At 43.8% G+C, this 144,179-nt stretch overlaps 1 protein-coding gene across 1 annotated transcript; it reads right to left on the bottom strand.

Annotated features, from left to right (window-relative positions):
- Positions 1-43,579: 43,579 nt before the first annotated feature.
- Positions 43,580-116,593, bottom strand: WNT4 (Wnt family member 4). The gene is made up of 5 exons (XM_040428600.1): positions 116,162-116,593; positions 70,104-70,339; positions 50,105-50,236; positions 47,887-48,029; positions 43,580-44,402 (listed from the first exon to the last, which is right to left on the bottom strand). Exons 1-5 carry the CDS (start codon positions 116,236-116,238, stop codon positions 43,935-43,937), a joined length of 1,056 nt encoding a protein of 351 aa, XP_040284534.1. The 5' UTR covers positions 116,239-116,593; the 3' UTR covers positions 43,580-43,934.
- Positions 116,594-144,179: the final 27,586 nt, after the last annotated feature.

The following is a 144,179-nucleotide window of genomic DNA, read 5'->3' as shown; positions in this document are numbered from 1 at the left end:
CTAGTTCTGATTACCCCCCAACTCTGTTCCTTAGCCACTCATGAATGTAACACTATCCCATGGAAAAGCAGTCTCCTGCTTAAGCAAAAAATGACAAATGTTGACTTGACAGCCTGACGATTAAGTGAAAAGATGGAGACTTTGACTTTGTTTCCTTTTCAGAGGAATATCCATTTTGTACCATCACTTCTATGATGACTATTCATGCCACAACTTCTGAAAACTCATGGCTATGTTTAGTGTCCATGCTTGAACAGTATATTTATGGTCCTCAGCCATAACAATTTCTTTGAGCTTCTTCAAAAGAGCTTAAACTGTAAACGCTGGGAAAATTTTGTCGGATACCAGCGTTCTGCTTGTTGTAGGCCATGGTGCAACTTGTTTGTACCTAGCTACATTGGCTGTGCTGTTTACTTGGTCATCAAGTTTTCATTTTTTTTTTTCTTTTCTCGTAATCTACAGGAAATCTATAATTTTCCACATTGGATAGAAGTAAATCTAACCCAAAATCTAGAAAATCTAGAGTATCTAAGAATCCCTAGACTATATATTATACTGTATATGTAGCATTCTGGGATCTTACTTTTTTCAGTCCGGGACTCTGAGAAGACACAGGCCATTTCTTTGTCGTTTGATCTCATGATGACAAAGATCAGACTGTGTTCCCATTTTCACAATATTTTGAACTCATATTTTTACTCTTTCATCTAAATCTTTGGAGCAGTTGGCCTTCATCCTAGATGGACAATGAACAGAAATCTTGGCCATGATCCTGAGGTCAGAGTCTTACATTGAGTTATTTGGGAAGAAGAGCAGAGATGCTTCGATATTCCTGAGAACAACCAGTTTAGACACTTCCATATAGATATTTGAAATACCAACCTGCTTAAAAGTACAACAGATAAACTGTAGCTTGAATCTTCAAGGGGAGAAAGGTTGATTTAAGAATGATTTCAAAAGGAAAAATATTGAAGTCTGTATTTGTGTATTAACTAATGAAAACATAATATAAACATCATATACAATGTACTGTAAACTGCCCAGCAATCTTAAATATGGTATGACTTGGCAATGCCAAGAAAATCCATTCCTAGTCTAGAATCCCTCAGTAATCATAGTTTAGAAATCATTTTTTGATATTTTATTAATATTTCTATATATTTTCTTTCCGTTTTGAGTTTTTTATTGTTTATATGGCACCAAGATACTGTATATCAATCCGCCTCTACTGTACACACATGCAAGGTTGAACTGGCCCACCAGATTACCAGAGGATCCTCCAGTAGGCCCAACCTCTGATACAATAAATAATCCCTAATAAAGCAGAGCCCCATTAGTCTAACAGTAGACAATTTCATTTAGAGCTGACCTCAAGGGCATACCATATATACAGCCTGTGCATTTACAGGAGCCCAGTAGGAAAAGGGGTTCACCACCATCCGAATGTCTACTCCATTGAATATAAGGGATTGTTTAAATATTTTAATAGTTGTTACTGGTTGATTACAATCTGCAAGAAAAGTTGGTACACCATTAAGTAACTTGCCAGAAAAGAGCTCTAAGATGAGTACCTATCTCTCAACAAACTTTCGGACCCACGTACTTTTTTTGCACTGGGGCCTTTTGCAGTTTATGAGGGTGGACAGCACAGTTCGAATCCGATCAGGGACAGCATATGAATCGAGTTTTCTCACCGTGTTTGTGTGGGTTTTCTCTGGGTACTCCGGTTTCCTCTCACACTCCAAAAATATACAAATAGGCAAATTGGCTTCCTATGAAATTGACCTTAGTGTGCATTGTGTGTTTTGTGGTCGAGTGCCTATATGGCGGCCACTGACCTTCCAGGGAGTCACCCCAGTCACACAACTATCCATACGCTGTGAGAAAAGCACATTAAAAATATTTGTTTGTCATTGGACCCTCAGGATAATTTCCTTTGTTGGGCCGAAGGAAGTCCAGCGCTGGACACATGCTATGCATAGTTATATGGGAAACATATTTTGCAGTGTCAGATTAATATGAGTGAAGAAAAAGAGGCATCCATGTTGTAAGGACAGGTTATTGATTACGTTGGAATTCATGATGAATATACTACTGTAAAGTCTCTCCTTCATCGATGCTTGTACTATTACTTGTACTGTATGCAAAATGTCAACCCTATGGTCACTAGCTTTTAGTGAATCGTAGTCCACAAAGTGTACTTCGATACAAATTTCAGGATAAATTCTATTTGCCGCAAAGCTGAATTTCTTTGTGCTTCGTGGTAGCGAATCGATGTAACCTGAAATAGTGTAAAAACAAAAAAATAAATCCAACTTACCTGATTCATTTGCTCGCGACGGCCCTGCCGCCGGCATCTTTTTTTGAAGATCCCGCACGAAATCCCATGCACAGTGACCTATGACATCATCAAAGGCTGCGCAAAATTTCTCGTCAGATCTTCAAGCAAGATAGCGTCGGCCGGCCGGCCACGAGCAAATGGATCAGGTAAGTATGATTTTTTATTTTTTTTATTTTACACTGTTATTTATATCAGATGCCGCTATCATGTATGAACGTGGCTTCTTTGGGGTACAATGACGGGGAGTGGTTACCCATATTTTTTGCCCTATAAGGCACACCTGCCCATAAGACGCATTGAAGTTTTAGAGGAAGAAAATTTAAAAAATATATTTTTCATCAGAACTAAGCTCAATGTTAATCAGACCTCACCTCAGAGCCAAAATCTGACCCTTAACCCCTTAGTGACCAGCCTGTTTTGGGCCTTACTGACCAAGCATTTTTCTTCCATATTTCATCGTCGCATTCCAAGAGCTATAACTTTTGTATTTTTCCATCTATATAGCTTTATGAGGGCTTGTTTTTTGAAGGATAAGTTGTAGTTTTTAATGGCGCCATTTTGGGGTACACATAACTTTCTGATTAACTTTTATTAACTCTTTTATTAACTCTTTCTGGGCGGGAGATGGGAAAAACAGCAATACTGCCACTGGGTTTTTACGTTATAAATTTTACGGCATTCATTTTTTGGTATAAATAGCATAATATCTTTATTCTCTGGGTCATTACGATTACAGTGATACCAAATACATATCGTTTTTTTTTTTACATTTTACTACTTTTTTGCAATAAAACCCCCTTTTTTTAAAACAAATTTTTTTTTTTGCATTGCCGCTTCCCAAGACCCATAACTTTTTTTATTTTTCTTTCTATGGAGTTATGTGGGGGCTTGATTTTTGCGGGAAAACTTCTATTTTTCATTCGTATCATTTTGGAGTAAATTAAGCTTTTTGATCGCTTGTTATTATTTTCGGTGGCAACTAAGAATAAATGAGCAATTCTGTCTTTTTTTTAAAAATATTTTTTTATGGCGTTCACTGTAGGGGGTTATTTACATGATTTTTATGTAGTCCGGGTCGTTACGGACGCGGCAATACTAAACATATGGGGGATATTTTTTTCTTGCAATATTTTTCATTGAAAAGCGTATTTTCAATGGAAAAAAAAGCATAATTTTTTTATGAGATTTTTTTTATTGAATGCATGTTTTTATTTTTTTTATTTTTTACCACTTAATAGTCCCATTTGATTGATTTTCAAATGCAATACACTATCCCTACCGTGTGCCCCCAGAGAGGCGCAGAAACATATAAAGGCAGGCTTGGGGCCTTTATAGACCCCAGCCAGCTTTCACACAGATCGGCACCCCGCAATCACATTTGAGGGCTGCCAATGGGAGACAGGGGGAGTCTGCTCCCTCTGTCAGCACTTTACATGCCGCGGTCCGGGCTGTTAGAGCAGGGCCGCGGCTCTCATGTGAGAGCTGGGTCTCCGCTCCTCGCTGCACAAGAGTCCTGTGTATTACTTAGACTGGGCCACCATAAAAAAGCAGCGGCCCAGCCTAAGTCCCCTTAGTGACTGCCGTAAAAAGGCAAATGGGGTTAATGTTATACAGACCTCAGCTCAGACCCCCAGTGTTAATCAGATCTCAGCTCAGAGCCCCATTCAGACTCTCATTGTTAAGTAGGCTTTGGCTCAGACCCCAATGTTAATTAGACCCCCAATCAGACCTCATATCAGAGCCCCAATATGATTAAGACCCCCCATTCAGATCCCCAGTGTGAATGACCCCCAAGCAGACTTCAGATCAGAGCCCCAATGTGAATGATCCCCCCAAGCAGACCTCAGATCAGAGCCCCAATGTGAATTACCCCTTAAGCAGATCTGAGATCAGAGCCCGATGTGAATGACCCCCCAAGCAGACATCAGATCAGACCCCCATGCTCAGAGCAGACATAAAAAAAATTGATAACTTACCTGAGATCCTATAGAGAAAAGCTGCCCATTTCCAGGCCCTGGGCAATGGTCTCATCTATGGAGACCTCAATGCAAGAAAAGGGATGGAGAGAGACTACCTGACCACTGATGGAAAGATCTATTTATATGACAGTTCAGTGCACACTGAGAGGAAACGCTATGATGGCACATCTAATAAAAGTGGCAGAAAACTGCTGAACTTATGTTGAAGCCTTGGACTTCGTATTCTCAATGGCTGCACCATGGGGGAATCTCTTGCTAGACACACAAACACACCTATCAGACCACAAATAAATGCTCCTATACATTAAATCCACAAGCAAATCACCTGCACAATCACCGCAGAAGACCAGATCTCCATCTTTTAAGAGGTCGAAGATGTCGGCCCCAAAATGCATAGAGACCATAAACAGAGCAGAGATCCACAAGATGCTCCATAATAAAGTGTATGAGCTGAACCCAGGAGGAGTAAATCTCATGGTAAAAGACTTTAACAATATACTTTACACCAGGCATGCTCAACCACAACTCCCGAGCAGCCTACACCTATCAGCCTATAGCAGGGCATTGTTGGAGTTGGAGTTTTACAACAGCTGGAGGGCCGCAGGTTGAGCATGCCTGCTTTACATCATGGCAGAAATGTCTGACCTCAAAAGATGCAAAAACAAGAGGCCAAGAAAACAACAACCCAACAGTTGGTTTGATGGAAGTGCAAAGATATAAGAAAGGTGCAAAGAACAGCCTCAAATAGCATACACCAAGACCTAAAAAAAAACAGTATGAGGGAACAACATACAAAGGCAATACAAAACCATCAGAAAAAGCAAGGCCACATCTCAACCAAGCTCCTCCAACTCCAAGACACTCTCCAGAACAACTCCTTGTGGGAACTATGGAACCACATGGACAAAACCAGTAAGAACACCATCTTCCACATCCAAAACGGCAACATTTGGTTGCAGTACTTCAAGGACCTTTACAAAGACATCCCAAATGAGGACCAAAGTACAGAACAAAAAGAGAAGAAAAAATAAAAGATTTCCAATGGCACTACCAGAGATAACAAAGAGGATCTCATTGATAAAGGGTAAAAAAGCCAGCGGCCCAGATTTTCTTTCAGAAATGATAAAATACAGTGTTGTGTATACAATTGTGAGATAGGGAAACAGCACTCATTTTGTGAACATTGCATTTATGCAAATGAAGTTAAATGATTTGGACTGACATTCTGCTGTTTGGCCAAAAGAGGCCGCTGTTTCATAAGCATAGCTAAAAGGACTGCATTTCTAGCTTCTGATGTTGAAAACTCTCAGGGGGTGGAGTTGCAAAGCCTGGGGATGAAAACAGCAGCAGCCATCTTAGGGTGAGCTTGGAAGAGGCCTCCAGGAGCTGTGTGAGGAGAATACCTCGACTGATCGTGTCCATTACAGTGATCTTGTCCAGAGAAAGGGGAACTGCTGCCAGGAACTCAGATGGGAGCTGAGCATTAAAGGCACAGACACTGCGGAACTGCACACTGATTGGAGAAACCCTTGTTCCATCCACAGTTACCAGCTTACACAAAGCAGAACCGGGTCAGTAAGACTATTTGTGCACGCATCTTATGTAGTTTTAGCGTCTAGGATCCTAGAGACTGAGACCAGGCAAGTAGTTAGGTTTGCTGTTTGTGTCAGGCCACAAGTGTTGTTAACTGCTCTTAACAAGTGTCAGTTCACATCTGAGAGCTGAGAAGCTTCACAGCTAATTCAAGCCAGGCTGGTGTATTCAAGAGAAACACTATAGCACTTGCTGTTTAACCAGTTGTTGGAGCAGGGAATTATTATAGCAGAGAATAAGATTGTAAGCTATTGTAATGTACCGCAGGCTAGCCCGCATCACGCACCCAAATAATTGTTCCTGACTCGAGGGAAATAACAGGTAAGGCTACTTACACACTAGCGTTTTTGCTTTCCGTTTGTGAGATCAGTTCAGGGCTCTCAAAAGCGGTCCAAAACGGATCAGTTTTGCCCTAATCTATTTTGAATGGAAAAGGATCCGCTCAGAATGCCTTAGTTTGCCTCCGTTCAGTCACCATTCCGCTCTGGAGGCGGACACCAAAACACTGCCTGCAGCGTTTTGGTGTCCACCTGACGAAGCAGAGCCATTTTCTCTGACACAATCTGGCACAATAGAAAACAGATCCGTCCATTGACTTTCAATAGTGTTCAAGACGGATCCGTCATGGCTATAGAAGACATAATACAACCGGATCCGTTCATGACAGATGCATGCGGTTGTATTATTGTAACGGAAGCGTTTTTGCAGATCCATGACGGATACGCAAAAAACGCTAGTATGAAAGTAGCCTAAGGCGTGGCTGGTCTATTTGAACTCGCCAGTAGGTAAATTTACCTCTGATACCTCCAGCATCCACCGGAGGGCGCCTCGCTGTACAGCCCCTGGTTGGGTGTATGTAAATGTATTAGTGTGTCACCAGCATCTGTGGTTGTGTTCATGGCCACGTTTAAGTAAAAATACGGTTTTGGCAAAACTGGTGTTTGAGTTGCTTTCCTCGTTCGTGACTTCGCTGTTTCCCGGGGAGCCCACCCAGGTACATGGCTTTTTACAATACAAAATGATACAATACAATGTTGTGCTGAGTGCTAGTTTCTTCCCCCAGAGCTGGAACCAAGGCCTCATAACCCTCATACACAAGAGTGGAGACAGGTATGACCCAGCGAACTATCGAGGGATATGTGTCAGCAGCAACCTGGGTAAACTCTTCAATTCTTTCTCTGAATTAGAGGATCCTCAGCTTCCTCTCCCACCACAATGGCCTCAGCAAAAGCCAAGCAGGCTTTTGAAGTCTGGGGTTCGAATACATATCCAGACAAAGTGGTCAAAGTGGGACTCTGGGCCAACAGAAATTTTTCACCTAGGATTCTGCAAACACATCTCCAGGTCCATCAGAGCACCTCTAACCGTGCCTGTTGAGGAGAGCTGGGCAGATTCCCGCTATACCTTGCTTTCCAGAAGAGGCCATAGCCCCCCAAAAAACAAAGGACCCTGAAACAAGTCACTCAAACCTAGCCTGACCATGCCACCAACCAGTACAGCCTGACAAAGGGAGAAATCTAGAAGACAATACACAAGAGCTAAGAGGAATATATCAGCATCTGGGAGAACGACATAAGAACATCACAGAAGATCCTGAGCCGGCACAGACTGAGCTTCCACAGCCAGTTCATTGAATCCAGGCGGTATTGACAGAGGTACATGTCCAAGGAGAGCATACTGTGCCAGCAGTGCACTAGGAGACTGTAGAGCAGGCATGCTCAACCTGCCGCCCTCCAGCTGTTGCAAAACTACAACTCCCAGCATGCCCGAACAGCCTACAGCTATCAGCCTACAGCAGGGCATTGTGGGAGTTGTAGTTTTACAACAGCTGGAGGGCCGCAGGTTGAGCATGCCTGCTGTAGAGGATGAGGCCCACTGCCTGCTGCACTGCCCCAAATGCTCATCACTGAGAGACACTCACTTTAGGAGACTCTCTGATCTCTTCCCAGACTTCACCCTCATGGAGGAGGAGACGAAACTATTCATACTGCTGGGGATAGAGGAGAACACAGCGGCCATACCAGCACAGTATGTCAGCGCCTACCATAGACTGAGAGGAGCCTGATATGTCACAGACTTCTATACCCGCACCCTGGATGTGTCCCCATCCCTACCCATTTATTTCCCACTTGCTTTGACACTGGTAATATGTATCTAGTCCTGCCAATAAAGTTGATTTGAATTAGAATTTGAGTTAGATACATGATAGACAGACGATAGATAGATAGATAGATAGATAGATAGATAGATAGATAGATAGATAGGATAATTTAGATAATTTCTCCCAGTAACAGTATTGTATTATAACTATATATTATTGCCTTTCATAACAGACGATGATAGGTAGACTTTCTTGTTTGTATTGCCACTACCCTAGCCTGGACATGCTCCTGACTTTCTTTTCTGAATTCCTTACGTTCTTCCTCCAAACTCAGCAGCTTCATCACAGTCACCAATTTGTCGCTCGGTTGGTTTTATTCCTCCAGTTGTTTAGAGAAACTTTCAATGATGTGCGTGAATCTGTTAGCATGTCATTAATTATCTATCCATCCAGCGCCTGTAATTAACAGCTAGGCAGTGCAGCCACACGACTGTACACACACTGTGAGAAATCAAGAAGTAGTTATAGTACCTTCAGCATGAAATGTGCAGATATGACATACCTGTGTATACAGACTGTACTGTCAGCTCCTATGAGCAGTGAAAGACAGGCCGCCAGTAATTACACGAAGAGTGTATTCTCCGAAAATCTCATTATGTACAGTGTTATCGACCCTCTCAATTTGGGGTTGACTGGCAGTGCATGTAGCCTCTAGGAATAAATGAAAATCACAAAGCATGGGGGCTTCACTTAAAGGGGTTGTCCCGCAAAAAATATTCTCGTCCAGCCAATTCTTGGCATGTTTGCAAGCGTGCGGCAGGATCTTTGCTGGTCCCCATTATAGTTAATGGGACGGATAGCAAACATGTAGTTTCCTGCGTATAGATCCAGTCTAAAGGAATATTCCAGGTTCCACAAAAAAGTGTCATGCATCTGCTGTATAATGTTAATAGGCGGAAAATTAGCTTTTTTTTGTACCTGAGTGGTACTATCTCCTTGGGGAGAGAGCCTTAATCTGTGTGAGGAGCTGATACATGCTCCTCTGGAATTCTGGGAAGAAAGAGATGCAGATGAGCTCTTAACAAGCTCTGCCTCTGATGCCACCAGATGTAAGGCAGCTTTCCTATAGGTCAATGTTCGACCCTTTAAATAGGCCTTGAGACATGACTCAGATATTAAATAAGCCAGCACCTCATCTGCAGACAGCTGTTTTGGGGTGATTGCCCCTCATCAGTGCAGAACAGAGAGTACTGGCTTAACTGGGTGAGAGGGCAATCGCCCTAAAACAGCTGTCTGCAGATGAGGTGCTGGCTTACATCCCCTTACTTTTAAGGGCTAGGTTGTTATAGGGGTATTCTGACATGTTTTTAAGGGCCTGTTCAAACTGTGTCTTTTTCTGTGGAAATTTTGGTGCCAAAATTCTGTTGGCAAAAGACATTGTATGAGTGGTTCCGTGAGGGGGCTCCATAACTAACACTATTACACCATTATTTAGGTACAATTGCATTCGAAATTGTGCCATTTCCCTCTTCCCATCTACCATTTGCAGTATGTCACTGTTAGTCTGTGAATTGTTTGTATATTTTTAGATTACAGTCTTGCTTTGGCGAGACTTCTTACTTGTCTTTCGAAGAAATTGAGCATGTTAATTCAAGTGTCAATGCCATTTTTAATCTGTGCTCTTCACCTTATAACCTTGTGAGACAAATATCATGTCTTCACAATCTTGCTATTACTACTTAGCAACCAATGTTGTACTTAGGCTTGGCTATGGAAAACATATTACTTAAATGACATTTATCTGAACGCAGGTATGTAGAACAAAAATCCAGAGGACTCTATGTAATTGGAACGTCAGGGAGAAAGGCTGGAGTTAGGACATTTTGTTCTGATCAGGAGACAGAATAAACAAATTCTAGAAGACAGGGTGAATTCAAGTGTTGAAAAACGCTCATGAAAGCCTAATACTCTGTCAGCATGATGAATCTGATGTGTGCTGTTCATACAGGTAAAGGTATGTATAGAATATGTCCTGGAGGTCTGGATGAAAGCTATGATATTGCTTCTCTACACTCACAGACCTATCTGAATTCATATTATGTTCTCGGCCTGAGCTGTGTCAGTGACACTTGGAGGCTTCATGTTATATATGTTGTTGTCTGCTGCTGCTCAGCTCGGTGTAACTTGTCTGGTTCTTCTGCTCCACGTTCTTCATTCTTCATGTCATCATCTGGCTGTGTTGGTGGGGGTCACACATGCTGTAAAGTACATAATATTTCTAAATCTGAGAAAATAGATAGATAGATAGATAGATAGATAGATAGATAAAAAAAAGAAAAATAATATATAAATAGAAAAGAGAAAAGGATACACAGAAGTTAAATACACTGCCTGTCCAAAAAAAAAAGGTCACACTCTCTAATATTTTGTTGGACCGCCTTTAGCTTTGATCACAGCACGCATTCGCTGTGGCATTGTTTCGATAAGCTTCTGAAATGATTTATTTCCATCCAGTGTTGCATACATTTTTCACCATTGATGATGGTAGAGTCTGACTGCTGCGCAAAGCCTTCTCCAGCACATCCCAAAAATTCTCAATGGGGTTAAGGTCTGGACTCTATGGTGGTCAATCCATGTGTGAAAATTATGTCTCATGCTTCCTGAACCACTCTTTCACAATTTCAGCTCGATGAATCCTGGCATTGTCATCTTGGAATATGCCTGTGCCATCAGGGAAGAAAAAATCCACTGATGGAATAACCTGGTCATTCGCTATATTCAGGTAGTTAGCTGACCACATTCTTGCAGCACATACTGTTGCTGAACCTAGACCTGACCAACTGCAGCAACCCCAGATCATAGCACTGCCCCCACAGGCTTGTACAGTAGGCACTAGGCATGATGGGGGCATCACTTCATCTGCCTCTCTTCTTACCCTGATGCGTCCATCACTCTGGAACAGGGTAAATCTGGACTCATCAGACCACATCACCTTCTTCCATTGCTCCAGAGTCCAATCTTTATGCTCCCTAGAAAATTTAAGCCTTTTTTTCTGGTTTGCCTCACTGATTAGTGGTTTTCTTACGACTACACAGCTGTTCAGTCCCAATCCCTTGAGTTCCCTTTGCATTGTGCGTGTGGAAATGCTCCTACTTTCACTATTAAACATATCCCTGAGTTCTACTGTTGTTTTTCTTCGATTTGATTTCACCAAACGTTTAAGTGATCACCGATCACGATCAATCAGGATTTTTTTCCTACCACATTTCTTCCTTGAATTCGTTGGGTCCCCACTATCCTTCCAGTTTTAAATAATGCGTTGGACAGTTCTTAACCCAATTTTAGTAGTTTCTGCAATCTCCTTAGATGTTTTCTCTGCTTGATGCATGCCAATGATTTGACCCTTCTCAAACAGACTAACATCTTTTCCCCGACCACGAGATGTGTCTTTTGACATGGTTGTTTAAGAAATGAGAAGCAACTCATTGCACCAGGTGGGGTTAAAAAACTTGTTGCCAGCTGAAAGATAATCGCCCATGCAGTAATTATCCAATAGGAGGCTCATAACTATTTGCTTAGTTAAGTCCAGGTGGCGACTTTTATTTTTGGACAGGCAGTGTATATTTTTAAGTATTAGGCAGGTAGATAGATAAGTAGCTAGATAGAAGATAAAAAAGATAAAAATAGATAGTTTAGAAATTACAGGTGAAACTCGAAAAATTTTAATATCGTGCAAAAGTCTATTTATTTCAGTAATGCAAATTAAAAGGAATTGCATTAATGCAGCTTAAAATTTAAATTTTGTGAAAAAGTTCAATATTCTAGGCTCAAAGTGTCACACTCACTCTAGTCAGGTAATTAATCCATATACCCTAAGCAAAGGGTACCTCAAAATTGTGACTTTGGGGTTTCATAAGATATAAGCCATAATCATCCAAAGTATAACAAATAAAAGTTTGAAATATCTCGCTTTGCATGTAATGAGTCTATCTCATATGTTAGTTTCACCTTTTAAGTTGCATTACTGAAATAAATGAACTTTGCATGATATTCTAATTTTTCGAGTTTCACCTCTATCTGTCTATCTACAGTGTATTCAGAAAGTCTGCAGACTATTTCACCTTTTTCACATTTTGTTATTTGCAGCCTTTTACAAATATTTAAAAAAATCTGGTTTTCCCCAACCAATCTGCTCTCCACTCCTCATAATGAGAAAGTGGAGACAAAAGTTGAGAAATATGTTTGCAAATTTATTAAGAAGGAAAAACAAAAATTTCAAATGGACATAAATATTCAGACCCTTTGCTATGGCACTTGAAATTTAGCTCTGGGGACCTCCCATTTCTCTTAATCATCTATGAGATGTTTCTACAGCTTGATTGGAGTCCACCCATGGTAAATTCAGTTGATTGCACATGATTTGGAAATACACATCCCTGTCTTTATAAGGTCTCACAGTTGACAATACATATCAGAACAAAAACCAAGGCATGTGGAGGAAAGAACTGCCTGTAGAGCTCAGAGACAGGATTATTTGGAGGCATTTATGTGGAGAGGGGTACAAAAAATTATGTTTTACTGAATACTCCTAAGAGCGCAGTGGCCTCCATACTTCTTAAATGGAAGAACCAGGACTCTTCCTAGAGCTGGCTGCCCCACCAAACTAAGTAATCAAGGGAGAAAGGCCTTGGTAAGAGAGGTGACCAAGAACTCAATGGTCACTGTGGCTGAGCTCCAAAGATCCTGTGTGCAGATGGGAGAAACTTTTAAGGTCATCCAATACTGAAGCATTCCACCAATTTGGGCTTTATAGCTTTAAAGCCCCAAAGAAGCCTCTCCTCAGTAAAAGACACATGGAAAGTTTGCAAATAAGCACCTAATGGACTCTCAGACTATGAGAAACAAGATTTTCTGTTCTGATGAAACCAAAATTGAACTTTTTGGCCTCAAATCTAAGCGTCATGTTTGGAGGAAACTAGGCACTGCCAGATGACATCCCTACAGTGAGGCAGAGGTGGAATGGGAACTTAAAGTGGCCCTGGAAAAAAACAAAAAAACAAAAGTGGCCCTATGTTGTAGACAGGTCCAAATTGACAGAAGTCGGGGCAATGCAAGTAGGCACGGTGAGCAATACCACAGAGCAAACTACCAACTCATCAGAACGATATACCACAGTGCAGCACAATATATTGACCCAAAAGCTGTCTTTCTGTGGTAGCCATCAATAGGTGCTATTTTCTGTCCTTCTCCTCCAGTTGTCTCTGATTAAGATATGAAGCAATGGATTTGAGGAGAGATGAGATGTAGGCCACAGCAGTTTAATTCAGAAGGGCAGTAGTCTAGCTGGGTACATGAATACCTGATTCTCAGAGTGTTAATTAACGCTGAGATCTCATTATGTACTCAGCCAGTGGCAGAGAGGAGGGCCTAAGTGGCCATCTGGTCATTGGCCCACCCAGAAATTTCCCTGTAAGGTCTATGGCCAGTACGCGCCTGCAGTGAAGCATGGTAACAGCATCATGCTGTGGGTGCACAGAGACTGGGTACAGACTTGATGGCAGACTGCACCAAAGGTTTACCTGCCATCCAGACAATGATCCTAGGCACACAGCCAAGACAACACAGGATGTAAATGTCCTTCAGTGGCCCAGCCAGAGCCCTGATTCGAACCCAATCGAGCATCTCTGGGGAGACCTGGAAATGGCTGTCCACTGATGGTTCCTATCCAATCTGACAGAACTTGAGAGGATCTGCAGAGAAGAATGGCAAATCCCCAAATCCATGTGTGCAAACCCTGTGGCATCATACCAAAGTAGTCTGGAGGCTGGAATTCCTGCCAAAGGTTCTTCAACTAAATACTGATTAAAGGGTCTCAATACTTATGTCAATGCAAATGTTTAGTTTTTCCTTTTTAATAAATTAACAAAGGTTTTTAACATTCTGTTTTTACTTTGTCATTACGAGGTATTGAGTGCAGAATGATGAGGACACCTTGACATATTTTTTTCCATTTTAGCACAAGGCCACAACATAAATTTTTTTAAAAAAGTGAAAAGGTCAGAAGACTTTCCGCATTCAGTGTATAGATAGAAGACAGATTGGATACAGAGAAATATGAGGTAGGTCGGTAGATCAATAATTTCTAGCCAAGGTTAGTTAGTGGATATTGCTTCTAATAAAGTGTAGGAAAACAAAATGAATCTCCAACATATAGTAGTTCACTTCAAAACATTCCAAATCTCCTAATGCTTCACACTTATATGTCATAAACCCATAGAAAGATCAGTTCTAGCAAATGTTGTGCCCTCTTTGTATTTTACTGAGTTCTGTGATTTGATGGATGAAAATAAATGTAATTTAGATATAGAAATGTTTCTGAACTTGAAAACATTTGTTTAACAACCTGATACGGGAAGCCATGAACAGCCCAGGATTCAAGGATTCATCGTATATTATTCAACCCAGTCATATAATATTCCAAACCTGGTACTAGATCTCTCCCCCAGAATGAAGTATAAATACCAAGGTGAACCATTTATCAAATATAAGCAGAGGTAATGAACTGTCAGTTGTAGCTAACTCCTTCTCGACAGAATGCATGAGAACTTCTTGATATGGGCGCACAGATGTCCGCGTCGTGTTATCTCTGAGAACCAGGTGTTAAACACAGAACAAAATATTCTATTTGATAAAAAAATAATCAACAAAACTTTGGAGGATTACACATTTGTATGTTTCATTAGCTTTTTATTGTGTTGATATGTTGTAGAATGTTCTGAAATCTCCAAAAATCTGTGATGTTCCAGTTGTAATGTAACAAAATTATAATTCAAATACAATTAGACATATTTTACTTTATTTATGTAATTTTTATATTATTAATTTTTATTACAATCTAAATGTATTTTAAGAATGCTGAATACTTTTACAGAATGACTTACGATGGTGGAACTCTCTCTTCCCCATAGAACCTGTTGCATCATTCGTAATTTTATAATGTTTTGCTTTATTTCTGCCCACAGGTCAATCTGGTGTGACACATCTATTAGGGTTTCATGCTTCTATAATGCTATATAATGTAAGTAGGAACTGTGTTTTATTGAGGCTACAGTATGTTCCTAAGTTGTGCAACTGTAAATTAGTGGTTGCATCCCCTCATGGCCTCCAGTCCTGTACAGAATGGCAGAGAGGAGTTGCGACCGTGGATGTCATATTCTGGTAGAAGACAATTCTGGTAATTTAAAGGGAACCTGTCACCTCGAAAACGCATATAAAACCACCAGCATTACCTCATAGTAGCCCCTAGTCTGTTAATAATCATATGTTTGATCCTGTAGTCCGATGCTACATAAGCTCAAAAAATGCTGTTTTATTCTCCATCAGCGCTATCTTGCCGGTCAGCTTGAAGTCAAGGGGCAGCGGTTTCCTTGCTTCAAATCAAGGTAAGCACGCCCCCTAACCGTCCTCTCTTTTGTCAGATTGAAAGCATGTAGTGCGGCCGGGATCGCATAAGTCTTGCACATGCGCCGTACGCTCCTTGGCTAAGCGCGATCCTGTCTCCGGCTACCGCTGTTAGCAGGGTTTCAGCAGCGCAATGCGCATGTGCAAGACTTATGCGATTCCGGCTGCACTGCAAGCTGTCAATCTAACAAAAGAGGGGACGGACTTCAAGCTGATCGGCAAGATAGCGCTGATGGCGCTTTAAACATTGTTTTTTGAATCTATGGAGCATCAGATTACCGGATCAAACATATGATTATTAACAGACTGGGGGTGTGGCAAAACCAACTTCGCCACTGGGTGGTGGAGAAGCCTGGTTGCCAGCCTCTTGCCCCAGGATTATGGGCCCTCTCATCAGCCCATGCTAAACTTAAACCCCATGGCGATTTGACTGTGTTTGTGGCATCTGAGCGCTGTTTGGATATATTGAGCGCTCAGATCCAAAGCCATCTGGGGATATGTTAAATTTCTATATTTACTGTAATGGTTGGGACATTGTATATTTGAATAGTGATGTCTTTCCTATTGTCCCCACGTTTGTATTGGCGATTTCCCTTTGTCCTGAGAGATAATTGAATTACTCCTCGGTTGTCTCCAGGACAGAAGACATTGTTTAAAACTATGTATTCTCCTGCCTGTGATAATTACATCAGCCCATTGTGTAAGGTAATTGAATCACAGGCAGAGGGGAGGATTTTGTACGGGAGTGTTTAAACTGTAAAGCTGTAAAGGATTGGCTGCTAGGTCATGTCCTCAGTTCCCAACCAGGTCCACGGGGGTGGTAACCTTGTTGGAAAATGTGTGTGTAATGGATCACCTGGCACCCCGACTGAGTACCTCCGTTTACGGATGCGCCTAGCATTTTCCCGAGGTTTCCAAGCACTCTGGCAGACACCACAATCACCGAACCGAAGCAGCATATAAATCCTCTTCAAGCCTATGAATGCTGTAGACAGTTGAATAGGAAACCATACGAATAGGTTTACACTCCTAGCAGTCAAACTGGGACAGCATGCAATCAATCCTCCCCCAAGAATGAGACGACACTTCACCTTGAGGGATAAAAGAGGAACTGACTTTATTTAGACACAGCACACTACTTTAAACTCAACAGCCTCATTTACATACAATAGGGTACCTAGAGGTCTGGTACACGGAAGAGTGGGGGCCAGACAATAGCAAGGGCTGATGGAAGATGGAGGAGGGACAGAACAGCTGGTTTAAACTGGTGTCCCTGCGACAACACATTGCTGGAGAAACAATGGGACAGGAAAAAGGGGGAGGAGAAGAGGCACAGAACAGCCATGCCTGTAATACAGTAAACATCACAGTAAGAGCAAGATATATACAGTTTACAATACACAGCAATACAATCCAACCAAATCCACAATAACATACATAATATTCAAGACAGCCCGAATGCAATCCGCCACACAGTCTTAAAGGGCACTCTTCCCAAAAGTGATAACATGTCCAAGGATGGCCCCCAAAGGGCCAGTAGCAGCAATACAAAATACCACATGCCCAAATTGCATTCAATGTACAAATTCACCAGGGGCCATAGTCAGTAGGTAGGAGGCGGGCAGCCAGACCTCTCCAATGCCCAGTGGCGAGGCAGGTTCCGCCACATTTCTCCCCTTTCCCATTGAGACTATCCAGACTCCAGACCTCCAGGCAGTCTGGGGCTCTGATAGTAAGCCGGCCTTTCTCCAAGGGTGTAGTTGTCCATATGGCCCCCTGCCACTTGTGCCCAGTTGTAGATCCATGACTTGGGGGGAAGGTAACCAGGGTGCCCTCTCCCCTGGTTGAACAAAGCTGTTGCTGGGGGGAAGGGGTAACAGGCTCCTCTCTCTGCGACACCCTCCCTTGTAGGGGAAAACAGACTGCCTCTCCTTCCAATACATTGTCCTGTTGTTGTGGACCAGGACAGACTGTCCATATCTCCAGTGGTGCAGGTACAGAGACTACGGTCCCATCTGCACTGTTGTGGGGCTTACTGTCTCCCCTTGGTGTGCTAGGCAAACCACTGGGGCTACTTGGGGAACAGCGGCCAGCGGTGCTCTGCACTGATGCCAGCAATTCTGCTGGGGCGAGAGGTGTACAAGCCAGCCCTGTAACAAGGGGGTCGGTGGAGCAGAGGCTAGCGGCTCTCTGCCCTGATGCCAGCTCTTCTGCTGGAGGGACTGGAGTACAGTCCTGCTGGGTAGTAAGGGGACAAGTAGGGCAGAGGCCAGCGGCGCTCTTCCCAGATGCCAGCTCTTCTGCTGGGAGGGGGCCAGAGGGGGCTAACGACTCCTCTACTGACCCCAGTACCTGGTTTGGAGTTGGCTGTGGAGGGGAGGGGTTGCTTACCTCCTACTCCTGGTACTGCTGCTGGAGTTGGAGATCTGGGCCGGCTGCCCAGTATCTCTGTAGGGCCGGTAGAGAGATCTCGGTCCCATCTCCACCTGCCATCTGTGGGTCTTCCCAGGACCAGTCGATAAGGTCCCTCATTTCTGGGGCTGGTTGGGGAGTAGGAGGTACCGAATGCAGGTCTCCTGATGACGGGCTTAGTTGTTGGGGAGGGGGAACGAAACTCAACGCTCCCAATGGTGTACAGTCCATAAGCCCCATCAGGTTAGAGACAGGCGGTGTCACTTGATCATATAAGTCCGCATAATTCTGTTTGATCTCCCACTGCTCTGGTGGCACTTGCAGGGTATAGGGTGACTGACTGGAGCTGACCAGGTGCTGGTAATCCTGCTCCAGTTCCCATTCCTGGACAGCCAGTTTAATTAGGTCTGGCCTTAGGTCTTCGGCCATAGGGAGATCCAGCACGGCCTCTCTGTAGTCAAAAATGTCCCAAAGCCGTGACTCTGCCGCACTCCCAAATTCCGGTTCTGCAAAGGCCCCCCATAATAAGCCAGGGCCATTATAATCCTTGCCCTCGGGTTTGTCAAATTTGGCCATTCCGGAAACCCGCTGAACCGCGTACCAACGTAGCGCTTGGTATGCGTCATCGAGACCCAGTTCCCTCCATGCCAGTGAATTAAGTTGCCTCACCAATTCCTCCTGGGCCTGTTCTCCCAGCATAGGTATCCGTAGGGCCACTCTGGCTTGTAACCGCTGCTCCTTGCTGGGAAGACGCTCACCTCGCCAACGCTGGACACCTTCTAGGGTTTCTTCCCACATCTCTTGTCGGGCGCTCTCTCTGCAGTCCAACCTGGTTGCCTCTCCTATTGGCTTGACCAGTGGTGCCAAGAGGTTCTGTAACCTCCGGTTACATTCCTTTTCTACCTCGAGCGTTGTCCAGGGACTCGCTGGTTCTATGCCGCTCCAAAATAATTCCTGTGTCTCCAGGGTGTTGTTCCTCTCACACCAGGACGCCATCCCACTGCTGCCACCAATGTAACGGATCACCTGGCACCCCGACTGAGTACCTCCGTTTACGGATGCGCCTAGCGTTTTCCCGAGGTTTCCAAGCACTCTGGCAGACACCACAATCACCGAACCGAAGCAGCATATAAATCCTCTTCAAGCCTATGAATGCTGTAGACAGTTGAATAGGAAACCATACAAATAGGTTTACACTCCTAGCAGTCAAACTGGGACAGCATGCAATCAATCCTCCCCCAAGAATGAGATGACACTTCACCTTGAGGGATAAAAGAGGAACTGACTTTATTTAGACACAGCACACTACTTTAAACTCAACAGCCTCATTTACATACAATAGGGTACCTAGAGGTCTGGTACACGGAAGAGTGGGGGCCAGACAATAGCAAGGGCTGATGGAAGATGGAGGAGGGACAGAACAGCTGGTTTAAACTGGTGTCCCTGCGACAACACATTGCTGGAGAAACAATGGGACAGGAAAAAGGGGGAGGAGAAGAGGCACAGAACAGCCATGCCTGTAATACAGTAAACATCACAGTAAGAGCAAGATATATATACAGTTTACAATACACAGCAATACAATCCAACCAAATCCACAATAACATACATAATATTCAAGACAGCCCGAATGCAATCCGCCACACAGTCTTAAAGGGCACTCTTCCCAAAAGTCATAACATGTCCACGGATGGCCCCCAAAGGGCCAGTAGCAGCAATACAAAATACCACATGCCCAAATTGCATTCAATGTACAAATTCACCAGGGGCCATAGTCAGTAGGTAGGAGGCGGGCAGCCAGACCTCTCCAATGCCCAGTGGCGAGGCAGGTTCCGCCACAGTGTGTAAGTCAATGCTTGTGTGTTCAATAAAGAGTTCCTGTTTTACATTCAACATAGAGCCTCGTCTCATGTGTATGGGGATTGCTATACGCTGTATACTCCCCGGGCTATAACTCCTAGCTCTTGTAAGAGCTGTTCCTGCTCTCTGGATTTAGGAGAGGTTCACCCACTGGAGCCTTGTCGTAGGTCCAGGGTGGGTAGGAGACGGTGAGACTTCAACCAAGCTTCGGCGGTTCGTGGGGTCTGCAGTGCTTACGGTGTCAAGTGGAGTGCTTGGAGTCCTCGGGAAGCGCTAGGAGCATCCATCGACGGAGGTACCCGGTCGGGGTGCCACGAGATCCGTTACAGGGGGCAACTATGAGGTAATGCGTTTTTGAGGTGACAGGTAGTGATGGACGAACATCGGACGGGACGATTCATGAACGCGCGTTCGCGGCGGGCCCCATTCACTTTAATGGCAGGCGAACGTGAAAAACCTTCAGGTCATATTTGCAGCCAGCAAACATTACTAGAAGTACACAAATAGTCCCACAACATGGACAGTGATATACCAGAGGGGGATTATTGGCAAAATTTCCCCCCAAAAATATATATTTTAATCAGGGGCCATTTTTATGTGTCTTATAGGGAACTCTCAAAAATGTGCTCTACCGGAGCCTAGAATTTTTTATTTCCTATCGGTTTGATATATACAAATGTGCAGCACTCCACTTTTTGTATCCTGCAGAGCCCATAAAAAAAATGCATACGTTAACGTAAATATTTTTCTACCATGGAACTGTATGGTGAACGGACGCCACTGTACCGCATCAGTCTGAGGCATCTGTTAACACATAAATTTTTGGTATGCATTAATGGAATGGCAAAAATAGGATGTAAACCCAGTCCTAGGGTCAGAATAAGCACCAGTACACAGCAGAGCAGCGTGGCAGAGAGTGGAGGCCCCCATGTACTGACAGAGCGCTACCTGGTCCTGGTGGTCAGGGGTGAGGACTGTGTTTCTCAAGGATCATTTTCTACTGGGAAATACAGGGAACAGTATAATACACTAGAATCTATATAGTATAAAGATATTAGCCCTACCCCCGAATAATAATACAATTAGGTGGTCATTTATTATATAGAAATACGTCTATGTTAGGCGTATTTCTGACACAGATTGTGGCGCAAAGGTCCTTAGCACCGCAATCTGCATATTTTTCCCGCTCATGCCAGGTCTAAAATAGGATGGCGTGGGCAGGGAAAGGGATACGGTTATGGCCATCCAGTTAATGGATACCACCGCCATACATTGACCGGCTAACACCTCTGTACAGTGACCGGATAACACCGCCATACTGTGACCGGATAAAAGTGTATAAGATGGCACAGTACAGGGAATGACTAGGAACACTGCACAGGGTGTGGTAAGAGGGAACAATGCAGGGTATAAGGGGGCACAGTATGGGGTGAGGGGCACAGTAAAGGGGTGGGGGGGGCACAGTCACATGACCCTGTGACATTAGAAGGTCCTTATGGTGCATGTGGTTCATACGGCACCATAATAAGAGGCAGAGGAGTGAGACAGGGGTGTGATTATGTGGCTAGATATAAAAAATTTAACTGTCGGCCAGTACAGGCCCCAAAAATTTGGCAATAGGCATTCACCTGACAGCAAAGAACTTTGGATTCTTTGGCTGGAGGTACATTAGGCGGTCACAGGATAAAAATTTAACTGTCGGCCAGTACAGGCCCCAAAAATTAGGCAATAGGAATTTATCTGACAGCACAGTACTTTGGATTCTGTGGCTGGAGGTACATTAGGCGGTCACAGGATAAATATGTAACTGTCGTCCAGTACAGGCCCCAAAAATTAGGCAATAGGCATTCACCTGGCAGCACAGAACATTGGATTCTATGGCTGGAGCTACATTAGGCGGTCAAAGGATAAATATGTAACTGTCGGCCAGTATAGGCCCAAAAATTTGGCATTCACCTGACATAAAAGGCCTTTTATGCCTCTGTATATACATAAGGCAAGGACCATTCTTTGTTCTAGGTGGTGGCGGATATGTGTGGGCTGGCATGAGGAAATTCAATTACACGTGATCATCACAGGTGTTGAATTCCTCCCAGATCCATGCCTCATTCATTTTAAAAAGTGTGAGGTAATCCACACTGTCGTGAGCTAGGAGAGTGCGCTTATCGGTCATGATCCCCTCTGCAGCGCTGAACGTCCTTTCGGACAGGACACTCGACGAGGGGCAAGCCAAGAGTTCAATGGCAAATTGTGCCAGCTCTGGCCACAGGTCAAGCCTACACACCCAGTAGTCAAGGGGTTCCTCGCTTCTCAGAGCGTCCACATTGGCCATTAACCCGATGTAGTCGGACACCTGTTGGTCTACGTTCCCTGAGGCTGGATCCAGAGGGCGGCTGTCAATGGGTTGGATGCACAAATTATCTCATATCTGAAGTGACCAATACATCTTCAAACCGCCCTCTTTTTACAGGCGAGGTAGGATTGGTACCCACACCTGCTTTGCTGTGGGTGGAAATTCCTATGCCAGTGCCCGCAACAGCAGAATGCAGCATCTCTCGCAGCATGGCCTGGAAATGCTGCATTCTGACAGCCCTCTGTGATGCTGGTAACATGTCCGCCATTTTGTATTTGTACCAGGGGTCTAAGTACGTTGCCACCCAGTACAGGTCCTTGACCTTTATGCTTTTTATACGAGGGTCCCTCTTCAAACACTGGAGCATGAAGGCCCCCATTTGCACTAAATTAGAGAATGCTCAGGAGAATGTTGTCCTCAGTCTCCTTCCCCCAGGCACGGACAACACCAGGGATCCTCGAAAAGTTTAAACCCTGCTCTTCTTGCTCCTCCTCCTCCTCCCCCCCAGCCACCATCCTCCTCTGACTCCTCTTCAGACTCCTGCTGACTTGTCTCAGATGGAGTAGCCTCCCTGGGATTTCATTCAGCATTGCGACTTCCTCATCTTCCAGCTCCTGCTCCTCGACAGCTTGATCAATTACACGACACAATGCATGCTCCAGAAAGAAGGCGTAAGGTACGATGTCACTGATAGCACCCTGGCTGCGACTGACCAGTTTGGTGATCTCATCAAATAGCCGCAAAAGTCTGCATGCATCGCGCATGAGCAGCCATGGGCGCAATGAAAAAAACAGAAGTTCCCAAGAACCTGTCGTGCCACAGAGTTCGTACAGGTAGTCATTAACAGCACGTTTCTGCTGGAGCAGCCTATAAAGCATATACAAGGTGGAGTTCAAGCGTGTCGGGCAGTCACAAATCAGACGTCTGACAGGCAAGTGGTGTCGCTGCTGAACGTCAGCAAGGCCAGCCATGGCCATGTAAGATCTTCTAAAATGGCCATAGATTTTCCTGGCCTGCCGCAAGACGCCCTGGACCCCAGCGTTTTTGGAAACGAATCGCTGCACGACCAAGTTCAGGACGTGTGTGATTTTGCCCTGTTTCAGTGCGCTCAGCAGATTGGCACCGTTGTCGCACACCACTTTACCAACTGTCAAATTGAGCGGGGTTAGCCACTGATCGGCCGCAGAGCTGAAAGGAGTGTAGGACCGGTGTGGCTCTTGGCTTCTAGGCACAACAGCCGCAGCACAGCATGGCAATGTCTTACCTGGCACGTCGAATAGGTTCTGGGTAGCTTGGGGGTGCAGCGGAAGAGGCGGTAGCAGTGGAAAAGGAGGAGTCAGCTGAGGAGGAGACGGAGGATGGAGTAGGAGGAGTAGAAGAAGAGGCAGGCCTGCATGCAATCCGTGGTGGTAACACAAAATCCACATGGGTGCCACGGGTTACATGCTTGACGGCCATCAGAAGGTTCACCCAGTGGGCAGTAAAAGTTATGTACCTTTCCTGCCCGTGTTTGCTAGACCACGTGTCTTTGGTCAGATGTATCTTGGCACCGACACTGTGTTGCAGAGATATATTAACTTGCCGCTGAACTTGGCCATATAGTTCAGGGATGCCCTTTTGGGAGAAATATTTCCTTCCGGGAACCTTCCATTGCGGTGTGCCAATGGCCACAAATTTTCTAAAGGCCTCCGAGTCTACCAATTTATATGGCAGTAGTTAGTGGACTAGCAGTTCCGACAAGCCAGCGGTCAGCCGTTGGGCAAGAGGATTATCCAGCGACATCATTTTTTTATGCTCAAACATTTGGGCCACGGAAGCCTGCCTTGTGCCAGATGAACGCGATGAAGGCACGGTGGAAGGTGGAGTGGAGGACAAATGGGAGGAGAGAGGAGAAGGAGAAGAGGCAGTACGTGGAGCGCAGGGAGTGTGGCTTTGTGGGTTCTGACGTCGTTGCTCCCACTGGGCTCGGTGATGGGAGACCAGGTGCCTTCTTAAGGCGGTCGTCCCTAGGTGAGTGCTGGGCTTACTGCGACTTATGCGTTGACAGCAAAGGCTGCAGATGGCAACACTATTATCAGCAGCTGACACGTTAACAAAAGCCCACACTGCGGAGCCATCCTGTGCACTGCGAGTTCTGCCTGCTTCTCCTCCTTCTCCCTATCTGCTGCTCCGTCTCTCCCTCTAAACTCCCCTCCTCTTCCTCTCTTGTGGGCACCCACGTGACATCCATCGACACGTCATCATCGTCACCTTCACCACCACTACCATTAGAGATCTCGCAGTAGGCAGCAACAGCGGGCACCACCCTCCTTGGACTGCTCTGGGTACTGTCGTCAGACCGCTGGGTGGCGGCCGTTGCTACCTCCTCTTCCTCATTCGATGCCAAGAATGTCTGCGCATCGGTAAGGTCCGGGAATGAATTGGAAAATAATTACTCTGACTCGAGTGGAGGGGCTATGGTGGTGGTGGTGGTGTCTTTGGAGGTGCACATAGCAGAGAGTGAGGAGGGTGCAGATACAGAGGATGAGGAGGGTGCAGAAGCAGAAGGCTGAGTGAGCCATTCAACCAACTCTGGTGTCCCCTTTAAAGTTATCGCACACACCTTCTCCAACTTCCCACTTAGGCTCCGGCCTGGTGCACCTGCCTGACCCCTACCATCCTTGCGAACGATCTGCCTCTTCCTCTGCCTGTCATTTTCTAAATGACCCTCTGCCTAAGTCCGTAGAGAAGAGCAGTATTTGTGGAAGAAGGTATATCGCAGCCCTCAATCAGTATTTGGTGGAAAAAGGTATATAGCAATAGCACCCCTCAATCAGTATTTTGTGGAAGAAAGTACATGGCAACCCTCGATCAGTATTTGGCAGAAACAAGTATATAGCACTTCTCAATCAGTATTTGGCGGAAACAGGTATATGGCACCCCTCAATCAGTATTTTGTAGAAGCAGGTGTATTGCAGCCCTTAATAAGTATTTGGTGGAAGAAGGTATATAGCAATAGCACCCCTTAATCAGAATTTAGTGGAAGAAGGTATATGGCACCCCTCAATCAGTATTTGGCGGAAACAGGTATATGGCACCTCTCAATTAGTATTTTGTGGAAGCAGTTGTATCGCAGCGCTCAATCAGTATTTGGTGGAAGAAGGTATATAGCAATAGCACCCCTCAATCAGTATTTAGTGGAAGACGGTAAATAGCACCCCTCAATCAGTATTTGGCAGAAACAGGTATATGGCACCCCTCAATCAGTATTTTGTGGAAGCAGGTGTATTGCAGCGCTCAATCAGTATTTGGTGGAAGAAGGTATATAGCAATAGCACCCCTCAATCAGTATTTAGTGGAAGAAGGTATATGGCACACCTCAATCAGTATTTGGCAGAAACAGGTATATAGCACCCCTCAATCAGTATTTGGTGGAAACAGGTATATGGCACCCCTCAATCAGTATTTTGTGGAAGCAGGTGTATTACAGTTCTTAACCAGTATTTGGTGGAATAAGGTATATACAAACTATAAATTGGCGTGGTATTAAAAAGCAGGAAGTGCTCAACCTCATATGCAGTGATGCATCTATACAGGGGGGCAGATCCTGCACTTGTGGTCCGCTTCTAATGGCGATCCCCAGCAAAAATGCATATAATGGAGGATGCCTGCAGCGGACCACAAATACAGCAATAGACATCCTACACAGGATAGCAAATGTGTGGATGTGATAAACAATAAAACAATATAACAATAACATTTACAAAGACAGGTGCACTCTACGGTCTGACTAGACCCTCATCCTGATGTTAAAATTGAGAGTTTAGCCAATATATCCTACTGTGGAGGACATATCGGAGCCCGAGCACCACGCCAAGGTTTCTCAAGTAGCTCGGGACCTAACGCTAAACCTACCTGTGCCGTCTGGCAATACCAGGAACCAGTGGGCAAATTACAGTAGCGCAAGGTCTGACTCACAGCAAACTCACAGTTACCTCCAGCATGCAGCCATGCTTACAATGGGAGGAGGGAGAGAGCTCTGAGCCCCACCCAAGACTGACTGATATAGCCCAGGCCTCACATGTGCACCAGAATGTTGCCTATGGATGGAAAGAAAGGCACATTCAGACTAGGAGTGTTTACACCTCCAAATGAAGAAGGTATATAGCAATAGCACCCCTCAATCAGTATTTAGTGGAAGAAGGTATATGGCACCCCTCAATCAGTATTTGGTGGAAACAGGTATATGGCACCCCTCAATCATATTTTGTGGAAGCAGGTGTATCGCAGCCCTCAATCACTATTTGGTGGAAGAAGGTATATACCAATAGCATTCCTCAATCAGCATTTGGCGGAAACAGGTATATAGCACCCCTCAATCAGCATTTGGCGGAAACAGGTACCTTATTTTTTGCCCTATAAGATGCACTTTTGGGGGAAAAATAGCACTGCGTCTTAAGGGCCAATACTGCAATTTATACTGATACACCGCCGCTGCGCTGCTGCACAGCGCGGCCAGCATATGTATCAGCGGGGAGGGAGGGAGGCGGGGCTAGTGGCCGGCATCATGTTTTGTAATGGCAGCGGGGCCCGGTGCAGTCACTGTATTCTATTACACCGGGCCCCACTCACTGTAGTAATCATATAGGCAATGTTAAACTGTAGAATTCCTCTCCAATCCAGCCTGTAGTACTTACTACAATCTTCCGTAGCAGGCAGGAGGCCGGGTGAGAGGCGGCAGCGTAACTTACTACGTCACGCGCCTGCTCCTCCCACTTTATGAATGAAGCAGGCGGCGCAGGCACGTGACGCAGTGAGTTACGCTGCCAGCGCTTGGCCTCCTGTCTGCTATGGAAGTTAATAGTAAAGACTACAGCCTGGATTGGAGAGGAATTCTACAGTTTAACATTGCCTATATGATTACTACAGTGAGCGGGGCCCGGTGTAATAGAATACAGTGACTGCACCCGCTGCCATTACAAAATAAGATGCCGCCCCCCCCCCCTTCCTGTATTGGGGGTGTGAGGCGGTGACAGGAGTCATCTATTAGGGGAGATATGTGTCACCCAGAATGTTGCAGGAAGCATTCTAAAGTGGCTCGCTTACCAGGAATGTGCCACCAAGGTGCCCGGCCTTGGTGGAGTAAAAGCCATAGTCTAGGTGTCCATTAAGTTAGCTGGTGGACACAGAAAATAGATAGTGTAGCTGAGTCAGCTAGTTCAGGCCGGGCTTTTACTGGGAACAGGCAATGTGTTGGGTGGGTGCCTGTTCCCCAGGTTCCAGGCCGGGACTTGAGGCATGCTCATGACCAGGGATCCTATTTAATCCTACTGCTGGATCTTAGGTGTGTCTCAGTCTGGAGGAAAGGCAGACAGTGTGAAGTAACACTGTCAGAGTGTGCTACAACTGTTTGACCCAGCTGCGATCTGGATGTACTGGTTGTACTTTTGATGAAAAAGCCTAAATAAAGAGGACTTTTGAACGCTTTGGTGTCCCTGCCTCTGTACACTGGTCAAGTGAGTACGGTTCCCCACAGTGGGCATTCACTACACAGGGACACTGTTATGGGGGAAATCTGTGGATGACACATAGCATAAGATGCACATCCACAGATCCCCCCCATATCAGTGTCATGCCATCCCCAGATGCCCCCATAACAGTGCCATCCCCAGATGCCCTTATAACAGTGAAATCCACAGATGCCCCATAACAGTGCCATCCACAGATGCCCCCATAACAGTGTTATCCACAGACCACCATTAGTTCAAAACCCACCAAAAGCACACCTTTTGGTTCACAATATATATATTTTTTTTCTCTCAAAAACCTAGTTGCGTCTTATGGGCCAGTGCGTCTTATAGGTCGAAAAATACGGTATATGGCACCCCTCAATCAGTATTTGGTGGAAGAAGGTATATAGCAATAGCACCCCTTAATCAGTATTTAGTGGAAGAAGGTATATGGCACCCCTCAATCAGTATTTGGCGAAAACAGGTATATAGCATCCCTCAATCAGTATTTTGTGGAAGCAGGTGTATCGCAGCCCTCAATCAGTATTTGGTGGAAGACGGTATATAGCATAAGCACCCCTCAATCAGTATTTTGTGGAAGAAGGTATATGGCACCCCTCAATCAGTATTTGGCGGAAACTGGTATATAGCCCCCCTCAATGAGTATTTGGCAGAAGAAGGTATATAGCACCCCTCAATTAGTATTTGGCGGAGGCAGATTTATAGCACCCCTCAATCAGGATTTTGTGGAAGAAGGTATATTGCAGCACTCAAGCAGTTTTTTTGGGGCAACAGGTATATCACACCCATTGCAATTAGTCACTCCAATAGCGTTTGTCTCTCTATCTAGCTGCGGTATAGCAGCAGAACCGCACAATACAAATACACTATAATATAATTTGTATGTTAGAAAGTATATTATAAGTATATCACACCTATAGATAGCACACCTATACCAGTCCTTAAAAGGACTTTTGTGCCCCTATTAGCTAGCGTTTGGTGTCCCTAACTGTCCCTGCTCCAAAATGAAACCTCTCCCTAAACTGGCCAAAATACATAATGTAAAATGGCTGCCAGATCGGGTTCTGTTATAGGGTTGGGGGTGTGTCCATGTGCTGAAACGTCTCAATTGGCTGTCCTGTCCCACCTGATGGATGTGTCATGGGTCAAAGTTTGGCGCTATGCAAAAAAATATGGCGCGTGCGAATATCGCCATATGTTCGCATGTCCGGCGAATCGCGAACGAGCAAAGTTCACCCCAAAACGACCGCCGGGCGAACCGCAAGGCCATCTCAAGTGACAGGTTACCTTTAAAGCCTGAAACATAAAAGAGCCCGTGAGCCCATGTAAGAAAGGTTAGGTATGGGGTGACATGCTCTGGCATTCTAGTGGACAGAGAAAAAGGGGAATAATAGGGTAATTTTGGGGCCAAGGCAGGGTTGGGCCTATAGTCAAGAGGCAGCCAAGAGATCCTCTGTTGAGAAATGGATGTGAGATAGAGACACAGGAAAAGACTAAAGAGCCAGATTTATCATTAGCTTAAGTCAAAATAATGGAGTGAAAAAGTCGCAAATTTTTGCGTAATTGCTAAAACTGCAAAAATTTGCGACTTTTATTGGCTCTGCGCTATGTTCGCCAGTTTTCTGAAAGTGGCCGTGTTTTCTTATGTAAATGAATCTCTAGACTGATTTACTATTGCGACAATTTTAATTTTTTTTCGCAATTTCACTCCAGTGAGGACCATGCTTATCTTATGCTACTTTTTAATAGAACATGCGACTTTTTATTAAAGACGTGCGACTTTTGTAAAGCTGCTTACTGAAGGATAAACTGCTACCGTCAAACCACATTTATCACAGTATTAAAGGACCATTAATAAATCTGACTAAGACAAAAGTGACTTCGGACATATGTAAAAGTGGAGTAAGATGTAAGTGTAATGATAAATCTGGCCCTAAGGGTCCATTCACATGTCCGCAACTTGGGTCCGGATCCGTTCCACAATGTGCATACCCATTCATTTTCAATGGGGCCGGAATGAATGCGGACAGCACACTATGTGCTGTCCGCATCCGCATTTCCAGATCCGCACTTCCGGATCCACAATTCCGTTCCTAAAAAAAAAAAGAACATGTCCTATTCTTGTCCGCAACTGCGGACAAGAAAAGGCATTTTCAATTATAGTGCCGGCGATGTGCGGTCCGTGAAATGCGAAACGCACATTGCCGGTGTCCGTGTTTTGCGGATCCTAAATTTGCGGACCGCAAAACACCTACGGACGTCTGAATGGACCCTAAGGAAGGGCCTGAATTATGAAACAAACAATTCCAATGGCAGTGTAAGGGTGGCGGGAGAAGGTCCCAGCCATCAAAACGGGCGAAGAGAAGAGGCTCCCAGCAGGGGAGTGTAAGGCGCAATAGAAACACTGACTGTGACCATGACAAGGAGACCTTCAATATGACTAGAGGAAAAAAAATTCCTCCATCCTCTTTAAGAGCAGTGAGACTATGGAGCTCTCTTCCGGAGGAGGTGGTGATGGTGACTTCACTAAAAGAGTTCAAGAGGGGCCTAGATGTATTTCTGGAGTGTAATAATATTACAGGTTATAGTCACTAGAATTCTGGAGAATGGTCATTGATCCAGGAAATCATTCTGATTGGAGTTGGGAAGGAATTTTTTTCTCTTCTACCTCCAGGAGGGTGTTTTGTCTTCCTCTGGATCAACTTTGCAGAATAACAGGCTGAACTGGATGGACAGATGTCTTTTGTTACTATGTTATTATGTTATGTTACCTACTAAGGGTGAATAACGAGCCATCCATTTGAAGCAAGGCTGTGGTTGTGCAAAGGCACTGAGGCCCTCGGTAAGAGCCAACTCAAAAAGAAACCACTTGTTTCTATATGGTTGATTCTAAGGGCTCTTTCACACTTGCGTTCTTTTCTTCCAGCATAGAGTTCCGTCGTCGGGGCTCTATGGCGGAAGAATCCTGATCAGGATTATCCTAATGCATTCTGAATGGAGAGAAATCCGTTCAGGATGCATCAGGATGTCTTCAGTTCCGGAACGGAACGTTTTTTGGCCGGAGAAAATACTGCAGCATGCTGCGCTTTTTGCTCCGGCCAAAAATACGGAACACTTGCCGCAAGGCCGGATCCGGAATTAATGCCCATTGCCGGAGCCGACATTTAGCTTTTTCTGAATAGTTACCATGGCTGCCGGGACGCTAAAGTCCCGGCAGCCATGGTAAAGTGTAGCGGGGAGTGGGGGAGCAGTATACTTACAGTCCGTGCGGCTCCCAGGGCGCTCCAGAGTGACGTCAGGGTGCCCCAAGCGCATGGATCACGTGATCGCATGGATCACGTCATCCATGATCATGGGGCGCTCTGACGTCATTCTGGAGCGCCCCGGGAGCCGCACGGACTGTAAGTATACCGCTCCCCCGCTCCCCGCTGCTACTATGGCAACCAGGACTTTAATAGCGTCCTGGGTGCCATAGTAACACTGAAAGCATTTTGAAGACGGTTCCGTCTTCAAATGCTTTCAGTACACTTGCGTTTTTCCGGAGTCGGAGTGTAATTCCGGCAAGTGGAGTACACGCCGGATCCGGACAACGCAAGTGTGAAAGAGGCCTAAGAGATTGTTGTAACATTAAAGTAATTGTACTTTCCTGTAGGAGGCTGAGAGGGGGTGGCCAGAATTTTTTTAATGTCCTACCCACCCAGCGGGACCTGTGAAGAGAACTATACTTACCTGTTCCCTGCTGATTTGTTCAGGGTCTGTTGGTCCCTGGTTGTCTACACCGGACTTCGAGTCCCCACATGTAAACTTCCTGCATGGACAGGATCATGTGTGCCACCAGAGCCAATGACGTGACATGATGTTCTGCTTGGGGATAAGCCATTGCTGAAGCCAGTCAGATCCTGGCCAGAAGTAAACAAGGCAGGGACTGGAAGATGGATGAACGGAAGCTAGGGTGCAGAACCTGCGGGGAACAGGTAAGCATGTATGCCATGGGGCATAACTAAATAGTGGCGATTCCCAGAAAACCTCTTTGAAGGATATCTTGTTTATAAACCCTGATTTTAAAAGGAAAGGAAAGTATTAGAGGGTTGCTATATTACCGATGGACCTTATATCTCCATATGTTAGATGTATATACTACACCACTGGTATCTATGGACCCTGTGATCATCTAGGGACATATGGTTAATTTGCCTTTTGCATCAAGAAAAGCCACAGGGATGAATCAACTTATTTAAAGCAGAAGAAAATGACTACTTGTCAGTAAATAACGATGCTTACAGTAATTAAATGGAAAACTATAACCCACTGCTACTGTGGAATCTACCACCACAGGCAAAAATCTACCATTTATCATGAAATTTTCATACAGCAAGTAATAATGATATTTTTGCATTTCATCCGGAAAATATTTCAGTATGTTGAGCCTGATGACTCAGATCCATTTATCTCCTTATAAATTGGCACTAAAACTTCAAGATAAGTTGGTTTAATGTAGGAAAGCAGCAACATGTAGTATCCATAACTATACACCATTTGTACTTGCCTTGAGAATTAATTATTTATGTTAAATTGCTTTGCAATGAAAGTTTATCTCACATTTACTAGATGTCATTGCCTGTGGCTTCTTTTATATTTTTGAGGGTTTTTAAAAAATATTTTTAGATTTGATCATTTGATTATAATTACATTGTGGGGTTGTCTGGGCCCTGAAAAAAATTGGGCCGGACACAGTGTCTGAGTAGAACCCTACCCCCCCCTCCCCCTACTCACCTGCTCTGGTCATCCCAGATCCTTTAGCCCATCTCTGTCCCCACCGTTTGTGGTCCCAGTCTGTGTGAATGTGTAGCATGCCAACTCCCTGCACGTAACTGCTGTCAGGCAACCAGTTGACTTGGCGGTCATGTGCCATGCCTGCACACATCTCCACTGCAGCCACTGATTGGCTAGCGGGAACGTTTGGCAGAAACCAGGACAACCAGAACAGGTAAGTGGGGTTTTCTTTACATTCTGACCATCCCAAAATGTTTTTCGTGGAGGGAGAATCCTTTTAATGACAAAGGATGGGCATTCTTTATATGCAACCTATGGAGCTGGAGCTGCTTAGGTGGTCACTAGGTAAGGGAGCCCACTGCTACATAAAAGTAGCTCTCAGCTGTCTATTAGATAGCATGTAAAGGACTAAGGAATTCTAATTGGATTGTAAGTTAGTGCAAGTGGTCCATAAATTGTTCTTACGCGGAGATCTTCTGCTTTATCTGCCTATGTACTAATGATAAATAATGACTGCTAGAGGATTCTGCTTGAGATATGTATACCTATATCTGCACAAAGTTCCAGTTATAAAATGATAGCAAACGACGAAGAACCAGCTTATGGAACTGTGTGTTGCTTTAAGGGCTCTTTCACACTTGCGTTGTTCGAATCCGTCGTGTACTCCATTTGCCGGAAGTGCCCGCCGGATCCGTAACACCGCAAGTGAACTGAAAGCATTTGAAGACTGATCCGTCTTCAAAATGCGTTCAGTGTTACTATGGCAGCCAGGACGCTATTAAAGTCCTGGCTGCCATAGTAGTAGTGGGGAGAGGGGGAGCAGTATACTTACCGTCCGTGCGGCTCCCGGGGCGCTCCAGAATGACGTCAGAGCGCCCCATGCGCATGGATGACGTGATCCATGCGATCACGTCATCCATGCGCGTGGGGCGCCCTGACGTCACTCTGAAGCGCCCGGGAGCCGCACGGACGGTAAGTATACTGCTCCCCCGCTCCCCACTACACTTTACCATGGCAAACAGGACTTTAGCGTCCTGGCAGCCATGGTAACCATTCAGAAAAAGCTAAACGTCGGATCCGGTAATGCGCGCGAAACGACGTTTAGCTTAAGGCCGGATCCGGATTAATTCCTTTCAATGGGCATTAATTCCGGATCCGGCCTTGCGGCAAGTGTTCAGGATTTTTGGCCGGAGCAAAAAGCGCAGCATGCTGCGGTATTTTCTCCGGCCAAAAAACGTTCCGGTCCTGAACTGAAGACATCCTGATGCATCCTGAACGGATTTCTCTCCCTTCAGAATGCATTGGGATAATCCTGATCAGGATTTTTCCGGCATAGAGCCCCGACGACGGAACTCTATGCCGGAAAAGAACAACGCAAGTGTGAAAGAGCCCTAAGATGAAGGGGGGAACTAACTCTCCTTAGGGAGAGAGCACCTTAATCAGTGTGAGGAGACTTATAGGCCATACATGCTCCTCTGGAATTCTGGGAGGTAAGGGATGCAAATGAGCTCTTAACAAGCTCTGCCTCTAATGCCACCAGTTGTAAGGCAGCTATCCTATAAGTCAATGTTCATCTCTTAAAATAAGCCTTCAGACATGACTTGGATATTAAATAAGCCAGCACCTCATCTGCAGACAGCTGTTTCGGGTTGATTGCCCCTCATCAGTGCAGAGCAGAGAGTACTGGCTTAACTGGGTCAGAGGCCTGTGTCCGGGTCAGTGGGGAACTAAACCTGCTTTCAGATGAAAGAATGTAGAATGAATCAATACCCAGACTAGGCCAAATTCTAATTATTACTATAGGATCTTCCTACGAATGCCCATGTTATTAAATTGGTGGCCAGAGTCTGTTGCTGTCCCACTACTTCTTCTGTAAGGAACATTATTCATGGAACTATTACTACTCCCATTATTATAAAAGCTGGGCTGCCCTCTCACTCCTTGACTGAGGTTAGGTTCTTAGTTTACTAGTTTAACCAGTGAAGGTGTGTTATTCTGATTGAATGCCAGTGTACCAAATTTTGCCTGTTAACCGACTCTCATAATCTGCAACCTTCTCTGACCTTAACCTGTCTACAGTACTGACCCTGTGCTGCTTGCCTGGACCTTGGACTAGTTTCATAGAATTGCACAAACTCTGTCTGCCCTGACCTCTACCTGTTTACCCACTACGAGTATTGCCTGACCCCCTTGGTGCTTCGCACTGGTGTCTATGACCATGTCCGATGCTATAATAAGGCAGACCAAGCGGCCGCCTTAGGGCGCTAAGAAGGGGGGGGGGGGGGCGGAAAAATTTAACTTTTTTCATTAATCACTTGCATGCTGCCGGCCTCCTGCGGCTGTTCTCATCTGTGTGGTGGTCCTTATATGTTCTCTCTGGGCTCCCGAGTCCTGACAAGTTTTTTGAGGACCTTTCCCACTCTGCCAATCAGTGGCCGCAGCTGTGTCACGTGTCAGGCCAGTGATTTCCCGCTGAGCCAATCACTGGTATGACACATGACACAGCTGCAGCCACTGATTGGCTGAGTGGGAAAGGTCCTCAAAGTCTTGTCGGGAGCATAGAGAGAAGATACCAGGACCACACAGAGGAGAAGGGGAGCTGCTGCAGACGGGAACAGGCCCAGGTGAGGAGCAGAATGTTTATTTTTACACAACATTAATACAGGGGGGAAATGTGCCATGGAGGGGGTTGAAATGTGACACAAAGTAGGTGATGTAAAAAGCAGGGGGTGATGTGACATGGAGGGGGAGAAATGTCACATTTCTCCACCTCCATGTCACATCACCCCCCCTATGTCACATTTCTCCCCCTCCATGTCACATCACCCCCCTATGTCACATTTCTCATCCCCCTCCATTTCACATCCCCCTCCATGTCACATTTTTCAACCCCCTCTATGTCACATTTTTCAACCCCCTCCATGTCACATTTCTCCCCCCTCCATGTCACATTTCTCCCCCTCCATGTCACATCACCCCCTATGTCACATTTCTTCCCCTCCATGTCACATTTCTCCCCCTCCATGTCACATCACCCCCCTATGTCACATTTCTCCCCCCTCCATGTCACATTTCTCCCCCTCCATGTCACATTTCAGCCCCCTCTATGTCACATTTCTCCCCCCTCTATGTCACATTTCAACCCCCTCCATGTCACATTTCTCAGCCCCCTCCATGTCACATTTCTCCCCCCTCCATGTCACATTTCTCATCCCCCTCTGTCACATTTCTCATCCCCCTCCATGTCACATCAAGCCATCCTTTTTTACATCACCCCCACCGAGTTGTGGGGGGGGGGGGGGGGCGCCATAATGAAGGACTATTCCAATAGGTAGGGGTCTGGTAGGTCCCCTAGAGCAAAGACCAGATCCCTGCATAGGAGTTTGAGGTTGAATACCTGGGGATCACCAGGATAGCACCTTTGAGATTAGCTGGAAGTCAAACCGGTTAGTTGGTACAGTGGTTCCACACCCACTGCCCATTGCACATCTTGATGTAACTAATTTATATTTTTTCCCCTACAACTTAAATCAAGTTTGATGTTTATAGGGAGCAGTGGCAAACCTACCGTACAGGCAGACCGTGCGACTGCAGGCCAGTTGTGGGGAAGGGGGGTGGTAAACTGCTTCCTCTTGTTACATGAAAACTTTTTCTTTGGGGCCCTATGAGCAACGTATATGACCCTCTAAGGCAGCCACCTATAGCTGGCTCTGGCTCTATAGAGACAGATTAATTCCTTGTAGATGGCATCTATTTTGCATACTTTTCCCAGGGAACATTGCCACAAATTCTGGCTCTCCACAAGGAGAATCAGTCCCTTCTACTGCACACAGCAGGCCCAAAAAATAATTATTAAGGGCAGTAGTTAAATTTACTGAGAGCCCTAGCTCAAGAAATCATTCACCCTGACATTCTGCAACACAAATAACAGGTGAGTCTTTATTTTCAGCTCATTCCCTCCCCCATCTAATATATAAAGCTGAGTGTATGTATGTATCTCCAATAAAGGAATCCGCACCGTCGGAATTTGGCACACAGGTACATGAGGTTACCGGGAAGGTTTTAGACGGGGTCTCAGCTCTCTAGCATGTACTATTCCTGAGATATTCCACAAAAATGCAAATATGGCACATTACATGACCTACACTAGCCAATAGAAGCCTGCAGGTCTTTCTCCTCATTTCCCAACTTCATATCCCAACTGCCATACACACGGCCACATGTCCCTTATCAGCCAATAGAAGCTTGCAGGCCCTTAGTCTCCACATACACACAGTTTTGCACCAGGTTTCCATAACAACCCAGCCATTTTTCTTCACTGCTGTTGGTCAGCTTTAAAGGGGCAGGGCGCTGTGAATGACCCTGTTAAGGGAGCGGAGTGCTGTGGAGGTCACAGTTCAGGGGCAGGAAGGGTAGCCATTCAGGCCACCCTCAAAAGACGGATTTAAAAAACCCTCCCACAGGTCCCGCTAAGATGCGCCGCCTCCCACTCTGGAGCCGACGGGGATTGAAAAAATAAAGGTAAAAATCTACTTCTGTCAGCTGCAGGGGTGGGAGGGAGGGTGACTTTCTCTCTTCAGCTCACGCTTAGACAGAACAGTGCTGCTATTTGAGAGTAAGCTGTCCAAAAGAACATCCCTATGTCCATCAAGCCCTGCACCGGACGGAGGACGGGGAGTCTGAAAGCCAGACTGCCCGGCCTAAAATCGGACCTCTGGCCACCCTAGGGGCAGGCTGCTGTGGAGATCACAGTTAGGGTACTTTCACACTTGCGTTGTTTGATTCTGGCAGGCAGTTCCGTTGCCTGATCAGGCAAACTGTATGCAACAGTATGTAATTTTTTCTGACTGATCAGGCATTTTTCAGACTGATCAGGATCCTGATCAGTCTGAAAAATGCCTGATCAGTCAGAAAAATGCATTGCAATACCGGACCGGAAGGACGGATCCGGCATTCCGGTATTTTGAATCCCGGATCCGGCACCAATACATTCCTATGGAAAAAAAATGCCGGATCCGGCATTCAGGCAAGTCTTGAGTTTTTTTCACTGGAGATAAAACCGTAGCATGCTACGGTTTTCTCTTTTGCCTGATCAGTCAAAATGACTGAACTGAAGACATCCTGATGCATCCTGAATGGATTGATCTCCATTCAGAATGTATGGGGATATACCTGATCAGTTCTTTTCCGGTATAGAGCCCCTGTGATGGAACTCTATGCCGGAAAAGAAAAACGCTAGTGTGAAAGTAGCCTTAAGGGGACGGTTCGCTATGTAGGTCAGTGTTAAGGGGCAGATTTCTGTAGAGGCCACTGTTAAGGGGATGGGGTGTTGTGATAATCACTGTTAAGGAGATGGGGTACTGTGGAGGTCACTAATAAAGGGATGGCTGCTGTGGAGGTCACTGTTAAAGGGGTGAGCTGCTGTGGAGGTCACTGTTAAGGGGGCGGGATGCTGTCAAGGTCACTTTTAAAGGGGCAGGCTGCTGTGGAGGTCACTGACAAGGGGGAGGGATGCTGTGGAGGTCACTTTTAAAGGGGCGGGTGCTGTGGAGGTCTATGTTAAGGGGTCAGGAAACTGTGGAGGTCACAGTTAGGCCTCATTCACACATCAGTGTTCGGTCAGTGATTTCCATCAGTGATTTCGAGCCAAAACCAGGTGCGGCTCTAAACACAGAACAGGAGAAGATACCTTAGGTCTGTGGAGGCTCCATTCCTGGTTTTGGCTCACAATCACTGACCAAACACTGACGTGTGAATGAGGCTTTAAAGGGACGATCCGCTATGGAGGTCAGTGTTAAGGGGCAGGGTGCTGTAGAGGTCACTGTTAAGGGGGCGGGGTGTTGTGGAGGTCACATTTTAAGGCAACAGAGCTCTGTAGAGGTCACTGTTAAGGGGGCAGGTTATTATGGAAATCAATCTAATAAGACAGGCTACTATGGAGGTCACTGTTAAGGGACGGCCACTGTGGAAGTCACTGTTAAAGGGGAGGGCGCTGTGGATGTTACTGTTAAGGGGGCAGGCCGCTGTGGAGGTCACTGTTAAAGGGGCGGGGTACTGTAGATGTCACTGTTATAGTGGATACTGCCGATATCTTTTAACAACACACACAAACATTAAATGAAATAGATGAAATATACCCATGCGAAGCTGGGTCCTTCTGCTAGTAAAATATATCCATTGAGCTATAAAGCACACTGAGCTCAGCCCTTGAATTACTTAGAGGCTTACAATTTACGTATTTGAACATTCAACAGAATTTTTAATCTCTGTAGTCAAATAAACCTGCACTAAAATCCCAAAATACATAGTAAAAAAAAAAACATTTTTTGTTAATGGAAAAATGGGACGTTTTTCTAATAAGACGACTATATAAATGTTGTATGTTTTGTGCAGAGAGAATGAAACCAGAACAAATTGTGATACATAAATCAAATGTAACCCAGTGATTCCTTAAACATGCTGGAGATACTAGCGTATCATGTTACATGGACTCCAGAAGCAAAGCTTACTTAATCCTCATATTGGATAGTGGTGTATGTTATTATAGAGTCCAAAGTCCATGATTTTTGGCTGCGTTATTCCGGATGTAAAAAATATCATGAATCATAAGTATATACTGGTGGAGTTGTAAATTATTACAGTAACAGAGCTATAACAGTACAATAAAGCCCTTCCAACAAGACTAATGTAATAATTTCAGCCTGTAGAACATGGCGTGGCCAAGCTAACACACCAGTGGTTGTGGCATGGTGCATTTGCCCCCAACATTACATGTAATATATATTTTTTAAATTGCCAAATGTTGGGAATCAGGCATTCAATGCCAGTTGGAGTGCCTCCAAAAAAGTTGGGTGGCAAATGCCCTACACTCAGCCACAGCTGTTAGTGTGTGAATCTGGTCTTCAATAGAACTTAACTGCCAGTTAGACTGGATTTGGGTAAATTTTGAGGACTATATAAAAAACATCCGATAATCACGAACATTTCATAGCACAATAGCAGACTTCTCATATCCAATGATACATGCCAGGACAAGAAAAGTCAAGACCCCATATGCAGCAGTAATGAGTGAGAGTAGCAACAACTATGAGACATTTACCCATGTATAGTCATCTTTACTAAAATTCCAGTTATCTCAGGTTAACCATGCAATTACGTGATTACAAGATTCATTTTCACATCATTTTTTGTATTATTTTCTGCAATTCATGCATTTTATTATTTATTAAGCCATTGTTTTTGACGTGTCCCTGGGGATATCTGCTACTTTGAACTCATTTGTACTGCCCATGACATATCCTTCTGTTTTAGGGGACGTCTGGTTTAGAAAACCCATTATGCAATAATTGATTAGGAGATTTATGAAGGGGAATTCCCTTAATCCAGAACCCTTATCTATGAGCTAACGCATACATTTTTAACTTTGGAGGACCTTCCATGTCCATGCTTTTCACTTTGTAATGTTTCATTTACCTTGCGCAGCTGGAAAAATGAGCTCAGAAATTGTGACAAAAATATTCAGGTACATCCCATGGTCCAAATGTATTTTATGTTTTAGATACTTTTTCAATCTTCCCACTGACAGATTTAAAAAGTGTCTACAAAAAAGGGCATGGCTAAGAGCCGTTGTAAAAGGGGTCATTTATACTGCATACCTTTTTTGCTGCAAAATATTGGTATCATATTTGCCACCCATGAAGTAGCATAAGAAAGAGGAAATTGTTAAACACGTCTAGCAGCTCCACCACATTTATCATTCTGCATATGCCATTTTGAAAAATCTGGTGCAATTTGCTCCATTTTTTGATGTCTCAGAAAACTTCTGTACATTTGCAATGCATAAAAATAAGCCAATATTGATGTTATTGTTTTGTTTTTAATGGACATCCATCCATTATCCAAGTACAATCTTTGTTACAAAGTGTAAGTTTACGTATTCTTTTTATAACTTCTACTGGGTTTGGATTATTTGATATTTTCTTCTCTGAATATGTCTAAAGCTAAATTCAGATTTCCGGTGATTTCCTTTTTATCAGTAGCAGTGTGTTGTATGTCTAGCAACTAATAATATGTTGAAATCAGAAAACAATATGACATTCCTAAAAATCTGTACAAAAACAATAATTTGAAATGTTATTATAAATGTATTAAAATCCTTATAAAATATTAGCATAGTTACTTACTTCTATAGTAGCCTGTTGCACCTGTTGAGAAAAATATACTCACTTGTTCCCTGCTGCTCCGTTCCGGCTCTCTTCATCAGTCTTCCATTTCCTGTTTACTTCTGGTCAGTTATGGACAGGTCATGTGCGCCACTGCAGCTAATGATTGTCCTCAGTGGTGACATGTCCCCAAACTGCACATGCCACAGCAATGACATGCCACGTGGGGACACATCGCTGCAGAGGTCAGTCATTGGCTCCATCGACACACATGACCCTGTTCATCCATACGTTTAACAGGACAGGGACAGGAGGACTGCAAGAATGGTTTTCTCAACAGGTACAACAGGCTGCTACATAAAGTTAAAACAGTCAAGAAAGCTAGACAACCCTTTTGAGTCTTTATATAGATTTAAGCTACAGTATGGTGTAAGATGTTTCCAGTGCAACCTATAATAGTTCTTAAGGTCATGCTTTATAGGTTTCAATGATGCTCAAACTATGGTACATCTGCTAATCCTTAAAGGGGCAGCCTACTTTGGAAAATCCCTTATTGTTAGATGGGCCCCCTGAAAGTGGGATGATCCCTGGAGTCCTGTTGCTGGGAGACTAAGGTATCTACTTTAATCTGTATAGGAAACTGGAATAAAGTGCTCACTTCTCCATCATTGACAAGCATTACATGATGTGCATTGAAATCAATGTACTGTGTAATATAATGTATGGACACAGCGAGTCCTCCAGAGAAAGATATACTCTTTGTAATCTTTCTCCATTCAGGCTGATAGACAGATACCCCAAATGCGGGACTCCATCTATTAAAGTGGATCTGTCATCTCAATATGCCGATGTGAGGAGCATTTTCTGGTAACAATCACTTTTCCATATGATCTAAAAGGGTACTCAGATATGCTTTTTCTAAACCAGACAATATTGACTACAATTTTGCAAGCAAATTAGGATCAACTACGCCTTGCCTGAGGTATTACTTTGCTGCCTCATTGTGCTGCATGCATTATCAGTGAAAGAGCCGGTGGTAATGGTGACATCACAAAATGCAGACCATGGTGAGTGGTGTCAGGGATATGGCTATAGGGATGCAGAGGTACCAGTTGCAAGAAGACTCTGAAGCCTGAGGTGGCTCAAAGACTCCTCTGCCACATAAGAAAACACCAGTATTATAAATGGCACATGGTAGGTAGAGAACCTGTTACTGAGTTTGGATTGGGGACCAGGAGCTTTTAGTTACACCTCTGGTTGTTGTGTAGCCTTAGTATATGAGTGTAATGTAGAGATGTAATTGTACTTGCGAAACTACAGTATGTTCAAAAATTGGTAACCTCTTCATCCAAAACAAGGAAATAAGGATGGAGAAGGGGTCACTGAGTTATATGAATGATAAGTTGTAGACTTCCTATAAACAGTACGTTCTAGGCAATGTATTCCATTGGACATCTTCGGACAAATCACTGAGATTTTAAAGCCCAATCAGGCCATGGTGCTCTAGCATACTCTATTTAACTGCATTGGATTTACAGTCTCATTGATTTTAAAGGTAATCTCATTTGGACACATGGAAATCTCCAAGCTGAAGGAGGCCAAAGGGCTATTTTGCCATTGCTTCTTTGTTCTAGATAACACTGGGAATCTTGGCTCACAAACCCCAATCAATAGAAACAGTAGGTCATAGATTTACTGCGGACATAAAGCAATTTGTCAGAAGTTGTGTAAATTATACCCTATAAGTACCTTTATTTCTACTTAACTGACACATACATGTTCACAAAGGGTTGTTTCCCTTTAACTACTTTATATACTCCCTCCTACTTACCAAAGGTTATGAAAATATGAATGCATACCATCCAACTGACCCATTGTTTGCAGGACAGACCTGCAAAATGACTTTGCTGGGCTGATGCACACGTGACCCAGAGGTGGACGGTTTTGGGGTGTTTTGTGGAAGATTCAGATCAGATCATGGATGGTGCTTAAAAGCATCAACAAATTCAAAAATGTTGTGAGGTATGTGAATGTACTACCATTTATTATCCTATTGCTTGGATTTGCTTTAGTATATATTGTGTTATAAATGTTAACCTATCAATACTACCCAACTGACAAAAAATGATCTCACAATTTCTCATTATTTTTGGACCCTGGGAATTAACTATAGAAAAGTTAAATATGAAAAATTGCACAAATAAAAAAAATAATAATTTCAAAAACATTTTCTATTTTGTTCAAGGCTTTTAAAGAGCAACTCCAGTCATAATTGATATTAACATAAATAGTGCAGAAAAATTCTATGTTAAATTGTAAAGTCATTGAAAATATACATTTTGCTAAATATATTTTTGAAATCCTAAATGTCACTTCCAAAGGGCTCCCCTGTGCTCACTGGCGCCCCCTTTTTAAGTAGTAAACTTTGTTTGAGCTACCAAGGTGAGTGGAGGCAAGGGAAGTGGTAATTGCTCTAAGGAGATTTCTGGTTCAAAAAGTGGTTGTTATGTTACTTTTCAAGTCCATTTGAGCTGAATGCCTACAGCACTAATTATTATAATAATGCCCCTATGGACAAGACTAAAGGTATGAAGAGCTAGGTCACTTATGACTAGGGTTGTTCTTTAAGCTAGTTCCAAAGCATCAGATTTGCCTCCTAATTTCAGTAGGAAAGTCAAAGAAAAGGGAAAATGAAAATTCTACGTAAAAAACTAGCGTACAGTTCTGTCTATTGTCTGCCCTCAAGGAATGAGAAAATATGGGAAAAACCTGTGTAATGACCTCATACTGGGCTTAATAATCTTTCTTTTACAGAAATATTTGTAATACAAAACATGAATATATATTTATATACATTGATATAGATATAAAATACCTATGCTAACATTTTTGTTTCCATTTCAAAAATATAAGAAAGTTTTTCATTTGTTATTTTGGTCATTTTGTGAAAGTTAGTTCAATGTCACTGGAATAACAAGGTGGATAGTGGTCATCCTATATAAGTTTCTCTCAATCTTTCCATTTATTTAATCAATTTTTTTTAAATATATTTTGTTGGAGTTCCGTTCCTTCAGCAGATTTTATAGGTCATGTCTCGGTCTCCATCCTTCTTGAAGCAGCAACACAAAGTCATTTTCACCACATGTAGACTGGAAGCACTGACTTAGAATTTCAATGTTTGTCGGCAATAAATAAGAACAAGGATACAAATATACATCAATGTTATCTGGGGACTTTAAATATTCTTAAAAAAAAATTAATTGTCCCTCCTTATCATTTTTTTTGCAGTTTCTGGAGCTTCATTTGTCATGGTGGAAGGAATGACATTGGTGGTGTGTAGAGATAAGAATTGTCCATTCTGGTAAAATAGGCTATTGATTTCAGTCTGATCACCGACACGTGTGCATCTCTACCACTTTATGGCACTGTTTACATTTGACGAAGCAACACCAGTGGAATTTACAACTGCATCTTTCCGTAATTTCAACTTCTTCTGTGTGAAACCCTCGACCACAGCACATAAGCTCGCAACCATCGATAGCCTTGGAAGTCTTGTTACATTGCCGGCCAGTAGTTCCTAAAACACCATTCTTTAAATCATGGTCACAGAAATCAGGACTGGAATCTAAATATACCAGGTCCTCATCTGTGTGTGGTTTAAATTGAGAATTTTTGGGGACCAAAACTTTGGTTGTTCCAATTTTTTTCTGCTCCACTTCTGTAGCTCCATCAAATTTTTCCTTCAGAACATTTCCAACTTTTCGAAATGGAGGCATGGCTTTCCAGCAGGTCTTCACTTCACATGATCCAGAGACACCATGACATTTGCATTCCACTCGCATGTTATTGAGGATGGCCTACAAGCAAAATGAGAAATGATGGATCATTGACAAGCAAATATGCAGAACATCATGTATGATTGAGAAGCTAAGTGAACTGTACTATATATACTAAGCTGAATTGTACTATACATTATGGAATGTTTACCAAAATTTCCCCAAAATTTTAGGTTTAAAAGGTTTTTCACATTGTTTTGAGTTAATTGATACGTCATTTCAGAAGGTAACAGTGGAAGTCTCCAAAGATAAGGTTTTGGTAATGCATGACAGAGTGCCATTTAAACCACAGGCAAAACTGCAATAGTTTTGTCTCAAAGCTGAATTATCAAAATCTCTAACCTACAATTAATAGAGTTTTCCAGCTGAGAAGTGGAACCCACCATTTGAATGGAGTGGTGGTAGAGCATGTACACTGTCACTGCAATCGCATTCCATGGTGCTGATATAAATGGTCCTGCAGGGAACGGGGGACTTGGGACCCTGTTGTAGTGATTATCAGGTGTCCAGTAATCATACATTTCTCACCCACCCTTGTGGACAGGTGTTAAATGTTCTTAGTGGGAACTCCTTTAAGAGATTCGGCTGGATTATCACATCCCTTGGAACTTTCGTTCTTAAAGGCTATGTACACCTTTGGTACATATGGTATTTTTTAAATTGGTCTTTTAAAAAAATGATGAGCTGTTTTCCCTGCACAGCTTTAAGTTTATCTAGTAGCAGGATCTGTTTTTTCTCTCTGCTCTGTCAGGCAGGTTGCTGAGGGTTCCTTATCTTTGCTCTCTGACATTATAAACACTCATTAAAGGCTAATTCTTATCTTACTGATAAGAATTTGGCTTAACTAAGTGTTTATGACATTTTAGTAATTTAGAGGTAAGGGTTATTGGATGACCAGCACAAAGTGAAAGTGAAAGTACCATTCACACAGAAAACAGTTAACCCTTTGTCACAGAATGGCTAAATATTTTTATTTTTTTCCCAATATCTTTATTAATATATAAAAGAATTACACAAAGAGAGAATTTTGAGTAAACACTCAGCATAGTTATTACCTTTTTTCCTTCTCCCTTAATTCTGGCTAAATATTTTTAATAAAAACCAACTAAAAAAAAAATGACATTTAGCCCGAAATGAGTAAAATGCAATCATAAAAAAATTGTCCCTGAAGGTGTACATAGCATTTAAGATCATGGTGGGGTTGCAGACTCACAGACCACGACTGATGGTATCTTACTTTCGAGACATGTCACATCAGTGATCTTTGAGCTGGAACACGACCTTATAATACACTGAAGTATTTTTTTTTTTTTTTTTGAGAAGACAAATAGCTCAACTATTCTTAGATCCTCCAGTAATTATGTCAGTGTCAAATCAAAAAAGTACTGCTTAGGATAAAAAAATCCAACACCTTAATGTGAATGATCTTAACATAAGGCTGACATGGAAGTATAGCCGCTCCTAGGTCGAATTTCTTGATATTCTTCTTAGGGTACTTTCACACTAGCGGCAGGACGGATCCGACAGGCTGTTCACCCTGTCGGAACCGTCCTGCCGTTATTTCGCCGGACTGCCGCTCTGTCCCCATTGACTATAATGGGGACAGGGGGCGGAGCTCCGGTGCAGCACGGCAGTGCGCGGTGAGAGGCCGCTGGACTAAAAAGTCGGACATGCAGTACTTTTAGTCCGGCGGCCCCTCGCCGTGCACTGCCGTGCTGCGCCGGAGCTCCGCCCCCCCCATCCTCATTAAAGTCAATGGGGACGGAGCGGCAGTCCAGCGGCACGGCGAAATAGCGGCAGGACGGATCCGACAGGGTGAACATCCTGTCAGATCCGTCCTGCCGCTAGTGTGAAAGTAGCCTTATCAGGGATGTTGACGGTGGGCTCTCCACGGATTTCTTTAGGAAACCCACCTCTACAAATGCCGTATTACATGCAGGGTCTTATCACTACCCGGAGAATATCAAGGGCATCCCCACAGGCCAATTTTTGAGACTCCACAGGATCTGTTACAAGATCTTATCAATCGGTTTTAAAGTAGGGGATAATAGGGATGAGCGAATCGACTTCGGATGAAACATCCGAAGTTGATTTGCATAAAACTTAGTTTCAATACTGTATGGAGCGAGCGCTCCGTACAGTATTAGAATGTATTGGCTCCGAAGTTATTACTTTGCGAAGTCTCGTGAGACTTCGCATAATAATAACAGAAATTGATTTATACTGTAAAAAAACATTTAGCAGGTACCACTTGGAACCGAACCCAAGTTCGGGAAATGTTTTTTTACAGTATAAATCAATTTCTGAAGTTATTATGTGAAGTCTCACGAGACTTTGCGAAGTAATAACCGGCTCATCGGAGCCAATACATTCTAATACTGTATGGAGCGCTTGCTCCTTACAGTATTGAAACAAAGTTTTATGCAACTTGACTTCGGATGTTTCATCCGAAGTCGATTCGCTCATCCCTAGATATAACCAATAGGGGTTACTTAAGGGCGAAACATTCGGCACGTGACTCTCTACTGGCAAGTAAAAACAAGTACAGACAAAAAACCTCAATATATTACGCATTTTAATTCACAATGGGGCAAAATACGGGGCATTCTTACAAAGTATTGGTGGATTTTGTTATCTGACCAGGATCTAAAGGGCTCTCTTTCAGGCTATCCTTTGATTACCTGGAAGAGAGCTAAGAGTCTTGGCGAGCCATTATTTTCCACCCTTGGAATGTAACATTTTTGGGAGTAAAGGCATTGTCACATGGGGGTGGCTTGGCGCGCGTTTATGATGCTGGTATCCACATCATGCTGGGGACGCGACTATTATTGATCACAGGTGAACATGTGGGCTATCACCCTATTTATACCCCACTCTCTATTATACTTTTGCCTCCTGACGAAGCCATTGGGTTGGCAAAACGCGCGTCGAGGTATCAGCATTGGCATGGTGGACCAGACCGCTTTCGGACATGGGTAATATGTGCAGTTGATCTGTATACTATGAAACTCAGCCCTCATTCATGATCCTATGCTGCAGTTATCACTAGGTGATATCCTTTTTCTATCACCGTTATTTGTGATATATATTTATAATAATATTATTTACTTTATTTGATTCTGCACATTTGCTATTGTGTTTGGCTAGTGATACTATCAATTATATTAATGGCTTTATATTTTTTTGTTGCTTGGTTAGCTATTTAAAGACTTTGCCAACTGTGACCAGGTCATATCCAATAGGGGATAGAGTCGATCACTGCCTAGGATTTATATCAATATGGGGATTGGCAGAGTCTGGTTCTCGACCTGAGCTGTGTTTGCTCTGTGTCCCCCTTGTTTCACCTTCTTTATATATTTTTTTATTTGTGCTTCAATACATTTTGATATATTTGATATTTATTCTGGTATTATTGTGTATGGGTCATTAGTTTATCTTTATAGGCTTTATATACAAAAAAATTGAACCCAGTCAGTAAAATGAGGTCAATAAAAGGACCAGTTACCTTACGTCCCGCATCATTATTGTGGAGATTCATTAGCGCTCTACTGGACGATGCACCTTTGCTTCTTTCTCTTACATCTACAAAGGACTGTGAGAAGGCCACTCCATAGGCAATATTATCTGAACAGCCTGACCACTGGAACCCTGTAGGTTGATTTAAAACAAGAAAAAAAAACATCTGAAATCCAAAATTTTCTCTCTCCACATTTAACATGTTATCTTTTTTGCAGTAGTTGTAAAGTATTTGTGTATGTATAGTATATAGAGGGAACAGGGATATGATAAAAGAATGGAATTTGTATTAGCGGCATACTAAACTCCAACTGATACAGAGCTTGCATTTTGGGTTGCTCTAACCCTTCCTCAGGTGTATAAGCAATATTTAGAGCAACCCAAGATATGTAATTCGAGCTCTGTACCAGCGCACTAGGACAAATTTTGGACAAAATTGGTCCCTTGAAGGGTTTGACTACTTTCTGGCTACTGTTTCCCAAATGGGTTTGTAAGATGAATATATGACACCTACTAACAAAGCCTTTGTTGAAATTCTGCGCCATTTTCTATATTTCATAAGGAATGTCTCCTTGTTGCATAGAGGTCCTGTCCATAAAATGGCTGCTGATGTAGGCTCATGTGACCAGGCAAATTACGCCTCCATTCCAATACACTGCATCTGTTATCTGCACTTGCACTGTTGTTTAGTGCAGTGTTAGAATGGAGGCAGTTGAGTGAAGTTTCTGGTCACATGACCCTCCATCAGCAGCCATCTTATGGACAAGACCTCTATGCAGATAGTACAGAAGATTTGCCCAACAAGGGGACATAGCATAATAAATATAGCAAACTGCACAGAATATCAACAAAGGCTATATTAGTAAGTGCCATATTGGATGCGTTCACAGCTTCGTTTAGGATATCTGGCTGCCTGATCCGGCGCAAATGCCGGCTGTCGCCAGACAAAAAAACGGCCTACCTTGGTCTCCTAACGGAGATGTGAATGAGGCCAGTCATCTTACATACACATTGGTCAACAGCAGCCACATAGTGGCCAATTTCTTTAATGTTTTTATTTAGTGTGTGGTTACATAAGGCTACATGCACACGACCGTATGTGTTTTGCCGTCTGCAAATTGCTGATCCACAAAAAAAATTAAAAAACTGAAGCCATCCGTATTCCATCGTTTTTTTTTCGGATCCATTGTAAAAATGCCTAAAATGGACAAGAATAGGACATGTTCTATTTTTTTTGCGGGGCTACGGAACGGACATACTGATGCGGAAGGCACACGGTGTGCTGTCCGCATTTTTTGCGGAATGGACACGGAAACAAACAATGTTTGTGTGCATGAGGCCTAAAGCTGTTGAATTCTGTGTTAAGCACACACTAGGGTCAATTTGATGAAAAGCCCATTTTGATAACAAAGTTATGTTTTTGTAATGTGGGAAGAAACTGGTTGGTGCCTGAGATGACCAGAGACCACTATGCCACTTAAAAAGACACCTGCATTAGGTGGTGCCCTGTTACAGGTTAGACGTTGAGGCCAAGGAGCTTAAAGTTACTCCCCTGGAATCTGGAAGGCCAAGAGACAAAATGACACAGCTTATGGGCAAACCCATGGTTCTGCAAGTCCTGGAAAAAAGGGTCACTAACCATGAAGTCCCCCCCCCCTTATATAATTTTTTTCATGACTGAATTTTGGGTTTCTACAGTATAATTTGTCCTTGCAACCACAGCCATTTCTGTAGTTCTGCAAATACCACATTAGTTCATATGATAATTATCTGGGTCATTTCTTTTTCTATAATTCATTAACTAAATTACCCCTAGGTCAGGAAGTTCTATAGTAATATTCAACGGAGCAGTTAGGTGTGAAATTAAAGAAAAAGGCGTTAGTATCCAGAACACAAGGGCATAAATTCCAAATTACAGGCTAGTCATTAGGTCAAAATGATTAGGCATGAGACATTTCTAAAATTCTATATTGTCAGTTGAACTTTTAGAAGTCTACAAGTCACTATGGATTTACTCAAAGATGTGGTCTGGAAATGCAGAAGAATTTGAGGTTACTATAAGGATATGTTTGTCCTGGACTGAATATACCGTGCTCACCCAAATAGTAATTTTGGGGCACAGTAGATGAGTGATCTGCATTTATGCTTTCCAGGTTCATTTCAGCTCCTATGTACAGTATATGACAATGCAATATAACTGTATTTACCTTGAGGGCTGACCCCATGAACAGTCCTATCGCAGCCACATTTTTCTAGGTCTCCACTACTACATGCCCGGGTCACTGCAAAGGCGACTCCTGCCGAAGATATTGCATACACGAAAGCTGCTTCCCTGGTGCCTGCAATAAAAAAAACTGTGAGTTATAATAACAAAATGTAAATGATCTCCAAGAACTCATAGGTAGGGATGAGCTAACCGAATTGCTGAATTGCGTTATTGATTCTGTTACCACGGACCATAATGCAATTCCATGACGGAATGCATAACGGAATACTGTTATGCATTCCGTCATAATAGAAGTCTATGGCCAGCATAACGGATGTGTCCGGTTTCCGTTATGCAGGAGAGTCCCGAACTTGAACTTCAAAACATGAAGTTCGCTCATCCCTACTCATAGGGCAAGATTTAGCAACCAATCAGATTCCACCTTTCATAATCCAAAGGAGCTCTGAAAAATGAAAGGTGGAATCTGATTGGTTGCTAGGGGCAACTAAGTCAGTTTTCCTTTACACCAGTTTTGATAAATCTCTCACAATGTGGTTTAGATGACCTTGCCTGAAACTCCAGTTAATCATGGATCCAATATTGGATGCTCCAAGACAGGCTATGAGCATAACTTGAAACTCCTGGGCTCCAGTGCAAATCAGTAATATGACCCCCCACCTGCTATGTGTCATTCCTAGTACTGGTGTCATCGTATGTGGAAGAGGTGTATTGCCTGTTCAGAGACCAGGCACTGCTATCTCTGCACCCCCTCTAGCTTTGCCCTTGCCTGCTTGCTTGTGCAAACATAGCTTGGGTCCTCAGAGAGAAGGTTGACTTGCCTGAATGCTGAGCCTTGGTATCTACCCATACATAAACCTAACCATAATCACAATTCTCGCAGCACTTTCTGAGCCATGAGTTCACAACCACATATCTGTTGTAGTCATTTCCTTTAACCTATATAACAGTGATGAAAAACACAGATTTCCTACCACAAATCATTACTGGATGGGACACAAACTAATCATTTCATTCAGAGCTGGTGCCAGAGAGGACAAATCTGTAATAAAATTAATGGGGATAGCTGAAGGGTCTGTTCTTCCTTTTCCATTTTGCCACCATTTGGGAACCCAGAGGTGTAACTTGAAGCTCTTGGGCCCCCAAAACAAAATCTACAACTTGCCCCATCTACCACATACCCTTTGTAAAATTTTAATCCTATTATGTAGTAGATTTGGCTTTGGGTCCTGACTGCTATCTCTGCATCCTCTGGATAGGTCATCAGTATCTGATCGGTGGGGGTGCAACATCTGGGACCCCTGCCGATCAGCTGTTTGAGAAGGCACCGGCACTCCTGTGATCACTGCTGGCTTCTTGCAGCTTACCAAGCACAGCGCCACTGAAGTGAAAGTCAAAGGGGCTGAGCGCGATACCAAGCACAGTCGCTATACAATGTAGACAAGAGATAAAAGATCTTGAATTTCTCGGTTAATATTTTTAACACTCTTTATTTACATTATTTTTTAAACTGCGATTTTGGTGAGGATGGTTTGATTTGGTGAGACATGCAGTCTTCTTGCCAAGGTTTAAATGAAACTTTTATTACATTTTTTAAATATAAAGTATGATAGAAAAGTTGTCATTAAACACAAGCGTTCAGCGCTGAGACATGTAATAGACAAAGCAATGCTTCCCTCTCCACAAAACATTGTAGCAGCTGTCCAAGTTTACGATTGCAGCAACCTTTTCCAAATATTTATTATGTCTAGCTCATCGAAACATTTTCACTGTACATTTGGATGTTTGCTGTTTCGTTGATCATCGTGTCCTCCAGATATCAACTAAAACTCCAAGCCTCCTGTACCACAGATTTACAGTCCATTTCCAGAACGCGCAGTGACTACCAGTGTTATTCTCAGTTGAGCTGTCATGTAGTGGAACTTAAAGGAAAAGTATTACCCTTAGAGATCAGATTCCATTAACCTGGTTGTCAGGGACAACTCCTCTACTTTCCTTTTGCATCAGTTTTGATGAATCTCACCCTGGATACTCATAGCGACCAACTACTGTCCACGTCTCATTTTTCCAGTGCAATTTACAAAATGAAAGCTGAACTCTCATTTGGGTTGCTTTGGGAAACAATGCCTCTTTTCCTCAGCTGGTTTTGACACTTGGAGCCCCCTATGCCGGGATAAATCTATAATGCCAAACAATTGGCCATTTCAGATTTACTCAAAGGGGCAACATTTGTCCACGTGATCTACTGAGGCACATGGATGTCACAGACGTGGGGGTTGGGGGTGGCAGGTTTCTCCACTCAGGACCCAACTGTATGAACCACAATGGAGAAATACTCTGTTGGACCTGGTATATCCATGCCTGACATGTTTGGCTAATCATTGGAATGGCCGGCATGTAATGCCTGATCCATTGAGAGGGCTTTTCTTTAATCAGGGGTTGCCTTAGGGTACGCGAACATGACAGTGTAGTTTATGTGGATTTTCTTTGCGTTTCTGCATCAAACCCACACCAAAATCCACATGTGGTATGTGAGGATTTTGTCACAATTTTTACCTGTTTGCTCCAGATCTCACCCTGGGCATCGCAAAAACAGTTGACATCCTGCAGATTTGAAAATACACACCGCAGGTCAATTTCTGCATGGAAAATGTCCACACCGTGTAGATGAGATGTTGAAAATCCCATTTCAGCTATATGGCAACAAAGCTTTCTGTTCATAACAAGAAGCATCATGCAGTTATCACAGTCCATTTCCATACCTCCCAACATTTTAATCCCCAACTTCTTTGCCTGATTAGGCCTACAAAACCTTGTAGAAATACCCACATTGTGACAATTTTGCATAAGCCTCAATTTGAACTTCTATAATTCAGGACAATCACACAAAAAACTAGATACTTGGCACTAGTGCCTAAAAATTACCAGTAAATATAAACCATTGTGTTTCCCCATTCTGAAAACCGTTTCTTAATTTTACCAATTTAAGGAAAGATGGATACCACCACCATTACAAATACTTTGGGGTTCACCACCATCCATCTTTTCTGGTCTCCTGGACGGCAAATAATTCTAGCTACCACACATCCTTTACATTTTATATACATAATTGCCAACAGTTCCTAATTTGCAGGGACAGTCCCTGATTTTCAAAGACAGTCCTGGCAAAGTCTGGCTGTCCTGGGCACACAGTCACCATTGGGTTCTCTCTTGTGATTATCTCTCTTACCAAGGCCCTTCTCCCCCAATTACTTAGTTTGTTGGCGCGGCCAGCTCTAGGAAGAGTCCTAGTTGTTCCAAACTTCTTCCATTTAAGAATTATGGAGGCCACTGTGTTCTTGGGAACTTTTTTGTAGCCTTCTCCAGATCTGTGCCATCACACAATCCTGTTTCTGAGTGCTACAGGCAATTCTCTCCTTCTCATTGATTGTTTTTTGTTCTGATATGCATTCTCAGCTGTGAGACCTTATATAGACAGGGCTGTGTATTTCCAAATCATGTCCAATCAACTGATTTTACCATAGGTGGACTCTAGTCAAGATCTCAAAGATGATCAAGATAAATTTTTACTACATTAGAATAAATTAGCAAAAATTTCTAAAATTCTGTTTTCACTTTCTCACAATGGGGTATTGAGTGCAGAAAGATGGGGAAAACTTTTTTTTATGTGAGCACAAGGCCATAACATAACAAAATGTGAAAAAAGTGAAAGGGTCTGAAGACTTTCCGAATTATATATATATATATATATATATATATATATATATATATATATATATAAACTTTTAGTATGAAATACTGTCTAATATGAGTAGTGAATATCTCTGATGACTGCTCCTAATACAATACATTCAGTCATATTCTGGACCCATGCATTAATTAACCACCGTAGCAAATATTATCCGCAGTAGTTTGCTTGGAAAGATGGAATGTTTTATCAACTTTATGGTAACTCCGAATATAGACCCGTCTCTCACCTCCATGTCTCTTCTGTGGATACCTCCTGTCAACATAAGTGGGACTACTTTGGTGGTCGTAGCTGACTGGTAGCTGGTCCACATTGCAAATAATCTGGCATCATAGAAAGAGCTTGCCAAAAACAAGCCCCAGACTGAGCTATTGTGGGGACTGACTCCCTTCCAAGTCAGTTGAGGTTAACAGCAGGCTCGTGTGGGTCGTTTTGCACTGTGGCTGCCTAAGAAGAGAAGACTTATATTCCAGTATCGCTGGCATTTCCAGTCTGGAATCTCACACACCACAAGTCTTTCCCCCCTTTTTTTCACACAGCTCCCCCAAAAAACAACCAGTGTCAAACAATGAGGCAAAGACTTATAGACTGCAGTTTTACATCTGACCGGTGTTTCTTACCACAAATTGACTTGTGTGTGATGCCAGCTTAGAAGGCAGAGTTGTGCTAGACCGGACCCACAATGACAGGCACTGTTCTGAGGCTCTATTTATACAAACATATCTGCTGTAACTATGGGGAAGCTCTGTGGTCCTATATGCAGAAGCATCAGGGTATGTGAAGCTTATGCATATAGTCAACGGGAATCACCAGATAGATAGGCCCAGTGTCATAGAGGCAAACCATGCATCAGCTATGGAGACCCTGGAGAGACACTAGGGTGGCAAGAACCTGTTCAGAAGGAAGAAGCTGCATTGCTAGTAAACAGGAGGGTAAGGAATTCGTCCAAAGGTATGGAGGGGGAACAAACACCATGCTCGTTTGTCTTGACGGCAAAACCTGGCACCATAATGGGAAGATTTTGATTTTCATTAAGGGACCCTTTCTACTCTGTGAATGCTACATCTTTTATAAAAATTGCTCACTTTACATATTTAGGTATTTAAATAATGCATATGAGCGTATTTTCTTTCCATGTCCGTTCTGGACCGTATGCAGAACCATTAATTTCAATATCCTGTGCATGTCCATTCCGCAAAAAATAGAACATGTCCTATTATTGTCTGCATTATGGACAAGGATAGGACTGTTCTATTAGGGGCTAGCTATTCCTTTCCACAAAATACGGAATGCACACAGAAGTCATCCGTATTTTTTGCGGATCCGCGTTTTGCGGACCGCAAAATACACATGGTCGTGTGCATGAGCCCTTAGTCTGCATTATGTTAAATGTCTGAGTAGTAATTATCAAATATACGGCCTCATGCACACGGCCATGTCTGTATTTCGGTATGCAAACCACGGATCCGCAAAATACAGATACCTTCTGTGTGCACCCCACGTTTCTCTCACTCCCATAATTAGAAATGACTTTTCTCCTCCACAATACAGATCAGAACAGGACATGTTCTATGACTTTGTGGAATGGCCACACAGATTCACAAAAAGTACAGATGTGTGCATGGCCCCACAAAAAATGCGGGTAGCACACAGATGAAAATTCAGTTGTGTGCATGAGGCCAAAGAGACATGTTTTTCTGAGTCTTGCTTTGATGTACAATTCAGATGATCAAATCTTTTAGCATCTTCTGCTGATTCAATGTCTACAGAGTTTGCTTAAGTGGTATACATTTTAGCAAGTGTAGGAATTATAGCTCTAATAGTCAGAAATAGAAAAACAACAAATTGTCCCACTACTTTATAGTAGCGCTGCTAAGCTGTTAGAGCTGTCGACTGGCAGAATGGTGAACGCAGCTCTGGAGTATAATACAGGATGTAGTTCAGGATCAGTGCAAGATCTGTAATGTATGGACGTTATTTGGCTCATTATGTAGATTATATATGGGCTGCATAACAGTGCTCAGGGGTGAGCACCGTGTGATTATACACTGGCACATGTGCAGTAGAGCCTGGAGTCTCTGCTGGGACAAAAACAAGTCTACTGCGCACGCACCGATATTTAATCGGACAGAGCTTGTGCAAGAAGACAAGGCCAGACAAGATGACATGGCTAATGCCTGGCTTTGATCATCAACCTTTCGAGGGAGTGGCTGGGTGGCTGAAGGTAGGAGGAACGCCCTATGTGCACCGAAGGTAGCAGGGATTCCCTTTGTGCAGCAATCAGCTAATTTGCATATTTTAAAAACTTATGGAATTTTCAATAAAAGATGTGCGACTTTGTATCAATATAGGATTACACATATAATAAGAGATGACTGGCAGATTGTACATAGGGTATTGCCAGAGATCTTGGAATTCATTCAGGTCCTATAGGAAAAATAAGAATTTGAAGGATAGACTTGTATAAGATCTGATATTGGAACAAAACAGTCAAACACATGGCCATGCCACCATGGCCTGGAAATTTTCCCTGTCCGGGATGTTGTAACAGTGGAGGCATACTGAAAGTGAAGGGTGAGATACACTTGCCGTTCTGAATTATTTGGTAGAGTGTCCCTGCAGTTTGATTTATGTAGTGGAGTAATGAACACAAGAGTACTATCAAAAGTGGACTTATTTACTGATTCTTAGGCCTCCTGCACACGACCGTTGTGTGCACCCGTGGCCGTTGTGCCGTTTTCCGTTTTTTTTCGCGGACCCATTGACTTTCAATGGGTCCGTGGAAAAATCGGAAAATGCACCGTTTTGCAGCCGCATCCGTGATCCGTGTTTCCTGGCCGTGAAAAAAATAGGACCTGTCCTATTTTTTTCACGGCCAACGGTTCACGGACCCATTCAAGTCAATGGGTCCGTGAAAAATCACGGATGCACAGAAGATTGTCATCCGCGTCCATGATCCGTGTCCGTGATCTGTGTCCATTTTTTCATTTCAATGGCAAACTTGACTTCGATTTTTTTTTTCATTTTTCATGTCCGTGGATCCTCCAAAAATCATGGAAGACCCACGGAAGAAAAAACGGGCACGGATCACGGTACAACGGAACCACGTTTTGCGGGACGTTAAAAAATACTGTCGTGTGCAGGAGGCCTTAGACACTTTATTGAAAGGGGACATTCAATTAGTCATCCTTGATAAGAGGTGTGGGGAAGGGGGGGTCCAGGAGAGATTATCATGTAAGAAACAGTTAAAATGGATTCATATACTGCAATCTTTACAACCTAGAGGTTTAAATATGGAATTAATATGAATAGCCTGTGAAGCACTGAACTGGGAGTCTGCTTATCTTTTTCTGTGTATTAATGGATACATTGATTTTTAATGTGTAATAATGATGCAAACTGACATCTTTAAAACATTTTTTTTTTTTTTGCAGATGCTGAGGAGCAGAAGGGGCTGCGAGATGTTTGCACCCGCAATTGAGAAATGGTGACATATTATGGTTTGATTGAGTTTGGGTGCCATATTCAGTTTATTAAAAGAAAAAAGAAATAACTTAGGGGCACATTTATTAAGACCGGTTCTGGCGTTGGATCTGCTGAAGTTATGAAGAGGTGCCGGCCTCTCCGTAACTTCTGCGCATCCAGAGCCAGCTTCCTTGCTGTCTTACATTTAGACCATTTTCTACGCCTAAAACAGTAGTGGAAAATGATGAATGAGATGGGTCTACGGGCCCGTCCCCTTCCCCCGCCCACAGTTTTAGATCTAACCGTTGCACCGCCATCTGCGCCTGAAATATGCCTAATTGAGGCGCATTTCAGAATAGTAAATGACCCCCTTAGTCTCTAAATTAAATATCGGTAAATTTCATGTTTGTACGTATTTCCCACCACATATCTTAATAAATGAGGAGAACGCTTGATTCCACATGCCGCGTGACTGCATTTTATGTTAGCAAAACAGAAATGTGGGTTAATCCTTCCAGAGATCTTGATGATTTTTTAATTTTATGGATTGCCCTCTGCAGTGTGTCAAACAATGACGTACAGTGCTGAGACCAAGAGGAAATAGCCATTCCACCATAAATTGCTTCTTTATCCCACTGGTAGTTCACACAACCGCTGAGAAAACAGACAACAGTGGAGTACGGTGAGTCAGCAGAACCCAACGGAAGCAGCTCAGGACACTTTTACCAGAGGATATTTAATGTCCTACAAGTATGCCGGCCTGAGGTTTCAAGTCTCATCTGCAAAATAGCAGCGTTAAAGTGCTCCATGTGTTCTGGGGCTGACACTGCGCACACGCTCTGCAGCGCACTGTCTAAAGGCAGCTCTTCTCATAAGGGGGGTTCACATTTGTGTTTAATGGATCCGGCAGACTGTTCCGTCATTGACTATAGTTCCATTGACTATAATAGGATCCGACGGGGATCCGCTTTCTAGTAAAATGCTGGACAGAAACAGTTGCATGTAATGGTTTTTGTCTTTCCAAAAATCAGCACTCATGCTGGAAAGCAGCCGGAGCCCATTATAGTTAAAGGGAATGTCTCTCTCTTCAGCAAATAGCATTTATTATGTAGAGAAAGTTAATACCAGGCACTTACTAATGTATTGTGATTGTCCATATTACTTCATTTTGTGGCTGGATTCATTTTTCTATCACATTATATACTGCTCGTTTAAATGGTTACGACCACTCTATAATCCAGCAGCGGTGGTCGTGCTTGCACACTATAGGAAGAAAGCACAGCCTATGTGAGCTCCCACGGTGCAGGCCACCATACAGGCTGTTGCTAATGTGTAAGCATGACCATCACTGATAGATTGCAGGGTGGTCATAACCATGGAAACCAGCAGTGTATAAATGGATGGAAAAATGAATCCAGCCAGCAAAGGAGTCGCTCACCATCTGTGTTGATTCCTCAAAGTTGTGTAAAACCTCACAGAGGTCAGACATGCATGCCCACTCCTCGCTTGTGAAGAGAGGAAGCTGACTGGAAAAGCGACGACCATGTTGCAGCTGGTATTCCGCTACTGCCCTCTGCTGCTCACAAAGCATGGCCAACATGTGGCTAATTTTTTGCGGAATGAGGTGACGATTTTATTGGTACCATTTTGTGGGACATACGCCTTTTTGATCACTTGGTGTTGCACTTTTTGTGATGTTAGGTGACAAAAATGGCTTTTTTTGACACATTTTGTTTTTTTTATGGTGTTTATCGGATTGGGTGGATCATGTGATATATTTATAGAGCCGACCATCACGGACGCGGCAATACCAAATATATCTATTTTATTTTATTTTTTCTATTTTTAAAGAGGACCTTTCACTAGTTTAAAAACTAAAAACTAACTATATCAGTGGGCAGAGCGGCCGGTATAGGCTCTGGTGTGTGCAGCTCCCTCTGTTGTACTGGACTCCCAGGCTATGAGCTGTGCGCTACGATTGGCGAAGCGCTGCAAGAAGGGACAACCCTAATACAAAAACTCACCCAGTACAACAGAGGGAGCTGTAGACACCGGAGCCTATACCTGGGCGAACCGAGCGGCGCCCAGACATACTAGTAAGTGCAGGGGGACCCCTGGGCGCCGCTCTGCCCACTGATATAGTTCGTTTTTCGTTTTCAAACTAGTGAAAGGTCCTCTTTAACTTTTTTTTTTTATTCCTTACTTGGGGAATTTATTTTTTTTACATGTGAAACCTTTTTTTTATTTCACCACTTTATTTAAAAAAAAATTATTTTACACTTTGCGTCCCCCATAAGGTCATACAAGACCTCTGGGGGATATTGAACGTGACTTTTTTTTTTTTTTCCCACTATTGATTTCTCCTGTAACTCCTGTATACTGATGAGCAGGGCAGGACTGAGAACTGGAGCAACAGGCAGCCCCTGAGTCCTGAGGTTTATGTTCCCCAATTTTATGCAACTAAAGTCAAATTATTGCAAAATCGCTAATAAACTATGGGGCAGATTCATCACGCCTTCACTCCAGAATTCTGATTTTAAAAAGTTGCAAAATAGGGCATTAGCGACTTTTTGCAGTTTTACAGTTTTATGCTTGCGCAAAAATGTTGCGACTTTTTGCAGTTTTACACCACTCATTCCCATTTTGAAATATGGGTGGGAAAGTGGGTGTGGCTAGTTATGTTAATGAGTTTCACTCCAGATTTATCAGTGAGACTTTTTTAAAAAGTGGCAAAAAAAAATAATTGAAATCTCTCTCGAGTAGGGGGTTGGACTAGGAAAACTGGAGGAGCTTTTCTAGACGAAAAAAAAATGTATCAAATAACATGCGATGTTTGACAAATGTGACTTTTCACACTAGCGAGTTATCCACCCGGGTGCCATGCGTGAGGTGAACGCATTGCACCCGCACTGAATCCTGACCCATTCACTTCAATGGATCTGTGTACATGAGCGTTGTTTTTCATGCATCACTTCTGTGTTACGTGAAATTCGCAGCATGTTTTATATTCTACGTTTTTCACGCAGCCCTGGCTCCATAGAAGTGAATGGGGCTGCGTGAAAAACGCATTGCATCCGAAAGCAAGTGCGTATGCAATGCGTTTTTCACTGATGGTTGCTAAGAGATGTCGTTTGTGAACCTTCAGTTTTTTATCACGTGCGTAAAAAAACGCATCAAAATGCATTGCACCCGTGCGGAAAAAAATGAACAACTGAAGGCAATCGCAGACAAAACTGACTGAACTTGCCCGCAAAATGGTGAGTTTCACTGAACGCATCCGGACCTAATCCGTATCGTTCGTGTGAAAGAGGCCTTAAAGTACACCAAAGCAGACTCGAGCAAAGCTGACTTCAAATATTCCCCTTAGGCCTCTTTCCCACGGACGTGTGCGCCCCGTGGTCGTGCTGCGGCCCGCAAAATGCGGGCCACAATGCACGAGCACAGTTCGTGTGGCATCCGCATCGGATCGCGGACCAATTCACTTGAATGAGTCCGCGGTCCGGCCGTTCCACAAAAAGATAGGACATGTTCTATCTTTTTGCGGAACGGAAGTACGGGACGAAACCCCACGGAAGCACTCTGTAGTGCTTCCGTTCCGCACCATTCCGCATCTCCGGATTTGCGGACCCATTGAAGTGAATGGGTCCGCATTCGTGAAGCGGAATGCCCACGGAACGGCGCCCGTGTATTGCGGATCCGCAAATGCGGTCCGCAATACGGCAACGGGGCGCACACGCCCGTGGGAAAGAGGCCTTATGATGAATTCCCCATGTGTTTCAATTCCTCACCCTATTTAATGTCTCTGCTTGCTGTAATTGTATAGAAACATTGTCATTTACATCCTGAGGCTGAGACCTGATACAGACCTTAAAAAAGTGTTTGATACAATTGTATACATTCTAGGCATTCCCCTGTGAACTAAAGAGCCAGGACTGATACATTGTAACAAACCAGGTCATGTCAGGACTAACGAGCACAGTCACTGAACTTTACTACATTTCTGAAAGACAGACCTCTTTAAGTGTACAGTGATACGGAAGCAGTAATACCATAGATGATTTGCCATTCTGTAGTCAGGAAAAGCTGGGTGAAAGCAGATATAGAAAACCTAGTGGCAGACACATTGGTTTTGACCCAGACTCCAAAACTTACATTTTTCTGATTTGTAAGGGGAATTGTATCCACTACATTGAACTCAATGATGATGACTATAAAGCTTTGACTATCAGTTGTGTAACATAAACCAGCTTTCCGTGTCTGAAAATAAAACTCGTGATCATTTCAATGTGGATGAGAAAAAAACATTATTGGTATTCTGCCTGGATCCTCTGGGGTCTGCATATATCACAAAAAAACCTTGACTATTTACATTATTGACCCTTGGCCAATACACTTAGAACTTGTAAATAGCTGACATTTTTACCTTTTCTTATTGAGTCTGGCGCCCACTTTCTTTCTCAGAATTCTAAGGATGTGTTTGATAGATTGGAAAAAGATTCTTTACTTAAAATCCCATTTGTTAGAGAAACAGCAGTTGGAAATTTTCTAATATTCATAATAGCGCATATGTTTCTATAACTAGAGACAAATGTTTAAGCGTGGGGGAGGGGAAGTTTTTGGATATGGAAATTGACATTAGAGGGCTTTTCTGGGGCTATCCTAAGTTTAGGCCAGGGATGCCCAACCTGCGACCCTCCAGCTGTTGCAAAACTACAACTCCCAGCATGCTCGGACAGCATACAGCTGCCTACAGCAAGGCATGGTGGGAGTTGTGGTTTTACAACAGCTAGAGGGCCACAGGTTGAGCATCCCTGGTTTAGGCCATTAAGAGTTATCCAACTTTTTCAGACCTTGCAGAATGGCCGGAGCCACGGTGGTGATCATATTTACCTGGTCCCCGCTGCTGAGCTACAGCTCCATTGCTGGCTGTGCATCTCCCGACTTTCTTGGCATCAACATCCTGTTGATGGGGGCATGAGACCACTGCAGCCAATCACCGGCCACAGAGGTGACCTGTGACCCAATGACGTGCCGCATGGGTGACAGGTCACCACAGCGGCCGGTGATTGGCTGCCGTGGTCTCATGCCCCCATCAACAGGATGTTGATGCCAAGAAAGTCGAGAGATGCAGAGCCAGTAGCAGAGCAAAGGAGCCGGAAACCCAGCAGCGGGGACCAGGTAAGTATGATCTGGTGGATTATAAGTCAGTGGGGGTAAATTAAATATCTCTTCTTTTTGTTTTTATAGGTTTTTTTCAGGACTTAAATATTGATGGCCTATCCTCAGGTCATCAATATCAGATCATGGGGGTTTGACACCCAACACCCGAAATGATCAGCTGTTCTAGGCAGAGGGTGGTGCATCAACCTATACAGTGGTGGCACCAGAAGCACAAGGCTCCATCCTCTGTGTCCTTCCAGGGTACTTCAGCTCAGTTCCCATTTAAGTGAATGGGAGCTGAGCTGCAGTAGGCTGGACACCAGTGAACACGGCCTTCCATCCACTGTATGATTTCTGGCACAGGTGGTTTGATTGGTGGGTGTGTGGCGTGTAGGACAGCCACTTATCTGATATTGATGGCCTATCCTGAGGACGAGTCATCAATATCTAAGTCCCGGAAAGCCCCATTACAGTCAATGGAAGTAAATATTTCTTATTTAAAGACTTTGTGCACTTTTGCATCCTACCGTTTTGTGTATACAGCTCATATGTAGTCCTATGTGGTTGAAGACTACAAACAAACTCTGTATAGTCTGATCCTGCAGTCAATCTCCATTACATCTACCCCCTATTACTTCTAACTAACCTTGCAAATTTAAGCATTTTTCATACTGCTTTTATTTGTCATTAAAGTAAATGGAAAAAAAAAAAGCTATAAAAATCTGCTGTGTGTGCATCCACCCTATAGTGTTGTAAATTCAGTTCAGTAGAACTACAGAAGGATGTGGATGCTACACCTGAAATATGGACATTGGACAAACATGGTAGAATATGCCCATCTGAACAGGGCCTTATTTACTTTTAGAACTTACTAACAAAACCATACTTACAGTCCATGTTCCTACAGTTTATTGTTTTAGAAAAATCCAGGTCTAGTTGGTAGTGACACGCTTATATTCAGACCTACAGTACCAGTCACAAGTTTGGAAACATTTTTTTATTCCATGGTTTTTATTTTTATTTTCTACATTGTATATTCATATTTAAGACATGAAAAGATGAAGGAACACATATGGAATGAAGTAGTACAAAAAACTTAAACCAACCAGAATATGTTTTATATTTTAGATTCTTCAAAACAGCCCTGCTGATGACAACTTTATGAATTAGCCGCCTGGAATGGTTTTCCAACAGTTTTAAAGACATTCACAGAGGTGCTAAGCACTTGTTGGCTCATCCCAAAAAATCTCAATTGGGTTAAGTTTGGACGATTGTGTAGGTCATGTAATCTGAGGCTACACTCCATCACTCTCTTTCCTGGTCAGATAGCCCTTACATAGCCTGGAGGTGTCTTTTGGGTCATTGTCCTGTAAAGTGTGAATAAATCGCCAACAATATCACTTGCAAAGCACCCACAAACTTCACATCTCGTCCTCCATGCTCCACAGTGCAAGCCACACATGTAGAAACCATCCTCTCACCTTCTCTGACAATCGTTATACACAGTCAAGTCACATATTGCTGCTTATTGACCACCAGCTAATATCCAGAGTAACCACCATGTGCAGCATGGACAGCATCTAGATGGGCTGCGAGTGACTCAATAAGTTTCTGGTAGGTTGTCACAGGTATGTGGAGCTATGCTAACTGCAGTGCATCCCACAACTGCTGGAGGGTCCGTGACGTAGGATCCATGAAGTGAACATGAATACTAAGGTGATCCCACAGATGCTCAATTGGCTTCATGTCTGGGGAATTAAGGGGTCAGGGTAGTACTTGGAAGCCTGGGTCATGCTCTTCCAACCAATGTCGGACATTTCTAGCCATGTGAAATGTCATATTCTCTTGCTGGAAGATCCCCTCTGCCCCAGGAGAGACAATCAGCATGTATGGGTGTAAGTAATCTACAAGGATGGATTCATACCTGAATCGGTTGAAAGTGCCTTCTACTCTGGATGAGTAGGCCCAGAGAATGCCACGAAAACATTCCCCAGACCATAACGCTGCCACCACCAGCTAGGGTTCTTCCAGCAATGATTGCATGGGGATTGTTCTCTGGTGATTCTCACCTGACATGCCAATGTCCACCGTTTGATGAAGGAGAAAACACGACCCATCAGAGAAGACAACCCTTTACCTATCAGCACAGGTCCAATTCTGATACTGCAGTGAAACTTGAAGCATTTTCTGCTGATGCAATTTTTTTTAGCAAAGGCGCAGTGACTATCTCTCTGCTTCGGAGTCCCATATGAAATAGGGTTCACTGAACTGTTGTTTTAGACACACATCTGGTAGCCCCTGGGTTATTTTGGCGGTAAGCTACTGTACTGTAACGTTGTGCACCTTCGTAGCCGACATTCACCTTTCAAATCAATGGTTTCCACATTGTTTAGTCCCAATGGTGTCATTTCTCCACTTATGATACACTTTCACCACAGCAGCACAAGGACAGTTCACAAACTGCACAGCTTCTGCAACGCTGAAAAATCACCCTTTTACCCATGACTGCAAGGGTTATGTGTGCAGACACCCTATCACACACCTTATATGTCCACCAAGCAGCTCACCACATGGGACTTCCTACATCAGCTACAGCCTACATGCTGCCGAAGTCGAAAGTTGGAAGTGGTTATAATAAGGTGACTTGACTGTGTACAGTAGTTGCCATTACAGCTTCAATTGTCATCTAGACAAAGTCCAACTGGCATACCAGAAGATCATCCTGGTCAGCCCAGCCTCTGATGGTCCAGTAGATAACAACCCGGCTTGGAAGTGACTTTGGTGAAGGTAGGACTATTCTTAAATAACTTATGAGATCTTATTGAGTCCAGTGTGCACAAAGATAACAGCAAAGAATATGATGCAATGAAAAATAGACAATATTTTCTTCATTGAAGGATGGTGGACTCTTAGAATTATAAGCCCAAAGAATCCCAGTCTAACAGTGCACCTAACTCGACTTTCGCAGCTTTGTCATCTACAATCCAGGAAAACTGCCCTACTACACTTATGGGGGGCCATTTCTAATATAAACTTAATTTCTTTAATGTTTTGAGATTCAGAGGTAGCAAAAACACTTGGGTCCTGGTGCTTGAGTAAGCCCACATTAAGAGCGTATGCACACGAATGTACAGTGGGATGCTAAAGTTTGGGCAACCTTGTTAATCGTCATGATTTTCCTGTATAAATCGTTGGTTGTTACGATAAAAAATGTCAGTTAAATATATCATATAGGAGACACACACCGTGATATTTGAGAAGTGAAATGAAGTTTATTGGATTTACAGAAAGTGTGCTATAATTGTTTAAACAAAATTAGGCAGGTGCATAAATTTGGGCACTGTTGTCATTTTATTGATTCCAAAACCTTTAGAACTAATTATTGGAACTCAAATTGGCTTGGTAAGCTCAGTGACCCCTGACCTACATACACAGGTGAATCCAATTATGAGAAAGAGTATTTAAGGGGGTCAATTGTAAGTTTCCCTCCTCTTTTTATTTTCTCTGAAGAGTAGAAACATGGGGGTCTCAAAACAACTCTCAAATGACCTGAAGACAAAGATTGTTCACCATCATGGTTTAGGGGAAGGATACAGAAAGCTGTCTCAGAGATTTCAGCTGTCTGTTTCCACAGTTAGGAACATATTGAGGAAATGGAAGACCACAGGCTCAGTTCAAGTTAAGGCTCGAAGTGGCAGACCAAGAAAAATCTCGGATAGACAGAAGCGACGAATGGTGAGAACAGTCCGAGTCAACCCACAGACCAGCACCAAAGACCTACAACATCATCTTGCTGCAGATGGAGTCACTGTGCATCGTTCAACCATTCGGCGCACTTTACACAAGGAGATGCTGTATGCGAGAGTGATCCAGAGGAAGCCTTTTCTCCGCCCACAGCACAAAAAGTGCCGCTTGAGGTGGGCTAAAGCACATTTGGACAAGCCAGCTTCATTTTGGAATAAGGTGCTGTGGACTGATGAAACTAAAATTGAGTTATTTGGCCATAACAAGGGGCGTTATGCATGGAGGAAGAAGAACACAGCATTCCAAGAAAAACACCTGCTACCTACAGTAAAATATGGTGGTGGTTCCATCATGCTGTGGGGCTGTGTGGCCAGTGCAGGGACTGGGAATCTTGTCAAAGTTGAGGGACGCATGGATTCCACTCAGTATCAGCAGATTCTGGAGACCAATGTCCAGGAATCAGTGACAAAGCTGAAGCTGCGTGGGGCTGGATCTTTCAACAAGACAACGACCCTAAACACTGCTCAAAATCCTCTAAGGCATTTATGCAGAGGAACAAGTACAACGTTCTGGAATGGCCATCTCAGTCCCCAGACCTGAATATAATTGAAAATCTGTGGTGTGACTTAAAGAGAGCTGTCCATGCTCGGAAGCCATCAAACCTGAATGAACTAAAGATGTTTTGTAAAGAGGAATGGTCCAAAATACCTTCAACCAGAATCCAGACTCTCATTGGAACCTACAGGAAGCGTTTAGAGGCTGTAATTTCTGCAAAAGGAGGATCTACTAAATATTGATTTCATTTCTTTTTTGTGGTGCCCAAATTTATGCACCTGCCTAATTTTGTTTAAACAATTATAGCACACTTTCTGTAAATCCAATAAACTTCATTTCACTTCTCAAATATCACTGTGTGTGTCTCCTATATGATATATTTAACTGACATTTTTTATCGTAACAACCAACGATTTATACAGGAAAATCATGACGATTACCAAGGTTGCCCAAACTTTCGCATCCCACTGTATTTTTTTCCTCATCTGATCTGCAATAAGTGGGGCTGAAAAAGATACAGACAGCACACGTATGTCTGTTCTGTGGCACCTTCAAAAAAAATAGAACATGTCCTATGATTGTTCTATAGAGGTCAGGACGTTCCATTCCGAACTGCCTGTATCCGTGTTTTGTGGATCCGCAATTTGTGGACTAAAGAAGCTGGCTATGGTTGTGTGCATGAGCCCTTAGGCACATGGTAGGTAGGGGCCCCTGTTACACATTTTGCATTGTGGCCCGGGAGCTTCATGCTATGTCTCTGCCTGACCTCTGACTGATGTTCAAATAAACATAGCTTTTGAAGTATTTTGTAAAATTGTGAATGTTTCTCAACTGAAAAACATACCGTGGTACCATATGTAGAAACCACAAGTGCCTGTGTTGTGTTTTTTCCTATTGACGTCAACTGAGAAAAACAGTAAACCACAAAAATGCCATGGGGAAAGTGATGTCTTCGTGGTCCAGAGCCATAATTGACACCAAGATAGTGTGCACCTGTGTGAATGAAGCGTTGAAATCTACCTACATAGATTGAACCTCTGCAACGTGTGCTGCTATGCTGTAGGAAATGATGTATATGCTGTATATGGTACAGCCAGCTGTGTTTTGTATGAGGTCTATTCCCTGTCGTCACCCTCGGTACTACTGCAGTAGCTTTTACATTTGGAATGCTGGGAATATTGCCAAGTTTAAAGGGACACGCATGTCAACACAGTGCTTATATGAAAGTGCATGTTGTGCCGAGATGGAGCTTAAGTTTATTTTTCCTTTCATTTCTAGTTTAGCGTTTAATACCATTATTGGTCTCCTGACGTATAACACAGAAGAAGGAAAAAAATAGCCGCACTCCACCATGTGGACAGCCGTAAACACTCTGCTATTACCACCTAGAACTCACTTGCTCACTAATATGCCTCCATGATTAACCATTTTAGGGATGGGTTTATAAGCTCTAAGGGTACGACCACATGGTGTGATTGTGTCGCGGTTGCCACGCGGCTGCACTATGTTCGAGTGGAGTGCGGCCATTCAGACACAGCAGGCTCTGATTAAACTAACGAAGATCACGCTGTTTAGTCGGTCTGCATTGTTAACAGCAGCACGGCATCGTCAATATCGCACGGCCGTTAACAATGCAGAGCGACTAAACGGTGCAGTTTAAATAGAACCCCTGCACCCATATAGCCACGGGGTACTGGACCACAGTGGGTGGTCGTACTCTAATTACTGTCCGATGCCTCCTTTCAGCTCAAAATCTACTTTATTCAAATGGTGCAGATGGCACGTTATAGGAGGAAGAGACACCCATCGTTTACTTGCCACTGAGTAAAAGGGAAGGTGTCATGAGAAAATGACCTATTGTTTAAATCACATTTTTATGTTAAATGCATTTTTAAAGGTTTTTTTTATTCAAATGTTCAAAGTCACTATCTATATTCAAAAAACTAACTAAAATTCTGCAGTTTTCACACTGGCCATGAGGCCTAAAATATGTTAGGACTTCCTGTATTTTGAGAGCAGCTACAAGGGACATAGACACAATCGGCAGGAGGGGACCTTATTGACTTCTATGGGAGAGTTTCCGGGGCATGCTCTGTGCAGAGGTCACAGGTCAGGAGGGAGTAGATAAGCTGTTATATCACCTATTGTAAATGGTGGATCCTGTGATCTATATAAAGGTGATACTTGTCATAGAAATTCTGAGGCTAGTTTCATACTAGCGTTGTGAGATTCGGCAGTCTGATCATAGGTATATGAGAGGAACTCCATTGTCCCCTGTGGATTCTGACATGCTTGGTCCTTTGTTCAGCCAACTTGTAAAATCACCACTTTTACCACATATTAAAACTTTTACAGTGTTGGCGGTTCCTTCTCTCCATTCAAACTCTTCAGTCTTAGGCCTCATGCACACGACCGTTCCATTTTTTGCGGTCCGCAAAAAACGGAAGCTGCCCATGTGCCTTCTGCAATTTGTGGAACGGAACGGGGCGGCCCATTTTAGAAATGCCTATTCTTTTCCGCAAAACGGACAAGAATAGGACATGCTATATTTTTTTTGCGGGGCCACGGAATGGAGAAATGGATGCGGACAGCACACGGAGTGCTGTAAGCATCTTTTGCGGCCCCATTGAAGTTAATGGGTCCGCACCCAAGCCGCAGAAAATGCGGCTCGGATGCGGACCACAAAAATGGTTGTGTGCATGAGGCCTAAATGTAAGAAATATCTGGAGAAGCCCACATGGTACAGGGTGGCTAAAGCCTCCAAAAGATGGAGGGCCCTGGGCAAATGCCCCTTTCCCTCACTCTATAACCTGTCCTGCACCAGACTGGTAGTAGTTGTTTAGTGTAGGTTAATTCAGCTCCCACAGCAAAAGCTCAGGCCTACATTGAAGGTATGCCACTGAAGGTAAAAAATATATAAAAATCCATGCTCTTCATCTAGTATAGAAGCTCCATTGCTAGTGTTTGGAGTAAAACTTGCTACCAGTATAGTACTGTACAGTGAATCAATGTCCCCTCAAAGCAGCAAATAGGGGTCTCCTCTCTTAGCAACTTTCTCAACAGTACTACAGGCCATCCAGGCTTCTACAGTAGATCTATTCATGGACTTTGTCCTTCAGCAATGTGAGCCTCTGCTTGAGTGATGTCTCAGATTTAATCGGAGGGGATTTTTATGGTTGTCTAATTAATATTAAGTAATGTTCTTTAAAAGTCGTCACCCCTTTCAAGTGAAGAATTACTTTACTTGAGGCTTAGTATGAATGTAAACAGTACCATTAGGCTAAATAACTTGAAACTCTACGTTTCTTACCCTGTGTCACCACTTTTCCAAAAACAGGCAATGTGTCGAGCGTTGAGCAGTTCCAGCGTCGATTCCTAAACTGATACTGGCATTCTTCAATTGCCAGCTGAGCCCCTCGCCTCACGGAATCCATGACTTCCAGATTCCTTTTGCACATTTGCACCTGGCGTTGAATTAATCCCTTGAGCTTCTCACAAGTTTCCTCCTCTGAAATGCTGCCTACTGAGGACAGTTTTGCAAGGTACCTACAAGACATACAGAAGAAGACAACTTAATTGCTTGTAGACCAACATATAAAAAGCTTCCTTTAGGGCTTGTTCACACGACCGTGCCCTGTTTTGCGGTCCACAAATTGCGGATCCGCAAAACATGGTTGCCGCCCCGTGTGTCTTCCGCAATTTGCGGAACAGAACGGATGGCCCTTTATAGAAATGCCTATTCTTGTCCTTAAAACGGACTCATAATTCTTGCGGGGCCACAGAACGGAGCAACGGATGCAGACAGCTATCCGCATCTTTTGTGGCCCCATTGAAGTGAATGGGTCTGCCCCCGAGCCGCAAAAAATGCGGCTCAGATGCGGAACAAAACCACAGTCATGTGAATGAGCCCTTAGAGAGCAGCATTAAACCTCAGCCACGTAGAAAAGTGGACACGCTGTGAATATTGTGCACACCTAGCTATGGGAACATTTCTGAAGGTTTCCAGACTTGGATATATGAAAAATAAAGTAGTGACCATCAGGGCTACATTAACGGTACTACAGTCAGGGGCCCAACCACATTAAAAGCCTCATTAGTATTCACTTCAGTGGCTGGATATGGGGTGAGCCCTCTACTAGCACATAGGCTTTTACTAATGAAATTATTTTACAGGTCTTTGTTGGGATTTGAACCCCATACCTTCTATATGACATGCAGTAGATTTACTATTACAATATAGACCTGCCTTAGTGGAAGGACTGGATTTTATATGCAGCATATGGAGTTGTGTAAATCCAATCCACTTTACTGCAGATTTTCCGCTGCCCTATGTAAACGTACCCTTAGAGTCCTAGTGCAGAATGAATTTATGGAAAAATAGAGGCCAATAAATTTAGACCCTCTTGTCGCAGAATGGGGAACCCATCTACAGAAATTGACTATGGTAAATTACTATTTTTGCTGTGGGACGCCTTTTTGGCCTCTTGCACATGACCATATGGCCTCCAAGATATACGGTCCGTGAGCGGGCCATATGTCCTGGAGCAGCGGCATTGATCGTGCGGACTTAAGATTACGATGATGCTGTGGACTTCGGGCCGCCCGAGGGGCTATTGTCCCGCACTCATAAGATCTTATGAGTGCGGGACAAAAGTCCCGCGGGCGGCCCGACGTGCACAGCATTATTGTAATCTATGATGCTGTGTGCTCCCGTGCGCACGATCAATGCCGCTGCTCCGGGACAAATGGCCCGCTCACGGACAGTATATCTCGGAGGAAATACGGTCGTGTGCAAGAGGCCTTTCTTTGTACACACCTTCTTAGAGCAGACACTTGAAGACCATACCAAAGTAAGGCCTCATGCACACGGCCGTGGGTGGCCATTCTGTGCATTGGGGACCACAATATGCGGTCCCCAATGCACAGGCAACGTCCGTGCGGGCGGCCGGGAGGGATCGAGACCCATACAACTTGAATGGGTCAGTGATCCGTCCGCACCGCAAAAAAATAGTACATGTTCTATTTTTTTGCGGTGCGCAGGCACGGAGAGAAACCCCACAGAATCACTCCGTAGCACCGCAGCTCTGGATTGCGGACCCATTCAGACCCGAATTGCGAGGCAATGGCCGTGTGCATGAGGCCTAACAAGGACACACTCTAAATCGGTTATCTGGAAGTCGTCCCTATCTTCTAAATTACCCAGTCTCATATGAAGACCACCTATGCACTTATTAAAAATAAATTGTAATTCATTGAACAGACACATGAATTAAAAGGTTTATCCAGAAGAAAAAAATCTGCTTTTCTTTTTCTAGAAACAGCGCCACTCTCAACCATGGGCTGAGTCTGGTATTGCAGCACTTCCCCATTCCAGTAAATGGGCCTGAGCTCCTGAATTGCACAGTCTAGACCAGGGATGCTCAACCTGCGGCCCTCCAGCTGTTGTAAAACTACAACATCCACAATGCCCTGCTGTAGGCTGTTCGGGCATGCTGGGAGTTGTAGTTTTGCAACAGCTGGAGGGCCGCAGGTTGAGCAGGCCTGGTCTAGAGGTAAGCATCGTACGTAACCCCTTTAAACCGCATTTCTACTCCCTGATAGAATTGCTCGGGACACAAGATGTGCTGTGTGCTTGCAGCCATATTCTGTAGGGCCGCGATGACAGACGGTTTCAACGTGTTCTCCTTCTTGTAGTAGATTTGCAGAATGCTTTGGCAATAGATGAGTAAATTATTTGCAAGTGCACATTCGGACTGTTAACAGCGATTTGCTTGTTTCATTAGGGAGTGCGGATAATGTGCGAGAAAAAAATAAAAAGCAAATCATATTTTAACTGCTGTGAGAATCAACAGGCACTTTGCCTGTAGAGCTTACAATCTGAATTTTCTGCTGGGCTGGAAAAAAATAAAATAATTCCTTGTCTTGTAAATGTAATCTTGGCTGTCTGACAACCCATCTGTCTCCCGCTCAGTGATCAATCGTCTTCTTACTGACATATCTTGCAGGAAGTTTGAGCAGCGATCGGCCCTCGTGCTCACAACTCGGCAACTTTTGTCTCTATCTCGCTGATACTATAGGGATGTGCATTCCTTGCTGTGAATCTATCTTGTCAAAAATCCTGATTACTGCTGTATCCAAGTACTACTTGGAAAAGCCAGAGGTCTTTGGAGTCAGCCAAAATAAGCAGAAAATAGTTGTGTGTGCCAACTCACAGCTGCCATAGCGTCCTCTCTCAGCTTCTGCTGTTTTGTAATCCTTCACACACAAATACTTTAAAACCAAAACTTCAGAATTGAGATTTTAGTCCTTTATGTCTGTTGTAGAGGAAAACGAGTCAGGTAGTGCGCGTCATTGGCCACCAGACAAGGGCCATGGGTAGAGCCATCTAGAGCCTCGAGTATCCATAGAAGTGCCCAAGTCACCAACACTTTCCTTGTTCAATGTCACAAAATAACTTATCCCCTCAGTTACGGCTCATGCATGCGAACGTGTGCCGGCCGTGCCCGTATTGCGGCTCTTGAAAATGGGTCCGCAATCCGTAAGATACAGAGTGGAAGCGCGGAAGCACTACAGAGCGCTTCCATGGCATTTCGGCCCATGCCTCCGCACCGCAAAAAAAGTAGAACATGCTCTATTTGTTTCAGGTCACGGACCCAATCAAGTTGTATGGGTCTACTCTGCCTCCGCCAATGTCGGCCACGCGGTCGGTGTCTGTGCATTGGGGACCGCCAAAGAGACGTGAGTGAGTGCAATGCGTTAAACTCCGTTCCACTTAAAGGATTCAGCAGCATTCTACAGATTTATGATGCTGTGTAACCCTTGCAGTCCCGAAAACTATGGTATCACACTGACAGCATCATAAGGGTCTATTCACACGTCCGCAACTGTTTTGCGGTCCGCAAATTGTGGATCCGCAAAACACGGACACCGGCCATGTGCGTTCCGCATTATAATAGAAATGCCTTTTCTTGTTCGTGTCTGCGGACAAGAATAGGACATGTTCTATTTTTTGGCGGGGCTGCGGAACGGATGTGCAGATGCGGACAGCACACTGTGTGCTGTCCGCATCTTTTGCGGCCCCATTGAAAATGAATGGGGCCGCACCTCTCCCGCAAAATTGTGGAATGGATGCGGACCCATTTTGTGGACGTGTGAATGGACCCTTAGGCCTCCTGCACACTAATGTATTTTCTTTCCGTTTCCATTCCGTTTTTTTTTTACGGACCGTATGCAGAACCATTCATTCAAATGGGTCTGCAAAAAAAAAATGGAAATTACTCAGTGTGCATTCCGTTTCCATATGTCCGTATTTCCGTTCCGCAAAAAAATAGAACATGTCCTATTATTGTCCGCATCACGGACAAGGATAGTACTGTTCTATTAGGGGCCAGCTGTTCCGTTCCGCAAAATACGGAAAGCACACGAATGTCATCCGTATTTTTTGAGGACCGCAAAATACATACGGTCGTGTGCAAGAATGCAGTAGAATGCAATGTGATCAATGAGTTTAACACATTGCACTCGCTCGTGTGTCTCTAGCCTGTCACAGCTTGTAACAGAAGATATGAAGGTGGCAGTTAAAGAATGGAACAGAGCATGTGTGTCCACCTCAACAAGGTGGACAGAGAATTAAGGAAAAGAACGAACAGCGGGTACATTTTATTGAAATCTCTGTGGCTATATTAAATTGTTAATTACATGCAATTAGAAGAGTATTCAGATCCAGGCTATGGTTTGAACAATGTAGAATATTTTTTGTAGGACAACCCCTTTAAGGGGACAGTTCTGATTACAGATTATATTAAGGAATTACTATGTACGGTATACAGAGAGCAGCAATTAAATATATATCTTAGTATAGGGGTGTAACTTGAAGCACGTGAGCCATTTCTAAGACTGGTGTCTTATGTGACATTGGGTCCCTTGTGCACCAGGAACCGAGTCCAACTTCCACCTCTTCATCCTGCTTTAATAATCCCTATCACTACACATGTTCTGTATGTGTTTTCTGATCTCTCCATTACATGATATACAACCTAATGTCAATTTAATAAGCAGGTAGACCCTACAGGCAATCCTGCAATGTCTTTCCATTTCTCTGGCCTAAGATTATAATACGATGATTGCCTCGAGCTTTCCTGCCCACTCTGTCAATGTAACATTCTATATAGGTTCATAATTCATTTTTTCTTGCTGGAAAGGCTAAGCTATAAATTATGTGTTAAGCTGCTGAAATTCCTTTGCCTGCCTTACAGACCGACCTCCAGGAGGCCTACAACCTACAGCACCGTACTTATTAAAGACTTTCCATATCAGCTCTGCAATTCAGGTCTGCCCTCCGAAGATTTAAAGGCCTCAAATATTTGTAACTTCCTTTCCGCGGTGATCCAAAAATCCTATATATCTTGTGTATATCTTTGAGATTCCCTTGCTCTAACACTTTGGCTCAACCTGTTTCCTGCCACTGACACCAGGGAATGGGTTCACCATCTGCTGGAGACACCCGAATAAGGAGACACCAACCACTTCATATTATTGATCAAGTTACCTTCTCCAAGACCCAGCAGAGACGTCTCAGGAAATTCTCTGCCAGCTGAAACAAGGTTATTGAGAATGTTACCCCTTACCAAATGCAGGAGACCAGTCATCAGCAGGTTAGTGACGGAGTGGTATTCATTAGAAAGCCTGCAAAATTCATACACTGGAACCCACTTTATCTATCATCATATTTCATGTACAGGATTAGAAAAACATGGGTGACTTCTTCCAAAAACAGCACCGCTGGTTGTGTGAGATATTGCAGCTTAGCCCTTTTCAATTTAAAGGAACTGCAATACCACACAAAACCCACAGACAGGGGTGGCGCTGTTTCTTGCCGCAAGCAGCCATGTTTTTCTAATATGCAAGCCCTATGCAAGACTATGTGGCAGTAGAATGGCGCAAACGGCGCTCGATGACATCATCGCACCACCTGTGTTGGGTTTCACTGATGTCATAAAGCGCCGCCTGGACCAGGACTGCAGGCAACTGACGTGGAGGCCAGAAAAGGCTTGTGGCTGGATGGAGAGGGGGTCAGGTGAGTATTTGACGTTTTTATCACTTTGGTGTCATTACAACTGTTAGGAGCACTATGGGGGGGGGGTTACAATGATAACCCTCTGAGTACACATAAGGGCTCACGGCCGTTGCCATCTTTTTAGTCTGCAAATTATGGATCTGCAAAACACGGATTCTGGCCACGTGCGTTCAGCATTTTGTGGAACGGAAAGTCCTGCCTTCTGTAGAACTGTTCTGTCCTTGTTCGCAAAACGGACAAGAATAGGACAGATTCAAATTATTTTGCAGGTGCCGTGGAACGGATATACGGATGCGGACAGCACACATAGGGCCAGAGTTATCATTACACTTACATATGTCCAAAGTCACTTTTGGCTAAGTCAGATTTATTAATGGTCCTTAAATACTGTGATAAATGTGGTTTGATGGTAGCAGTTTATCCTTCGGTAAGCAGCTTTGCAAAAGTCGCACGTCTTTATGAAAAAGTCGCATGTTCTATTAAAAAGTAGCATAAGATAAGCATGGTCCTCACCGGAGTAAAATTGTGCAATATTTTGCACAATTTTTTGCGACTTTATTAAATTGTCGCAATAGTAAATCTGTCTAGACATCTTCTTTCTTCTTCTTTCAGAACCTGCCAAAGGACCTTTGATGACATAATCGCGCTCACCATCATTCAGCAGGACCTGCGCTGATGTCACCTTGCTCACCACGTGGTGAGCGCGATTACGTCATCAAAGGTCCTTTTGCAGGTCCTGAAACAAGAAGAAAGAAGACGATGCCGGCTGCGCGAACAACAGGATGAGGTGAATAAATTGTTTTTTTTATTTTTTAACCCCTAAAGCCACATTTTAGTAAGCATTCTGTATTAAGAATGCTATTATTTTCCCTTATAACCATGATATAAGGGAAAATAATACAGTAAATTGACTTTGATCAATTTACTTACATCATCTCCTAGCAACCATGCGTGAAAATCACATTGTATCCGCACTTGCTTGCGAATGTTTGCGATTTTCACGCAGACCCATTCATTTCTATGGGGCCTGCGTTGCGTGAAAAACGCAGACTATAGAACATGCTGCGATTTTCACGCAACGCACAAGTGATGTGTAAAAATCACCGCTCATCTGAACAGCCCCATTGAAGTGAATGGGTCCAGATTCAGTGCAGGTGCAATGCGTTCACCTCACGCGTTGCACCCGCACGGAATTCTTGCCCGTGTGAAAGGGGCCTGCCACATGTCGCGTCTGCGCTGCATTTATGGTGCAAAACTGAATGACATTAATTACATACTAGAGTTACATTAAGGTAATTTAACTCTGCTGTATGTTTTTTCTTTGCTGCAAGAAAACGCATTATAACCACAGGTATATTCTGGCAAAAACCATATGCGTTTTGTGGTGCTTTTTTGTTCCACCTGTCATAATGTGTGGAATCACCCTTATTTACCGTGTCTTTCCTTTGCATTTTTTTTTTTTTAGCTCTGTTGATATCTTAAAGTCTATAACACAATATAAAACACACTGCATGCAAAGTATTTTTGGTATTTATTGTGTTTTTTTTATCTCAAAATGCTGCATGCTCTGGGTCAGGGACATACATAGCTCTCATAGGGCCCCTTGGCAAAATGTTGTCCACCCCTCTCTCTCTCACACACACACACCCCATGCAATTTCTGGGAAATTCACTTTTTTTTTATTAACATCATTTTTTTTTTTTAAGTCGTGCTCTGCCTCACCTACTTTGCCAAACTCTGTCAGAAAAGTAGAACAGGTGCTTCAATAATAGGGCATATTTCTCAATGTTTTTGCACCAGGCATAAATAAAAGTTTTTCGATTTTCTTCATAGTACATTTCCATAGTACATGAATAAATAGGCTCCCAGCAGTCACCACTAGGGGGAGCTTGGAGCTTAGGAATTTATACAGTTACTATTGAAATTAATGGGAGCTGTAAAAAAATCACTTTGCACTGAGCTTTCCCTAATGGCGGCTGAAGGAAATGGCCATTGTTTTATGTTAGGAACAGAAGAAGGGTTTCCCTTGGGACTCAGTTTTTGAAGGTCATTTAATATAAGCGTTACACCAGTTTTTGGCATAAAAAAGTCACAAGTCCCAGTATTCCGCCTTTTTAAATTCCCAATTTTTTCACAGGGTTAGGGCTCATGCACACAACTGTATGTATTTTGCGGTCTGCGGAACCGAACAGCTGGCTCCTAATAGAACAGTCCTATCCTTGTCCGTAATGCGGACAATAATAGGACATGTTCTATTTTTTTATGGAACGGAAATATGGACATACGGAAACGGAATGTACACGGGACTTTAATTTTTTTGCGGACCCATTGAAATGAATGGTTCCGCATATGGTCCGCAAAATTAAACGGAACGGACACGGAAAGAAAGTACGTTCGTTTGCATGAGCCCTTATAACGGAATACAGTGTAACAGAATTTTAAGACAGAATGCAAAATGGAAACCCCTTAAGAGGCGTTCCGTTTTGCTCCGTCCTTATACAAGTCTATGGGCACAAATAACAGTTCCGTTTTTTTCCGTTATGCATGACAGGAAAAAAAAGTCCTGTCAGAATTACCGAATGCTGATGCGAACCCGTCCTTACAAAGCCTCCACCAGTTTTTACTCCACAAGGGGGATGGAATACAATTCAGACTTTTATGAGAGTTGCGATGATAAATCCGGCTAAAATGTAGCTCTGTCCACAAACTATGTGGCCGCCCCTTAGTAACTGCAAGCTGCCAGGCATGGCGCAAAACACCTTAAAATGGCCCAAATACATCATAGAATTGGCAAAAATGCCTACTCCACCAACAAAACAGGCAAAATCACTCCAATTTGCCGAATTTCCTCGCGCTTCATGGTAACGACCACATTTTTCCTGAAATGGCGGCAAAGAAGAAAAAAATACCTACTCACTTCATCCATTTGCTCGCGGAGAAGCAGTCGCGGGCATCTTGATTGAAGAAAACGCACCAAATCTCTCTCGCGCTGACGTGTGATGTCTGCGCCCAGGCCAGTGTGATGACGTGGTGATGTCATAACGTTACCGCCGCCTTTAGTTGCCGCCTTTTCTTCAATCAAGATGGCAGCGATGAGGTGAGTATGTATTTATGCGATCAGCATTGAATGCAGCATCTGAGGGGTTCAATGATGGGGGGCGGTCCGTGACATACAATGGAATGCGATTCATGACAAAGTATCACATTTCTTTGTAAACTTTGGTGAAGCGGCCAAATCAAATTTTTGAGAACTTCACTCATCTCTACTAGCGGTGTCAGTAGAATATGAATGACACAAAGAGAGCAAATCATGGACACACGGGCCAAACATGGATCCCTGACAGACATCTTCAAGGATGTCATGACGGACGTGTAAAAGAGGCCTCATTCACAAAAGCAAAATAACAATTGGTGGCAATAAATAGAAGTGTTTTATATTGTCTATTGTATATACCGCAAAAGATGCAGACAGCACACCGTGTGCGGTCCGCATCCGTATGTCCGTTCCGCGGCCCCGCAAAAATGATAGGACATGTCCTATTCTTGTCTGTTTTGCTAACACAGGGCAGAATGTGTAGGATCGCAGGACGCACACGGCCAGTATTAGTATTTTGCGGACCGCAAAACTGATATGATCAGTTGAATGAAAGTCCTAAGGGCTCATGCACACGACCGTATGTATTTTGCAGTCCGCAAAAAATGGATCCGCAAAAAATACGGATGACGTCCATAGGCATTACGTATTTTGCGGAACGAAACTGCTGGCCCCATAATAGAACAGTCTTATCCTTGGAACAGACATAAGGACATACAGAAACGGAATGCACACGGAGTAACTTCCGTTTTTTTTTGTAGACCCATTGAAATGAATGGTTCCGCATACAGTCCTCGGAGAGAATATATTAGAGTGGACATGCTGTAATGTAGCCTCAGCTCTAGCTATAGAAATATACTCTACCAGGAGAGGTTTCTATTCACTCACAGCAAGCAGAAATATTAAAAATGTAGAAGAACGGAAGCACAAATATTTTAGAATGTTTTGTGGTCCTTCATTTTCTGCAATGAGGGCTCATGCACACAATTGTATTTTGTCCATTCTGTATTTTTTGCGGCTTGTATGCAGAACCATTCACTTTAATGGGGCTGCACAAAAACGGAAATGACTCCGTGTGCATTCCGTTTCCGTATGTCTGTTCCGCCAAAAAATAAATCATGTCCTATTATTGTCCGCATTGCGGACAAGGATAGGACTGTTCTATTAGGGGGCCAGCTGTTCCGTTCCGCAAAATACAGAATGCACACGGATGTCATCCGTAGACCGTATTTTTTGCGGATCCGTGTTTTGCGGACCGTAAAGTACATATGGTCGTGTGCATGAGCCCTGAGGCTTGCAGAAATCCATTTGCTTGCCCCCAAAATAACTCCATTGAGATAACTGGGACTGATTTTCAGTTGCCGAGTGCGAAGGCTCCCTAATTAAGCGTCATTTCCACACATTCGGAAACGTACGGCGTGCACATATGGAACAGTGACGCTAATTACAGGAGGCAGGAAACAACAAACCCTCAGTGGAGTAAACCTGTCAATTTTCCCCTGCCGAAATCTGAAGCTGAAAACTGTCAGTGTGCGGCTGGATATGTCCTGGCTCTCCACTGCAACCTGACCTGTGCCAAATAATTTTACAAATGCTTAGCATGATAACATGGAGAGCTCACTTTTCCAGCAATAAGGAAATGGAGACACTGGGGAAACATAGACACGCTGCTATCAATGGTGCATTGGCTTTCATTAGTCTGAAGCAAAGCTGCTCGACATTTTCTAAACTAAGAACCTGAGTGATAGCAAATCCGATCATAGATACAAAGATAAAGACCTAAAGAGACAGATATTCCCTGATTTCATTATCTGAACACTCACGCTTTACAGGGGTTTTTGAGATTAGAATAAAGGGTCTTCTTATTTTTCGGGAACAGCGCCACTCCTGTCCATGGCCAGCTTTTGGTATTGCAGCTCAAGCTCTGTTTAAGGGCTCATGCACACAAACTTATTTTCTTTCCGTGTCCGTTAGTTTTTTTGCGGATCATTTCAATGGGTCCGCAAAAAAAACAGAAGGTAGTCCGTGTGCATTCCATTTCTGTATGTCCGTATTTCCGTTCCGCAAAAAAAATATAGAACATGTCCTATTATTGTCCGCATTACGGACAAGGATAGGACTGTTCTGTTAGGGGCCAGCTGTTCTGCAAAATACGAAATGCACATGGACGTCATCCGTATTTTTTGCGGATCCGTTTTTTGTGGACCTGCAAATCACATACGTTCGTATGCATGAGGTCTAAAGGGCATGATTTGTACCTATGAAACTGGCTACCTGGTGCGCTTGGCAGCTGAAGGTATCTGTGTTGGTCCCATGTTCATATGTGGCCGCATTGCTGAGAAAAGTCATGTTTTAATACATGCAAATGAGCCTCTAGGAGCAACGGGGGCGTTGCTATTACTCCTGGAAGCTCTTCTTACTCTGCAGCTGCTGCATCCTCTCCACTTTGATTGACAGGTCCAGGCGTGATGATGGTTTCACTGCCTGCTCCGTCAATCAAAGTGCAGAAGGTGCGGCAGATGCAGAGAGGGCTGAGCCTCTAGGTGTAATGGCAACGCCCCCGTTGCTCCTAGAAGCTCATTTGTATATATTAAAACACTATTTTTCTCAGCAATGCGGCCACATAAGAACATGGGACCAACACAGATGCCTTCAGCTGCCGAGCGCACATACAGCAGGTCAGCCAGTGTCATGGGTACAAATCTGCTGACAGATGCTCTTTAAGTGAACGCTGCAATACCAGACACAGCCCCTAGACAAGCGTGGCGCTGTTGATGGAAAATAAGTAGAACTCTACATATGGCATTATGGTATTGACAGACACTGGAAACAGCTAGACTTTCCTTCACCCTTGGCACGGACTCCTGTTGGTGCCCCTCCACTGCATACATGTGAATCTCTGTGTACTGACATGCATATCTGGATTTGGAGCTCAGCGGCCTAATACACAGCCTGCCCTACCTTGGCACCATGCAAAATGAATCTTCTGCCAAAATATTATGTATTTCTACTATACTTCATTATCAGTTCTTGCTGCTAGAGCCACATGCCCTGGCTGACCCCACAATTAAAGAGGTTGTCGGGGCTTTTATCCTTAGGATAGGTCATCAACATTAGATCGGAGGGCGTCCGACACCTAAATCAGCCATTTGAGGAGACGGCGCGTGCAGTGCACATGTTCCGTCTCCCTTCTGTCGTCCTGCTCTCCGCTGTATGTCTGAGGGACAGCAGCAGCGGACAGGAAGAGGGAAGGGAGACAGCACATACTGCGCGCACCGTCTCCTCAAATGGCTGTGTTTCTGTAGCATATTCACACCAAAATCCACAATGTCTAATTGCGGATTTTTTTTGCAGATTTGATGCAGTTTTGCCGCAGATCTCACACTTCCATTGCAGCTAAAACCGCAAATATAATTTATTTTGAAATCTGCACAGCAGGTCAATTTCCGCACAGAAAACCTCTGCAACGTGTGCATGATATTTGTGTAATCTCATATGCTTTGCTTTAGAGAGTTTAGAGAAGAACAGAGTAAGTATGCATGCTGGGAGTTGTAGTTTCACGGATATGTGCCTGGCCCCACAGAAATTATTGTGTCAGTGCGCAATCTGAAAAAATATGGATAGCACACGGATGAAAAATATGGTTGTGTGCATGAGGCCTTATGTGAAAAACATTGGGGGGAAACTGGGATAAAGTAGAAATGCTTATTTGCCCATGGCAACCAATCAGATTCCACCTTTCATTCTTCAGAGCTCCTTTGGAAAATGAAAGATAGAATCGGATTGGTTGCTATGGACAACTAAGCCAGTTTTCCTTTACATCAGTTTTTATAAATCTCCCCCAATAACTATGCCCAAATCAAATCATTTTGAGTTTTAGACATGGGGACGATACATAACAAGGGTCCAGTCGCAAACGTAGAATGCAAATGTCAATCCGTCAGTAAGCATGTCAGGAGCAAGAGAAATGGGTTACTCAATACCAGCCATGACTGGAATTGCTTTTCATCATCACTTTTAAAAACATTTTGGAGAGAAGGCACTAAACTCAATCCAAGTGTCACTGACAGGGCTCCATATTTACTGACTGAAGAAGCCAGCCGTATAAACCAACACCATATATACAGCCCTATCACCAAATAATTGTCATCCCAGATGCAGTCTTCTGTCCGGACAGGATTTGTATATACTGATCTCCCTGGTTCATGATTAGCCTCTAAATCACATGGTAGTGGGTGTGCTGAGGAGGGGGTGGTTAAAAGATATTGGGCCTCATTTATCAAAACTGTCTAACAGGAAAACTGGCTTAGTTGCCAATAGCAACCAACCAGAGCTCACTTTTTGTTTCTTAAAGCGTTCTAAAAAATAAAAGGTGAGCTCTGATTGGTTGCAATGGGCAACTGAGACAGTTTTCCTGTTTTGATAAATGAGGCCCATTGATACCAACACATTCAGACAGTAAACCCCTAATAGATTATTTGGTACCAGACCAGCAGTGAAGACTGACACACAGCAGCAGGAGAGAGGAATCAGGGGAGAAGGTTACTGCATGATACCTGCCATGCAGAGTCTATGGAAGGAACACCTGCTAGGTTCCCAGCATAGTAAAAGATAGCGCGCAATGGCGTACCGCTGGTTTCCTTGTCAGGAATCTGTTTTTGTCTTGATTTAGGCTACATGCACATATTATACATGGGTTTTCTGTGTGGATTTTTGTGTGGAAAATCTGCAGTGTAAGGCCTCATGCATACGACCATATCCAGTTTGCGGTCCGCAAAACACAAATACACAAAACAAGGATGACGTCCGTGTGACGTCCTTGTTGCGTCCATTTCTTTGCGGACCCATTGCCTTCAATGGGTCCGTGGTCCGCATTTTGAAGGAAATGTTATATTTTTTTTGCGGAACGGACACATGGATTTGGACACCACATGGATGACATCCATGTGCAGTCCGTTTTTTGCAGACTCATAGAAATGAATGGGTCCTTGTGCAACCCGCAAAAATTGTGGCTCGGACATGGATACAAAATACGGGCAGGTGCATGAGACCTAATGCAGTGCCAGCTAAGGGTACTTTCACACTAGCGTTATTCTTTTCCGGTATTAAGTTCCGTCATAGGGGCTCAATACCGGAAAAAAACTGATCAGTTTAACCCTAATGCATTCTGAATGGAGAGCAGTCCGTTCAGTATGCATAAGGATGTATCAGTTCAGTCCCTCTTACGGTATTTGGCCGGAGAAAATGCCGCAGCATGCTGCAGTATTTTCTCTGTCCAAAATTCCAGAACACTTGCTGGAATGCCGAATCCAGCATTAATTTCCATTGAAATGTACTAGTGCCGCATTGACGGACCCGGTCTTCCGGTCTGCGCATGCGCAGACCTTTGAAAATGTGAAAATAATAAATACCGGATACGTTTTTCCAGATGACACCGGAGAGACGGATCCGGTATTTCAATGCATTTGTCAGACAGATCCACATCCGGATCCGTCTACAAATGATATCCATTTGCATACAGATTTCGGGATCCGTTGGAACTGCCTGCCGGATACTCACAACGCACGTGTGAAAGTACCCTAAGAATATGAGATTTTCCAAACCTCATGTACACTGTGCGGAAAATTTCTGTGCAGATTTTTACGTCAGTAGCTTATCAATTGCTTGTGCAGATTTTTAGTGCAGAGTGAGATCTGGGGCAAATCCACAAGTAACACAGCAAAAACTGCATGAAAGTCCACATAAACTGTACACTGCCGTGTTCATGTACCCCTATTGTACTAAAGTATGATAAAATCCCCTCCAGACCTCTCCAGGCCGCCGTCTTTCATCAGCCCTACATCACAATGGTGCTTTTGTGTATGATCCCAAATCATCACATTAGTGGAAATGACATGTGTGCTAACAGTTGATGCAATACAGCAAACACATTAGCCCACAGTCCGAGAAGATATAAGTGAGGGACATGAACATGTGGAGTCACTGTGAGTAGAAATACATGGAGGAAAAAAATTAAATAAAATACTAATAGGAGTTTATTATAAACCACTTAATATACCAGAGTCCACAGAAAATCTGCTACTAAATGAGATAGACAAAGCGGCAGATCATAATGAGGTTGTTATTATGGGGGACTTCAACTCAGGGCCGGTACAAGGCAGGGGCCGAAGGAGCGGGTGCCCTGGGCGCTACCATTTGCGGACAGGAGGGGGGCGCAGGTGAAGTGCCAGCAGCAGTGGCGTCGCCAGGGGGGGGCCAGAGGGGGCCACGGCCCCCCCTACATCATGCTGTGCCCCCCCATGTGCCGCCCCAACTAAAATGACCCCCCCCCCCCCAAGTGAGCAGCCGCCGCCGGGCACAGGGAGATGAGCGCTTCCATTGCGCTCATCTCCATTGTAAACTGTCTGTGCCAGCGGAGGTGCAGGGGAGGGAGAGGCGTGTCCCTTCCCTTTCCTCTGATAGGCTGCAGGCAGGCACCGAAGTGGAGGAGAGGCCCCGCCCCCTAATTACTCCTGTTTACCTTTCTAAAGCTAAAGGACCTTTGATGATGTCATCACAGGTCCTGTAAGGGAACTGCACAGTGTAAAGTGTAGTTCCCAGGTTAGAACAGTGCATCTGCCAGGACCTGTGATGACATCATCTTCAACATCACAGGTCCTGCAGAATCTAGCAAAGGAACTGCACCAAAAATGGTGTAGTTCCTAGGTTTCAAAGGTACATCTGCCAGGACCTGTGATGACATCATCACAGGTCCTTCAACCCCTAACAGCAAGTATTAAAAGTTCACAAGCAGCTCTGTATTGATCCATACAGACTGGAATGGAGAGGTAAGAGGAGGTCCTCCACTTTTCATCATTTACCCCCCCCCCCTCCATGCCCTGTTTTTACTCATTGCTCACTCATGTATACTACTTCAGACAGTTACCACTACCTCATGTACCTCACAGTGACTATAATGCATAACTGACCACTTATTTCTATAAACACTGCATCTACAGTATTATACCTTCTATGTGTCACATCAATACACTGCTCTGTGTGTATATATATATATATATATATACACACACATACATGCACACACACTGCATATATTACACAGTATTATACATGCAATATGTACAGATATATAGTATATACCGCAGTGCACTGATATGTGAGGTATGAGGTATAATAGATGCTGTGTGTACAGATATCAGTACACTTCTGTATATACTATATATGTGAGGTACGAGGTATAATAGATGCAGTGTGTACAGATATATAGTATATACAGCAGTGTACTGATATGTGAGGTACGAGGTGTCAATACACTGCTGTATTTACTATATACCTGTACACACTGCATCTATTATACCTCGTACCTCACATATTACACTACTGTATATACTGTATACACTGCATATATTATACCCCGTACCTCACATATCAGTACACTGCTGTATATACTATATACCTGTACACACTGCATCTATTATACCCTGTACCTCACATATCAGAACACTAGGGAATATACTATATACCTGTACACACTGCATCTATTATACCGCGTACCTCACATAACTGTACACTGCTGTATATAATATACATCTGCATCTATTATACCTCTTTTGTGTGCCAGGGCTGTTTTGTAATCCCATTCCGGCCCTGATGGCATAAATTATAAAACGCAGCAGCAAGAATAGTTCATGGAACAAAGGGAGGGGCTATAAAAGGGGAATGGGGGCCCAATTTAGATTCCTGCTATGGGGTCCAGTGATTTTTATGTACGCCCCTGGCTGCAGGCACTAGGCCGGCAGCCTATCAGAGGCCGGCGCAATGACGTCATCGTGCCGCCTGAGCCTTACATTACAGCGTGGGACACAGGAAGAGGCTGCATCGCATCGCTGACACTTAGGTAAGTATAAGTGTTTTTTATAGTGTCTGTGACTTTCAAAGTCCCACAGTCCTTTGTTCTATTGCTTTAAGTATATTCTTGTTTTGAAACAACATTGATTCTTTCTTAAAAACGGGGGCGGGGGGGGGGGGGGGGGGGGGGCAGTTTGCCATCTTCGCCCTGGGCACCAAATGGCCTTGTCCCAGCCCTGCTTCAACTACTCAGATATAGACTGGGAAACTAAAACCTGTACATCTCATAAAGGAAACAGGTTCCTGGCTATAACCAAAGACAATTACGGTACCTTTTCCAACTGGTTTAGGACCCAACTAGAGGGATGGCCATACTGGACTTTGTACTAACAGACCTGACAGAACAACAGATGTGCAGGTTGGAGGACACCTGGGAAATAGTGACCATAAAGTAATAACCTTTCAATTGTCATTCAAAAGAGAGTTTCTTCAGGGAGGAACAAAAATGCCACACTTCAAAAAAGCTAAATTTAGCCAACTAAGAGAGACTATAGGCCAAACTAACTGGGACAAAGTCCTCAAAAATAAAAATACATCCACAAAATGGAATATTTTTAAAAGCATCCTAAAACAAGAAAAAAAACAATGTGGATAAATAGAACTGTAAAGAAAGCAATAAATGGCAAAAGGAAAGCATTTAAATCACTAAAACAGGAGGGTAGCGAGGAAGCACTGAAAAACTATAAGGAAAAAAAATGAATATATAAAAAACAAATAAAAGCAGCCAAACTAGAGACCGAGAGATTAATTGCCAAAGAGAGCAAAACTAACCCTAAAATGTTCAATTATATAAATGGTAAAAAGTATAAATCTGAAGGTGTCGGCCCTCTACAGAGTAATGAGGGGCGAGTTGCAGACAGCGACGAGGAGAAAGCAAAGCTATTAAATATTTTTTTCTCCACTGTATTCACTGAGGAAAATAAACTGTCAGATGAAATGCAGAATGTAAAAGTAAATTCCCCATTAAAAGTGCCATGTCTGACCCAGGAAGAAGTACAGCGGCGTCTTAAAAAGATTAAAATAGACAAATTTCCAGGACCAGATGGCATACACCACGTATCCTAAGAGAATTAAGTAATGTCATAGCCAGACCCTTATTTCTGATATTTAAGGACTCTATACTGAAGGACTCTATACTTCCACAGAATTGGCGCATAGCAAATGTGGTGCCAATAATCGAAAAGGGTCCAAAAACAGAGCCCGGAAACTATAGGCTGGTAAGTTTAACATCTGTTGTGGGTAAACTGTTTGAAGGTTTTCTAAGAGATGATATCTTGGAGTACCTCAACATTACTGGTATGACAAGCAGATCCCACCTGAGATGTTTTCTATGCGCCACAGTGGAAGGGGCGCCATAATGGTCTGGGGTGCTTTTTCCTTCAGTGGAACAATGGAGCTTCAGGAAGTGCACGGGCGTCAAACGGCCGCTGCCTATGTCCAGTTGTTGTAGAGAGCATTCCTCATGACTGAAGGCCCTCGTCTGTGTGGTAACCACTGGGTTTTTCAACAGGACAACGATACAGTACACAATGCCCGCAGGACAAGGGACTTCTTCCAGGAGAATAATATCACTCTTTTGGCCCATCCTGCGTGTTCGCCTGATCTAAATCCAATTGAGAACCTTTGGGGATGGATGGCAAGGGAAGTTTACAAAAATGGACAACAGTTCCAGACAGTAGATGGCCTTCGTGCGGCCGTCTTCACCACTTGGAGAAATGTTCCCACTCACCTCATGGAAACGCTTGCATCAAGCATGCCGAAACGAATTTTTGAAGTGATAAACAATAACGGCGGAGCTACTCATTACTGAGTTCATGTTTGGAAGTTGGATTTCTGTTTTCGAGGGGTTTCGTTTTTTTTTTTAGGTGTGGTCCTAAACTTTTGATCAGCTGAAAAACAGCCTGTTTCAGTTTATTCGTTGTTTTCATTAATTGAATGCTCAAAAAATGTTTTGTCTCACTCCCATTTCTTCTTGTTGCATGTTGAAGCTCTACTTGGAACCTTGTTAAGATCCAGCCATGCTAAATATGATTTTTTGCCATTTTTCAAGTGGTCTTAAACTTTTGATCAGGACTGTATTACAGGCTATAGCTTCTAGAGATGGGTTGTTGATCCAGGGAGTTATTCTGATTGCCTGATTGGAGTCGGAAAGGAATTTTTTTCCCATTAAGTGGGGAAAATTGGCTTCTAACTCACAGTTTTTTTTCGGCCTTATAAACTATGTTACTATGTTACATTTCTTCCAAATATAACTTAAACCTCTGGCCACAGGACACGGCCCTTGTCATGCTCCATTTACCTATACAGACTGCCATGTAAAACTCCAGAGAAAGAACATCTCTGATGGTCATTATATAGGGATGACACTTAAAGGGGCTCTCTGGGAATATTAAAGGGTTATCATGAAGACAGACCATCAATGTCTGACCCAACTTTTGGGAACCCAGCTGATCGTCCCAATAAGGGATTGCAGCATTCCAGTTTTACATAGGCAGAGCAGCTTATTCATATAGGTGACTGTGCCTGGTTGGTCCTATTCCACTATCTGCAGTACCTGGCATAACTGCCCATAGAGATGGATGGCTGTAAAGCAGGCACCTGATGCACTGTACTGATCTGTTGGGGTTCTAGAGGTTGGAGGGTCCGACACCCACTAATGAAACACTAAGAATAGGCGCTGATGCTTGAAGAGGTATTCCCATCTTGGAAAGGGATGGTGTAACGGAACGCCTAGCACCCCGACCGGGTACCTCTGTTGATAGATGCTCCTAGTGCTTCCAGAGGACTCCAAGCACTCCACTTGACACCGTCAGCACTGCAGACCCCACGAGCCGCCGAAGCTTGGTGGAGGTCTCGCCGTCTCCTACCCACCCTGGACCTACGACAAGGCTCCAGGCTCCAGTGGGTGAACCTCTCCTAAATGCAGAGACAGGAACCAGGAACAAGCTCTTACAAGAGCTTATACTCAGGGGAGTATTATGATATAGCAATCCCCAAGAGTGTAGTTATCCCATCCCCCAAACATGAGCCAAGACTTCATAAAGGGGCAAAGCAGGAACCCTTTAATGGGTTATTTTTCAGCCTTTTATGCAGGTCTCCTAGCAAGGGACACTCCCCCTGGGGCCCTTGTAAATTACTGTGACTTTATATTTGAGCTAATCACATGCTTTTACAGTATTGAAACCTTCCCAGCAATTGTACACAAAATCCCCTTCCCTCTGTCTGTAACGCAATCAACAAAATACAATGAGCATTGTCTGTGACGCAATTAACTAACACACTGGCATTGTCTGAGACGCAATCCACAAAATACAATTACCAAACGTAATGGGCTAACTTAATCACTACCAGACAGAAAACACACATTTTTCCCAACACACAAAAAACACCTCAAAACCCCACACATCCCCACAATGTATACATCCATGGATAGCTCTGATCTGGGTGAACAACATATCCAAAAATCACCCAGATCTGAGCAGGGGTTCCCGAATTCCATGGAAGTCACATTTGGCCGGCCGCAAGCATGGCTTTCCTCTCCAGAACAGTTCCACAGATTTAGGCTGTGCGGCCGGTCTGTCTTCTCCTTCAAAGTTAGTATGGGCCATAATCCTGGGGCAGGAGGCTGGCAAACAGCCCCCTCCAAAACACTGTGGCGAGGTTGGTTTCGCCACAGATGGTATATCACCATGATATGACATCAGTTTATGGTTGGTCAGGTTCATCCTCTGGACCCTTTAACGATCCTGAGAATGAAGGGGCTATAGTGCTTATTTAACCCGACGTGTCCTTCTACGTTTTGCCTGCACAGTGGTTGCGCATGGATCTGCAAGTGGTTCCCATTCGCTTGAATAGTGCCATGCTGGACTTCTCTGCATAGCGGGTAGCCAAGGAAAAACAATGAAGAGGATACGGAGCCACACAACCATTGCAGCCCCTTAATTCTCAGGATAGGTGGGGGTCCCAGAGGTCAGCCCACCACCAATTATATAGTGATGTCATATCCTTGTAATATGGTTAAACATGTACTCTACTTGAGAAGCCAAGGGTGAGGTACTGTACATAAAGGGCCCATTGTGACTATTGATCAAGGGCCCAAAAACTCCCTGTGTTGGATCTTATCTCAAGACCTAGCTGTGTCCCAGAATAATGACACATTAAAACTTGGGACTTGAACAATCACATTAGAGGTCCCAGACATGGCCACAGTGGATCTTGGTGTCCCAGAAAAATGATACACAGGCAATGCAGCAAGGAGTGGACAACATGGTTCGTCATTTTGGATCCAGTGTCACTGAGGCCTAGAGGATACTCCGACATGGCCAACTATGAGCAGAGGAACAGGACAGGGGGTCACTTTTAGGTTTCTTCTCAGAAAATGTCCAATTCACAGACAACCCCACAAATTATCAGTGCTGAGAGTTGGACCTGAGGATAGATTATCAATATCTGTGGCCATAACAACACCTTCAAGCATTTCCCTGTAGCTCCTGTGACCTTATACTGAGCTGCTACATGAGATGTGTTAATATGAAGTCTCCATTCCCAGTTATTTACTGTACAGGTTGCAACATGTGGTGATGCATGGAAAGTATGAGCAAAGGACAGCACTCGATAATCTACACGTGTATGGATTAAAGGACGAAAGAGTTGAACGGCACACCTCTAGGGTGAAGGCGGTGCTCAGTGGTACTTTAAGTCTTCATAAATTAAGAATAAACCATGGCACTCCGAGTTCTGTTTTATGAACTTCTTATTTTATTTTGTTAGAATTTTTAATCCATCCAGAAAAAGTGATATTTAGTCACTGGCCAACATTTCAGTCCAACCTGGACCTTGTTCATGGCCTGGTATAGATATAGACAAGAGTACAAAACAAAAGAGAAAATATTTGTCAAAAGACAAATGGGATGTAATAACAATAGATAATATAGGATGTTACATGATGCCATAGCGGAGGGAGTAACATGATCATATATAGAGAGAAACGTTATTTGTTGCAGAGAAATAATACAGTGGTAATAGTAGATCTATTAGGATGTCCCAGGGTGGTGGACGCGAGACCATCGTAATGGAGATGCCTATGGATTTCAAATAGACCATCCGTGAGTAGATATAATAGGACAGGCATGGCCAACCTGCGGCTCTCCAGCTGTTGCAAAACTACAACTCCCACCATGCCCTGCTGTAGGCTGATAGCTATAGACTGTCCGTGCATGATGGGAGTTGTAGTTTTGCAACAGCTGGAGAGCCTCAGGTTGGCCATCCCTGTAATAGGAGAAAGTAACCTATGCATACTCAATAGGTTCATTCACAGAGAGTTCTCTATGTGTTTGGGTCTTTATAATAACCCTGCACTTAAAAGAATAAATATAATGAATGGATATAATGTCGCCATACACATTGTCATACACATATATCAAATAGCTTTGTATAAGCATTTCTATAGGCATATTATATCCTTATGAAAATGGATATAATGTGTCTGTGTAGGCTTTATGTAGATGGTGTGAGACAGTGACAGATCTCACACAGGTTAGAGGCAAGTAAGGGGTGGATAGTGCGGTCCACACCCCTATTCCACCACAGATGAGACCAGCTGGAGGTACTCAGGCTGGCATAAAGCACCTTCTAGGGTGTCAGTAAGGGGGGAATGTGTTACCCGTGGACAGAGGCCTGGAGGCTCTGGGAGTGTTGTCTCAGCCGGGAAAGGCTGAGGGGCCACAAGGCTGGGTGGTAGCCTGGAGTTGGGGGATGCAGTGACGCCTGGATTATATTACCGAGGTCCATGAAATCACCCCGGATACCAGACTAAATGAGATCGCTCTTGTAACAGTTCTCCTGGCACCCCGACTGGGTACCTCTGTTGATGGATGCTCCTAGTGCTTCCCGAGGGCTCCAAGCACTCCACTTGACACCGTAAGCACTGCAGACCCCACGAACCGCCGCAGCTTTGGTTGGGTTCTCGCCGTCTCCTACCCACCCTGGACCTACGACAAAGCTCCAGTGGGTGAACCTCTCTTGCTTCAGAGAGCGATGCAGGAACAAGCTCTTAAAGAGCTCAATGATTATAGCCAGGGGAGTATACAGCGTATAGCATTCCCCAGTGTAGATACAGCCTTTCCCCACACACATGAGACAAGCTCTATGTTGAGGGTAAAACAGGAACTCTTTAATGGGGCTACATGTCAGCCTTTTATGCAGGTCTTCCTGCAAGGGACACCACCCCTGGGGACCTTTTGGAAGACTGTGACAGTTTATACATTAGCCAATCACATGCATTTACAGTATTGAAACCTTCCCAGCAATTCTACACAAACCCCACTCCTCTGTCTGTGACACAATCAACAAAATACAATAGGCATTTCCTGTGATACAATTACCAGATACAATTAACAAAACACAATAGGCTCTGCCTGTGATACAATTACCAAACATAATTGGCTAACTTAATCACTCACAGGCAGAAAACACACATTTTTCCCAAAACACAGAAAACAACTCAAAATCACACATATCCCCTTAATTTATACATCCATATACATCCATGGATAGCTCTGATCTGGGCGAACAACATATCCAAAAATCACTCAGATCCGAGCAGGGGTTCTCGAATTCCATTTGGCCGACCGCAAGCCTGGCTTTCCTGCCCAAAACAGTTCCACAGATTTAGGCTCTGCGGCCAGTCTTCTCCTTCAAAGTTAGTATATGGGCCATAATCCTGAGGCAAGAGGCAGGCAAACAGGCCCCTCCAAAACTCAGTGGTGAGGTTAGTTTAGTCACACATCTCCCCCTTCCAGGGAAGACTAACCAGACACCTGACCTCACGCCGGTCGGTACCTGAGTTAGTCTGGCAGCCCACCCACAACCAAATACTGGACCTGTTGAATTGGGCCTGTCTCTGTCCAGTGAGTCCACCAAGGTTATGTTGGTAACTGGTACTCCCAGTCTCTGTACTGCTCCCTGGCTTGGAGTGGAGGTTGCTTTGTGGTTAGGGATCAGCGGTACTCTGCCCTGGTGCCAGCGCATCACCTAGGGTAGCCTGTGGGGAGTCAGGCTCTGGACAAGAGGATAGGGGAGGGCAAAGGCCGACTGCGCTCTGCCCGGATGCCAGCTCTTCGGCTGGGGTAGACATTGCCGCAACATGAAAAACACGTTAAGTCGGTCCTCCACCGCCTCTGGAGACGCCAGCTCTACGGGAAACTGATAAAAAGCACCTTTGAGGCAACGTCCATTGAGTTCCTTGGCTACATTCTATCCCCAGGACGGGTAGAGATGGACCCTAAGAAGATCCAGGCTGTCCTGGAGTGGCCTTCCCCCGTAACCGTCGGATGGTTCAACAATTCATTGGCCTTGCCAATTTCTTTAGACGATTTTCGGCCATCTGTGCTCCCATCACCGCACTAACCAAGAGCGACACCACGTTTACCTGGACCCCGGAGGCCCACCAGGCGTTCCAACGTCTTAAACACCTGTTTACACAAGCTCCTGTCTTGGCTCAGCCAGACACTGTTCACCCATTCTATTTGGAGACGGACGTCTCTGAGGGGACGGTCGGAGCAGTGCTCTCCCAATGCCAAGGGGAGAAACAATTATTACACCCCGTGGCTTTTTACTCCCCCAAACTCACCAGGGCTGAACTCAATTATGACGTCAGGCGAACGGGAACTACTCGCCAACAAGAATGCCCTGGAAGAATGGCGGCATCTACTTTAAGGAGCAGAGAATCCGGTGGTGGTGTATACAGATCACCGAAATCTCGAATATCTCTGTAGCGCTAAGTGGTTGAGACCTCAACAGGCCCGGTGGGCCCTATTTTTCTCTCGCTTGCCTCTACAGATCACCTACGGGCCCGGGTCTAAAAACAGCAAGGCTGACGCCCTATCCCAAATGCATTGCTCCGAGACTGGGACTGCACCCCCAGAGACTATCCCGACAGCGACCTTCTTTCTAGCTACCCGCCATTCCCTAATTGAGGGAATCAAAGGGGCCAGTTCACCAGTTCTAGAGGAGGCTGCCCACCTACCACTCAAACAAGGACTGCGCTACCACCTCCAATGTATCTATGTCCCTGCATCCCAACAGGTACCTGTACTGCAACACTTCCACGACCACCCTACAGCAGGCCACGGGGGCCAGAGTAACACTCAGGAGTATGTCCTACGCCACTTCTGGTGGCCTTCCCTGGCAGCAGATGTAGGCTCCTTCATAGAAACCGGTCCTATTTGTGCAATCCACAAGAGTCCTACTACCCGACCTGTCGGCCTATTACAACCCTTGCCAATACCATCGACACTTTGGAGGAATATTGCGATGGACTTTATCGTGGAGTTACCCTCTTCGCAATCCTGTACCATCATCATGGTGGTGGTAGACTGGTGTAGCAAGATGGCCCACTTCATCCTAACCTCTAACCTCCCCACTGCCCAGGAGACCTCTAAACTCTTCCTACAACATATGTTCCATGGGCTTCCGGATAACATCGTCTCTGATAGGGGTTCCCAATTCACGTCCCGATTCTGGACCCACTTCTGCCGGAGTCTCCACATCACCCGCAGTCTATCTTCTGCATATCACCCACAGACCAATGGACAAACTGAGAGGACCAATAAAACACTGGAGCAATACCTCAGATGTTACTCCTCATATATGCAAGATAATTGGGTGAGTCATCTCCCCTTGTCTAAATTCATGCACAACAACCACAGGCCTCTCTCCATTTTTTGCCAAATATGGCTATCATCCTATAATCCTTCCGGATGCACCTATTGACGCCCCAGTACCAGAGGTGACCCAGCGGCTCCAGCACCTCCGAGAACTACGGCGGGCGCTCCTACGGCAGCTCTAAGTTACCCAACGGCGCCAGAAGATACAAGCCGACCGCCGGAGGGTAGGATCCCTGCGGTACAAGAAAGGAGACAAAGTTTGGTTGTTCACCCAGCACCTCCGGCTCTCCTGCCCTTCCAAGAAGTTCGGCCCCCATTACCTTGGTGCTTTTCCCATCATGGACATGGTCAACGAGGTTACTGCTAAGCTCCAGCTACCCGTATCCCTGGGCATCCACCCTGTGTTCCATGTATCCTTATTGAAGCCACACCGTGCCAATCCATTCCCAGTCCGAGTACCCGCTCCTCCTTCTTCCATCAAGGTGAATAACGATGATGAATACGAAGTCCAGGAGATCGTGGACTTCCGCCACCGGCGAGGGGTCCTTGAGTATCTCATCCACTTGAAGGGGTACGATCCTGAGGAGCATTCCTGAGAGCCCTCGGAAGGGGTTCATGCGGATGCCAAGGTGCAGGCGTTCCATCAGGCCCACCCCGAGAGACCTTCCCATGGTCGCGTCCGGAGGAAACTCCTTGGTGGGGGGCTCTGTCAGGAAGACAGGGACGTCATCTTTCCCCAGGGTCGGAGGGTACGGCGTAGGGTACGAACCTCCCATCAGCCTGGCAGATGCACAGGCATTCCAGACGCTAATGCGCTCATTTAGTCCTCAGCTGTGGACCTTGCTGGAGGAGGTTTCCCAGTCCACACACACGCCTTCACCTGCTATTGGGCCGCAGGAGAGAAAGCTTCTTGGTCACCTTGGAGACCAGGGGCGGACACACACACCCTCTGGCTATAAAAACCTGATCAGAGCCCTGGCACAGTGCTGAGTTATTCCACCTCTTGGTGAGACATACTAAGCTCCCTAGAAGATACCTTCCTTGTTGTTTCCTTCTGGATTCCTGCCTCGACCTGGCATTTACCTGACTATTTTTGTTGACGTGTCCTTGGTGCCTTGTTTACTGGCTGCTACTCGCCAGTGGGTTCCCTCCTTGCTGTTCTCTTTTAAGGCTCATGTGTCAGAGCTTGACAAAAAGATAGATATATATAAGGCTCGGAACCGGTGGCTGTTCCTGTCACTCACATAGACTGTAATGTAATGGTCAACCTACTACTCACTGACACCTGATGGGTGGGGGTTCTCAATTATCAGACATATGCATGTGTCTTAAACATCTATGGTCGGAATTGCCCTTTAAAGGCATGGTTGACCACAACAGGACCTAACAGCAGACAACCTGTTCTGAAGCTTCCATGGAGCGGATCTCTTGCTGTTGGGGTTTTTCATGAAGAACCTCTTAGTCCTAATTAATGGTGTGGTTTGTGTGTGTAATGCATGAAGACAATCTCTTGGCATATGCCTTGTTAGGCACGCCAAAACGCGGGTCAGGGTAGCGCCATCCTGGTTGTGCACACAGAACCTTTGGGTAAGTTCCTTGCAGCAGGTCCCAGGCTTTCATGCAAAGGGAAGACTTATTACTTTGATCCCGGGCACTACTTTATTGCTATTCTTTAATAAATAGGTGTGAACGATTATGGGTTCCTGACAGTTACTATTGTTTATATAATTTAATATATGGGACATACCCTTACTAAATATTCTATATAAGAATTTACAACATATTATAAATATTTAGCCTGTGTAATGACCAGGATGGTGTGTTTCTTTCTGCTATCTTTCCTTTTAAAGTGACATTGTCTTTTTACATTTCTGTGAGTTAATAAAATATAATATTTTTTACTGGTACTCTGTGAGCTCCATTTTTTGTAGGTTTAGTTCTTGTTAGGATATATAAACATCATGGAGGAGGATACTCACTGGTCCCCCTCTAGGAGCCTGAGATAAGATCCACTTGGTAACAGCAACACCCACTATCCATGTCTAACAAGGTCAGCCATTTATTTAAGTGTCCGGGATGTAATATTAAAGTATATTTCCTCTGCAGGTGCTGACACCATAAGGGTAATATTCATACTTTTATGGACTCCTGCCAGCTCCACTCAGCTAAAAGCCCTGCATGTGAGCTTTTAGCTGAGAGGAGCGGGCACAGGCAGGAGCAGGCTCCGTTCTTCAAATCCTGGCATAGCACATCGGTACAGGATAAAGATGTGCTATGCCAGCATTTAGCCAAGTCAGGGGGCACGAGCGGTGCAGTGTTACGTGGATCTGTCTATACACCATTTGCTCTGTACCCCATTGCTGCAGAGAAAGGAATTCATACTCTGTACAACAGTGAGAAGTCAGTGATGTACGAACACACTGCTATGGAAGCAGTATGTCTGGCACTGTTATAAAGGCAGTATGTCTGACACTGCTATGGAGGCAGTATGTCTGGCACTGCTATGGAAGCAGTATGTCTGGCACTGTTATGGAGGCAGAAGGTCTGGCACTGCTATGGAAGCAGTATGCCTGGCACTGTTATGGAGGCAGAAGGTCTGGCACTGCTATGGAAGCAGTATGTCTGGCACTGTTATAAAGGCAGTATGTCTGACACTGCTATGGAGGCAGTATGTCTAACACTGCTATGGAAGCAGTATGTCTGGCACTGTTATGGAGGCACTGTTTGGGACTCCAATACATATATATATCCTCTACACCTATTATTCTACTCTACCCTGGTAGCTCTTAACATCTTCTGGATCATCCACATCGTCCCTTTAGGGCTATCTAGGGTGACTTAATAGGGCTAGGTTCCGGACGTGGCCACCCCTTGCGGGGACAGGACCTCATGTTAGATTGATACTATAGGGACATACAGGCCAAGCAGGGCATCAACAGGGATAGTGTTTCCCTGAGCCCTTTGGAACCCAAGTATCACCCACCGGAAGGACTCTCTTCAGAACACGAGAGGCTCCTCCACTTCCTGTGCTCTGGACCATACCCGTCCCGACTGGCATACCGGTAAGACCTACCCCTCATTTTGCCTTAGGGCATAACTTGGGTCTACGGAATTCACCAAAGACCAAATTTCTGTGTTTACTGTTGGTCAGCTCTGCTGAGTGACCTACCTTTTGGGGACTCACTCACGTGGGCCCCACTCTGTTGTCTGTTTTGTTTGTTTGGTAGGGGCTTGTCTTCCCCATTAGGGATCTTAATTAATTCTAATAAACCTTAGTTTTTTATTACGTTACTGCCCCTTATTCTTTTTCACATTCACTGTTATGGAGGCAGAAGGTCTGGCACTACTATGCAATCAGTATGTCTGACACTGCTATGGAGGCAGTATGTCTGGCACTGTTATAAAGGCAGTATGTCTGACACTGCTATGGAGGCAGTAGGTCTGGCACTGCTATGGAAGCAGTATGTCTGGCACTGCTATGGAAGCAGTATGTCTGGCACTGTTATAAAGGCAGTATGTCTGACACTGCTATAGAGGCAGAAGGTCTGGCACTACTATTCAATCAGTATGTCTGACACTGCTATGGAGGCAGTAGGTCTGGCACTGCTATGGAAGCAGTATGTCTGGCACTGCTATGGAAGCAGTATGTCTGGCACTGTTATAAAGGCAGTATGTCTGACACTGCTATGGAGGCAGTAGGTCTGGCACTACTATTCAATCAGTATGTCTGACACTGCTATGGAGGCAGTAGGTCTGGCACTGCTATGGAGGCAGTATGTCTGACACTGCTATGGAGGCAGTAGGTCTGGCACTGCTATGGAAGCAGTATGTCTGGCACTGTTATAAAGGCAGTATGTCTGACACTGCTATGGAGGCAGTATGTCTGGCACTGCTATGGAAGCAGTATGTCTGGCACTGTTATAAAGGCAGTATGTCTGACACTGCTATGGAGGCAGTAGGTCTGGCACTGCTATGGAAGCAGTATGTCTGGCACTGCTATGGAAGCAGTATGTCTGGCACTGTTATAAAGGCAGTATGTCTGACACTGCTATAGAGGCAGAAGGTCTGGCACTACTATTCAATCAGTATGTCTGACACTGCTATGGAGGCAGTAGGTCTGGCACTGCTATGGAAGCAGTATGTCTGGCACTGTTATAAAGGCAGTATGTCTGACACTGCTATGGAGGCAGTAGGTCTGGCACTACTATTCAATCAGTATGTCTGACACTGCTATGGAGGCAGTAGGTCTGGCACTGCTATGGAGGCAGTATGTCTGACACTGCTATGGAGGCAGTAGGTCTGGCACTGCTATGGAAGCAGTATGTCTGGCACTGTTATAAAGGCAGTATGTCTGACACTGCTATAGAGGCAGAAGGTCTGGCACTACTATTCAATCAGTATGTCTGACACTGCTATGGAGGCAGTAGGTCTGGCACTGCTATGGAGGCAGTAGGTCTGGCACTGCTATGGAGGCAGTATGTCTGACACTGCTATGGAGGCAGTAGATTTGGCACTACTATGGAGGCAGTAGGTCTGGCACTGCTATGGAGGCAGTATGTCTGACACTGCTATGGAGGCAGTAGATTTGGCACTACTATGGAAGCAGTAGGTCTGGCACTGCTATGGGCGCAGTAGGTCTGGCACTGCTATAGAGGTGGTAGATTTGGCAATACTAAGGAGGCAGTATATCTGGCACTACTGTGAAAACAGTAGGTCTGGCACTGCTATGGGTGCAGTATGTCTGGCACTGCTTTTGAGGCAGTTGGTCTGACACTGCTAGGGGGGCAATATGTCTAGCACTGCTATGGAAGCAGTATGTCTGGCACTACTATGGAAGCAGTATGCCTGGCACTGTTATGGAGGCAGTAGGTCTGGCACTACTATGGAAGCAGTATATATGGCACTGCTATGGAGGCAATATGTCTAGCACTGCTATGGAAGCAGTATGTCTGGCACTACTATGGAAGCAGTATGCCTGGCACTGTTATGGAGGCAGTAGGTCTGGCACTACTATGGAAGCAGTATATATGGCACTGCTATGGAGGCAATATGTCTAGCACTGCTATGGAAGCAGTATGTCTGCCACTACTATGGAAGCAGTATATCTGATACAGTTATGGAGGCAGTATGTCTGGCACTACTATGGAAGCAGTATGTCGGGCACTGCTATGGAGGCAATATGTCTAGCACTGCTATGGAGGCAATATGTCTGGCACTGGTATGCAGGCAGTAGATTTGGCACTACTATGGAAGCAGTAGATTTGACAATACTAAGGGGGCAGTAGATTTGGCACTACTATGGAAGCAGTATGTCTGGCACTGCTATGGAAGCAGTATGACCCAAACTTGAAAAATAAAAGCTGAAATCTGATTGCTTGCTATCCACATCTTGTCTGCACTAGTTTTCAGAACTGAGGCCCAGTGTGTAGTATTCTCATTACCCAGAGTCAATTAAGCTGAGCTGACCATAAATCTGACATCTGCTGCTGATATTTACTCCAGGCTTGTGCACGAACGTAATAGAACGATGCTGTAAACCACAATGGTTTATATATAAATGTTACCGTACCCCCAGCTATGTGCTTGCTCTGCAGCTGACATATAAACCACAAGAGTGAAGGTTAAGTGATTATTATAGTCAAATGTACCATAAACGAGCAGACAGACTGCATATTGTACTGTATAGATCATCTCCCCCGCTGCCATGGTGTTAATAAAGGCGGTAATCTGGAGGAGAAGCGGGACTTGTGAGGGCTGCTGAATGTAAACAGAGCCCTTACCTTGTTACTGCCCTAAGCCACGCGGAAGATGATAAGCTATAAAAAGCTCGAAACTCTCATGGATGGTGGGAGTACTATATATATATATATATATATATATATATTATATATATATATATATATACAGTATACTAGAGAGATAAGCGGAAACTGGAGCTCACACATGTGCACAAGGTCTTTGGTGACAGTGGTTAAATGGGCGCTGTCATCAGCAATTCACCTTCCAGACAGTGACAACAGGGGGTTCACTTACATAGGCGTTTAAACTTAGGGGGAAATGTGTTAAAGGGGATGTCTCTCACTTCAGCAAATGGCATTTATCATGTAGAAAGTTAACACAAGGCAGTTACTAATGTATTGTGATTGTCCATATTGCTTCCTTTGCTGCCTGGATTCATTTTTCCATCACATTATACACTGCTGATTTCCATGGTTACGACCACCCTGCAATCCAGCAATGGTGGACGTGGTTGCACACTATATTAACTTTGTTAACATGATAAATGACATTTGCGAAAGTGATCCAACCCCTTTAAGACTGGTGCTTCTTAGCGGGTAACCCATCAAAATTCCAGTTTTTGGCCTTTTTTTTGTTTTTGGAGTGTCTGCTTGGTTTGAAGCCACGTTTTTGTGTGTGACAAATTTACAAAATGTCCCACACTGTTTGTTAAATTTATTGCAGGAAATAGCTATGGATTTTTTAGTCTAAAGTCTAGTCATATTTATCAGGCTTGTTTCACACTGCCGGCACAGCCTTCTGGCAGGCTGTTCTGGCATAGAATGGTGGGAATCGGGCTGACACAAATCAGTGTGCATTGCAGTATTTGTCGGGCCGATTTGCGGTATATTTGCCAGGTTTTGGCCCGACCTCCATCAGACCCCATTATAGCTAATGGGACCAGACGGCTTTCTGGCAGCATCCGGTAGTGACGGAAATGCCTGCCGGATCCCCTGAGGAAGCGACTGTGAAAGATGCGTCAGGACCAGGACTACATCGGTCGAATTATTTTCTACATTAATTACTCTTTAATGAATTTTGTATATACTTTATTGAACTGAGCACTTTATTTCTAATTAGTATTGTGACTTTTCCTTTGACTCATATTTTTCCATTGAGGAGGTCGCACTTTGCAATTTGGGCAACCTTTTTTCCTTCTCTCCTCTTGGTTTAGATGGTGTTGAAGGAAACTAAACACTAAGGCCCCTTTCACACGGGCGAGCATTCCGCGCGGATGCGATGCGTGAGTTGAACGCATTGCACCCGCACTGAATCATGACCCATTCATTTCTATGGGGTTGTGCACACGAGCGGTGATTTTCACACATCACTTGCGCGTTGCGTGAAAATCGCAGCATGCTCCTCTTTGTGCGTTTTTCACGTAACGAAGGCCCCATAGAAATGAATGGGGTTGCGTGAAAATCGCAAGCATCCGCAAGCAAGTGCGGATGCGGTGCGATTTTCACGCATGGTTGCTAGGAGACGATCGGGATGGAGACCCGATCATTATTATTTTCCCTTATAACATGGTTATAAGGGAAAATAATAGGGCTGGAGGGGTTAAAAAAAATAAAAAAATAATTAAACTCACCTTAGTCCACTTGATCGCGCAGCCGGCATCTCTTCTGTCTCCTTCTTTGCTGATTGCAGGAAAAGGACCTGTGGTGACGTCACTCCGGTCATCACATGATCCATCACATGATCTTTTACCATGGTGATGGATCATGTGATGGACCATGTGATGACCGGAGTGACGTCACCACAGGTCCTTTTCCTGCAATCAGCAAAGATGAAGACAGAAGAGATGCCGGCTGCGCGATCAAGTGGACTAAGGTGAGTTAAATTTTTTTAAAATTTTTTTTAACCCCTCCAGCCCTATTTTACTATGCATTCTGTATTCAGAATGCTATTATTTTCCCTTATAACCATGTTATAAGGGAAAATAATACAATCTACAGAACACCGATCCCTTCTGTGAAGAAGTTCGGGTCTGGGTACCAAACATGCACGATTTTTCTCACGCGAGTGCAAAACGCATTACAATGTTTTGCACTCGCGCGGAAAAATCGTGCAGGTTCCCGCAACGCACCCGCACCTTTTCCCGCAACGTCCGCATGAAAGAGGCCTAACACTTTTCATCTGTGGGTTTTGTAGACTAGCATATGACACTTTACATGTGGTCCTGTTTTTCTTTATTCCTGTGTATGCATGATGCTATTACCGGATTTTAAATATGTTGTATAATTGATTAATAAAACATGTATTTTATATACTATACTGCTGTGTATTCTATCTTGGGGTGGCGATCTGTAAACACTAGCCTTACAAAGGCTCCGTCGGTTTGTATGTCGCCAGGTGACTACTTAAAAAAGTCACAAGGATAAAAGCTAAAAATGAAACTCTGCCCACAAAACATTTGGCCGCCCATTAGTAAATGCAAACTGCCGGGCATGGCACAAACACCCTAAAAATGGTGCAAATATCTCGAAAGTTAGGCACGAATGGCTATTCCACTGACAAAATCACTCCTCTTTTCTGGAGCACCGCATTTCATACATAACTGCCTACAGTATTAAAAATGGAACAAATAAAAATATATATTTTTTAAAATGTAAAATACACAATTATATTAAAAATAAAAAACTAATAAAAAATTCAAATCACCCCATTTTATATATTAAAATAAACAATAAAAAAACATAACTGATTGATTGCTGCCTCCAAAAATGCCTGAATTATTTAAATCTATTAGTATTTATCCTGTCTGGTGAACAGCGGAACAGAAAAAAATGCTTCACTGTTTTTGATCACTTAATCTATCCAAAAAATGGAATAATGAGTGATGTAAAAGGCATGCATACTCCAAAGAGGTATCAATAAATACTACAGATCATCCCAGAAACATAACAAAGAGTAAGGGCTCATGCACACGACAGTATTTTGCGTTCAGTATACTGGACGTTTTTTTTGTTCAGTATGCGGAACATATACTGAACTATTTATTTCAATGGTTCAGCAAAAAATACTGAAGTGTCTCCGTGTGTATTCCGTTTCAGTATTTCCGTATTTCCGTACTGTGAAAAGATAGAACATGTCCTATTCTTGTCCGCAAATCACGGTGCTTGGCTCCATTCAAGTCAATGGGTCCGCAGAAAAAACGGAACACATACGGAAATGCATCCGTATGTCTTCCGTATCCGTTCCGTTTTTGCTGAACCATCTATTGAAAATGTTATGCCCAGCCCAATTTTTTATATGTAATTACTGTATACTGTATATGGCATACGGAAAAACAGAACAGAAAAACAGAAAGGAAACGGAAACACAACGGAAACAAAAAAACGGAACAACGGATCCGTAAAAAATGGACCGCAAAACACTGAAAAAGCCATACTGTTGTGTGCATGAGCCCTAAGGCCTCCTGCACACGACCAAATGGCTTTTTCAGTGTTTTGCGGTCCGTTTTTCACGGATCCGTTGTTCCGTTTTTTGTTTCCGTTGTGTTTCCGTTTCTGTTCCGTTTTTCCGTTCCGTTTTTCCGTATGGCATATACAGTATACAGTAATTACATAGAAAAAATTGGGCTAGGCATAAAATTTTCAATAGATGGTTCAGCAAAAACTGAACTTTTTTTTTGCGGACCCATTGACTTGAATAGAGCCACAGACCATGATTTGCGGGCAATAATAGGACATGTTCTATCTTTCAACGGAACGGAAAAACGGAAATACGGAAACAGAATGCATACGGAGTGCATTCCGTTTTTTTTTGCGGAACCATTGAAATTAATAGATCCGTATACGGACCGTATACGGAAAACAAAAAAAAACGGCCCGTACACTCGCAAAAAAAACGTTCTTGTGAACTAGGCCTAAGGCTGCTAAAAACGGCTTCAATTGTATGGGGGCTGTCGGTCCATGAAAATGGATATAATAGAACATGTTCTAATTTTTTATGTCTGTTATTCACTGGTCATCAAAGAAAAAAGGCCCGTGTGAATAACCCCATAGACTACCATTGTTCAAGAAAATGGTCATCAGACTTCCACTACATCATATGGAATATTGATTGATGCCACCACAAAAAAACACACCCTTAGGCCTCATGCACACGACCGTATGTGTTTTGCGGTCCGCAAATTGCGGATCCGGCAAAAAAACGGATGTTCCGTATGGCATCCGTTTTTTTTTGCGGATCATTTTTTTGGGCGGATCCATTGTAATAATACCTATCCTTGTCCGCAAACTAGAAAAAAATAGGACATGCACTATATTTTTTGCAGAGCAACGGAACGGACATACTGATGCGGACAGCACACAGTGTTTTGCGTTTTTTGCGGACCCATTGAAATGAGTGGGTCCGCATCCTATCCGCAAAAAAAACGGATCGGACACGGAAACAAAATACGGTGGTGTGCATGAGGCCTTATATGGCTATGTGTAAGGAAAAAATTAAAAAGTTACTGCTCTTGGGAGACAGGGAGAAAAAAATAGCTTGGTTGGAAGGTGGTTAAGACATGTTGACGTAAATGTGCAGGTTTAATGCATGTGTAAAGTAAATTATATCTTAAAAATGAATGAATGCCGCAAACCACATAAAACTGACGCAAACACGTCATCCATTTGTCGCATATCCTACTCTCTCAACAAAACAGCCCAAAACACTCCACTTTTCTGGCAAAAGCCTTTCACCCATTGAACCCTAAAGGTAGACAGAGCAAAAAAAGCCATTAGAAAGATGGCTGATGCCACCAGTCCGTTGCCTATGTATGCATCGCAACGTGCATCGCCACCACGTCCTTGTTAAACAAAATGGCGGTGGTCATGCGTTTCATTCACGTGACCACTTTCTTTGTCGTCCAAGGCTGCTGCAGCCTTTCTTTGCACTGGGGCTGGACAGCATGTGATTCAGCGCCTGCGCAGAAATATGGAGCATTTGCAATAGGAGATCTGCCCCACTGTGTTTCAATTCCTCACTATATAAGATGTCTGCTTGCTGTGGATTAAACATTATCGATTACTTCCACATGTATTAAAACTACTTACAGCTGAAAGCTTGGTACAATGTCACGTCTATCCAATTATCAAGTATTAGGGTTGTATCGGGTTTCCATCCTCTAGATCAGGCGTGCTCAACCTGCAACCCTACAGCGGTTGCAAAACTACAACTCCCATCATTCCCGGACAGCCTACAAGCAAGGCATGGTGGGAGTTGTAGTTTTACAACAGCTGGAGGGCCGCAGGTTGAGCATCCCTGCTCTAGATATATACAAGAATGCTTCTATTCAATCACAGCAAGCAGAGATCTTAAAACCCATGAAATTATTCTCAAACATTAGTTGTCCCTCTTACATGTGGCCGCAGTTTGCAGACTTCACCTGCTCCGTGTCACATCACTCGCGCCATGAAGACCTCCAGCTACAGGGGGGTGTACTGATACCGGAGACCCCCTTTATGTTCCATCAATGGAAAGCAAGAAACACTGCAGAGGAGGAAGCACTTTCTATGTAGATTCTTGGGCCACACATGACAATGACACTTGGGAGCAATGGCTCAGGAAGGAATTAAAGTAAAACCAAGAGGAGGATGGTGGTGATCTCCATCACCCTGCAACCCTCAACTAGATTTCGGCTATCTTAATGTATCTCTCAATCTAGCAAGAATCATGCCATTTATGCATTTCTCTAATATACTCAGGTGGCTCTAAGGTTGAGTTCCATGTCTCGTCGCAGCCACTGGGTGGCACTGTCTGTTCCCATGGTTGGTATGTGTATTATACCGCACATATAGGATAGCTCCCTTACATCTGGTCGCATTAGAGGCAGAGCTCATTAGTATACCCTTCTACCAGACAAATACACAGTTGTGACTATGAGTCCCACCTATGGAGGGCGTCCTATAGCCCAGTAAGTGTCTTTATTTCAGTTTATTCCAGTAAGCTTTGCTGCAGGTACACAGAGATGTATAGGAAGGGCAATGGAGATTTGACTTTTGTTTCTGGTGGTCCTGCTGAGCTGTGGGGGCCGCCTGTTGAACCAGGTGTCATTCCTACTGTGAGTGCGGTGTGTGTACATACTAATAGCATTGTATGGATGGTGAATATATACAAGTGTATGTTCATGTAAGTATAGGGCCTCAAAAATTGGTTAATAGTAAGATTGACTTTGTTGCTTTGAGGTTATGCCATGATTGATGTAAAACATAAAAATCAGACATCATATAGTATAGGACAACCTCTTTCTGACAAAGCTAGACCCAGCCCTGTACCCCCCCAATTATTCTACTAGATTTTCTTCAGGCTGGCAGCGCAGGGGTATGCCTTTTCTACTGAAGCTCTCTATCTGTCACAGCTCGGGGGGGGGGGGGGGGGGGGTGTTGTCCTTTCCCAGGGGACATGTTCTTTCTACTGTAGCTCTCTCCCTGCCAGAGCTTGAGGGGGGTGTCCTTTCTTCATGGAAGTGTCCTTTCAGCTGCAGCTGTCTCCCTGTTACAGCTCAGGGGTTGTGTCCTTTCAGCTGCAGCTGTCTCCCTGTTACAGCTCAGGGGTTGTGTCCTTTCAGCTGCAGCTGTCTCCCTGTTACAGCTCAGGGGTTGTGTCCTTTCTGATGCAGCTGTCTCCCTGTCACAGCTCAGGGGGTGTGTCCTTTCTGATGCAGCTGTCTCCCTGTCACAGCTCGGGGGGTGTGTCCTTTCTGATGCAGCTGTCTCCCTGTCACAGCTCAGGGGGTGTATAGTTTCTGATGCAGCTGTCTCCCTGTCACAGCTCAGGGGGTGTGTCCTTTCTGATGCAGCTGTCTCCCTGTCACAGCTAAGGGGGTGTATCCTTTCTCAGGGTTGTGTCCTTTCTGATTCAGCTCTTTCTATCACAGCCCAGTGGGCGTGTCATTTATGTTGCAGCTCTCTCCCTGCAATTGTCATAGATATAGCTGGTAGCAAGTTGAAGGATGGAACTGAGCATGTACAACCACCTAAGCAACTCAGCGGGTAGACGTGCACATTACTATACAGATGAAACCCAGGGGGCACCATTATAATGAAGTATACAAAAGATCTCACAACTAGACGATTTTTGCTGCAGAAAATAAATTTATCCATTTTTGCTCAATTTAGTTTTCGTGTAATCCAGGCACATTTTGCATTACCTTTTTGGTGCAGATTGATTGAAAAATGTAGTCTTACTTTAGCCAGTTTTCATAAAACCTATGGAGCACAGAGCTCTATAGCTATCAATGGTTCCGCCTCTTCATAACTTCGACGTATCCGGCGCCAGTTCTAAATGTAAGACGGCTTCCCAGCTGTCTTACATTTAGACCATTTTCTACACCCAAAACAGGCGTAGAAAATGGTAAATGAGACGGGCCTACCAACCCATCCCCTTCTCCGTCACGCCCACAACTTCACGACCAGGCATGAATGGGGAGAAGTCACAGATTGCGGAGCAACTAACCATTGCGCAGCAATCTGCGCCTGCAATACGCCTAATTTAGGCGTATTTCAGATTAATAAATGACCCCCTTTATGTATGTATATGTGCATGTGTAAGTATGTACTGTACATAAGTATATGCGCATAGGCTGGTATGCAATGTGTATGTATAATAGTATGTGTGCATGTTTGTACTGTAGGTGTATGTGTACTAATAGTATATATGTGTGCATTTATGTGGTTTTGTGAATGTGTATGCATATAACTATAATTCTGTGTAATACATATAGTGTGTGTATATATATATATACTTATGTGTGTGCTTGTTTATAGGTATATAACACATGTGTTCAAGCATGTATGTAAATGTGTGTGTATGTACATAGGTGTGTTTTTGGGCATGCAGGTAATGGCTCATGCACACGACTGTATGTATTTTGCGGTCCGCAAAAAAAAAACAGATCCACAAAATATACGGATAACGTCCGTGTGCATTCCGTATTTTGCAGAACGGAACAGCTGGCCCCTAATAGAACAGTCCTATCCTTGTCCGTAATGCGGACAATAATAGAACATGTTCTATTCTTTTGCTTAACGGACATGCGGAAACGGAATGCACACAGAATAACTTCTGTTTTTTTTTTTTTTTTTGGCGTACCCGTTAAAATGAATGGAAAGAACGGAAAGAAAATACGTTCATGTGCATGAGCCCTAAGTATGTCTACATCTGTAGCTCCGCGCTGTCTGCCTACACGTGTTTGCGGTTTACTCCTATGGCTGAGAGGCCCGATTCCAGCGGTACTACCTGGTCATGTGACCATTTGTAATATCACTGCAGTCAATGAGAAATGTAACCAATTAAAACTATTTACGCTTAATAAAACATCTTTAGATTTTACCGACCGACCAATAGCATCACATCAAACCTGCATTATAGATCACATTTTATATAACATTATCTCTGGAGGGGACATGGACGCCAAAGCGCCGGAGATGTCCCAATGTTAAAAACCACAAAGACTGTGCAGGACTCCACCTCCGTCCTGCAGGGATTGGGACGACAGCAGCTTTCATGACATATATGATAGATTAGCAGCCTGTCACACTCTGTCTACCTTATCATAGCAACAGGACAACTCCAGACTATGACCTCAGTGAATATCACACTACCCCTAACCCTAGGTTACAAGCCAAACACAACCAATCAGTACCTAAAGAGGCTGAAATCCTAGCAATTTATGTTAAAAATGACCCCACATACATATGCCCCAAATTCACCAAATGTCCCACAGACCGAAGAATTAGGGATAAGAATGCATATTGCTATTTGGTGCACACTTGAAAATGATGCTAAAGGACATACATACCATAGAGGCAGGTAAGCTGCTATAGAGCTCATAGAGAAAGTCCATGGTCAACTTACATTTGGCCAGTTTGATGCCAATCTAGCCAAGGTTTATGTTCCCATGGTAAGTCCAAAAAGTCTGAGACCATCCAAATATCTATAAAAGGCTTCAATCTGTGTTGTTTAAAGGGAACCTGTCACCAGTTTTATGGTGTCCTAACTAAAGGCAACATAAATAAGTGACTGATTCTCTTAGCAAAATGCTGGGTCACTTTCTTTAATTGACCCAGTCAATCTGCCAACATCTTGTATTGAAAAGCTCCAGCTGATAATGATGAGTCATGAATATTCATGAGCTCCTGACTCTCCCCACCCACCTGCTGCTGATTGACAGTTTTTTTCCATATGAATCAGCAGCAGGTGGGCAGGGGAGTGGCTATAGCTCTGAATTAAATATACGCTGGACTCAATGACATCACGCTGGACTCAAATCAGCTCATTAGCATGCGGCATGCGGCATCTTTGTGTGTATATTATGAGGTAACCATCTGTCACACCAGTAAGTGAATACATCTAAGGCACTTTTTAGTAGTTAATGATTGTATATAATTAGTTAGATTATAATCAAATATCCACATGACAGGTTCCCTTTAAGCTGTATTCTAGGATTTCAGATTTTTCCATGTATTAATAAATAGAATGTTTTTTTTTTTTTTTTTTTTTAGCATAATGCCTCTGTATTGTTTAAGCTGTATTCTAGGATTTCAGACGGTGGAAAGTGGTCACAGCTACAACCAGGTGGGGTTCATATGTTGTGGAATTGGTGCAGATCCGACACTGGAAATCCACACCAATGATAAAGTAAAGTCAAGTGAATGCCGTTTTATCAAAAAATTGCATCGCTTTTTGAGTGTGTGGCAAAAAATAAAATTCACGGCATGATCAGTCTGTTGTGGAAAAATTGACACGTAAATCTACATTTTATTCCAGATTTTTCAAGGTTTGCTCAAATTTATCTTTTTTCTTTCGTTGTTAGTTCCAGTTTTCAATGAGTTTTATTTAAATAATTTCCCTTAGGGTCAAATAGTTATTGTTAAGGGGGGGGGGGGGGGGGTTTCCGAGAGTATAAAAAATATGGCTAACGGCTCATGCGTGTGTGCCCCGTGCCCATATTGCAGGCCGCACATAGCAGATCGGCAATATACAGGCAGCGGCCGTGTGCACTCCGGTTCACGGATGGGGACCCATTGACTTGAATGTGTCCGCAATCCTCAAGATACAGAAGCACTTTGAACCACTTCCGTGGGAAAATGGAACATGTCCTAATTTTTTGCAGTGCGGACCACTGTGCGGATCAAGTCAATGGAAACGGCATGCACAGAGTTGGTGCCCATGCATTGCGGACCGGTATTTGCGGTCCGCAGCATGAGCGTAAGACGCGCATGTGCATGAGTCCTAAAAGTGGGATTTATGCTAAAATAATTTTTTCAAAAAAGCAACGCTCGCTTGTTAAATACCCCCCCATTCCAGCACCGCTGCTCCAATGGTCCCCACCGATCTGCAGGGATGACATGCCTGTTTGCTGACATGACTGCTGCAGCCAATACACAGGCCTCAGCAGTTTTGTGCTGTACGCTGCTGAGGTCAGTAATTGGCTGCAGTGGTCACCTAGGTAGATGGGCACCTCATCGCAGCAGCAAAGTAATCAAAGACTGGCGGGAACGACCATAATGGGGTGAGATTTTTACATGTTTTATTAAACAGTGTGTTGCTTTTTTATTTTTTATTTGAGCATAATGCCTACCATTAGCCCCAGTTTTTACATTCTCAGAAAACCACTTTAAATGATCTGATAATTCACTATATTAACTATATGACTATTGAACCATCATGTATGTATATATATATAATATGTATATATTTTTTATTTTCTAAAAATACACTACAAACAAACGTATTATCTCAATGACTAAGCTTTCAACACATCTCAAACCCTGATAGTAATAACACATCACAAAAGTTATCTAAGAAATCATCAAATAAAACCTAATGACAAGATATTGTATTTTATGCTACGTACTCAGCAGCATATACACATCTGCAATGATATACATGCCCTACATAATACTGTATTCAAAAAAACTAATAAAATACATGTATGAAGTGAGTAGCTAAAAACATAAAGTATTCAATATTCATGTCTTTAATTCGTACCACGGCACAATTGATGGTTGTTTATCACATACATTTTTATATGTTTAAGTTAAAAATGTAATAAAATATATATTTCTATAAAATAAGATATAAAATATTCTTTTTTTATCATTACGTTCTCATTAAAAATAATTATTACAAAAATGTTTTTTTTAAATGCTGCTGTTCTATATAAAGTACTTTTTATCCAGCAGGACTGACTGTTTGGGCCCCAGTTATCTTATCCTATGCCTTTGTGCTGTATACATTATTTTTACCCAGAAAACATACAGCTGAGCATTGACCTTTCTTCTAACATAAATTCACCGCCAGCTTTGGCTCTATTAATCCAAGGCGATTTTCTCCATTGATATTACAGCAATCACATTGTTTATAATAATGGAGATTTTAAACATTTTCGCTGTGATTTGTTAAGTATCTGTTTAGCTGACACCACAATTTGTACTCCAGATCGCTTCCTCCCCCCCTTGCAATAAAAAAAATAACCTCTCGATAAACTGAACAATGTAGTGTAAACCTTCATCCAAAAAACACTAATTAAACATGATTTGCAAGGGACGTGTATATTTATAGGACCACACTAGATTAGCAAAGAGGCCAAACTGCAAGAATATCTGGATGCAATTACTTAATAATTTTTAGTGCTTTTTTTTTTTTTTTTAACATGCTGAAAGTTTAAGGGGCTCTCTCCGTTTTAATGGTATGTTCTAAAAAATATAATAAAAGTATCAATAAAAAAAATGTAACTATAAGGATATAAAATATATTTTAAAAAAAACGCAAACTAAAAAAGTTAAAAAAAATAAAGACTTGATCTTTTTTAAATTTCTTTCTCATTTTCCTGGGGGGGGGGGGGGGGTACTCCAATGAATGGGTCATTGGAGTTTTTGTATCTTTTATATAGAAATGAAGACATAAAAAAGTGACAAGTAAGAATACATTTCAAAAAAAATAATTTCATCTAGATTTCTTTTTTTTTTTTTTTTTTAAACATTTTAAAAAAGGGAAATAAAATGTGTCATTTTTTTTTTTTTAGATTATTTCATTTCAGTAAATGCCTATCACTAACCTCAGAGGTCAAAATGAGCAGTAAACAATTCTAAATCGAGATTGGGGCAACAATATTTTCACTGACCCGGTATCATGGGTGAATCTCAATTTTAGCTCCGTGAAATGTATATTACAGATCAGATTACTTTATCAGCAATACATAAGAGACAGGCTTCACTTGCCTGAGGATAGACAAGTGACCTGCACAACAAGCCCAGCACAGAATGTCGCCCCCGTGGCTCTTTTTATGCAGCAGATTTGGACATTTATTTCTAACATAAATAAGGGTCTTGCCTGGTAATAAATCGGTAATGCCCTGTTATACTCTAGTCATGGTGAAAGATACTGACTAGTGGACGTCTCTCCATTGTTACCACTAGGGGTCATGTACTTTGCCTCCTTTGCCTCTAGACTTTAGAAGCCTTTACCTTGAGCTGCATGCAATCCTCTAGTGCTGAATTATTGCATACAATGATCCTGCACTGTTCCAACCCCCCCCCCCCCCCCCCCCCCCCATCGATGATGACAGCAGCTACTTCCATGTCACTCTTCATACTCAACTTAATAACCAAAGATTTTACTGTTTTCCCATCTGGATTAACCTGATAATGTGTCTCTCAGTCATTACTGGCCATTTACTTTGTGAACAGACCTGAATGGAGCCTGCAAGAGTAAACCAGGCAGCGACTACATCAGCTACTCTGAAGGAATGTCATAGAAAGAGCCATTACCATATCTTCTACCCAACCGTACGCTCCATGTCTTTGTGTATTCTATGGCCTGTACAGATGTAGCAGAGCGGAATTTGCCATTGGTCACTCTTTGGGTAGGGTTAAAAGGATAACTTCAGAAGCTCAGGTGTAACTACCATTAACCCTTTTCCATCTATTAGCCACATGGTAAGAATAAAGTATGTGAGGGAGAAGTCCTGCACATGCTGCAGAAACAACCCTATTCAGATACATGGAACTGATTGCAGAAATGTTGGTAACATATATGTAGAGCAACAACATACAGAAACCTTTCTCCAGGGACCAGAACGCTTCCCACAAAACCATGTCGATCCCATGAAAGTTTTCATGCAAATTTGCCCAATTATTTTAAACATCTGACAATGCCAATTATTATGCATGGTGATCAATAAAGTCCTCAGCAGACGAGACCGTGCACTAGGGAGACCTGAGCAAAAGCTGGATCAGCAGAAAAGATGACAATGTCACTGCTACTGTACATCTGAGAAGCCCAGCACTGCTATGTCTAATATCTAACATGTTATCTGTCTATCTATCTATCTATCTATCTATCTATCTATCTATCTATCTATCTATCTATCTATCTATTATCTATCTATCTATCTATCTATCTATCTATCTATCTATCTATTATCTATCTATTATCTATCTCATATCTATTATCTATCTATCTATCTATCTATCTATCTATCTATCTATCTATCATCTATCTATCTATTATCTATCTATTTATCTATCTCCTACTTTTTGATCTATTATCTATCTGTCTGTCTATATTTATACTTTCTATCGCTATACTAATATCTATCTATCTATCTCTTGTTTATCTACTATCTATCATCTATCTATCTATCTATCTATCTATCTATCTATCTATCTATCTATCTAATATCTATCTATCTATCCTTCTATTTATCTATCCAGAAGTCATTGCGGTATTTTACCATTATAACTCCATCCCCTGCTCACTTGTCTTTAGCCTCTGCCTCCCTCCAACATCTGTTAGTCACTACAATCACTGCTGCTTTTCTTTCACTCGGTAGAAATCTGCAATCCTATAGTAAAACACCACACGGACTCATCTGTCACCTTTCCTATGCACAGCCATTGGCATATTGTGACAAGATATAAACTGTCCTTTTGAGCACAGACTCCATGAGCAGGGACTTTCTGAGTCCTGGTGGTAAAGCACCTGTTGTGGTGCTGGGGGTAAAGACAGAGGGGTGAAGGGAGCTCAGTGTAATATCAGTCCAATATATGTGGGAAATTGGGATTCATTGTAACAGAGCTGTGCCCTGTCCTCAGCGGATCCACTTTCAGGGATCTGGGTGATCACCACACTGCATGCCCCCAGCAAGGACCAGGCTACTGCCATTCATCCACCAGAACAGGCTGGCACTGCTATTGATAGATCACAACGGGGGTACATGGATTGCTAGCTCTTCAGCCCAAGTAGTTCAGTGATTGCCATAAGCTAAACCTTAACTGAGTGATAGTTAATTGCTAGCTCTTCTGTCTAAGAAGCTCTGCAGGAGACTCTATAGTGTGATGTTGAGGGGCACTTGCAGTAATAAGAAATGAGTTGATTGCTAGCTCTTCAGCCTATGTCACAAATAGTGATATGGTGGAGCACACAGTCCAACTACCACTGGTCACAGTGAAGTGAGTGCTAGCTCTGCTGCCCTGCAGAAATAGTCTGAAGCGGCAATTTAATTTACTTTGCTGCTAAAACTAAAGCATTCCCTAGGAAAGCTGTCAGTTGTATGAATAATACTGGAGTTGATTGCTAGCTCTTGAGTTCAGCTCTTTTAGAAGGGTGTTGTGTTCTGAGGTGTCTGGAGGAAATAATACCTGATCACAAAAGTATGGCTGATTGCAAGCTCCACTGCCCAGGAGCCTCCAGCGTGCTGCTACCTGTGACCCATCTATCCTATGGGGCTGGGATGGTGTCTGATCAATACTGCCATGTGGTAGATACATTCTACTAAAGGACCTTCTATGAGGTGAGAGATCCATACAGTTAGAGTAACACCTTAAAGAAGAGAAGAACATATAACTTACAGCCAGTTGCTAGCATTTGCAGAGAAAACAGCTAAAATCATCATCAACAAGGACCTCAAGAAGTATTCAGGGGTCATCCTGAGGAGCTGGGGGTTTCCAAAATAAATGTGTCGAAATGCAAAGTACAGAGCAGGTTGTTGTAGGTCCTCAGTGGTCAGATATCTGTCCTGACAGGTCAATATCCAAAAAGATACAGAGGGACCCAGCTAAGTCCAGTCTAATGAATGTGTCTAGGAGCAGATCAGGACAGGGCAAAGTTATGTGCCAGCTCTAAAGTCCAGAGGGGTGAAGCTGGCAGACAGCTGGTGGTCCTGGTAAGAGCTAGTGATCCTTCCTTAGCAGGGCACTGCAGGTGGCATCAGCACAGTGGTCTCTAGATGGTGACAGCAGCACTGAGCACAGCATGGCACACTCCTCTAGCAGTGCCTCCTGCCTGGGTCAGGAGCAGAATGTCAGCTCAGCGGCAGGAGTCCCGGGATGGAAAAACCAGGAGAGAGGGGGCAGAGGGGAGGAGAAGGGGCAGGGCTGGGCTGGTGATACCCGGGCGGGGCTACACGGCTCAGACAAGCCCCTTGGGGAGGGACACGGGATGCGATGTGCAGCTCATGTGCAGGCTGGGTTCATTCATAGCGCTGACAGGAGAGGAGGAGGAGGAGGACGGTCTGCGCCGCTGGAGGAGGAATCACACACAACACACTGCTGGACTGATAATAATCACACTGCTGGACTGATAATAATCACACACTGCTGGACTGATAAGAATCACACACTGCTGGACTGACAATAATCACACTGCTGGACTGATAATAATCACACTGCTGTACTGACAATAATCACACACTGCTGGACTGATAATAGGAATCACACTGCTGGACTGATAATAATCACACTGCTGTACTGATAATAATCACACACTGCTGTACTGACAATAATCACACACTGCTGTACTGACAATAATCACACTGCTGTACTGACAATAATCACACACTGCTGTACTGACAATAATCACACACTGCTGTACTGACAATAATCACACTGCTGGACTGATAATAATCACACACTGCTGGACTGATAATAAGAATCACACTGCTGGACTGATAATAATCACACTGCTGGACTGATAATAGGAATCACACTGCTGTACTGACAATAATCACACACTGCTGGACTGACAATAATCACACTGCTGTACTGACAATAATCACACTGCTGGACTGATAATAGGAATCACACTGCTGTACTGATAATAATCACACTGCTGTACTGATAATAATCACACTGCTGGACTGATAAGAATCACACTGCTGTACTGACAATAATCACACTGCTGGACTGACAATAATCACACTGCTGGACTGACAATAATCACACTGCTGGACTGACAATAATCACACTGCTGGACTGACAATAATCACACTGCTGGACTGATAATAGGAATCACACTGCTGTACTGATAATAATCACACTGCTGTACTGATAATAATCACACTGCTGGACTGATAAGAATCACACTGCTGTACTGATAATAATCACACTGCTGTACTGATAATAATCACACTGCTGGACTGACAATAATCACACTGCTGGACTGATAAGAATCACACTGCTGTACTGATAATAATCACACACTGCTGTACTGACAATATAAATCACACTGCTGTACTGATAATAGGAATCACACTGCTGTACTGACAATAATCACACACTGCTGGACTGATAATAAGAATCACACTGCTGTACTGACAATAATCACACTGCTGTACTGATAATAGGAATCACACTGCTGTACTGATAATAATCACACACTGCTGTACTGACAATAAGAATCACACACTGCTGGACTGATAATAAGAATCACACTGCTGTACTGACAATAAGAATCACACTGCTGTACCGATAATAAGAATCACACTGCTGTACTGACAATAATCACACTGCTGTACTGACAATAATCACACTGCTGTACTGATAATAGGAATCACACTGCTGTACTGACAATAAGAATCACACTGCTGTACTGACAATAAGAATCACACTGCTGTACTGACAATAATCACACACTGCTGTACTGACAATAAGAATCACACTGCTGGACTGACAATAAGAATCACACTGCTGTACTGATAATAAGAATCACACTGCTGTACTGACAATAAGAATCACACTGCTGTACTGACAATAATCACACACTGCTGTACTGACAATAATCACACACTGCTGTACTGATAATAATCACACTGCTGTACTGATAATAATCACACACTGCTGGACTGACAATAATCACACTGCTGTACTGACAATACGAATCACACACTGCTGTACTGACAATAATCACACACTGCTGTACTGATAATAAGAATCACACTGCTGTACTGACAATAATCACACTGCTGGACTGATAATAAGAATCACACTGCTGTACTGACAATAATCACACACTGCTGTACTGATAATAATCACACACTGCTGTACTGACAATACGAATCACACACTGCTGTACTGATAATAGGAATCACACTGCTGTACTGACAATAATCACACACTGCTGTACTGACAATAATCACACTGCTGGACTGATAATAAGAATCACACTGCTGTACTGACAATAATCACACTGCTGTACTGATAATAGGAATCACACTGCTGTACTGATAATAATCACACACTGCTGTACTGACAATAATCACACACTGCTGGACTGATAATAATCACACACTGCTGTACTGATAATAATCACACACAATAAAAGAATCACACTGCTGGACTGACAATAAGAATCACACTGCCGGACTGATAATAATCACACACTGCTGTACTGACAATAATCACACACTGCTGGACTGATAATAATCACACTGCTGTACTGATAATAATCACACTGCTGTACTGATAATAATCACACTGCTGTACTGATAATAATCACACTGCTGTACTGACAATAATCACACACTGCTGTACTGACAATAAGAATCACACACTGCTGGACTGATAATAAGAATCACACTGCTGTACTGACAATAAGAATCACACTGCTGTACTGATAATAAGAATCACACTGCTGTACTGACAATAAGAATCACACTGCTGTACTGACAATAAGAATCACACTGCTGTACTGACAATAAGAATCACACTGCTGTACTGATAATAAGAATCACACTGCTGTACTGACAATAAGAATCACACTGCTGTACTGACAATAATAATCACACTGCTGTACTGACAATAAGAATCACACTGCTGGACTGACAATAATCACACTGCTGTACTGACAATAAGAATCACACTGCTGTACTGACAATAAGAATCACACTGCTGTACTGATAATAATCACACACAATAAAAGAATCACACTGCTGGACTGACAATAAGAATCACACTGCCGGACTGATAATAATCACACACTGCTGTACTGACAATAATCACACACTGCTGGACTGATAATAATCACACTGCTGTACTGATAATAATCACACTGCTGTACTGATAATAATCACACTGCTGGACTGATAATAATCACACTGCTGTACTGACAATAATCACACACTGCTGTACTGACAATAAGAATCACACACTGCTGGACTGATAATAAGAATCACACTGCTGTACTGACAATAAGAATCACACTGCTGTACTGATAATAAGAATCACACTGCTGTACTGACAATAAGAATCACACTGCTGTACTGACAATAAGAATCACACTGCTGTACTGACAATAAGAATCACACTGCTGTACTGATAATAAGAATCACACTGCTGTACTGACAATAAGAATCACACTGCTGTACTGACAATAATAATCACACTGCTGTACTGACAATAAGAATCACACTGCTGGACTGACAATAATCACACTGCTGTACTGACAATAAGAATCACACTGCTGTACTGACAATAAGAATCACACTGCTGTACTGACAATAATCACACACTGCTGTACTGACAATAAGAATCACACTGCTGGACTGACAATAATCACACTGCTGTACTGACAATAATCACACACTGCTGTACTGACAATAATCACACTGCTGTACTGACAATAAGAATCACACTGCTGTACTGATAATAAGAATCACACACTGCTGTACTGATAATAAGAATCACACTGCTGTACTGACAATAAGAATCACACTGCTGTACTGATAATAAGAATCACACTGCTGTACTGACAATAATCACACACTGCTGTACTGACAATAAGAATCACACTGCTGGACTGATAATAATCACACACTGCTGTACTGATAATAATCACACTGCTGTACTGACAATAATCACACTGCTGTACTGACAATAATCACACTGCTGTACTGACAATAATCACACTGCTGTACTGACAATAATCACACACTGCTGTACTGACAATAATCACACACTGCTGTACTGACAATAAGAATCACACTGCTGGACTGACAATAATCACACTGCTGTACTGACAATAATCACACACTGCTGTACTGACAATAATCACACTGCTGTACTAATAATAAGAATCACACTGCTGTACTGATAATAAGAATCACACTGCTGTACTGATAATAAGAATCACACTGCTGGACTGACAATAATCACACTGCTGTACTGATAATAATAATCACACACTGCTGTACTGACAATAATCACACACTGCTGTACTGACAATAATCACACACTGCTGGACTGATAATAATCACACTGCTGTACTGATAATAAGAATCACACTGCTGTACTGACAATAAGAATCACACTGCTGTACTGATAATAATCACACTGCTGTACTGACAATAAGAATCACACTGCTGTACTGATAATAATCACACTGCTGTACTGATAATAATCACACTGCTGTACTGATAATAAGAATCACACTGCTGTACTGACAATAAGAATCACACTGCTGTACTGATAATAATCACACTGCTGTACTGATAATAATCACACACTGCTGTACTGACAATAATCACACTGCTGTACTGATAATAAGAATCACACTGCTGTACTGACAATAAGAATCACACTGCTGTACTGATAATAATCACACTGCTGTACTGACAATAAGAATCACACTGCTGTACTGATAATAATCACACTGCTGTACTGATAATAATCACACTGCTGTACTGATAATAAGAATCACACTGCTGTACTGACAATAAGAATCACACTGCTGTACTGATAATAATCACACTGCTGTACTGATAATAATCACACTGCTGGACTGACAATAATCACACACTGCTGTACTAATAATAATCACACACTGCTGTACTAACAATAGGAATCACACACTGCTGCTTATACTGAGAGTAATAATAATAATAATCACACACACACTGCTGCTTATTTATAAATACTGAAAGTAGTAGTAATAATAATAATAGTCAAAGACACACACACTGCTGCTTATACTGAGAGTAGAGATGAACCAATTTCCGCTAATGAAATTCGTTCACACTTCGTTTGGTGGTAAAAGGTGAATTGCGTTATGGATTCCGTTACCACGGACCATAATGCAATTCTATGACGGAATGCCTTTAGAGGCATTCCGTTTTTCATTCCGTCAAAATAGAAGTCTATGGGCTGCAAAACAGACCCGTCCCGTTTCCGTTATGCTGGGGAGTCCTCTCCTGCATAAAGGAAATGGGACGGATCTGTTTTGCAGCCCATAGACTTCTAGTATGACGGAGTGAATGACGGAATGCCTCTAAAGGCCTTCCGTTATGCATTCCGTCATAGAATTGCGTTATGGTCCGTGGTAACGGAATCCATAACGCAATTCACCTTTTACCACCAAACGAAGTGTGAACGAATTTCAAAATATGAAATTCGCTCATCTCTAACTGAGAGTTAGGGATGAGTGAATTGACTTTGGATAAAACATCCGAAGTTGATTCGCTTTTAAACTTCGCTCCGTACAGTATTAGAATGTATTGGCTCTGATGAGCCGAAGTTATTGATTCGGGAAGTCTCGCGAGACTTCGCGCAATAACTTATTAAATTAATTTGTACTGTAAAAAACCATTTCCCGAACTAGGGTTAGGTTCCAAGTGGTACCTTGGAACCGAACCCGAGTTCAGGAAATGTTTTTTTACAGTACAAATTAATTTATTAAGTTATTGCGCGAAGTCTCGCGAGACTTCCCGAATCAATAACTTCGGCTCATCAGAGCCAATACATTCTAATACTGTACGGAGCTCATGCTCCGTACAGTATTAGAGCGAAGTTTAAGCGAATCAACTTTGGATGTTTCATCCGAAGTCGATTCGCTCATCCCTAATAATAATAACAATAATAATAATAATCACGCACATTGCTGCTTATACTGATAATAATAATGAATCACACACACTGCTACTTATTTATAAATCCTGAGAGTAATATTAATAATAATGAATCACACACACACAGTTTCTTATGTATAAATACTAAGGCCCCTTTCACACGGGCAAGTATTCCGCGCGGATGCGATGCGTGAGGTGAACGCATTGCACTCGCACTGAATCCGGACCCATTCACTTCTATAGGGCTGTTCAGATGAGCGGTGATTTTCACGCATCACTTCTGCGTTGCGTGAAAATCGCAGCATGTTCTATATTCTGCATGTTTCATGCAACGCAGGCCCCATAGAAATGAATGGGGTTGCATGAAAATCGCAAGCATCCGCAAGCAAGTGCGGATGCAATGCGATTTTCACCCATGGTTGCTAGGAGATGATGTTAGTAAATTGATAAAAGTCAATTTAGGCTACTTTCACACTAGCGGCAGGACGAATCCGACAGGCTGTTCACCCTGTCGGATCCGTCCTGCCGCTATTTCGCAGTGCCGCCGGACCGCCGGTCCGTCCCCATTGACTATAATGGGGATGGAGGCGGAGCTCCGGCGCAGCACGGCAGTGCACGGCGAAAGGCCGCCGGACTAAAAGTACTGCATGTCTGACTTTTTAGTCCGGCGGCCTCTCACCGTGAACTGCCGTGCTGCGCCGGAGCTCTGCCCCCGTCCCCATTATAGTCAATGGGGACGGAGCGGCGGTCCGGCGGCACGGCAAAATAGCGGCAGGACGGATCCGACAGGGTAAACAGCCTGTCGGATCCGTCCTGCCGCTAGTGTGAAAGTACCCTTACTGTATTATTTTCCCTTATAACATGGTTATAAAGGAATATAATAGCATTCTTAATACAGAATGCTTACTAAAATGTTGCTTGAGTAGTTAAGAAAAAAAAAAAAATTAACTCACCTCATCCACGTGTTCGCGCTGCCGGCACGTGGTGAGCGCGGTGACGTCAGCGCAGGTCCTGCTGAATGAAGATAGAAGGATCTTCTATCTTCATTCAGCAGGACCTGCGCTGATCTCACCTCGCTCACCATGTGGTGAGCGTGATTACGTCATCAAAGGTCCTTTTGTAGATCCTGAAAGATGAAGAAAGAAGACATGCCGGGTGCGCGAACAAGAGGATGAGGTGATTTAATATATATATTTTTTTAACCCCTCAAGCAACATTTTAGTAAGCATTCTGTATTAAGAATGCTATTATTTTCCTTTATAACCATGTGCAATATGGATAATAACAATACATTAGGAAGTGTCTTGTATTAACTTTCTCTACATGATGAATGCCACTTGCTGAAGTGAGAGAACCCCTTTAATACCCTACAGGAACATTATAACAGGCTGCAGAGAGAGTGAAAGGGGACAGTGTGTTACTGTGATTGGCTCTGTAAATATGGTGCTATGGCTTCTACAGTAATGATAGCACTTTAATTGGTTCTAGTATGGAGGAGCTTTATTTTTCTTTCAGTATTCATGACTAGTCTCTTAAATTTTAGAAACTCAAAAATAATTGCACCCACTAACATAATCATATTGGATCGCCATAAATCACAGCATCGCAACTAGTGTAACTGAGAGTTATCACATTCCGACCCGCAAGTTGCTGCCACAGTCACAAGAAATCCAATAGGTTCATCCAATAAAGCAATTGTCAGATAATTTTTATGAAAATCCAGCATGGCACAAAAGTATATGTCAGAATATTGAAATTTCCAAACATTCAGATTCTATTAAATACAGTATATAATGGGGGAATCAGATGTCTCCATACCTAGGTACAGTGGACCTGATAGTTTATGGAACTGGCCACTTTGGTCTCATGGATTGGCCTCCAAAGTCTCCTGATATCAGACCACTTGATTCTCACTTGAAGAGACACTTGAAAGCTCTGATTTACAAGAAGATGATCTAAACATCTTTATGCTCATAAAACCAAATGTATAGTGTCTATTAGTAGTGTAGGACAATATACAGTCAGGTCCATAAATATTGGGACATCGACACAATTCTAACATTTTTTGGCTCTATACACCACCAGAATAGATTTGAAATGAAACAAACAAGATGTGCTTTAACTACAGACTGTCAGCTTTAATTTGAGGGTATTTACATCCAGATCAGGTGAACGGTGTAGGAATTACAACAGTTTGCATATGTGCCTGCCACTTTTTGAGGGACCAAAAGTAATGGGACATACTAATAATAATCATAAATCAAACTTTCACTTTTTAATACTTGGTTGCAAATCCTTTGCAGTCAATTACAGTCTGAAGTATGGAACGCATAGTCATCACCAGACGCTGGGTTTCCTCCCTGGTGATGCTCTGCCAGGCCTCTACTGCAACTGTCTTCAGTTCCTGCTTGTTCTTGGGACCTTTTCCCTTCAGTTTTGTCTTCAGCAAGTGAAATGCATGCTCAATCGGATTCAGGTCAGGTGATTGACTTGGCCATTGCATAACATTCCACTTCTTTCCCTTAAAAAACTCTTTGGTTGCTTTTGCAGTATGCTTTGGGTCATTGTCCATCTGCACTGTGAAGCACCGTCTAATGAGTTCTGAAGCATTTGGCTGAATATGAGCAGATAATATTGCCCGAAACACTTCAGAATTCATCCTGCTGCTTTTGTCAGCAGTCACATCATCAATAAATACAAGAGAACCAGTTCCATTGGCAGCCATACATGCCCACGCCATGACACTACTGTACCACCACCATGCTTCACTGATGAGGTGGTATGCTTAGGATCATGAGCAGTTTGTTTCCTTCTCCATACTCGTCTCTTCTTATCACTCTGGTACAAGTTGATCTTGGTCTCATCTGTCCATAGGATGTTGTTCCAGAACTGTGAAGGCTTTTTTAGATGTCGTTTGGCAAACTCTAATCTGGCCTTCCTGTTTTTGAGGCTCACCAATGGTTTACATCTTGTGGTGAACCCTCTGTATTCACTCTGGTGAAGTATTTTCTTGATTGTTGACTTTGACACACATACACCTACCTCCTGGAGAGTGTTCTTGATCTGGCCAACTGTTGTGAAGAGTGTTTTCTTCACCAGGGTAAGAATCCACCACAGTTGTTTTCCGTGGTCTCCCGGGTCTTTTGGTGTTGCTGAGCTCACCGATGCGTTCCTTCTTTTTAAGAATGTTCCAAACAGTTGGTTTGGCCACTCCTAATGTTTTTGCTATCTCTCTGATGGGTTTGTTTTGTTTTTTTCAGTCTAATGATGGCTTGCTTCACTGATAGTGACAGCTCTTTGGATCTCATCTTGAGATTTGACAGCAGCAGATTCCAAATGCAAATAGCAAACTTGAAATTAACTCGGGGCCTTTTATCTGCTCATTGTAATTGGGATAATGAGGGAATAACACACACCTGGCCATGGAACAGCGGAGAAGCCAATTGTCCCATTACTTTTGGTTCCTTAACAAGTGGGAGGCACATATGCAAACTGTTGTAATTCCTACACCGTTCACCTGATTTGGATGTAAATACCCTCAAATTAAAGCTGAAAGTCTGCAGTTAAAGCACATCTTGTTTGTTTCATTTCAAATCCATTGTGGTGGTGTATAGAGCCAAAAATGTTAGAATTGTGTCAATGTCCCAATATTTATGGACCTGACTTTATGTGTTACAAATAATCCCTTCAATGGTGCCCACTGACTAGAGCTCAGCTGCAAGGTCAAGTTTCTGCATGTAGTTTTGGAAGTAAGACCAGGAGCGAAATGAAAAAGGAGGAATAGTTGATGTGTATACTTTATCCCCTTCTATGATCCATTCCTGATTTTGGCTTTGAAAACTGTAAGCAGAAACCTGACAGTGCACCCTACTGTACCCTAAGGGTTAGCAACATCCCTGGCGGTCTAGGATGCAGAAAGGGTTGATAAACCATCTCTAGTAAGTACCGCTCAGCCTGATGTCATATTACTTCCTGCACTGATCATACTTGCAGTTATCTAGACTGACCACGCCATTTGTGCTCCACCATGAATAGGAACAAAATGAAGGGAATGGGGGAAGAGTAGGACTGGGACAAGGATCTGGACAGGGGGTTGCCACATGGCTGGTAGGCCACCGACCCAGCTGATATTACTGGAAGTATTTAATGTTTACTGGTTACATTATGTACATTATGTTTATTTTTAGTTGGCAAAGAGCTAGGATTTTTAAGAGGCAAGAAGCAGCTTATATATAGGACCTTGTTACTACTAATGGCTATAGCCTACTTAGACTCTGTAGCACCTAAAGACATGAGCCAGGTCATGTGTTAAAGCTAAATAAGAGGTACTCTATTAACTGCTGATCTTACTCCCAGCCTGGTTTAGAAAGGACTTTTAGCCTCATGAAACCTTGAAAATCGGATCAAGTCGTGTGCGATGATTGTTCGATGCCTATTCGTTGACATGTCAGTTATCACCATTAGAGATGGTCTTGCGGTTCGCCCAGCGATCGCTTCACGGCGAACTTTGCGTGTTTGCGATTCGCCGAACATGCGAACATATGGAGAAATTTTCGCCCGCCATATTCTTTTACATTGTGAAGAACTTTGACCCATGACACATCCATCAGGTGGTACAGGACAGCCAATTGAGACGTTTCAGCACATGGACATACCCCCTACCTTATAAATAAACCTGATCTGGCCGCCATTTTACATTCAGTGTTTTACCAGTGTAGGGAGAGGTTACTGTGTGGAGCAGGGACAGGCTGTTAGGGACACCAAATGCTAGCTAATAGGGCCACAAAAGTCATTTTAAGCACTAGTATAGGTGTGATATCTATAGGTCTGATACACAGAGGGGTGCGATATACTATACTTTTATAATGAGTCAAAAACACATAGATCTATATAGTGATCACCTGGAAGTCAGGGGCCTAGGGGCTAGGGGCTTACTAGGGCCATTTTTATATAGGGTAAGGTTCCGGACGAGGTCGCTCTTATCAGGGCGGGTGGTCTGTGGTTAGGCTATCAGGGCCAGAATAGCACCCCCCCTGTAGGGCAATATCAGGGACAGTTCTTTGCCCAACCTGTCCTTCAATACCACATCATCATCTAGCCCAGGGATGGATGTTTTTTTGCTTTCCCTTCTGGATTCATCGATGTGCACTGGAACCCCCCGGATTGTGGTAGGACATATGGTTTCAGATTTGGTGCCGCCGAGCACCTGATTTAGTGCCGCCGAGCACTTGTTATTGCCTACCACATCTATGCTTTTTGGTTAACTTTAATAATTTAATATATTTTCATTTTGAGGGATATCTTTTCCATTCACACGTCCGCAAAATGGGTCCGCATCTGTTCCGCAATTTTGCGGAACAGGTGCAGACCTATTTATTTTCAATGGGGCCGGAATGTGCTGTCCGCATTTGCGGATCCACATCTGCATTTGAGGATACACATCCGCATTTGCGGATCCGCACTTCCGCATCTGTGCTTCCGTTTCCGCAAAAAAATAGAACATGTCCTATTCTTGTCCGCAATTGCAGACAAGATTAGTCATTTTCCATTATAGTGTCGTCGATGTGCGGTCCACAAATTGCGGAATGCACATTGTCAATGTCGGTGTTTTGCGGATCCGCAAAACACTTACGGACGTGTGAATGGACCCTCATAGTAAAATTATTAAAGGTTATGTTTTATCTTTATGTATATTCTAATGGATTGCCGTCCTTGTACAATGTTATAATATACTTTCTATGTTAGAAAGTATATTTGTAATGACCGGCGTCACACACAGGGAGGGAAAAGGGAAAGCCCTGCTCAAGGGAGAGGGAAAGGTGGTGACCCCTAACTCACCTTGCGGCTGGCACCTGACGTCCCTAGACGGGTTCCTCACCCGTGCGGCGATCACGTGCCTAAACCCTGGCTTTCCCTAGAATGAGCCCTAGATAGTGAACGGGCCGGTGGGATCGCTAGTCCGCACCACTGTCACTAAGAGGGAAACACCAGGGAGAGGACAGACAAAACAAACAAACACATACACCCAGGTGGGCGACCACAATAGACCACAAAGGTCCAACAGGGATCGGCAGGGTAGCGTTCTGGACCAACTACCAGAGAACGCAGCAACACAGCTCCAGAGGGTCAGAATAGATGTCCAGGCAGGAAGCTCTATATCTGGCAACCAGAGAAGTGTAAGAGGGGAATATAAGGAGGTTGGGAGTGCTGGACAAGGAACAGCTGAGGAGAAGGAGCTACGGATCCCTGAGTGAGCCAAAAGGGTTTGCAAAGCAAACCCAGAAAGCTACCACAAGGAAACAACCCATCTTACATAGAGCGTGCAGCCAACCGCTGCGACCTCCTGACCCCGGGTACAACGGAGTTAGGCGTGGTTCTTGACACCCTTGTGACAATATTATAGTGCATTTGTATTGTGCGGCAGTTGTGTGCGGTTCTGCTGAGATACTGCAGGTATATAGAGGGACAAGCGTTATTGGAACAAATAATTTCTACTGGTGTGATATAGCAGTCGTCCCCCCAAAAAACAGGATGAAGCGGGGTGTTATATACCAATATACTTTCTTTATAGTGCATTTCTGTACTGTATACTGCATTTGAGCATGCGCGTACGCGAAAATTTAATTGCCGATATTTTGCATTGGAAATTTTTTTTTATGGAGATCGCAAATTCGAATAATACATCTGGTATGTCACTGTTGTGGGACTATTTGTGCACTTCTAGTAATTATTTCTTGGCTGCAAATATGAGCTGAAGGTTTTTCAGGTTCACCTACCATTAAAATGAATGGAACCCAAGCCTAGGGCGGCAAACAGTGTCTACACAAACCACCAGAAGGCATTAGCACGACATTGGGCTTTGAGTCAAACACCTGTTACAGGTGTTCCATCGACCATCTTGCTACAACTCTCAAAGGATATCATAGTGCACAAAAAGATGGCAATGGAGGCTGGAATGGAGGTCTATCCTCTTTAGCAATGAGTCCCAATTTTGTCTTGGAGGCAATAATAGCAATGCCATAAAGAGACATTCACATGGGAACATCACACCAGTCCTACTCCCAGGATTATGGTTTGGGGTGGCATAATGGTAACACCAGGCCACATGTTGCTCGTGTTACTGTGAGTAGCCTGCATGGCTTAAATGTGCTACCATGGCTTGCTGCAAATTTTCAGAGATGATGCCAAACAATTCTGGGTGGGGCTTATGTAGTCCACATCCAGAAGTGGCCATTCTGGACCTAGTTTGGGGTGTGTCTGGAGGCTGTGCATCATGCCCCAAATGAAAACAAATGTTGGTAAGTATGCTTTCTTACTATGCTTTACTCAGCAATTCTTATCAAAGTATAAAATCTCTAGGTGTTCCTGCATCACTACAGTGTGTTCTAGATACTGGCTCTGATAGTTACTCTCTGGAACTGGAAAGTTAGAATAATTGATGATTTTATCTTTTCTTCCACTTTGTTCTTAAATCCTTATTATGAAGGGATAGGTGCAGTGGCGTACCTCCAATGGAGGCAGACCGAGCAGTTTCTATGGGGCCTGCTGGGGAAGAGGGCCTGTCCATGGAGGAAAGGCTTGCCCCCTACGTACCCAATAATACCAGTCTGAACATGCTTGCGGTTGTTATTCTTTCTTCTTAAAACCCTCAGCCAGTAATGTCAGATTCCTTATAATAGCAATCTGGACATACTGGGAGCTATAGTTCCCTCCTCTTATACCCTCTCCCTGTAATTTTCACTTATGTCCAGTAATAACAGACAGGATATGCTGGGAGTTGTAGTTCTTTCCTCTTTCACCAATCCATGTATTGCCCTCTAATTTCCAATAATAACCGATAAGACTTGTAGTTCTCTTTCCATCATCGAGCCTGGCATATGTCCACCATTTATGACCTGATCTGCAACTGAGGCCCCTAACGGAGATGTGATCAAAGCCTTATGTGTTTTGCAGCATCATATTATCATGTTCTGCAGCAGCTGAAGGTTGTAATTGATGATTTTCTTCAGCAGCTGAAGTGTGTATAATGAGGTTCTGTAGAAGCTAAGATGTGTATCATGATGTTCTGCAGCAGCTGAGGTGTGTATTTTAGGAGGTTTTGCAACAGCTCAGGTGTGTATTGTGAGGTTCTGCAGCAGCTGAGGCTTATATTATGAGGTTATGCAGCAGCTGAGGTATGTATTTTAGTAGGTTCTTCAGCAGGCTTGGTGTGTATTATGAGGTTCTGCAGCAGCTGATGTGTATTGTGAGGTTCTGCAGCAGATGATGTGTGTATTGTGAGGTTCTGCAGCAGCTGATGTGTGTATTGTGAGGATCTACAGCAGCTGATCTGTGTGTTGGGTTCTGCAGCAGGTGAGGTGTGTATTAAGAGGTTCTGCAGCAGTCAGAGGCACATCAGTTGTGATTGGATTAAATATTTTACTATTCCGTGTCTGCACATTGTAAAATATTTTAAAATTCATTTTATTAGTAAGTAAGGTAGCTTTTAAAGGAGTTATCCATGTACCTCAGGATAGGTCATCATTATAGCATGGGGGGGGGGGGGGGGCATCCAAGTCTGCCACGCTCACCAGGACCCAGCTGGCTCCCAGCAGCTTTACGTTACATTGTCCAGAGGCTGTGCCTGATATTGCAGCTCAGCCCCATTCACTTCAATGGGATTGAGCTGCAACTAGGCCAAGTAAAAGATGTTCTGCAACGTCACATGGCCTAGCAAAAGCCCTCGGTGCTCAAGGAGCGCCGGCCTCTTCTAACAGCTGATCAGCAGAGGTCCCGGGTGTCAGACCACCGCCGATCTGGTATTGATGAACTGTCCAGAGGATAGGTTATCAATATAATTTACTGGATAACCCCTTTAATTATTCCTACAAAGAAGGTGCCATTTGCCTAATCTGCCGGGGGCACCAAAATACCTTGTCCCGGACCTGTTTATCTGCTAGCACACGTTGCAGTCAGTGGCCTGACTGACTGGTCCGGACCTAACCTGTTCTGACAGTGTCACCAGTCTAGGCTCCAGTCCAGTGCAATGAAGATCTGCCCCCGGGCCCCGAGTGCGATCTGCCTCACTGACAGCAGCACAAACAGTAAGTCAGCATGGGGAGGGGGGCAGCAGCAGGCACAGTTCATGGAGAGGGGTTATGGCACACTATATAATAAGCACTACCTTGCACAGTCCACGAGGAAAGGATATTTGAGAGAGATTTGAGAACCGCACTCTGCTATTAAACGTTCAGGTGCCAACCAAGGGCTATAAGCAGCCAATATATATAAAAGTAAAGTTGAGGCACACAATTTTCACGATTCGTGAATAGGGCATTTATTCATTTGCATGTAATGCTGTCATCCATTGGCCCAATCTTTCTCAGATTATAAACATTTGCATAAACCGTGTAACATGTATAGCAATAGAATTAAGTGCGTATAAGGGTATATACATTAGAAAAAGTCTTAAAGGTAACAAGAAAGTTTTATATTTGGCAAAAGCCATACATTGAGTTTGGGGTATACAGAGCACCTAGAGTACATTGAGTACATATATAGGAATTTTGCCTAACACTACTTGAGATTATACTCAAAAATAATTTTTTTCTGTTTGGCGATACCTATTATGGCCAGAGGAGGGGCACCGCTATGGGGTTCAATGTGGCCCCTCCCTATGCCAATGCCTTTATGACAGCATTTGAAGAAGATTTCGTGTACACAAATCCCCTCTTCTGCCAATACGCAGATGTATGGTATCGTTTTATAGATGACATCTTTTGTATCTGGAGAGGACCGATATCCACTATAAATAACTTTGTAGAGAACCTCAATCAAATATACAGCGAGCTAGGTTTTACTTCCCACACTAGATAAAAGGAGATCAGCTTTTTAGACACACTTGTTCAAATAGACCCAACAGGAGCACTAACCATAGACCTCTATAGTAAATCCACCGACCGTAATAGTCTGTTACATTACGAGAGTTGCCATCCACGAGCGACAAAGGACTCCCTACCACGATCCCAGTATACACGAGTCGACCGGATTGTCACTGATGACGCTATCAAAGCTAAGCGTCTTGAGATAATGACCCAAAAATTCCACAACAGGGGTTATCCTGATACCACCCTAAAAAAAAGCTCTAAATAGTCTCAATGAGACTCGTAGACCTCGCCCCACGAATCAAAAGAGGGTAGCATGCATAACTACATACCATCCCCTTATGCCTAAGATCCAGCAGGCCTTCAAACAAAATTGGCCCTTATTAGCTAAATCCTACCCTGGGATAGAGGAATTCCAACAACCCCTTTTGACTTGTTATAAGAGACCCCCCAATATCAGGGATAAATTAGTCAGGGCGGATATAGGGAGCCCTACCAGACCATTAACACAGACTTACTTACGGAGTAAACGTAATGGTACGTACCCCTGTTTGCACTGCGCACAGTGCTCGAATGTAACAAAAGGAGAGTACGTCACACACCCACGTACTGGACAGGCATTCGCAATCCAAGGGTTCTACACCTGTGAATCAAGCTATGTTGTATATCTGATAAAGTGTCCATGTGGCCTCGCATATGTTGGGGAGACCACTCAACATGTGCGAGACAGAATAAGCAAGCACAAGTCTACCATTAGACTTGAACACAATTTTTTGCCGATCCCACACCATTTTTCCGAGAGGAAACACTGAATTTCGCAACTTCGGTTCCAAATTTTGGAACAAGTGGATCGACCTAGGAGGGGCGGCAACCGTACACGCCTCCTAAAACAGAAGGAGGACTTTTGGATTCATAAATTAGGGACACTTTCGCCGAATGGCTTGAACCGTGAATGTGACTTTTTTTATCAATACCTAAATAATACTTAGTTTGTTCTCGAATCTCCTCATTAATATCTAATGTCTAATTTGCATTTATTATTTGTCGTTATTGTGATAAATATTAGGAAGATGTTCTGAATATTATTTCCTTTTTCCACAGACTCGCTGAGAATTATTTTTGTCTACAACGGGTGTGGGTGAGACTTTCCCCTTCCCTCCCCTTTTTCTCCTCTCTTGCCCCCGCCCCCCCCCCTTCTCTTCTTTTCCCTACCACCTGTTCTTGGTTATAGTTTCCCTATCCCCTTTTTCCAGACCTATCATCATATATTAACCCCTTAACCTATATCTCCTACTACTCATTAGGTATGCCTAACATATTTTGATTCCCATCACATTACATCATCTTTGCCATTTTTCCCCTCTGCAAACCAGACCATAGTTGGCTTTTATATGAAATAATTGTTAACGCAACATTCACGTCTCTATTGGCCCCCCTCCACAGACCTTTATTAATGCCAGGTCCCCTATAATACCGCATAGACCTTTATCCATGTCAGGTCCTTAGAATGTCACAGACAGACCTCTATCGATGTTAGGTCTTTAGGATATTAAAGTGGAACGCAGCGCTCATGCGACGGTACAGCTGGAACGCATACGTTTATCTTTGCGGCCACGTGACTTCCGATCACATGACCGGAACTCCCAGTAATCCCGTATTGGAACGCAGTATCTCGTAGTGGAACGCACAAGTTCGCCCTAGCGACCACGTGACACTTGATCACGTGACCGGAACCTTCAGGCACCCCGCACACCTTTAAATAGCGGCCGGTTTATACAGACGCCATGCATCCAGCGCCCCATTTACCCACATTCGTCTGAACAGGTATTGATTATTGTACAAGTAACCTTAATAAGATTTTTTCTTTGCAGATCGCTCTATTTATATATCGACTTACCTCACAAGACTCCAATATGGGTGACAAGCCAGTATACACCTGAATGCTCATTGCGACATATGACCCAAGCTATTATTGATTGTAATGCTATTTTGATGCGCTATCTTATGCACTATTAATACTGAGAGGGGATATGGCTAAAAGTAAATGTAGACACCCTTTTTTCTGCAGGTGGAGGTTTAATTTTCCCTCATCATCATCATGAGGCCCGGGGGAGGGGAGCACATTGAGATATATGAAAACTACTCCGATTTGATATTGATCACATTACAGACGTGAGCCATCTGGCTATCATATGTCTTTCATATACCTAGTAGTCCTATATATGTACTCAATGTACTCTATGTGCTCTGTATACCCCAAACTCAATGTATGGCTTTTGCCAAATATAAAACTTTCTTGTTACCTTTAAGACTTTTTCTAATGTATATACCCTTATACGCACTTAATTCTATTGCTATACATGTTACACGGTTTATGCAAATGTTTATAATCTGAGACAGATTGGGCCAATGGATGACAGCATTACATGCAAATGAATAAATGCCCTATTCACAAATCGTGAAAATTGTGTGCCTTAACTTTACTTTTACATGAGGAAAGGATGGCACACTATGTAAAAGGCAGCGGGCACAGCTCATGGAGGGGTATGGTATGTTATATAATAAGCACCACCTGGCACAGTCCATGAGAGAAGGATGACACACTATGTAAAAGGCAGCGGGCACAGTTCATCAGGTAAGGCTAGGTGCACACTTGCGATCAGATTCCGGTATTCTGTCCATGATTAAGATGTATGGTCGAAACGCGTAGACCTTGTCTGTCTGGTCAGCCTATGAATTTTATAATGAAGAAATAAAGAAATTGGATTTTATCCTGAGCCTGCTGCTGGATTTTTTTCTACTGTTTTGATTGATACGTTTTTATCTTGTATATAGGGATGAGCGAACCCGAACTGTATAGTTCGGGTTCGTACCGAATTTTGGGGTGTTCGTGACACGGACCCGAACCGAACATTTAAGTAAAAATTCGGGTTCGGGTTCGTTGTTCGGCGATTTCTATGGCGTATTTTGAAAGCCTGCAAAGCAGCCAATCAACAAGCGTCATACTACTTGCCCCAAGAGGCCATCACAGCCATGCCTACTATTGGCATGGCTGTGATTGCCCAGTGCAGCATGTGACCCAGCCTCTATTTAAGCTGGAGTCATGTAGTGCCGCACGTCACACTGCTCTGATCAGTGTAGGGAGAGGATGCAGCTGCTGTTAGGGCGAGATTAGGCAGGGATTAACTCAGCAAAAACACTTAATGAAGTGATCGATCTACAGCTGTGAATCATTCAACTTCTGCTAGTTAATTGCTCACTGTTTTTAGGCTGCCCAGAGCGTTTTTCTGTCACTTTTTTCTGGGGTGATCGGCGGCCATTTTGTGTCTTGTGGTGCGCCAGCACAAGCTACCACCAAGTCCATTTAACCATCAATAGTGTTTTTTTTTTTTTTGCTATATCCTACATCAGGGGCTTGGCTGTGCTTATTGTCACCCCTAGAAACTCAGGATAGAATTTTCTATATTTTATTGAGGGGTGAAATTCACTTGCAAAAATAGCAATCCCCTAAATCTGGTGTTCCAGCTGTGGCTAGCCAAGTGTAATACTGTCTGCTGTCTGGCAAAGGATATATTTTTTTCTGGGGTGAAATTCAATTGCCAAAATAGCAATACCCTAAGGCCTCATGCACACGACAGTATTTTTTCACGGTCCGCAAAACGGGGTTCCGTTGTTCCGTGATCCGTTTCCTTTTTTGTTTCCGTGTGCCTTCCTTGATTTTTGGAGGACCATCAGACATGAAGGAAAAAGTCGTTTTGGTGTCCGCCTGGCCGTGCGGAGCCAAACGGATCCGTTCTGACTTAAAATGCAATTCAATGGGGACGGATCCGTTTGACGTTGACACAATATGGTGCAATTGCCAATGGATACGTCCCCCATTGACTTTCAATGTAAAGTCAGGAGTCCCTATTAACCGCCTCCGGACCGCCTAACGCAGGATCGCGTTCCGGAGGCTGCAGCCCTGCGCACAGTCACGCATATTTCCTGTGAATCTCGAGACGCGAGATTTCCTGTGAACGCGCGCACACAGGCGCGCGCATTCCCAGGATCGGAAGGTAAGCGAATGGATCTCCAGCCTGCCAGCGACGATCGTTCGCTGGCAGGCTGGAGATGCGATTTTTTTAACCCCTAACAGGTATATTAGACGCTGTTTTGATAACAGCGTCTAATATACCTGCTACCTGGTCCTCTGGTGGTCCCTTTTGTTTGCATCGACCACCAGAGGACACAGGTAGCTCAGTAATATGTAGCACCAAACACCACTACACTACACCCCCCCTGTCACTCATTAACCCCTTATTAACCCCTGATCACCCCTGATCACCCCATATAGACTCCCTGATCACCCCCTGTCATTGATCACCCCCCTGTCATTGATCACCCCCTTGTAAGGCTCCATTCAGACGTCCGTATGATTTTTACGGATCCACTGATACATGGATCGGATCCGCAAAACACATACGGACGTCTGAATGGAGCCTTACAGGGGGGTGATCAATGACAGGGGGTGATCACCCCATATAGACTCCCTGATCACCCCCCTGTCATTGATCACCCCCCTGTCATTGATCACCCCCCTGTAAGGCTCCATTCAGACGTCCGTATGTTTTTTACGGATCCACGGATACATGGATCGGATCCGCAAAACACATACAGACATCTGAATGGAGCCTTACAGGGGGGTGATCACCCCATATAGACTCCCTGATCACCCCCCTGTCATTGATCACCCCCCTGTCATTGATCACCCCTCTGTAAGGCTGCATTCAGATGTCCGTATGTTTTTTTACGGATCCACGGATCCATGGATCGGATCCGCAAAACACATACGGACATCTGAATGGAGCCTTACAGGGGGGTGATCACCCCATATAGACTCCCTGATCACCCCCCTGTCATTGATCACCCCCCTGTAAGGCTGCATTCAGATGTCCGTATGTTTTTTACGGATCCACGGATACATGGATCGGATCCGCAAAACACATACGGACATCTGAATGGAGCCTTATAGGGGGGTGATCAATGACAGGGGGGTGATCACCCCATATAGACTCCCTGATCACCCCCCTGTCATTGATCACCCCCCTGTCATTGATCACCCCCCTGTAAGGCTCCATTCAGACATTTTTTTGGCCCAAGTTAGCGGAAATATTATTTTTTTTTCTTACAAAGTCTCATATTCCACTAACTTGTGTCAAAAAATAAAATCTCACATGAACTCACAATACCCCTCACGGAATCCAAATGCGTAAACATTTTTAGACATTTATATTCCAGACTTCTTCTCACGCTTTAGGGCCCCTAGAATGCCAGGGCAGTATAAATACCCCACATGTGACCCCATTTCGGAAAAAAGACACCCCAAGGTATTCCGTGAGGGGCATATTGAGTCCATGAAAGATTGAAATTTTTGTCCCAAGTTAGCGGAAAGGGAGACTTTGTGAGAAAAAAAAACCAATTTCCGCTAACTTGTGGCAAAAAAAAATAATTTCTATGAACTCGCCATGCCCCTCATTGAATACCTTGGGGTGTCTTCTTTCCAAAATGGGGTCACATGTGGGGTATTTATACTGCCCTGGCATTTTAGGGGCCCTAAAGCGTGAGAAGAAGTCTGGGATCCAAATGTCTAAAAATGCCCTCATAAAAGGAATGTGGGCCCCTTTGCGCATCTAGGCTGCAAAAAAGTGTCACACATCTGGTATCGCCGTACTCAGGAGAAGTTGGGCAATGTGTTTTGGGGTGTCATTTTACATATACCCATGCTGGGTAAGATAAATATCTTGGTCAAATGCCAACTTTGTATAAAAAATGGGAAAAGTTGTCTTTTGCCGAGATATTTCTCTCACCCAGCATGAGTATATGTAAAAAGACCCCAAAACACATTGCCCAACTTCTCCTGAATACGGCGATACCACATGTGTGACACTTTTTTGCAGCCTAGGTGGGCAAAGGGGCCCACATTCCAAAGAGCACCTTTAGGATTTCACAGGTCATTTACTTACTTACCACACATTAGGGCACCTAGAATGCCAGGGCAGTATAACTACCCCACAAGTGACCCCATTTTGGAAAGAAGACACCCCAAGGTATTCCGTGAGGGGCATGGCGAGTTCCTAGAATTTTTTATTTTTTGTCACAAGTTAGCGGAAAATGATGATTTTTTTTTTTTCTTACAAAGTCTCATATTCCACTAACTTGTGACAAAAAATAAAAACTTCCATGAACTCACTATGCCCATCACGAAATACCTTGGGGTGTCTTCTTTCCAAAATGGGGTCACTTGTGGGGTAGTTATACTGCCCTGGCATTTTAGGGGCCCGAATGCGTGAGAAGTGGTTTGAAATCAAAATCTGTAAAAAATGGCCGGTGAAATCCGAAAGGTGCTCTTTGGAATGTGGGCCCCTTTGCCCACCTAGGCTGCAAAAAAGTGTCACACATCTAGTATCACCGTACTCAGGAGAAGTTGGGCAATGTGTTTTGGGGTGTCATTTTACATATACCCATGCTGGGTGAGATAAATATCTTGGTCAAATGCCAACTTTGTATAAAAAAAATGGGAAAAGTTGTCTTTTGCCAAGATATTTCTCTCACCCAGCATGGGTATATGTAAAATGACACCCCAAAAAACATTGCCCAACTTCTCCTGAGTACGGCAATACCACATGTGTGACACTTTTTTGCAGCCTAGGTGGGCAAAGGGGCCCACATTCCAAAGAGCACCTTTCGGATTTCACCGGCCATTTTTTACAGATTTTGATTTCAAACTACTTCGCACGCATTTGGGCCCCTAAAATGCCAGGGCAGTATAACTACCCCACAAGTGACCCCATTTTGGAAAGAAGACACCCCAAGGTATTTTGTGATGGGCATAGTGAGTTCATGGAAGTTTTTATTTTTTGTCACAAGTTAGTGGAATATGAGACTTTGTAAGAAAAAATAATAAAAAATCATCATTTTCCGCTAACTTGTGACAAAAAATAAAAAGTTCTATAAACTCACTATGCCCATCAGCGAATACCTTAGGGTGTCTACTTTCCGAAATGGGGTCATTTGTGGGGTGTTTGTACTGTCTGGGCATTGTAGAACCTCAGGAAACATGACAGGTGCTCAGAAAGTCAGAGCTGCTTCAAAAAGCGGAAATTCACATTTTTGTACCATAGTTTGTAAACGCTATAACTTTTACCCAAACCATTTTTTTTTTTTACCCAAACATTTTTTTTTTATCAAAGACATGTAGAACAATAAATTTATAGAAAAATTTATATATGGATGTCGTTTTTTTTGCAAAATTTTACAACTGAAAGTGAAAAATGTCATTTTTTTTCAAAAAAATCTTTAAATTTCGATTAATAACAAAAAAAAGTAAAAATGTCAGCAGCAATGAAATACCACCAAATGAAAGCTCTATTAGTGAGAAGAAAAGGAGGTAAAATTCATTTGGGTGGTAAGTTGCATGACCGAGCAATAAACGGTGAAATTAGTGTAGTGCAGAAGTGTAAAAAGTGGCCTGGTCATTAAGGGTGTTTAAGCTAGGGGGGCTGAGGTGGTTAATATACCATCGGATCAGAGTTTTCTCCAATCCGATGGTATATTTTAACTTGAAGGGTCCCCATCACCATGGGAACGCCTCTATGTTAGAATATACCATCGGATTTGAGTTAGATCGTCAAAACTCAGATCCGACAGTATATTCTAACACAGAGGCGTTCCCATAGTGTTGGGGACGCTTCAAGTTAGAATATACTAAGAACTGTGTATATGACTGCCCCTGCTGCCTGGGGGTCTGCCCCCTGCTGCCTGGCAGCACCCGATCTCTTACAGGGGGCTGTGATCAGCACAATTAACCCCTCAGGTGCCGCACCTGAGGGGTTAATTGTGCGTATCATAGCCCCCTGCAAGAGATCGGGTGCTGCCAGGCAGCAGGTGGCAGACCCCCCTCCCTCCCCTGTATTTAATTCATTGATAGCCAGTGCGGCCCCCCTCCCTCCCCTGTATTTAATTCATTGGTGGCCAGTGCGGCCCCCCCTCCCCCCCTGTATTTAATTCATTGGTGGCCAGTGCGGCCCCCCTCCCTCCCTCCCCTGTATTTAATTCATTGATGGCCAGTGCAGCCTCCCCTCCCCCCTTCTAATTAAACCCCCCCCATCATTGGTGGCAGCGGAGAGTTGCGCCGCAAGGACCAGTCACTTACCAGTAGGAGGAGCGCCCGGCCGGTCACAGACAGCGCAGGTAAGTATAATGCTTCTAAAATTGCTAAGTAACCATGGCAGCCAGGACTGCAGTAGCATCCTGGTTACCATGGTAACCGATCGGAGCCCCAGCGATTAAACTGGGATTTCGATCGGAACTCTCCGCTGCCACCAATGATGGGGGGGGGGGGGGGGGGCCGCACTGGCCACCAATGAATTAAATACAGGGGAGGGAGGAAGGGGGGGCCGCACTGGCCACCAATGAATTTAATACAGGGGAGGGAGGGAGGGGGGTCTGCCACCTGCTGCCTGGCAGCACCCGATCTCTTACAGGGGGCTATGATACACACAATTAATCCCTCAGGTGCGGCACCTGAGGGGTTAATTGTGCGGATCACAACCCCCTGTAAGAGATCGGGTGCTGCCAGGCAGCAGGGGGCAGTTATGTACACAGTTCTTAGTATATTCTAACTTGAAGCGTCCCCATCACCATGGGAACACCTCTGTGTTAGAATATACTGTCGGATCTGAGTTTTCACGATGTGAAAACTCAGCTCTGAAAAAGCTCTATGCAGACGGATCTGCGGATCCGTCTGTGCGAAAGTAGCCTACGGACGCGGATCACGGACGCTGATGACAATCTTGTGTGCATCCGTGTTCTTTCACGGACCCATTGACTTGAATGGGTCTGCGAACCGTTGTCCATTAAAAAAATAGGACAGGTCTTATTTTTTTGACGGACAGGAAACACGGATCACGGACGCGGATGAACAACGGTGCATTTTCCGATTTTTTAATGGACCCATTAAAAAAGTCAATGGGTCCGCAGAAAATCACGGAAAACGGAACAACGGACACGGATGCACACAACGGTCGTGTGTATGAGTCCTAAATCTGTGGTTTCTGCTGTTGCAGGCCAAGTGTAAATCTGTCTGTAAAAGGGTATATTACACTCAGCGTGCATCTCCAAGTGTATTTTTTTCCATAAAAGGGTATATTACACAAAGTGTTAAATTACAATTGCTGAAAGCATAAGCCTTTAAATTTGCACGCACTATTGTGCATCTCATAGTGTATTTCTGTCCGTAAAAGGGTATATTACATTCAAGGTGCAAATTCAAGTGCTGATAGGGTCATCCTCAATAACTTCACACGCTACCGTGCATCTCCAAGTGTAATTCTGTCCGTAAAATGATACCTTTCATCCAGGGCCTAAATACTAGGCCTACAATTTATATTCAGCTAAATCTGCTGTGCCTGTATTAGTGTAATACAGTACATAAATAGATAGCCAGATAGTGTTAGGTGCCTTGAATTCAATACATTGGGCCAAATAATTTTTTTCTTATTGTGGTGAACGGTAACAATGAGGAAAACATCTAGTAAGGGACGCGGACATGGTCGTGGTGGTGTTAGTGGACCCTCTGGTGCTGGGAGAGGACGTGGCCGTTCTGCCACAGCCACATGTCCTAGTGAACCAACTACCTCAGGTCCCAGTAGCCACCAGAATTTACAGCGATATTTGGTGGGGCCCAATGCCGTTCTAAGGATGGTAAGGCCTGAGCAGGTACAGGCATTAGTCAATTGGGTGGCCGACAGTGGATCCAGCACGTTCACATTATCTCCCACCCAGTCTTCTGCAGAAAGCGCCCAGATGGCGCCTGAAAACTAAGCCCATCAGTCTGTCACATCACCCCCGTGCATATCAGGGAAACTGTCTGAGCCTCAAGTTATGCAGCAGTCTCTTATGCTGTTTGAAGACTCTGCTGGCAGGGTTTCCCAAGGGCATCCACCTAGCCCTTCCCCAGCGGTGGAAGACATAGAATGCACTGACGCACAACCACTTATGTTTCCTGATGATGAGGACATGGGAATACCACCTCAGCACGTCTATGATGATGACAAAACACAGGTGCCAACTGCTGCGTCTTTCTGCAGTGTGCAGACTGAACAGGAGGTCAGGGAGGAAGACTGGGTGGAAGACGATGCAGGGGACGATAAGGTCATAGACCCCACATGGAATGAAGTTCGTGCCACTGACTTTCAGAGTTCAGAGGAAGAGGCAGTGGTGAGACCGAGCCAACAGCGTAGCAAAAGGCGGAGCAGGGGGCAAAAGCAGAACACCCGCCGCCAAGAGAGTTCGCCTGCTACGGGCCACCGCCACCTGGGACCGAGCACCCCAAAGGCAGCTTCAAGGAGTTGCCTGGCGTGACAGTTCTTCAAACAATGTGCTGATGACAAGACCCGAGTGGTTTGCACGCTGTGCCATCAGAGCCTGAAGCGAGGCATTAACGTTCTGAACCTTAGCACAACCTGCATGACCAGGCATCTGCATGGAAAGCATGAACTGCAGTGGAGTAAACACCTTAAAAACAAGGAACTCACTCAGGCTCCCCCTGCTACCTCTTCTGCTGCTGTCTCGGCCTCTTCCTCCGCCTCGGGAGGAACGTTAGCACCTGCCGCCCAGCAAACAGAGGATGTACCACCAACACCACCACCTCCGTCACCAAGCATCTCCACCATGTCACACGGCAGCATTCAGCTCTCCATCTCACAAACATTTAAGAGAAAGCGTAAATTCCCACCTAGCCTATGAAATGCTGTCATTCAGGCTGGTGGACACAGACAGTTTCAAACAGCTCATGTTGCTTGCTGTCCCACAGTACGTCGTTCCCAGCCGCCACTACTTCTCCAAGAGAGCTGTGCCTTCCCTGCACAACCAAGTATCCGATAAAATCAAGTGTGCACTGCGCAACGCCATCTGTGGCAAGGTCCACCTAACCACAGATACGTGGACCAGTAAGCACGGCCAGGGACGCTATATCTCCCTAACTGCACACTGGGTAAATGTAGTGTCGGCTGGGCCCCAGGCGGAGAGTTCTTTGGCGCACGTCCTTCCTTCCGCCGCCAAGGATCGCAAGGCAACATTCTTTGCCTCCTGTAGCCTCCTTCTCCTACTCGGCTTCCTCCTCCTCTTCTTCCACCTGCTCATCCAGTCAGCCACACACCTTCACCACCAACTTCAGCACAGCCCGGGGTAAACGTCAGCAGGCCATTCTGAAACTCATATGTTTGGGGGACAGGCACCACACCGCGCAGGAGTTGTGGCGGGGTATTGAACAACAGACCGATGAGTGGTTGCTGCCGGTGAGCCTCAAGCCCGGCCTGGTGGTGTGCGATAATGGGCGAAATCTCGTCGCAGCTCTGGGACTAGCCGGTTTGACGCACATCCCTTGCCTGGCGCATGTGCTGAATTTGGTGGTGCAGAAGTTCATTCACAACTACCCCGACATGTCAAAGCTGCTGTATAAAGTGCTCGCCTGTCTGCGCTACAGCGTAACTTCGGCCTTCCCGCTCACCGCCTCATATGCGACGTGCCCACCAGGTGGAACTCCACCTTGCACATGCTGAACAGACTGTGCGAGCAGCAGCAGGCCATAGTGGAGTTTCAGCTGCAGCACGCACGGGTCAGTCGCACTGCGGAACAGCACCACTTCACCACCAATGACTGGGCCTCCATGCGAGACCTGTGTGCCCTGTTGCGCTGTTTCGAGTACTCCACTAACATGGCCAGTGGCGATGACGCCGTTATCAGCGTTACAATACCACTTCTATGTCTGCTTGAGAAAACACTTAGGGCGATGATGGAAGAGGAGGTGGCCCAGGAGGAGGAGGAGGAGGAGGAAGAGGGGTCATTTTT

This window comes from Bufo bufo, chromosome 1 (assembly GCF_905171765.1).
Source record: "Bufo bufo chromosome 1, aBufBuf1.1, whole genome shotgun sequence".
Lineage (NCBI taxonomy): Eukaryota > Metazoa > Chordata > Amphibia > Anura > Bufonidae > Bufo > Bufo bufo.
Note: the sequence above shows the minus strand (reverse complement) of the source record. Positions and strands in the feature narration are given on the sequence as shown.

Bases quoted from the DNA above. Each gene is read 5' to 3' on its own strand.
- WNT4 (XM_040428600.1), bottom strand. From the start codon at position 116,238: ATGACCCCTGAATACTTCTTGAGGTCCTTGTTGATGATGATTTTAGCT. The intron at 70,340-116,161 runs GTAAGTTATATG...TATGTCTTGTAG, and splicing joins GCAAATGCTAGCAACTGGCT to GTACCTTGCAAAACTGTCCT. The intron at 44,403-47,886 runs GTAACTGGTCCT...TTTTGCTTGTAG, and splicing joins ATAATGATGCGGGACGTAAG to GCCATCCTCAATAACATGCG.